This window comes from Emydura macquarii, unplaced genomic scaffold, assembly GCF_026122565.2.
Source record: "Emydura macquarii macquarii isolate MOO-44397 ecotype Brisbane River unplaced genomic scaffold, CSIRO-AGI_Emac_v2 contig_2768, whole genome shotgun sequence".
In the NCBI taxonomy this organism is placed as follows: Eukaryota; Metazoa; Chordata; order Testudines; family Chelidae; genus Emydura; species Emydura macquarii.
The window spans coordinates 38387911-38509806 of record NW_027132905.1 but is presented as its reverse complement, the minus strand read 5'-3'; the positions used below and the strand labels follow the sequence as shown (position 1 = coordinate 38509806).

At 42.6% G+C, this 121896-nt stretch overlaps 4 protein-coding genes across 9 annotated transcripts; 1 reads left to right on the top strand and 3 right to left on the bottom strand.

Moving 5' to 3' along the window:
• Positions 1 to 2498: 2498 nt before the first annotated feature.
• On the bottom strand, positions 2499 to 13455 carry LRRC47 (leucine rich repeat containing 47). Of its 2 annotated transcripts, none has more exons than XM_067567105.1 (7): positions 12795 to 13455; positions 11511 to 11972; positions 9571 to 9687; positions 8724 to 8839; positions 7702 to 7804; positions 6317 to 6406; positions 2499 to 3989 (listed from the first exon to the last, which is right to left on the bottom strand). In XM_067567105.1, exons 1-7 carry the CDS (start codon positions 13449 to 13451, stop codon positions 3747 to 3749), a joined length of 1788 nt encoding a protein of 595 aa, XP_067423206.1. In that variant the 5' UTR covers positions 13452 to 13455; the 3' UTR covers positions 2499 to 3746. The 2 variants fall into 2 exon arrangements, with proteins under 2 accessions (XP_067423206.1, XP_067423207.1); XM_067567106.1 differs by having other exon boundaries at positions 11616 to 11972.
• Positions 13456 to 19764: 6309 nt separating this feature from the next.
• CEP104 (centrosomal protein 104) lies at positions 19765 to 50697 on the bottom strand. 3 transcript variants are annotated; one of them, XM_067567102.1, is made up of 23 exons: positions 50646 to 50697; positions 49422 to 49511; positions 47276 to 47363; positions 45931 to 46104; positions 44712 to 44850; positions 43690 to 43752; positions 42457 to 42533; positions 39818 to 39986; positions 39427 to 39585; positions 38400 to 38627; positions 36880 to 37083; positions 36061 to 36228; positions 34739 to 34912; positions 31065 to 31241; positions 30428 to 30634; positions 29716 to 29832; positions 28899 to 28935; positions 28194 to 28275; positions 27445 to 27553; positions 25179 to 25317; positions 24623 to 24690; positions 23875 to 23965; positions 19765 to 22974 (listed from the first exon to the last, which is right to left on the bottom strand). In XM_067567102.1, the coding sequence occupies exons 2-23, from the start codon at positions 49504 to 49506 to the stop codon at positions 22838 to 22840; spliced, it is 2892 nt and encodes a 963-aa protein (XP_067423203.1). In that variant the 5' UTR covers positions 49507 to 49511; positions 50646 to 50697; the 3' UTR covers positions 19765 to 22837. The 3 variants fall into 3 exon arrangements, with proteins under 3 accessions (XP_067423203.1, XP_067423204.1, XP_067423205.1); XM_067567103.1 differs by having other exon boundaries at positions 47276 to 47402; positions 50646 to 50687; XM_067567104.1 differs by lacking the exon at positions 50646 to 50697 and having other exon boundaries at positions 47271 to 47402; positions 49422 to 49506.
• Positions 50698 to 50905: 208 nt separating this feature from the next.
• DFFB (DNA fragmentation factor subunit beta) lies at positions 50906 to 59692 on the top strand. 2 transcript variants are annotated; one of them, XM_067567097.1, is made up of 7 exons: positions 50906 to 51095; positions 51802 to 51928; positions 52732 to 52920; positions 53698 to 53777; positions 53998 to 54168; positions 58805 to 58905; positions 59473 to 59692. In XM_067567097.1, the coding sequence occupies exons 1-7, from the start codon at positions 50982 to 50984 to the stop codon at positions 59690 to 59692; spliced, it is 1002 nt and encodes a 333-aa protein (XP_067423198.1). In that variant the 5' UTR covers positions 50906 to 50981. The 2 variants fall into 2 exon arrangements, with proteins under 2 accessions (XP_067423198.1, XP_067423199.1); XM_067567098.1 differs by lacking the exons at positions 58805 to 58905; positions 59473 to 59692 and adding an exon at positions 54887 to 55815.
• Positions 59693 to 61346: 1654 nt separating this feature from the next.
• CUNH1orf174 (chromosome unknown C1orf174 homolog) lies at positions 61347 to 67362 on the bottom strand. 2 transcript variants are annotated; one of them, XM_067567099.1, is made up of 4 exons: positions 67192 to 67362; positions 66526 to 66639; positions 64581 to 65090; positions 61347 to 63668 (listed from the first exon to the last, which is right to left on the bottom strand). In XM_067567099.1, exons 1-4 carry the CDS (start codon positions 67354 to 67356, stop codon positions 63564 to 63566), a joined length of 894 nt encoding a protein of 297 aa, XP_067423200.1. In that variant the 5' UTR covers positions 67357 to 67362; the 3' UTR covers positions 61347 to 63563. The 2 variants fall into 2 exon arrangements, with proteins under 2 accessions (XP_067423200.1, XP_067423201.1); XM_067567100.1 differs by having other exon boundaries at positions 66535 to 66639.
• Positions 67363 to 121896: the final 54534 nt, after the last annotated feature.

Here is a 121896-nt window from a genome sequence, read left to right as displayed (position 1 = left end):
GGCTGCCATGTGCCGGTAGCTTTGTATTGACCTGGCTGGGATGTGAACCAAGCAATCGGGAGAAAAAAGTTCTCATTTGAGGGCAAGCGATTGTATTTTAAAACACTGTATCAGATCCCCCTCCTTGGAAATCATTGCTAGGAGAGTTGATGTGTGGGCCAACAAATTGAGCCAGATTTGATCTCACACCCCCATAAACCCAGAGTAACTCCACTCCCGTATCTAGTGAAGGCATTTATATGATGCTGACCCCACTTGTACCTCTCGCCTGCCAGTAATGATGGGTGGAAACAATTGGGAAATACAGTTCTCACACAGCATGCACCACTCTCACTGCTGGAGCGTGTGCCAGTGGCTGACCCACTGCTATGGGCAGAAGCCATTTGGCAGAGGAGGGAATATCCCAAGCCAAGGTTCTGATGCAATCTTCACAGCAACTTCCCGGTACAGCATTTACTGCTGTATCTTGGTAACCGGTCTAGTGTGTATTTAGTCCTTCCCCCAGATACTGAAGTGGCACATTCCCAAGACATACTGCTCAGGCGCTTTGTTGCTCCAAAGTATAAGAAGTCAGCAGTTTGGCCACCCTGTGCTCCGATACCTCCTCTCCATTTCACAGGTTCTGAACGCTAAGCCTTGTATTTCTTGTTTGTTTTAAAAGGACACTTGTCGACCTGTTTTCTTGGCTCAGATCTATCACCCACCAGAAACTTGCTATAACCTTTTAGGGAAAACGTTTCCTCCATTTCAAATATCTATTTAAACAAAAAAGAGCAAAAATCCCAGCTGTATGCCACTGAATAACTGATGCTAAGAACAATGGCTATTGGTGGTGGACGACATGCCAGTTCTTGCTGCCACCACGCTGTTCTGCTGAAAGATCATCTTCAATCTTGATTTCTGCATATAGCAAGACATTTCCACCTAGATGCGTATTTCTAGTACACCAATCATTAGGGCATGTTGCTCCCATTTTTAGAGCACACTAGAATATTGATCATTATGTATTTCATTGTGTAAATTCATTTTAGACTTCTGCTCTTCTACCTAGTTCCAGGAAAAAGTGTCTGGTCTGATTTTATTTTACAAAAGCCATTCACTCTTTACTCCCTTTAAATATGCAACATTTCAAAATGGGTTTCCATCAGGATACAATGATTTTGAAATTTCCACACACACTCACTCTCTCCCTTTTGAAGAAGCTGAGAGCACCCGAGGCAGAAAGCTAGCTCTGCATCATAACAACAGAACTTTCTTCCTTCTCCTTCTAGTCCCATTTCCCCTCAAGGCAGAGAAACAAATGCAGAAGGGCAAGCACGGCATGCAGCAATGATCTTCCTGCCTCACTGCAGGGGAAACATTACCAGATTTTTTGCACAGGCAGTTGCAGGGTATTATACAGCACTTTACCTACATTGGGCCAGCTCCTCAGCTGGTGTCAGTTATGAAAGTAAAAAAATTGATTGAGCCCCAGCCCCTTTCATTACAAATTAAGCACTGCCCTTCCAGGGTCTGATGCATGGAGAGCATCTCTCAGGCTCAGCCTTGCTCTGATTACAAGCAAATGAAAATGATGGCAGTACTAAGGGGAAGAGGAAAAACGAGTAGTCAGATTTCACCGGCTCTGTCATTGTTATTCGGATTTAGGAATGAAAAGGGCATTGAACAGCAGTGAAAAAGTCTGATCCCTTCCATTCAGTGTTTTAGGTAGCATTTGGTGAGGAAGGGGGTGGATGGAACACAAAATGAATATTTGCAGTTGTGGAAGTGAGCATTTCTGAATAGTAGAAAGTGTTTCCTTAAGTACAGGATAGTTCATGGTAGGGCTTGAGTATGACACAAATGCTCCTTAAATACAAGGCGAATACATGTAAGACTTAAAGAGTAGCACTAGCCTTAATGGAGAGAAAGTGGTTCTAGCAGCATTGCTGTTCTCCTGTGTGTGGAGAAGGTCCCTGAACATGTTCAAGAATTAGTAATGGAAAAAACTCTACTAAAAGTAAGCAGAGCTTTGTGAAGTACCACACTAGCCTGAGAAGTATTTAATAGCACAATGCAGAACACACTAAACTATTTCAGGGAACGCAGACCACTTCTTTGCACAGCCTCTGTTATATTTTCACGGCATGTGTACGTGTAAAGAAAAACTTCCAAGTGAACTGAAGACAAGTTCAAACTGATCTCAAAACAATGTAGAAACCCTGCTGTAACTGAAGGTTGGCCTACTGGAAGTCTCTCAGTAAATAAAGCTGTGTTTACTACACAGGTGTACCTCTGCAGGTTACCTAACTTGAACATAGCACTGCTAAGGACAACACAGACATTTGATTACAGGCGCTACCCCTTCAGTTTTTACATCCATTATGCAGATCTCAGGACCGTTTAATGTGTTTTACAGAACGGTGAGTGATTCAACTACGTAGATGCAGATTGTCTCTCTGAGAAAAACAGTTTATATGTCATCCAACAGCATGGAACCATTTGCATTTATGCAGTTACCTAGTAGTAGCGGGGATGTAAGACAATCCCACACACACCAACTGCAAAGAATTTTTTTAGTTTTTCCATTAAAATTAGCTGGCTACTTTAACAAAGCTTTTCATTATTTCATTCCATGCCATCCATCTACACTGAGCGTGCTAACGAGACATTCCAGCAGGTGAGACACCCTTGGGCAGCAGCTGTGCTGTGCGGCTAAGGGACAATCAGAGCGGTGCGCAGCACAAGGGGGAACTTCATTGCTTTTCAGAACAATAAACCTCAAATGCAGGAGTGTAGTATAAATTCTGAGCAATCTCAACAGGCAGCTAACCTAATGGGTTCAACGGGTGCTGATATTGCCATATTAATGGATTATAGTTTCAAAATGCAGCATGACAGACAAATGCCTCCTGAAATGGATTGCTGATGCGTTGGTGAGCAAGAGAAACATCACATCTATATCAATATGTTGGAGTAACTATTGTATGAAAGGCTCATTGCTGAAATTAAAAAAAAAAAATTTGCTACAGTTTGAAGAATTTAAAAAACCACAGGAGATTACAGGTTTGCTGTGATTCAGGTTTAGATCTATATAATATAAACAAAGTAGAGTTGCATAAAGAAAAATAAGACTCAAATGATTGTAATCAGCATCAGCTTTAACTCTTTACATCATTTTATGGCATATTAGATAGCTGATTAACAGTTTTTGCATCACGTCTTTAGTACCAGTAAATGGGATATATCCTCGTTGGTCAGTTTTCATGTTATCTACTAATTACTCATTAAGTTACAAAATAGGTTTCCACATTAATTCACATGAACAAAATAGAAAACAGGTTTATGAAAGACCATCCCCTCCCCAAAAATCAATTTCATAAACTGGCATTGTGCTTCAAAGCTTCTTAGAACGGATCAATGTTATTTCGACTTCCAAGGTCACCAGAACTAGATGGGATAAGAATGATTCTGAGCACAAAATGTGTGAAATACTCAGATCCCAAGTTTAGCATTTAAAGACAGATTCGCATGTCTAACCAATTATAACCCTGGAACTTTATTATTAAGACAAGAAAGAATGTGATATTCCTTGTCATAGGAGGATCAAACCTATCAGAGTTATACATCCAAAAGGACATTTTACATCTTTTCTTAAAAAAAAGAGGGGTCTAAATAATTTAATTTTACCATATATAAACTCTGTATTTGTAAAATATGCAAAAAAAAAATCAAAACCAAAGCATTTTACAAGGACCTTGATGGTATTAATGTATTATGGTTAAAAGAGATGAGACCAGAGTTAGGTCAGTTTTAGATGGATATAGTACTTTTAAGTTCCCATCCATGTCCACAACCCGAACCTGTTCCACTGTTAATGCAGAATTCTCTTGCTCTGCATTTTGGCTGGGGTTTGAATTCACTGGTTCAGAAGTTATGTCAGATTCAGAATCGGAGACTGATTCTTCTTCCTTATTCTCTAAAGTGAATTTGTTGAGTTCTGCCACTTTCTATTTAGGGAACAAAAAGGAAGCAAAGATTTCAATGTACAGTGTGAATGCACTGAATGGGCTTATGAACTACTTCAAGCATTTAAAGTGTTTCCAATACGCAGACCTGAGTTTTACATACTACTGAGACACTGATATCATAAATCGAAATTTCAGTAATCATTCAGGCATTTTTTAAAAAGAAACTTACATCTATATAGATAGGTTAATGAATTCTGTCTGAAATCTTCCTTATTTCCTCCTGCTATCCTTGTCCCCAAATTCTATACAAGCAAGTTTACAAATCAGGCTTTGTATCACTGCACTTCGATTCTAAACAAAAAGCACCTGCTCCAGTGTCATTACTAAGGATGCTGCTTTCATGATGTTTCAGGCTGTCCTCTTTACTGCCCTATATCAACGATACACGTGTCAATAACTTGGACTTTAGAACATGCTTATGACAGTTAATTAATGAAGTGTAGGAGGAGGGGAACCCAGAGGGCAAGCAAGCATGAGTTTGTCTTTCCAGTGCAGGAGGAAAGTGTCTATCAGACACGCTGGACTGTGACCTGCACATGAACAAAACTGATGACACTTTGTTGTGATGAGTTGCAAAGGGGTCTGTGTGCTGCCTATCTCCTCTCCCCAGTCTTGAAAAAGGATTCTGACTATATCTGACTGGAGGAATCACTTGTGATGATGGCGAAAGATCTGCTCAGCCTGCCAGACTATTCTGGAGACCTGGATGGTGGGGGGCTTTGAGGTGTATTGTGTTGGCAATACAGAACTCCCAAAGCAGTATTGCTTCTTGACACAGAAGAGTCAACCTGACCCAATCTTGTCTGTGCATGTAAAACATCACTGCTGTGTTGTCCATGGGAACTAACAAACATGGAATTTGTTCCATAAATAGGGATTTATGGAAGATAAATGTGAAGTTAGGCTGACAAGATCTATTTTATTAAATTACAAGTTTGGTTGAGAAAGGTATGTTGATGTAATATAATTAGACTTATGTAAGGTGTTTGACTTGGTACCGTACAACATTTTGATTACAAAATTAGAAATGAAATAAAATTACCAAGTCCCACATTAAATGGATAGGTCTCAAAATGTAACTGTAAAAGGGGAAATAGCCATTGAGGGGGTGTGTTTTCCAGTAGGGCACCACAGCGATCAGTTCTTGGCCCTAAGCTTTTTAACATTTTTATCAATGACTTGGAAGAAACTATAAAATCATCACTGATAACATTTGCAGATGACACAAAATTTGGGGGATGGTAAATAATGAAGAGGACAGGTCACCGTTTCAGAGTGATCTGGAATGCTTGGTAAACTGGGCACAAACACACACTATACATTTTGACACAGCTAACTGTAAATGTATGCATCTAGAAACAACAATGTAGGCCAAACTTGCAGAATAGGGACCTTTGTCTAGGGAAGCAGTGACTCTGAATAAGGTTTGGGGGTCATGGTCAATAACCAACTGAACATGAGCTCCCAGTGTAACTCTGTGGCCAAAAAAAGCTAATATGATCCTGGGATGCATAAACAGAGGAATCCTGAGTAGGAGTAGAGAGATTATTTTACCTCTCTACTTGGCATTGGTGTGACCACTTCTGGAATACTGTGTCCAGTTCTGGTAAGGGTTCAGAGAAGAACCAGGAGAATGATTAAAGATCAGAAAACATGCCTTCTAGTGGCAGACTCAAAGAGCTCAGTCTATTTAGCTTAAAGAGATTGTTAAAGAGTGAGCTGACTACAGTAACTAAATGGGAACAAATATTTAAATAACAAACTCTTCAAGCTAGCGGAAAAAGGTGTAATACAAACCAATGGCTGGAAATTGAAACTAGATAAATTGAGACTGGAAATAAGGTGTACATTTTTAACGGCAAGAGTAATTAACCATTGGAATTGGTCGTGGTGGATTCTCCATCACTGACTATTTTAAATCAAGATTGGATGTTTTTCTAAAATGATCTGCTCTAGGAATTGTTTTGGGGCAGTTCTCTGGCCTGTGTTATACAGGAGGTCAGATTAGATCATCACAATGGTTTCTTCTAGCTGTGGAGCCTATGAATCTATACAGAGGTGTGCATTTCCAATGGGCAGTAATGCATCTGAAGTCCATTAATACTTCCTGATTAAGAAGTGGCACAGGAACATGCAATGAAGTTACCAATAATAAATAAATAAATGTTCAGAGTAACATGCAATAAGGACAAAATGATAAACAACCGGAGAAATTAAGTTCCATGTACTTCTCCATTCCATCTGGGTTTTCCTATTCAGAGGCACACACAAAGAGGAGGACAGGATTAGCTTTCTGGAATACTTACTAGAATGAGGGTGTCCATGACATCTTTGCAGATCTGGAGGCTGGTGCTGCTCGTCACTTCCAGAAATAGATCACGAGTGGTTTTTCTAATCTAAAAAGGATTCCAGACATACTCAGAAAAGGAAAGGCTGAATTGTAACATGATGAAATAGAAACTAGCATGCTCAGCTACAGAATCACATTGCTGCAGTTGTTTTTCAAAGAATATTTCAGCTATTATTTGAAAAACATCCAAGTGCACACATGAATCCCACTTCCTTCATAAAGTTAGAACTGTATGTTTGCACTTTCCTGAGCAGCTCAATAACCAGCCATCTCTCAGGCCAAACCATCGGACCTTGGGAACAGCTTACTATAAAGCAGGGGTGGGGAACCTTTTCCCTGCCAAGGGCCATTTTGATATTCCTACTGTCATTTGCGGGCCATGTCGCCGATTCCGCCGCCGAATTCCCCCCCCCCCCCCGAAAAGGGGCAAACGGCGGCAGGGTTACGGCGGCGGGAACTGCCCGCCCCCCCACGAAACCGCGCCGCCGCCGACTCCACCCCCCCGCCGCCGAAATGCCGCCGCCGTTTCCGCCTTTTCCCTGCAGGGGAGATGGGAGGCACTGGGGTGGGGCAGGAAAGGGGGGAGGGGTGCAGAGCCTGCCCCACCCTTATCCTACAGTGGTAATTCCTACAGCTCCGGTCCTGCAGGGCTGGCTGGGCTCAGCAACCCATTCCAGGTGTTACTACCTGCCACATTGGGTGGAGGGAGGGGAGGGGAGGGGGAGTCACAGCCCCACTCAGGTTTGGCCCAGCCACCCCTCTGTCATGACAACAGACTGCTGGCCGGTCAAATTTGAGTGCGTAGCCCTGTGTCCTCAGAGGTCACAACACCTGGAGAGGGGAGCGAAGCCCAACCAGCCCCACTGGACAGAAGTCACTGCTATGATACACACAGTGTACTTTTATAGTACTCATTACGGTAGCGTGCATTATACAATCTAGGTAAGAAATATTTAGTAAGCCAGATTTTTTTTTTCCAGCAAACTATTCAATGGGTCACTACAGGCCACCAAGGTTTACAAATGGCTCTTGAGCCCAAAAAGGTTGAGAACCGCTGCTAAATAGCTTGACATAATGTTGACATTCGGCATTAGTTTGCATAGTTTGACTTTAAATTTATTTTTTTAAATCTAGTGCTTTTAGCATATCAACTTTAGACCTAAAAGTTCAGATTCTAAACTCAGTCATGAATTTCAATAGACACTTGAACACATGGTGATATCTGGAGTACTTATTCCACAACATCTCCAAATCTCTCTTGACAAGGAGTGATTTAGTTTTGAAGCCTGGTCCATTTCCACTACAACTGAGACTCAGACAGGTGGATTGAAACTTTTGTACCTTTGTTCTCTCACTGTTAGTGATTGGTGGGAAAGAAATCACCACACCCTCAGCATCTACTAGACAAGGATAGTTCTCTTTCCCATCCAGTAATTGAAGGTACCTATCAAGAAAGAAAAAAAAAGTGAAGATAATGGAAAGAGAACAATCAGGCAACAATAAATATGACAGTTAGAAGGGTGAGAAAATGAAGGAAATTGTTCCTGATCCAACACACAGCAAAACTACAGCACCATCACATCAACAACTGCACCGCCTGCACCAAAGACGAGTAATGAAGCAATATCATGAAACACTTCAAAGCTAAAGTAACATTCCGATTGCCAGAGTGAGCAAACATGTTCTTATGCTTCTGCTGCTCCCAGTGCTCAAAATACAGCAACATTTTAGAGCTTGTTTTGCTGATACTTTAGCTTATTTAAGTTTCATTATCTGTCTCCACCACCTACAGAAACATGCAATCCCTGCTTTGTTTACTGGCCAGTTTCCCCCAAGACGTGCATGATGATGGATATGTGAGATGATCCCTGTACAAACAGGGGATGGGAAGGGTGAGGTAACACTTTCCTTCAAATTAGACGCATAGTCACTGAAAGGTTTCAGTCCCTTACAAGTTGTTTCATTAATAGAATTTTGGACATTTTACATACGCAAACTTATTCTACTTATATATACTCCCTCCACCCAAACATTTATTGTTTTATTGCTTATATTGTAGTAATGGTGACAACTTCCAAAGTAACTCTATATAACTGGAGGCACTATAACATGTCACTCAACAACTACATTTTACTCAGTATTGTTTGTAAACCAACCCAAACTCTTCTTTTTTCTCAAGATTTTCAGGAGATCACGTTGAGTGCACATTCACCCTGTTACCATTGGATGTTGCTTTCATAATTAAGCCGAAAGAGAATATCTGATATTCTTTGCAGTTACAAGACTGTTGCTTTTCATGTTATCTTAAATTGGCCAAAATGTATCAGATCAATTTGAAAAAAGATGTGCATTAATACACTGACTTGTGCAGTCCAGAAACATTCTGACGCTTCTTCTGTTTTCTTTGTTCCTCAGCTTCTAACTGCAACTGACGGACAAGATCCTTTGCCTTGATCTCCTTCCGACCCAGTGGCATTATCTATATCAGCAAGAAAGCAAACACTTAAAGGCTAAAAGTCATTCATTTATGTTAGGACTATCCGAGCTAGTTCATAAGAGCTAAAGGGCTACAAAACGAGATTATAATTTAATATTTAACTGAAAATTTCTCATAATTCTTCTTTTTCAATAAAGTACTTGGAACATAGACAATAAGGGATTTTATGAAACACTTGCAACATTTCATTCTCTTTAAAAACATCCTAGATGCTCAGGCCTGTTTAAACTCTCTGCCAGGACTCTCGTTTGTGTTCTCACACCAGAGGGACGTTCCTATTCATTATGGTATGTTCTTGAGTTTTGATCATATTTATTTTAGAGTTGAGTGAATAGGAGACATTCAGTAATAAAGAGCTATCGGAACTACGTATCTTAGAATCATGGTTCTGCCCAGGGACTTTCCATTGCTTTGGACTATTTTAGAAGAAAAAGCTGAATAGATTTAGTATTAACTCTTATCCTGCCAGGCCTAATTCGTTATATGTGAGCATCTCAGATTTTATTTTACTACAGATTAAGCTCTACAGCTTTTTAGTTTGCAGAGTTTAGAAAATGACCCCCACCCCGATTAGTGCTGCTGAAATCTCTTCTTATGTTTTACCCAAGTGTGGCTGCCGCTCATCTCTTAGAGTCCAAAAGAGCATCTTCCCATTTCTGTTCTGCTCCAAAATTTGATTAAGCAAGGGGGAAAAATGTTGCTATTTATCTTACCTTTAATTCATTAGGTAGCTGAGCATCATACAGCAGGGGCCCTTTGATCAGTCGCAGGTCATGTGTGGCAATGGTTGCTGCTGTTCGTTTCTCACAGATGTCCTCATGAAGTTTGATCTAACAAAATTGTGACAGTATCATCAACATGTGCAGGACACGGAACTATAAAATTACCAGCCACGTCCTTCAGCATTCCTGTACTATTACCAACTTCAACATTACTCTAAGTTGTCTTATTCAACCAGTCCCTTAGTGTCAAAACATTTTTTCCTCTCCATCAATTTGTCCTTTTCCATTTGACAAGCCTTTGTTTCCCCTCTGTTGGATGGGGTGCAAGCAATAGATCTTTTTACTTGTTTGTAAAACAGAGCAATTCACCTCTATCCATGTGGCACTGGAAAAAATGCTTGTTAATTAGCTGATTATAATTATGCTTGGCAGCATCCGATTTAAATCCATAGATGTCGGTAAATTATTTCAGCTGACACCCTGAAATTGACGGGGAAAAATATTGATTAGTAACAGTCAGTGGGAGCACAGCCACCGCACCTACAGGGCTCAGGTGTCACTGGCTCTGCAGCCAGGCAGGGAGCAGAGCTGCAGAGGGCTTTCTGTGCTGCTACAGGGCTGGTGACATCCGATTCATGCAAGCGAAAGGCCCGGGGGCAGGCTGCGGTACTGGCCTGGTGGAGCAGAGATCCCTGGCCAGGGCCATGAGGAGGATGAATCCTTGGCCCTGGGGGAGGCCACCCCATTACTGACTAGCTTCGTCTCTGGGCACGGGCCATTCAGGAGTAGTGTGGCCTCCCCCAATCCCACAGCCTTCTCAGCACCTTGTGCCTGCAGGGATCCAAGAAAAGAAAATAATCCAATCTCAACAAGGTGTTTTTTGGGAAAACCAATCCATTACTTAATTCAGCCTTCAACTTTAAATGCAACAGTAATGCATAATAGTTTGGAAGATTATACATTTGAGTCAATTACTGTATGGGATCAAAATTAGGCACTTACTTGAATTACCAAAGAGCACTTTGGGTGATCTGTCCCACTAATTCACCATTTCCCATTAGGAAATGTGTAGCAGAGCACAAGTTGACCAACCAAGGTAGAAAAACTACAGTTGCACAAGGATTTACATTTGAGAAAAGCTAACATCTGCCATCTAGTGGACAAGGTGAGTAATGTACAAGTTGGAAAATTTTTCAGACAAGCCTGAAGACTAGAGTACAAAGAGGTGTTTTTAGTATACTTTAATATAGTTTTAAAACCATGTATGGCATTTAAAACTAGACTGAACAAAGCACTGAAGAACAGATATAGGAAACTACCAGTCCAGCACCAACAGAGAAAACATACTATGATCAAAACTGTCTTTGCTGTCTCTGACTTGAACATGAATTCATGTTTATCCTTCATTCCCAGTAGGTAATGTATGTGACAAAGCTATAAGGAACTTTTAAAGTGGTGGCGGAAATCTGTGTGCTTATGTGACACCCCCTAACCCTAGTATCTGAACTCCTAACACCTTCATAAAGAAAGTTGTAAGTGATCTTGTGCAATTTTCAGTTTAGTACAAACTGGGGCAGATATCTGAGAGTAAAACAAACTGCACACAGAGAAAGAGATGCAAGTTGTTTTGTACTGTTATACTGCAGTAAATCTAATAGTCCCCAGAATTTAAAGACATCAAAGTTCATCGTAACAGCTAATCAGTTACTTCCTTGGCTGGGAAAAGCTCTCTCTCTCTATGAAAAAACTAAACTCATGTACTTACAGAGAAACTGTCCTCTAGGTTTATGCTTATGTGCAATGGCTTCTTTAGTCATTCTCTTTTATCTTTAATGGAGTCTATTCCCAATTCCATTCATTTTACTCCCATCCCAATCAATCACACTGAAAATGAATTCACTGAAGTTCTAACCTAACCCTTCAATAATTACCTGGGCAGAAAGAAACCTCTTCAAGGCATTTCCTGGCTTCAAGTTCATTCCCTTCACCACACAGCAAACAATGTATGGCCGAACTTCTCTGATATTTGGACTCACTTTAACTATCAGTGGAGTTGGATTTTCAGCAACGTGCAGAATCTTGATCATCAGTTTATTCACCTCTTCCAGCTTGTCCTGTTCCCCATCCCCACTATCCTTTTTCTGGCGTTTATCCCTCTTTTTTTTCCTCATCTCCTCTTTATCAGAGTTCTCTGATTTCCCTTTTCCTTTGCCATATCCTCGGCCTCCAATCCGCAAATATTCCAGGATGGATTTTGTCTGGCAACTATTGACCATTTTCTCCAGCCGCTTGTCTTTCAGTTTGTTCCCTCTGAAGTTGACCTCCTTTAATTTAGGGCAGTCAGCAAGCTCAGTGGGGATTTCTGACAACTCGTTATTGGAGACATCCAGGATCTGAGGAAGGAACAGCATTTACCAAGTTAACTTGGTTGTTTCTAAAAGACCTAGGCCTAGCTAAGCTTTGGCATACTGCCCGCGCAGAAGGCAGCTCAATATCACAGGTGAGGCAGGGCATAAATGTCTAGATGAAAAGATCCCATAAGAGCAAGCTGAAATTGCTTGAATTTAAATCGGTTACTTTTTTTTCCCCAAAAGAAAAGGTAATTTGTTTTAACTAACATTAAAATCAGGCTCTCTCTCTATCAATGCACCATTGCATCGCTCGTGAGTTCTCCCAGCTCCTCTATACGCCACCCACCACTTTCAGAACTTATCATTTAGCAGAATCCAACCCATTCTTCTCCTATAAAGGTCCAGTCCCCCCTCTTCTCAATGCTGACAACTCTCACAAGTCATGCAACATTTATGACTTTCTTAAAGCCCAAGCACCCAGAATCAGACAATTCAGTGAGAATCTCATCTTCCATTAAAAAAAATTTCTATCCCTCATGGTTGTGGAGAAAAGCTTGATAACATGAACCAAATGCAGCATAACAGCTCAGAAACTAGAAAGCAAAATGAACACCAAATGTGTTGTTTTGTTAAAATCATGATCCCTCCCTCCCCCCAACAGCCTAACTCCTGCAATTTGTACAGGGGAGGTTGGCAAAATGGTAGCCCCTCCCTTCCCTTCCCACAAGGCTCCAGAATCAACCCCCTCTCCCCCGCCAACCTACAGGAAACCCCAATCTCCCCTGTGGTCCCAGCCTCTCCACCCCTTCCCCATCCACCATGGAGGGGGCCCAGTCTCTTTGCCCAGCCCCTGTTCCCCCTCACCTTGAGGGCCGCCAGGCTGGCGATGCTAGAGCCCAGCTCCTTCAGCTCGTTGTCGGCTGCCTCCAGCTGGCTGAGCAGAGGCAGGAGGTCGGAGGCGGCCGGGGACAGGAGGCCGCCGGGCAGGGCGCTGAGGCGGTTCCCGGAGAGCAGCAGGGTCTGGAGCTGGGGGGCGGCCCGGGCCAGGCCCGGACCCAGTTCCCGGAGCCGGTTCCCGGTGAGATTCAGGCTCCGCAGCTGAGGGAAGGCGGGGGGGCCTCCGGGAGCGCAAGGCCCGGCCGGGTCCAGGGCTCCCCCCAGCGCCGCGGGCAGCGTCTCCAGCCCGTTCCCGGACAGGTCCAGCACCCGCAGGGCCGGCAAGGGCCCCCCGAGCCCCGGGCCCCCCGGGGCGCCCAGCCCCGCCGGGCCCAGCCCGTTCCCGCACAGCACCAGGGTGTGCAGGGCCGGCAGCGCCGTCGCCAGCCCCGGGTCCAGCTCCCGCAGCGCCCGGCAGCCGCTCAGGTCCAGCGCCTGCAGCAGCGGCAGGGACAGGAGCCGCGGGGGCAGCCGGCCGCCCCCCGCCTGGATACGGGCCTCGGCCACCGCGCCGGGGAGAACCAGCTCCCGGCGCCGCTCCCGCTCCGCGGCCTCCAGCTCCGGCCAAGAGTCCGGGTCCGCCATGCTGCGATACGCCCCACTTCCGGGTGTGGCGGCCCTGACTGCTTCCGGTTCCGGGGCAGCGCTCAGCATAGAGAGAGGCCTGAATGACAGACCAGAGCGTCCCTTCCTCACGCGGCTATAGAGCAGGGGTTTCCAACCTGTTCTAGAAACTGACCCACTTCGGTCTCAAGGTCCCACCCGAAGTACCCCTGCATGGGTTTCCACTTGGCTCCAGTGGCAGACTCTGGGTCTCCAGTGCCAAGCCTGCATTTGGCCCTCCCCCCACCTCACGAGCTCACTCCCCCCATGCAGAGCATGAGGGGTCCCCTGATCCCACAAGACAGCACCGACCTCCAGCTGCCCTGGGGAGGTGGGGTCTGTACCTGCAGGGACATGCCACTTACCTCCTCCTGCATGAGGTGGTGGAGCCCAGCCGTCTGCACCTACCTGCCGCGGCTGGCTCTCCTGCTCCAGCCCTGCAGCCTGGCACCGGCTCAGATGGGGTAACCTCATCCCCCAAACTGGGGGGAAGGCGCCGGGCCAGCCCGTCACGACGTGTTGCAGAGACAGGTGGTGCAGGAGACCTACATCCCCAGGGAACTCTACAACAAACCCTACCCCCTGCTTGCTGGTGCAATAGCTGGTGGTGCTGCAGATCTTGAGTACAACTGAGTAGGGAGTTGCCTGTGTGCAGGACTTCGCCCTCTGTCACTATTGTGGGAGCTCATTAAGTTCTTTAAATACATATCAACATACATAACCCAAAAATTAGTTCACTTGCCAAAGGATTCCACTGGGCTAGCTGCCCAAGGATTTGCAGTGTCAAGAGCAGCATAATTGGCAGCATGAGCAGAGTGTGCTGAAGGCAACAGTTCTAGGGTGAGATTTTCAGAGTCACAAATGGCACTTAGGTATTTGTGCCTTTGAAAACCAACTGTTAGCCTATAAATACAAAAGGAACCCAGCTTGTTTCCATGCATTATAAGCTGGTTCCAACCCCTATGTTTCAAGATACAAAGTTGAAGGCTACAGGGCATTAAGAGACTGTGGTGCATGTGGAATCCCATATTATACAAACTATGGTGAGGAAGAGAAGTGCTGCCAGAGGTTTCTGAGTTTTTAATCTTTTTGAAACCATTCTCTTTGACTGGTGCTAATATATCTTCTAATTTTCTAGGGCAAACAATCATAAAAGATTCTAAGTTGCAATAAAACAGCAGACATATTGTTATATAAAGTCTATTTCAAACTGAGGTTCAATTGTTATTAAATAGCACTACCTTAAAATGTTCATTGGGTTATTGGGGGTGCAGTAAAATCTGATGATCAACCTTTATCTTGTTACAACATATTCTGGCATTTCGTATTGTTATTTTTTCTAGTTACTGTCAACATAATGATATTTGGTGCCACATCCTCTGCACTTTAAATTTCTATAATGTCTTGGATTGGGATCCTAAATCTGTTGGGGGTATAGGTAAAATTGTGCTTTGAATTTGGCTTTGTCACAAAGTTATTTGGTCTTAAAAATATGTGACTGGGGCCATGACATTTTTCTCTGAATTTGTCACGCTTTTAGAAATTATTTCCTTGTTTTGGCCACAGGGTCCACCTACAAGCAACATTTAAAGGAGAGAAGAAAAAGGGTATTTGGTCTTTAAAAGCCAGTTAACTGAAAGTCACTAAGAGGAGTCTCAGGTTACAAATAGGAGACCATTCTTCCAGAAATGGGAGGTCATTGCCTTCTGCTTCGATTCAGTTTGCATCTTGGCACAGGTTCAGTAAGTTCTTACAAAGCTACATATTCCTCAACCACTGGTAAGGACATAACACTGGAACTAAGACTGACCTTTGTTTTAAGCTACCAAAATTCTTGCTTGAGGTGATGTCTATAATTTAGTTCCACCAAACAGTTGGTTTTGCTTCACAGGCAAGGGACACACTAAGATATTGATTGAAGTGAGCCAGTTCAGAGCTCTTCTAGTGTTTCATTAAAAATTTCACACACACAAAAAAGAAACTGAACAGGCTAACAGCACTCATTTAAACAAACAGAGTTTGGACTGATTAATACATGTAAAACTTTTCCTTCCCACATCCATGTTGCAATTTCCACATCCAGCCCAACACTGAAGTGTGAAAACTTGGCCAGGCCTGGGAACTACAGAACAGTTACAAGGAGTTCTGAGCTCCTGGCAGATAATCTTCCATCCCACCCAACAAGCACCTCTGGTCAATTTGTCTTTGTAAATTGCTTTTGTTTCTCCACACAGATTCGTTCATGAGCCAGCCATTAACTTTGTGCTGTGACTGCAGGAGGGTTTTGACTGCTTCTTCCTGCAACAAAAAAAGAATAGCGAATGAAGGAGCATTGGACATCCAGAAATTCCTGGTAGATGCAACAGATCAAGCTGGGGAATGGGGGTGGGGAGAGGGAGGTGAGGGTGAGATGCGTTGTGTACAGCTTTGGGTGTTCTGGTGTTAATTGCTGGTGAAGAGAGGATTTTGCCTTCATCCTGTGACCAGAGACAGCTTTGGAACGCCCTTTGAAACCCTTCCTCTGAGGGTGGGGCCAGGGAAGGAGAAAAAAGGGGAATTCCATTACCCTGCAAGATGTGACACTGCTAAATCCCTGTAAATATTTTTTAGCTCCAGAATATTTTACTCCAGAACCCACACAAGCCACTCTTTCTTCTTTCATAGCATGGGAACATGCCTCATTTTTCACTCAGGAGTTTGTTTTACCAAAAGATAGAAAACAGACTGTTTATTAAAAAGGAGGCAGTCCAGTTAAATCATAATTAAAATATATATCTATAAATAGTGCTACTGTGTTTAACAAAGGTGTTTTGAGGTCTCTGAAAATTTCCACTTACTCACCTCTAAATTGTGTTTCTAGTTCTAGGTAGTTTGCGATTAAACCTCTATTTTGGGATTGCGATTTTGATTTCATAGCAGATGCTCAGATATTATATATAGATTATTACACACATTAACATCCTTATTAAAGTGTGCACTTTCTAAAAGAAGTTGCAAAAATCTTAAGCTACCATGGACTTAATGAAAGGAATAAAGAACTTAAAAGATGACTTAACAAGAGTTGCCAAGGGGTACATATTTTTATTGTTATGTTAAACACTGTGTGATAATAGGCTGCATCCTCATCTTCTCCTGTGAATACACACTTTTCAATCCATAGTGTGGTTTTGTAAAATAATTGAGAACATGTGGAAAAAAGATCATCAGAAAAAGTTCATTCCTGTGTTACTAAAACCTTAGGTGTTACTCTATTATATTTACTATGACAAACAGAATTTTAAACCAACATTTACTTTTCACCATTTACACTGTGTTTACTTTTTGCACATCACTCATTGGGGACAATGAAAATGAACTGCCTTGTCTTGTCACCTTCACAAAATTGTATTTGGATCACAACCCTGAAGGGGAAAATTGACATTTAAATAAAGTTTCTATTGAAAAACAAAAACAAAACACATACACAAAAAGATTTAAAGTTTTAAAAAGTGTTTCTCCACTTAGTGCAGCATACCGTTCGGTGTGATCTATACTAGCAAACTTTGTAGCCATAACTCAACTGCAGTACAACTGCTGAAGGCAGCAGAGAGTGAAGGTGTAGTGTAGAGCTCAGCTGTTTTTGCTACAGTCTCCTTTAACTTTGCTCAGAAAGCTGAGTGACATTAGCCAGAAGCAGCTCCCCTAGTGCTAGCAATGGTATGAATGGGAAAGTGCTTTAAGCTCTGAGTTGCACAGACCTGCACAGAAAAGGATAAGTGCTGCACCAGCAGTGAGTTACAGCTATGATGTTTGCTAGGGCAAATGCATCCAACAGAAAATTGGATCCATCCTGCTCATCCCAGAAGCCCAGCATTTAGAAGACAAATACAGTTATTGGCAATATGTAATCCTGAGTTTATTCATAGGGAGAGGAGCTGCTTACATTTTAGAATTTCAGTGTTAGCCTGGAGAAAAATGAGTACCATTCTCCTTTAAACAACATGAAACATATGTGCAATATTAAAATAAAGCTATCAAAATAATGTAAGAACTGCATTACTGGGTCAGACCAATGGTCTATCTAGCCCAGTTTCCTCTGTCTGAGAGTGGCTGGTACTAGAGCTTCAGGGTGTGTGTACAGGACAAGGCAGTTGGAATGATCCACTCATCTTCCCCTCCTGGCTTCTGGCAGTCAAAGGCTTAGTGTTGCCCCAAGCATGGTTTTGCATCCCTGACCATCTTGGCTAATAGCCATTGATCAATCTATCCTCCATGAACTTATCTAGTTCTTATTTTAACTGAGTTATATTTTTGGCCAACACAACATCCCATGGCAATGAGTCCCACAGGCTAGTTGTGCTTTGTGTGAAGAAGTACTTCCTCTTATTTCTATTAAACCGACTGCCTATTAATTTCATCAGGTGACCCCTGGTTTTTGTTGTGTGAAAGAATAAATAAAACTTCCCTATTCACTTTTTCCATACCATACATGATTGTGTAGACCTCTATCATATCTCCTCCTCCCCCCTTCTCAGATGAACATCCCTACATAGGCCTCTGCTTATGGAAGCCCTTCCATACCCTGTCTTTGTTGCCTTTTTCTGAACCTTTTCGTATTTTGTTTATGGAATCAAAATCCAGTCAGCAACGTCGTCAGTCCAGACAATGTTCAAAAGTGCTGAAGTTGGCCTTGGCTCTTCATATTAGCAGGAACAAATACAAAACCATCTAACAGACTAGTAGAATGTAAGAAAGCTGCGCAGTTATCGCACAGACGAGGAGCCTAGTTACACTCTAGCAAGTGGCCTACGATAATAGGAAAGCAGTTTATACAGCTGACATAAAGCACTGACACATGAAATAGGGAGATGTGCATTTCAGATACGTGACTTAAAAGCATCACAACTTGCAAACACCTTAGAGATGAGCAAGTCCTACCCAAGGGAAGGATTGGTGATGCCAGAAAGAGGCAATGTTGAGTTCCTAATAATGCTAAGTTCAGTCCCAAATGATCAGGTATTCAAAATGGTGAGTAACAATAGAAAATCTGTTAATGTAATTATAAAAGTCTAAAAAACCCATTTTTTGGACTGCCCCCAATCAAATTAAGAGACAATGAGCATATTTGTTGCTTCAATTATATGAAGGATTTAACTAAATGGCTTGGTTTTAATTATTAATTGCCTGATTCAAAAGGCAACACACTGTAAGAAGAGTCATGTTTACCAATGCCATGCACACTAAAAGGGTCCAATCTAGCAAACATTTAGACATGAGACACTTTAGAGACAGGAGTAGGTCCACTGAATTCCATGTGTAAGAGATTGCAGGTTTGGGCTGTTTAAAGGTAAGTTGTACTCTGGCATCTTATCAGCTGACCATACAGTCACTACAGGCTAAATTCTGAGCAAAGTCAACAGGACAAGTGCCTGCACGGGAGACTCCAAGATCAGGTTCTAAAATGGACACACAATTTAATTTCTAACAAATGTGAAGGAGTGTTTCAAGGTTGCATACAAACAGCATTTCAAAATGCAAGTGCTGCAATGTCCTTATAAAATTCATATGCATATACAGAGCACACAGACAAGCTCTATAGAAACTGTACACTACAAATATAGTACACTATATACAAAATACAGTAAATACAGCAAACATCAATGTGGCAAAAGAAAAAATATTGCTTTCAGATTAGTATAATCCTATATTTCTAGATCCTGCTGTGGACAGTGGTGCAGAACACTTAATTTTATCTTAAAAGGAAATGTCCTGAAATGTACAATGAATAAAAGGTATTTTAAGTGTTGTTCCTGGGTGTGCAGGCATTTTAACACACCATACCTCAGAACTCAGTGTTCTGTTTAAAGCAAAACTGCACAGTGGAATGTTTATTTCACTGAAGAGCTAATGAAACTGTTGTTATGAAATTAGGGCTCTGACAATAGTCAAGGGAGAAGGTCACTAGAGCAAAAGCTTTTAAGATGTTTTTAAAAGGGATTTTTACTTATGTTAGTTCCTAAAACCCTTCCCCATTTTTAAGGCAATATTCAACCAACCTCTTAGGCTTCTATCTGGAGCTGAGTCTTGACATTAAGTAGGATTTGGGCAGTACTCCTCCTTGAAAAATTTAGATTTATGATTAAACAGAAGGGAAGAATTCATTAAGGGGATCGGGTTCCTCCTCTCAGTATACACATGGCTTTTGTTAGCATCTCCAACCATCATGTTGGTCGGCTGAGCTACAGAGGGGAGATCAGGCTCAAGACTACACCTCCCCTATTGCTACCAGCATTGGAGCTGCACTAGTGGCGAATTAGGGGTCACAAATCTCCTAGAGTAGACACTGCCTACGAGGTATACCACATTTTCCTTCTCATGCAGCCAGTGCTTCTGCTAATACCAAAGGAAGCTGCTTGTCCACACACAAGGGAGGGCATACAATTATTTTACTATACATTTACACCAGTGTTATTAACATTTTAACAAGCTGCAAATTCCTATGGTTATACAATCTGTTCCCTTCTAATCAAGAAGTATTTGCTCCTGCAAGACATTTTCCCTCTCCCACTCTATAACCTTTATTAGTAGCAGGTTTCCATTAGCCCACTCTTACTATTCCATCTAAAGGAACCTTTTGCCATCCCCACAGCCTCCTAGGCAGTGGAGCAACAATCTTATCCAGCTCTTCGGGTGGAAAGTGATGTAGAAGTGCAGCATGTTAACAGTTAAACAATAAATAGGATGGGTTAATACTTCACACAGCTGCTCACAAACACATAGCTATAGAATAGGTTAGACTGAAAGTGAAATTCCAGTTCCATTCAAGTCAAAAGCAAGACTTCTATTTACTTCAATGGGGCCTGAATTTCACCCTGTGTTTTATGAATAGGTTAGTCTCTTGTTTCAAAAAGCTTTACTTTGTCTGAGCAAAGAGGTTAGGGAAATCATTGATGGAGACTACATGTGGTTGTTGAAGAGGCTATTTAAGCAGCAAACTTTTCTTGCTTTTCTGGCACTTTGGTGACTTTTCCTGGCTGTTGGAGAATCACAAATTTTGGTATATGTACTGCACTAACTGTGCACAGCAAATGCATGGAGTAAAAGCCTTTGAACAGTAACTTCTCTCCTAGAGAAACTATTTTTCAAAGCTACACTTCCTTGTAGCTTTATCTCAGACACATGCATTGTTATAAGGACCTGATTCAAAACACACTGAAGTCAATGGGAATCTTTTCATTGACTTCCGTGGAAATTAGGTCCTAAATGAAGTATAAATCAATGTTACAGAACAGTACTATGCACAATCTCAGTTTAGAAACATAGCAGTTTTGAGCTGGAGCATAAAGAAGAAATAACTAGCTTTTTACAGTTTTATAAGTTAAATGACCAAAACTATTTCCTCCACATTTGCTAAAACAAAATTTGTCCCCTCAGCTGACAACTTGCCTCCCAGAACGATTAGAAACCCCTAAAAAGTTGGGATTACTGTATACACATTGATTGAACCTTAATTATAGTAGCATCAGTGGGTGTTGCCAAATTACTATCAAATCATGTTAGTATGTGGCATAATGGATAAATACAGTCTCCAGAGAATGGGATGATTTTTTTGCTTTACAAGATGTTAGGGTGGATAATAAAGAACAAGGCAGTTGGCAAAAACATTTCAGATTCTTCACCTGTTTATAAACAGGGCACCTCATGTGTAGAGAGAAACTACAGGTTGTGTCTTGCAGGAGTCAAAAAAATGTTCCTGGCCAGCCCTGGTGACTCTCCAATGTTATTTATGAGTCAAGCACCTCTGGTAGAGTTTTATTTTAGGGAAGTTGCTGATTCATAAGTTCACTGCTACAGTTGTTTATCTGTTCAGATGATTGTCTAAACATATTTGTACTTACAAAACAATTATTTTATAATCTGTTTTTTTTAAACAACCTTAACTGACAGAATAATTTATGCTTAAACCCTTGCTATAAATGTCTTAACAGGTAGTTTGTATAGACAGGCATATTCTTCTGTACATATTTAGTTATAATAGATGGGAAGCTGCTACCTGAAATATTCATTATACTGATCACATCAAACTTGGATCTGGAGATAAAACAGCCAATCCAAAGGAGTGTTAGCGCAGTTAAGTTTTTCTAGAAAGAGCGTATTGTTTATCCACATCATCCTTCTGTTGCCACATAACATTGGCCGACTTGAGAATTTCAAGGTGTCTAATAAGGGAATATTTTTAGCTGCTCAAGACTTAATTTCTACTTCAATTTTTGTAAGCTGTAAATTAGAACAGTTGGTTTGTGACATTGCTATCACACAAACAATGACAGAAAAGCTACCGTGATCATAATACAGCTATTGTGTTCATAATATTCAGTGATGTGCTTCAAAGTCTAAATATGATAATGTCTCTGTAGACTGGTTTTGATTTGCTCAAGTGATGCAGAAATACACATAGTAGACCTATATTGAAGGTAAATAAATAGTCTTATTGTAATTCTATTCCCGTACCACTAGTACTCCCCCCCGCCAATCAGATATGTAGTGACACTATTACTTTTACTGTGTCACACAACCAAGCAAGTTTTGGCAGAGAACAATTATCAACAAATTTTACAGTTTCTTCATTAAAGTGATAAAGTCACATGATACAATGACTACAGTTCCTAAACGTTTGGGGAGTATTTGTAAGCAACTATTAGCTTTGGTTCAAAAGAACAGATAGCTCAAAGCTTGGTTCTGAAAGCCTCGATAGTTTGAATCAAAAGGGCTTGAGTCTCAGCTATGCCTAGAGGAAGGGCCCAAAGAGAACCAGTTGTGGCTTCCTGATTCTGGAGCCAGTTCCTTACTTGCCACAGCATCCAGACTGTGCTTGCTTGCTTACGCTTACACTAGCTAACTAACCTTAGTCCCATGAACAATACACTAACCAGGGCCAGCCCAAGCATGCTGTATTTTGGCCACAATCTCTAAACTGGCTGCTGCTGCAGTGGGTAAGTGCAGGATCTGGCTATGCTGGGTCTATATGTACTATGTTGAAAAAATCCTCATCAGGAAAGATGCAGCTGCTTTCTGCTCCCTCTGTGCTGTTGAAGAAGAGCAAAGGGAGTGCAGCAGGCCACAGGCTCTGTACCCAAAAGGCTAACAGTGAGATCCAGGTTTTGGGGAGAATTACACACAATGCTGCACTGAGAGAACCAGTACATACTCTATAACTACGGGGTCAATGAAGCAGGCAAACACTATTTGCGGTTGATAAACAGCAGCCTGTAGTTCAGGTGAAATGAACGATGTGGGGCTCCTATCACTTGCAAACAAAGCTTGGAAATGTTGTGCATCACATAAAACTTGCTCAGTTATGGAGACAAAGGAAACAAGTACTTTTCATGTCATCGCTTTGCGTATGTTCTGCCAGTGCTTTTATTCAGGCCCCCTCTTGGGGCAGGGATCTTGCTTCCTACAGAAGGAGATCGAAACTTTGCTCCTGTAGGACCTGATTTGGTTAAGGTTAATCCTCCTGCTTTGCCTGGAAAAAGAACATACAGATTATCATTCACAAACAAATAGTGTATACCGCTTGCATTTTAGGTATATGCCTTTGCTACAACATTGACCAAAATAATAAGATTGTATTTGCGGTGACAGCATCATTCACAGGAGGGGTAATAGGAGAAGGATCGATAGTTTGAATGCAGGCCAGGGAGCAAACATTAATGTCTGACCGCAACATACCAGCAATTTATTCAGAGACCTGCCATATGTGACATGAGTCCATTGTCAAAATTCACTTCCCATCTATGTACCTTCCTCAGGCGTTTGTATGGTGCTTATCAACCCCGTGTCTAAGTTTCTAGATCTCTACATCACTGCCCACTCTCCTCTGCCTGATTAGTATAAGCAGAAAGGCTAAACATGGGACAGATAAAGACTACCTATTCACTTCACTCCTTCCCATCCTTAGGATTAGATTAGCATCCTCTAATCAGCCCCCCATAGGCCTGAGGCACATTGACAGAATAGTGTTCAAGTGGCTGCCTGTGCAGTATCTGTTCTGTTCATAGGATATAAGATATAAGGATATATAAGAGGGCAACTACAGCAAGGAGAGTCTTTGGGGGTATGCTGCTGTATAAGACAAGACAAATGATAAAGACAAAATTAAAAATGAGGCAATTTCTCCACTTCATTACAACAGTGCATCTGTGCTGAAGTCATTGAGATTGACTGGAGTAACAGGGTAATTCATCCTCTGTGTGTATACTATTTTAGAACAACATATTTAGAAATACAGACTCAGCACATACAAATATTTGAATAACGATCAAATTGTTATTGACTAAGAATCAACTTGCTCTCTAGAATAGAGCCTTCTGCTTAAATGAAGTGAACAAATTGAAAAGCATAATAATCACAAGGAAATCCATACCAGGCTGCATCAGCAGAGTTTTATTTAGTGCGTGCCCTCTCCGGAGATTCATTTTACAGCCATCTTTACCCATTAGGTGAGATTTCCAGGCCTATGATCAATTAAGAACAAGTGGCATTACACAAGCAGAGAAATAGCAGGACTTTCATATACACACTATTTCTGTATGTACATATATGCACACACATTTTTTACAGCAAAGGAAAAATGAAATACTAGGTGTCATTTTACTGAGAAAAGCACACAGATTTCAATAGTATCTCACAATAAGCTTGGGTTTAAGGTGACACTCCTCCTTGTTTTTTTGCCTAGTAATTACTATCTTGATCAGATTTAGAAGAGACCTCTGAATGAAAGCCAAACATGCAGAATCAATTCCTGCTGTAACCTCAGCAAGCCTAAATGTAACTCCATAAAAAAACAAAAAAACCCAAAAACCTCCATTAGCAAAGCAAATTGAGGCAGGGGGTAATTGCGGGAGAAGAATCAGAGGCACTACTTTCTGCTCCAAGGGATCACAAAAAGAAGAAACAAGGTGGCCATTAAAACCCTGTTTAACACAGCCTTTGAAAGCAGTTTGCATTTCCTATCGTTGTTCTAGAATCTGAAGCCGTAGGCAGAGTCCAGGCACTTTTTGGTGTGGTCATGTTCAGGCAATGTAGGTATTTCAGTGTTACAGGACAAACTATTGAAGTCTTAGTGACAAGATTAGCTAGACCAATTTGACATTACACTCATTCCCTCTTACCTCCTCTCCTGGGGCGAAGTTTTCATGGCACAATGGACAATGATTTGCCACCTTTTCTGGTTTTGCAGCTGAAACGATTAGAAAGAAAAAAAGGAAAGTTATGCTATCGCCACATGCTTTGCCAAATGCAAGAGGGACAGATTGATTGCTCCCAGTCTCTGTGAGAAAGATTAAACTGGCTGCTATTCTGCCTTCCACTGCCTAGTCCAGAAACCAATCTCGTTATCAGGAGGAAAAATGAAAATGGAAGGGAGAACAGCTAACACAGACATGCCTGCAGCTTGTTCTGCAGTGATGTGGGTGATCTAAACTGTGGAGCAATCTTCAGGGGTTTTCTGCCATTGCTCAGAAGACGCTCCCATATGCATTAAACGGAGGTAAGCACAGGGAGCACTGCAAGGCAAGAGCATTTAGGACAAAAATGTTCAATCATTCACCTCAAGTTAGGATTCTAGATCCCTAGTTCAGCACCTGAATAGAAGTGGTCTGATTTTCTAAAGGTATTAAGTAGTTGCAGCTCCCACTGGCTTCAGCTATTCCATTTGAAACTACTCACGATTGCAAATCTTGCCCTTCACATGTTTGGGCAGTTCCTCTTTTGGAAGGGCCTCGCTACAGCGCTGACATTTCCCAAAGCCGTCTTTTTTATCACACTCGGTCAGCAAGTGCTCTGTCAGACTTGCTATCTCCACCACCTGCAACAGGAAAGCAGACAGGTGGCTGAGAACACAAGAGACACATGAATACACTTGTATTATGCTATGAAACTAAGAATAATATTTTAAAAAGTGCTTCAGTGACTTAGGAGCCCAAGTCTCATTTTTAAAAGTGATTTTGGCATCCGGGAGCCTAAAAGTCATGGAAAAATCAGTGAGACTTGAGCTCCTAATTCACCTATGAAAATGGGACTTAGGGTAAAATTTCAAAGATGCTTAAGTCTGATAACACTTGGCTTGTGTTTCAACACATACATTTTCCTTTAAATTTGCAGATTGTATCATTATTGGCTTAAAAATAAAACAAGAAAAAGTAACTTAAAACTTGTACCTGTGTTTAACTCACTCTAAACTTTATGCTTACCTTTAAATACAGTTGTTAGAAATGATTCCATGCATTGTACTGTTTGTGAACACACAAGCTGCTAACATTGCATATATGTGCATACAGGCACTGGGACAAAAAACAGGAACACATGCTTTTTTCTGGGACAATCTTTGAATAGTATAGCTAGCAGCAACTAGAGAGATGCTTCAAAGACACCTTGACTGCCAATGGTTGAGTAAATCAATGAAAGATTCACACCGAACACCTCAGTAAGGGCGCGTAGGCCAAGTTCATCCTGAAATAAATGGGTGCAACTCCCATTGAAGTCCCGGGGCCACAGGTTGTGTTGTAAACTGCACATCAGGTAAAAGTTGATCACAAAGCAGATGTAAATATTCAAGTGAATTTGCATTGATATAGAAATCAGTGGATGTGCAAAATAATGGAACTTAGAAGAAGAGTGCAGGAGGGAGGAGGAACAGAAAAAGCAATTGAAATAAATGGCCCAGGCCACTCTCACTTTTTAGTCCTTGTTTTAATTGCTTCTTCTGCTACATCCCTCTTCTGCCCACCCCAAGATGTTATGTAACACTTGTTTTGCACTTTCAGTGTATGACAAATTGGAACAAGTTACTCTACACTTGACAAGTAACACTGCAGTGTTAAAGTGCCCCCACAAATAAATATATATCTGAAACAGGGCCCACATTGAGCTGGCTAGTAGTCATATGGCATGCTGCCTTCTTGTTCTCCAGAATCTCAGTGCTTTTTAAAAGACAAAATCGAGTGTCTAGTTGTGATAATTGTTGAGATACACGCTATACATGTTTCTGAGGCTAACTGATAAAGTGATGCCTGTTTGTGTTTGCAGAACCTGAACCTGTGGCACTGAGTGTTATCAGCTGCCCGATTCATCTCAATGGGAGTTTACTCGGATGCCTAAAACGTTAACAATACAACTGATTGTCAGACTGTATAAAAAAGGAGAGGGAGGGTCAGACTACAACCATCTGCGCATGCACAATCTACTGTGAATGACAGCTCCCTTTGGCCCCAGCAGGAAATGGGTTTGGAAGATATTGCTACATTCCTCCCTCAATCAAGAAAGAACTGAGCCCAGCAGAATCCCATTAAGGGAAAGCCAAGCCCAAGGAGCCAAGCAGAGCACATGGGTGTATTAGGACCCCAGGTGGGGGCAGAGAGCACGTGTGATCGTATCTTGAATATCTTCACAATCCACTGTGACTACACGTCTCCTGTGGGGAGAGCTTATTTTGTGGGAGGAGTTTGGTAGAGTATCACTAACTTCCCCTCCTCCAGTATGACTCCTGGACTGAAATGATTTAGAATCTGACACACAGCAAGAGCTCTGATTTTCACACATGCATCTGCAGCTTACACTGCATAGCAACGATTCCCTATAGATGTGACACTGCCTCTCCTTCCAAACAACACTTTTTAAAAGGTGTTTATCCTAACCCAGAAGAGAGATTCCTTTCCTTTCCAGTTTTTTCATTCTAATGGTGCTGCTACATTTTAAATGGACAAGTAAATTGAGTAGATTTATTTTAGTTGTTAATCTGGTTCCTTATATAGCTCCTTTTCTTGTGTTATTGTCCATGACAATGATTCTGCTACAAACTGAATTTTTTGTTAAACAGCAATTTTCACCTTTTGCATCTTATCAATTGACAACAGAATAATTTACTGCTTGTGTTCATTCTGGAACGTGTATGTTAGGTTGTATACTGATACAGGCCTTGAGTGCAATGCCTGACCTGTTTGCAGTGTTCACATCTTGTCAACATAGGGCAATGTTTCCAGTAATGGAGATCCAAGCCTTCCTCTGTGAAGGATTCATCCCTTTCACCACAAAAAATGCATAGGCTGAAGAAGACAGAGGAAGAACAACAAATGCTATAGATTACTAAAAGAAACAAAGTCTAAATCGAGGGGAAACATGCTTCCCTTTTAAAATCATTCTGTGAAATAGGCAGGGTTTTTGTACAAAACACCTTCCCTACAGAATACCCGTCTCTGAGTGGGCTCAGACAGAGACTTTTGTAAAGTTGTAGCGTAACTATAACTAAAAAAGTTCACTCAAAGAGAGAGACATCATTACAGATAAATACTTGGACAGTTGATTGGATCTCAAAAAGCATTAAGTGTGACAATCTTAGTCTTAACTTTGCCTGTTTCTGTAGCAGTAAAAGGCTGTTATATCGTGACAGGTTTCTAATCCAGGCACACAACTTCTCAAACACATGCACAAACCCTCTCACACTGTACAAGTGGAGAAGGGTATGTAAATCCTGATTTATCCAACATTAATTCCATTTATTTTAGAAGATAAAGAATATGGAGGAAGAAATTAAAATATTCCAAATGGGCCCTATTAACACTTAATTTAAATCTTATTTAATGAACTGTCCACAAATGTCAGTATAGTTATTTGCATTTGGATTATCACCAATTGCTTTTAGCAATTACTCTTTTAAAGTGGATAGAAGCTGCTGATTTTACTTACTTATCTAAATAATTTGCAACGGAGGAATGATCATCTGCAATCTCTGTTGCTGTAGATAGGGTGACTTTCTTTACCTGCTCACCTGTAACAAGGAATCTATTAAACTCAATAGATGGCTCTTAGTTCTTTTTGGAGAAATATTGTTTCTCAAGGTCTTAATGGCAACTAACCATTTTGAAAAGTACACTCCTAAATGTCAGAAAGCAACTAAAGCGTATGCAGCACTGAGGCAAAATTCCTGTATACAGCAAGACAACTGCTTGCCTTTTGGGGGCACTGCAATATACAAAACAGCAGCAATGGACTGTTTGCATACAGTCACCATTTAGAGTGTTAGTGAACATTTTGAAAATAAAGTGGCAGATGATTTCACCTCAGTTTGAGAAGAAATCCAAACTGGCTTCAATCCAAGCCAATTTGAGCTGGTGCAAGAAACTGCCGGTCTAGTTGACAGCAACCAATGTTGGCACATGCAACTGTCAGTTCTTCCCTGAAGACTCAATGGTTATCTCTATGTCAGACTGAGTCTCAGCCAATCCAAAAACTCTAGGATCTGTGTGTTTCTGAACTCAGATGAGACAGTGTGCATTATGTTATGTTCTGTCACCTATTGGTTGCTATATGTCTCAACTACTTCACCATCCAAAACATTTCAAGGCTAATTTGGTTGCTGTGTTTATTTGAATAATTCTAAGCTTTACCTACCTTGATTCTTTGGCTTTTGAAAATCATTTTCTTTCTCCTGCCAAACAGAGAAATAGATGTCAGTAAATCCCTTTGAGACTAAGGCACTGGCAAGGAAAGAACAATTTCTTGATATTTCAAGAAGGAAGAACAGACAAATCCAGAGACAATCAAGTCAGGGAACAAACAAGCAGCAGAGTTAAGGCGGGACAGGGTTTGGTGCAAACAGCCAACTTTTTAAATCCAAAGAGGATTTCTCCTGAGTGCTGGGACTCAACAGGGTTCCTCCAGCAGACATATCCTTTTCCCTGCCTTCAATGTATACATTTTGCAGCAGCAACCTTCAGGTCAGCGTGTGAGACAGCCTCTTCATCCTGTCAAGATGTAGTTACTCACCGTTTAAAGGCAAGTATGTTTAAATCCAATAGCATTCTAAAGTAACCTACATGAGTTATTATGTAGAATATCCTTGCACTGCTCTAACAAATACTTGGACACTTTAAAGCTTGTAGAAGCATCCTCCAAACAGCACATGATGGATTAAACAATTCTACATGAATGCAATTTTTGTACCACTCTACCAAAAACAAAGAATTTTAATTCTGATATCTCTTTCTGCTGTGAATAAAGACCAGTTCTTTCACGTATTTCAGTTAAACGTCTTGTGATTTAATATAAGAACCAGAGTTATCACAAGGCAGCTTTCATCTCACAAGAACACTTGAGCTTAATTGGTTTCCAGTATCCATCAGGAAAAAATAATAGGACCGATACCTGTAATTATACCAACATTACAGATAATTTCAACTCAGGGCATCTGATCAAAAATTATATTGACCTTTCCAGCCTGAACTTCTGCTTGGATCTCCTTCAGTGCTGCCAGCTGCCCCTGCAGAACCTTAATCTCTTCTTTCTTCTGTTTTTCTGCTTCTTCTGTGGCTGCCTTTTTCTGTGCCTGTTAAATACTCTTTCAGTTAGTGTTTTTTTTAATATTCTCTCATACAGGGGAGGATGCAAAAATACCATTTAATCCAGTACATAAAACTGGTTTTTTACTGTGTGTAAAACTAACAACTGGTCTATTACGATATAGACAAAAAAGGATCTTCTATGCTAATTTTAAATAAATATATCATGATTTAGCCATGCTTATCATGACTGAGGTAGACAAGCATAATGTAAATACTCCACTGATAGATAAATTAACACATCTTCCATTCATCTCAGTCACAGAATTACAATACTGCCATTGATACCAGTTTTACCTTATTGATGTGAAAATATTGTTACAGAAATATAATCTGTGCATTTTTCATGGTTGATCCCTAACAAAACAGTGATTGATCATACTGATTTATATATAAAAGTGAGTGCTACTCTGTTTTTTACTATGCAACCATGATATTTACAATTATGATATTCTGCTATAAGTTTTATACAAAATGTTTTATGATCAGTGCAGCTACAAATTCAAAATATGGCTCCATCAAGATGCTGCTGAAAATACTCTGTCTTAAAATAGTTGCATACTTTCCAGTCTTATTACTTACCCGAATCTCAGCCTCAGTAAGTCTACCATCTATTTTAGAAAATCCATCGAAGAGTGTTTTATAGAGAACATTCTTGCGTGTGTTGGCATCATCTGGAGGAAGATAGTCCAGTATAACGGCCTTGTGCTGCCTATACATGTCGAAGATAATCCGTAATGCTGTATCGCGTACCTCATATACTCTGTGCTCCAATGCCCCTGTCGCAAACTGAAAACAGTAATGTGAAAAAGTTACTCCAATCGTCTTCAGGAGTTAAACTGACCCCCACTACTCTCATCACATTTGGAGGAGAAACAAAGGCGGCTTTAAACCACCTTTGCCAGCCCCACTTCCACTGTGTGCTGAGCATAACTCAGTCAGACCAAAGGATCTGTCCCTTAATCTGTAGTGATTACCCACTGCAGCAGGAGCTTTGTGACTGCCTAGTTAGACAGACAGACATGTTTCTCCAACCAAGTATCTGTTACAGCTTTTTTTTTTTTTTGGGCATCATGGATCTTTACAAAGTTGACTAACGCCATCTAGAGAAGCTCACAGGTCCTCATTAATTGGTGCATGTGCCAGGCACTTTACCACAGATAAACTAACATTCATTCAAGAAAAAGATATTTAAAATAGTGTAGACTCAGACTCCTACCCTCATGATGTTGTCAATGGTAAACCCAGAGTTTTCTGTTCCCAGGTCTTTCAACAGACGTTCCACCAAGTCCACCTGACTCATTGCCAAATGAGTAAGGGAATTTGGTTTCAATGGCTGGACCAGATGAATTGGAATGATTTGAAGAGGTTTAACTTCATTACATAGTGCCATCTCCTGTAGGGAAACACAGAGTTAACATGCACAGGAAAGTGCTGAGATACAGGATGAAATGGCTTGCAAAATAAATGTTATTCAAGACCTCATGATCAAGAATGTTTTGTGACAGTTACAATGAGATAAGCCTTTCAGGAGAGGCAGCTGGTCATTCACTATTTCAACACAATCTGCTGTTTACAGCATAAAGAGAAGAAAAATGTGTTAGTCTTGCCATTGACAACAGCTTTATTGACAGAGAACACGTACGAACTGCATCTGCTGAGAAACATGTATTTCACTGGGACCACTCATCTGAATAAGAGCTGCAGAATAGCTGAAGTAGAGAGAATTTCTTAGAGGAAGTCTGATGATGATGCCTCAAGACTGATCTCAGGAAAGTGCTTCAGCGGAGGAACTCTACCACCTCACATTTTATCACTCTACTAAGGAAACGGTCTCATAACTGAATTCTGTTGTTATAAGATGCTTGCTGTTCAGTCCTTTCAATGCTAGACAGAGCCTATTGTAGCTGTGTGCACAAAACTGACCATTTTAATATGTTTGTAGAAAAAAATACAATAACTTTCACTTCACATATTAGTTTTACTGGGCTAGATTCTAATTTCAATGACTACTACATAAACTTGGATTAAATCCACCTGCTCCAGGTCTAGTGTGTAGTGTAAGAGAGCAGAATCTGACCCATTGTGTACATTCAACAAATAAATCCAAGTTATTTTTCCCTGTGAATAAAGATTAATATGCATGAATCAAGAACTGTTCCTTCCATTAATGAACACTAAAGTCTAGCATTATCATATCTTCTGTGCTTTTATGAAAGGTAAAAGAAATGCACATTTCTAGGCGAGTTCTCCATCCTAAATAACCATTCTAAATTCTAAAACATGGTCAATACAGTTGGAGGGCTTAGCTGTGGTCAGATTACACTGGACTTTTGTACCCATTTCATTTCTTCCCTGCCACATCTCAAAGGCAAGGTTTTGGTTTGTATTTTTTAACATTACTTGAAATGTTTGTATTTGGGTCACTGGTTTTTTTTTACTGTCAGTGTGGTGCTAAGCATCATGACTGTCTTCAACATTGAAGTTATAAGATTTAGTTTAATAGTTGTGCCTTAAATTTGCTAAGATCACATAAAGAAGGAGAAAAGTATATTTAAGCTAAGGTTTCCTGACCTGTCTAAGGAACTACCAACAATACATAGATTAAAAGAAACAGTCAATTCAGTTGGGACGATGGAAGTAAGAAAGCAAAGGCACCGGATCATGAGGCTACGAGGCCAGGCAGTTTTCCCATGAAATCACTGCTTTCACTCCTCGTCAGCAAACCTGACAAAAGGGGAAAAAGAGAGAAGGAGCCAGACACTAGTTCAGGCAGGTTGGACACAAAGGAGTCTGTTTTAACAGGTTTACTGAAACACAGCTCAGACCATAAGTCACTATTGGTCTTGCCAGCAGAACTGACTGAACATTTTTGCCAGTAGTTAGGAAAGTGAGAGAAGCAGCTTACAGGAGAAAAGCAGCCTGCTGAGTGAAGCAGCCTGCATCAGGATCAAAATAATTTGCAGTGGACGCAGATGGAGGAAGAACACTGATCTGCAGTCCTCCCACTGCTCAGGATAATTTACTAGGTGCTTTTAAGGAATTTCAACCTTTCACATGCACAGTCTGTGTGGGATCCCTGTGCCAAAGGAGTAAATGGCACCAGCAGCATTAGAGACACCGCTTCTTTCATAAATTGGTTTGGTTTTAATTGATTATGGAGCAATGTTTAATTTAAACTTAGTTCATATTTTTAAAGGACACATGAATGATCTACATTCACTTTTCAAGCAAGAGGCAAACCTGCTGGAAAAGATATTGAGTGTATATAAAAGGCTGACCATCTTGTATGCCTCTGGTAGGGAAATGTCATCTAAAACTCTACAGTAAAATTATACTGTTCACACTAAATATTTCTTAAGTTTTATTATTTATTAAGCTTTTTTATATTTTCCGCTACCAGTAATATAGAGTAAGTACACCTTCCTCCTTTTCCAAGCCAAGTATTCTACGTCCCAGCTACAAAACTACATTAGTAAAGGCTTCCCATTTCCTTTCAAGTACACTATTACAAATTTATTGTAGATGAACCAAGAGGTATTCATAAAATAATCAGCCACCTTTGGGGTTATTGTGACAAACTAGAGCAGTTCTCACAATGTCCTTGTTAAAATCTGAGTCAAGTCTACGATGAAAGAAAAACCTTTTCTCCTCATCTGGAGGCATACAATGACAAAATAACCCAGAGTCGGTGACTCACCTAGTACTCTCCTGGGACTATATTAACATATATACCCACACAGAATTACTGTTCCTGCTTCTAAGTTCTACTGGAAAACAGAATCTGTAATTCTTCAGCAGCTGTTCACAACTGCTCACTGCCACCACACAAGGAATGGACTGTCCATTTTTAAAGGGGCATCCTATTTTTTCTTTCGCTAAATCTGGTATTTATATCATCTTGATGTTATGGAAGCATGTAGCATGGTAGTCTGACCAGCATGTCAGAAGACATAGGATTAATGGCCGGTGACATTCCAGAAATCGTAAAAAATCCTGCCTGAGTACAGCTGACTCCTGATCTTCCCAAGAAAGCCCATTATAAAACACCAACCTTAGATGCTTTAGGTACTTATGAAATATAAAGCAGGGAGGAAATAAGTGTTTGGGGAGTTCTTCCCAGGACTCTAACAAAGACTGAAAACAATGGGGAAGATCTATGCAAGTCAAGTGATTTATAGTTTCATAGGATTTTCTTGGGAGTTATCACAATTGAGTGGTAATTACAGGTTTCTAGAGACTCTGGCTATTTGATAAATATACTTGGTTGGTCCACAAAAAATTATTGTTTTAGCTGCACTTCCACTGACAGCCAAAAACACATTGGACTTAGCATGGTCCTGGCCCTGCAGTCCTTATACTTGCAAAGCTGCCACTGTCTTCAGTGGGAATTACATTACTGACAAGAATACAGGAGCAGACCCTTATGTAAATGCAATGTTGTTATTACTCACTATGTAATTAAATAATCCATTGTTTAAAATAAAATTCTTGAGGGCCTGATCCTCAAAGGTACCAAGCACACTGAAGCCAGTGAGAGCTGAGGGCACTGAGTAAATTACAGGATCAAGTCCTTAACATGATAGTGGAATCTGTAATAAAGTATTTACCAGAAATATCACATTAAAACCAAAAAGGATGATTAACATTTAGTGTCAAAACATACAACCATGATATGGAGCTTACTTAGGTTAATCCAGCAGCAGTAAACTGATTACTGTAGGGCCAATATATCTTATTACACTTTCGTACATTAACCTTACATTTGATTTTGGATAAATGCCATGCAGTCCATGTCTTGGTGGCATTTCTCAATCTGTCATATGTGTGGGTAAACAGCTAAATGCTGTATTAAAAGTGAATCTAATATGCATTTCCAGATGACCCTCCTACCTGAATAAAGTTGGCAGCCACAATGCGAAGACGGGTTGAGGAATCTCCTGTTCTAGAAAGCAGATTTGGAAGAGTTCTTTCCACACAATGAGCTGTTTCCAGTTTACCAAGCTTATGCTTTGGTATATACTGAGTGATGATCATTTTCAGAAGTTTCAGGGAAGCCTGAAAAACCTGAGTTAAAAAGATTAAAACAAAAATACTTTAAAAAGTTTAATATTCCCACTTTCCATGTAATACCATTAGGTCTGTTTTCTAGAATTAATAGAAACAACAAAAGTCTAGAATTACCAATATGGAAAACATGGTAATAGAAGTAACCTCAATTTTTTATTTTCCAAAAAATAGGAGTTAAATACTAAAGTGAAGGGCCAAACAATCCATTCTGTTGATTTTCTATAAAGCTCAAGCTCATTTTTCAAGAGCTTGTTTTCTCAGTTCTTAAGGCCTAGTTGGAGAGTAAAAGTAACCCCTCTTCAACCCCTTCCATTCCCTATATCAACTTCATAAACTAGTAGAGCCCAATTTCATTACATATTGCATCAATAGTTACTTCTCCAAGCCCATTACTGAACTCTGGCTTCCACAATTGTGGAAAATATTGTCTTGCTTTTGCCAAGCACTGGATTAAATGATTTGGAAAAGGCAGATATTCCAGCTTTCTTTATTCATTCTGAAAAAGTCTGCACAAACTATTTGTTGTAAAAATCAAATTGTTTTAACTACACACTTCTGCTATACAAATTTAACTCTTACTTGTTCCCTAGGGTATTTTATAGAATTAAACTGTCAAATTTAAGATGAATTTTATGGTTCTCAGCTTTCATTTGTGTTTTGTCGAGCACAAAGAATAATTACAGGGTACATTACCCATCGATTATTTAGCAAATAATATATTTTGAGTTTCTCTTTCTACTACAGAATTTAAGTTCTGTATAAAAGTTTCTTTAAAAAGCTATTTACTGAGCTGTCACTGTTCTAGCTGGTATGCAATATACAGGCACATACACTGGTCCAACCCAAGATGCACACATTTTATAAATTATTAAAATATTAAGCTCTGTGTATTATGCAGTTCCCTAAATTCTGCAGCAATTAAAAACCTGCATGAACTCACATTTTTGTAAAATTGCACCTATAATTCAAAGCCAAAATTAATGGCTGTTCAGATATTTAATATGCTTGCAATTATTTTCTCCTCTAAAAGCCTTCATTTACTAGGACCTGATCCTGCAACTTGTTCCATGTGAGTACAGCCCTGCACAAGGTGCAGGATTGGAGCGTCAACGACGGTATTTTTATTATGAAACAATATTACTCACTGAAGACACTATATCTTTTATGGCTCTTCTTATAAGAAAGACGGCAGCTCTAAGCATATTCTTTAAATCATCCTTAGGCGTGCCAGCAGACATTTCCATCAGCTTTTTATATATAGCAAGCAATGCATCTTCTCGATATGACCAAGTCTTGGAATATGCTCCTGCAACCTGATATAGAGCAAGATTACTGTTAAAATGGCCAATACTGGCAACTCAACACATAATTTAGTGTGACATAGGAAGAGATTTTTCAAAGGCAAAATAGAAATTAGGTGCCCAAATCCATTTGCTTTCAATGGGAGTGAGTGTACTTTTCACCCTTGAATATCAATCCCATAAAATTGTTTAAAGGAAAAATTAGACTTTATACAAGGAAAAGGGATTATTTTCTTAACCTCAACAAACTATCCCAGATTTTGGCAATTACTTATCTACTGACAAAGCAGCAATCATAGTGACATTAAGAGTGAAACTTCCATTCCAGGACAAATTCTAAAGCAGGTTATTTGCAAACATCCGCTAATCTTATTCCTTCAAGGAGGTGGACTAAATCTACATAATCTTTTATACACCTAATCGATTCCCCGGATAACATGTAATCAACTTAACAGCAACAAAAAGTAAGGTAGCCATGTAAATGCTGAACACAGGCACCTGATAATACTAGTTATAGTAATACCAAACTTTAGATTTGCAGTTCTATTTAATCATACATATATGAAGTCAGTATCTCATCCTGTTTTTGCTCACAGAGTGAGTTCTAAAATGATTCAAGATTTGGATTATAAAGGCTTAGTGGTTTATTTTTCTGGTTTTTACCAAGGCCTCTCCGAAAACGTCAATGGCAGGGCTGGCCTCCCTCAGTGCTTTCTCAGTTAATGGTTCTGGCTCCCCAGTGATGCCACTTCTTGGAGTATCACTGATATCTTCTTCATTCATCTCTGGCTCAAGGTAGGCAAATCCATCTTCATGTTGTTTACGAATAGCTGGAAGAGGTCTCTCATCGTAAGGCAAAAATTCAACCTAATGGAGAAGACAAGCAAAGTAATTCTAAATGTGACTCAGATCTGAAGCTCTTCCAACACAATCCATCCAGATTTTTCTCCAGAGTTGTATCTCCTGCATTTGAAATGCAGGTTTGGAAGTTTTCATTTTTTCATCCTGTTACTGTGGCAACAGTGCTTTCAGAATGGACATCAATACAAAGGATATATTTTATATGACGTTAAGCAGATAAGAAAAAGATTTAAAACATTATGGAATTCTATTTATAGCCACTCTCCAGATCTGAAGCCAATGTAGACAGTTACATTACTTTACTCCAGTGTGCTGTAAAAAGATTATTGCTGCTCTTAGGGTTCAATCCATCTCCTACTGAAGTCAATGGGAGTCTCCACTGGCTTCAGTGGAAGTTGGGCTGGCCTTATTGGGTATGTCTACACTGCAATTAGACACCCAGGGCTGGCAGGTGCCATCTGACTTGGGCTCAGGGGGCTTGGGCTAACAGGCTGTTTAACTGCACTACAGATGTACCAGCTCAGGTTGCAACCCGAGCACTGGGACCATCCCACCACACAGGACCCTAGAGCCCAGGCTCCTGCCTGAGCCTGGATGTCTATACTGCAATGAAACTGCCATGCAGCTCCAGTCCTGTGAGCCTGAGTCAGCCAGCACAGGCCAGCTGCGGGATTTTAATTGCAGCATAGACACACTCAGTGTTTCTGGTTCCAAGAACTGCATTAGGATTACTGCCTGGATTACTTTTCTTCACGGTGCATGTGACATCAAGCCACTTCTGTGTCACTCAGTCTCATTCCAGCATATCCCTGGCTGCTGTTTTGGCTCTGAACCTGGATTCATACAAGATAATTTCTTAAAGAAGTTATCAAATCACTAGAGGAACAGGCTGAATTGTAGCCCACCTCTAACACTGAATCACTAATGTGACCTTAGATAAGTCACTCAAACCTCTCTTTACTTCAGTTTCCTGATTTGTAAAATGGGTATAATCTTACCTCAGTCTTCATGAATGTTTGTAAAGGCTTTCAAGGGTCTCGCACACGAGATGCTAAGCATTATTACTACTAGATGAGCGCAGATCAAAAGCAGAGATAGCCAACCTCTGATGCCACATGAGACATCAGCATAACTAAAAGATGACCAGAGTCCTATAGGAAGCTGAATGCAATAAGCAAATCATTTTCTCTGGGAGATATCTTTGGAAAAGGCCAAGAAAGGTGACTTTTGGCTTGACAGGTCCAGCTTTGAATGATTATATGATGAATGATCTCTTGCAAATTTGGGAGGCCTCAAATCAGAGAAGACTCAATATCACTTACATTTATCTTTGGAAAACCCTCTACAGAGAGTGGTGGCTGGGCTACAGGGGGAGTGGAGCTCTCAGGAACACTGGGTTCAGGAGTTGTCTCGGGTGGCTTTTCTTGTGGCAATGGCTCAGTCTTCTGTGCTTCTGTTTTCTCATGCTGGGGTGACTGCATGGGTTTCTTTTGCCGAGGGCTAACTGAATGAACCACAGGCTCAAGGGGCAATTCAGGAGGTCTTCGGATCTGAGAAAAGAAAGGGTAATTTTGTACAAGATTTCTGTACATTGCTTCAAAATAAAATATTGAAAGTGAAGCTCCAACAGTAAGTGCTTCAGCATCCTTCAAATAAACACTACAACTCTATCTACAAAGATTAGCTCTGCAATCATGGCTCTAAATGCAGGTGTCTGGCATAAAAGCAGAGCAACCCAGGGGAGAAGACAACAGATTATAAGCAGTCTCACCTAATTGGCAAATAATGCTTTCCAGGTATAATATGAAACTGTAAGTACACCTTAATGTTCTGGTATGTCACTTATGAACTCCTGTGATTTACAGTGATGCCACCAAAAGCCCTTTATACATGCAACAAGAGGTGCTTAGAAATATGAGAAAGCCATGTGTCTTCGATATGTTAGGTCAGACTAAGTGATCTAATGGTCTCTTTTAGCCTTGAAAATCTGTGAATCTACGCTGCATGTCCTTTAAATTGCACAAAACACGTGAGTATCTAGCGTAACTGTGAAATGTTAGTGTCTTTTCATTATTATTTATGGACCACTAAGTGTATGTGGCTGGAAAAACTGAGTAAAGATCAACAGCAGAGAAAGCCAACCTTTGATGCTATATGAGCAGCTAACAATCCAAGCTAAAAAAATATAAATATTTAACACAAATACTCTGTGACAATTATCTAATGAGTCCTATCTCTTGAGTTTACTTTAGCTTCTCAGGCATATCTCTATTTATAATACCACTTGATTATACTTTCTAAATCAAAGCGCCAAGTGTTTATTTTGAAAGAACAACTAGTGATACCTACCATCAGCTCGGGATCCAGAAGGTTGTGCAGCTCCAATTGCTGATACACCTTCAGGCGATACTCTTCCATCTGCTGTTTTTTCTGTTTAGCAAGATCATAATCTTCCTTCTCTACAGCACAGCGCTTCTCTACCTCATACCGCCCAAGTCGTTCCCCAACCTGAAATATGGTGCTTTCATGTGTTAAGGTTGCCGGGAATCACATTATTTTAAATGTATATAGAATTCCAGCCTATAAAACTCACTCAATTGTCTGACTTTTTCTTTGTTATTTTTAAACACACTAGAGGGGGGACCTGCAGTAATCTGCATTTTACTATAAAGATTGAGGACCATCTGACGGACAAATGACAAACTCATGGATTTGTGACATAAAAGTAATTAAACAGTACCTTTTGCAAGTCAGCAATAGCTTGTTTGAGTTTCTTAGCATAGTCATAGCGTTCATGACGGACAGCTTCATGCTTTTTCTCATCCAGTTTACGAATTATCTGAGCAACTTCTGGATCCTGGTACATATCAAAAGCCAAATCATCCAGTGGGGAAATAGAGTCAGGCTTTCTGGAGAAAAAAATTAGATATTTTTGGAGTTAATTTGAAGCACCAGCAGTCTCATATTCCTTCTCTTTTTGCTGCCAGAAGATGAACATATATTAGGATGACAGATTTAATTTTTCTCATTCTTCAGTATACTCAATCTCACATATTTTAAATGGGTCAAAGTCATATTTTTTTTTGTTTGACTTTCAAATACAAATTTAGATCTTGTAAGAGTCATTTATTCTATTGGTTTCAATAATATTTAAGAAAAAGTATAGTTTCCATTTTACTCTACTCTGAAGTTTAATGGATATGTTATATCCTAACTGAATGTTCTATACCCACCACCTGCGACTGTGATTTAATCTGTTGTCTTCAGTGAAATCTATATGATTAAAGTATCAAATTTCTATATAAATGAAAGAGCTCCTGCAGACTCTGGCCATTGAGATTTTCTAGGGAAGAAGAGCAGATGTGCGTTATAATGTTTATACACAGCTTTGAAGATTTAAAGTACTAGGTAATAGCTAATTATTAAGGAAAAGAATTATGCCATGGAAGTCACGAATTCTGTTCCTTGTTTTTCTGCTGCTGGAACTGTCAGCCAGTAGGGCCCCCTGCAGGTCCCAGCTGCCACGGGCAGGTGGGGGGACCCCCACAGCTCTGAGCCACTGGCCTGGAGTTCTTAGCCGCTGCATATAGTGGAGTGGAAGGGGGCCCCGCAGCTCTGACCCAGAGCTCTCATCCCCCTTCCACAGGAGGGCTTAGGCTCTATTCCCCACTCTCTCAGGCTTCAGTCTTGCCCTCGTTAGTCCCATTTTGTCATAATTATTTTTAGTAAAAGTCAGAGACAGGTCACGGGCTTCCATAAATTTTTGTTTATTGCCCATGACCTGTCCCTGACTTTTACTAAAAATGTCACAAAATATTAACTTTACTAATTATTATACTCCTATTTTCATCATTCACCAAATCCTCTTCCTTCCAGTCAAGATCCACTTTGAGGTGCCCCTTCCTCCAGATGAGGTAAACCGGGAAATATATCCTCTAGTGCTAGTCAACATTACTATGACTGCAGTGATTTTAGTAAGTAAACAATTTGATCAATGGCCACAGAAAATTGTCTTTTATTCCAGAGAAAATGTGCCCTACTCCACTAGGAAAATTAACTACTAGAACAGCTTATCAAGGAACATGATAGCTTCTTCATTTATTTAAGTCTTTAAATGACGATTGGATGTCTTTCTAAAAATATATTCTCTAACCCAACCACAAGATATGGGTTTGATAGAGTTTAAGATCTACAGACTTTATACACTACAGACTAGAATCCTAGATGATCACCATGGTTACTTCTGACCTTAAAAATATATGAATTTATGACTGAGAATAACGGTCTTTTCTTTTAAATGATTTCATTTTTTTAAACGAATGAAGAAAACAGATCCAGAAAAATAAGATTTCTGAAAACTAAATGATTGTTTTATTCTGATAGAGTGTTTTTGTGTATGAGGCATGCTATAATATGACCCCTACTTGTCATACCGGTAATCCAATAATCTGTTGATTATTCTGATCAAATAATGCTAAAATTGGATCAATTTGATCAGATTGAGCAGCAAGTATTATAGGCCAAAATGTAAAATCCTATGTAAAGGACACAGATTGTTCATATACCAACACCACATACAAAAACCAGCATGTGTAGAAATCAAGTAAGGGCACATTCATTGGCATACAGACTGAGTTAGTTACTTGATCTGCATGCCCAAAAGAAGGCTTCTGTAGGCACAATTTTATGGCTTTTGTATAGGTTTGAAAATGTGGGCCAGACAATTATGCAGCCTAAAAAGCCTAAAAGAGAAACACAGAGCTGTTATTGGTGCTCTCTAACAACTACATGGGATGTTTGCTATGATGATAATGTTGTTAGAAGAGTAACTCAGTAAAAGGCCAGACTCAGAGATCTAGCTACTCCCTGGAAAGTATAGGCTAGTCTGTTAGCCAAACTACCCTCCTCATCTGTCAGCTGACAGAAGAAGGACCACGGGCTGAATCAGCAGGGAGGCCACCTCTGCTGAATCCCTGGCTGCCATGTTGTGATGGCAACCAAACAGTAAATGTAAAAGAGGAAACCAGGATGCACGGTAGTTAAAGTTGGGCTGGCTAACAAGATGTCAAGAAAAATAGCAAGTGCTAGCAACTCTAACAACTGCTTGGGTTCCAAATTTGGCATTTAAGGAATAAGAAAGTTTCTGCGAAATAAGACACAATGGTGACAGATGAAGAAATAACACCAAATAGATGGGACTGAACTGCATTCATCCATTAAGCATGTAAGACACAATTCGATCATTAAAAGTGCTGAATAATCAGCTCAATTCACAGCTTGGAAATGACAAAGTTCTGGCACCTAAATTGTTTTTAGTTATAGCTCCTCAGGTCACTATTTTTAACTCCTGTGATCCAAATCTCAGCAGAGAAGTCTTACCCAAGGTATGTTCCATCTAAGGCTAGGTCATCTGGATTGTTCCCAAGGTAATGGTCAATCAGCTTCTCTCTTGAAGGCTTTGGAACAAAAAGGTTAATGAAATGTTACCAATATTTTTTGTGAACAGAATCGAAACTATATGATTCAAACAATTAAAATTAAATGTGATACACCATGTCATGCCTTTCCTTATATGCCTCTATTTTTAGACTTAAACAACAAAGCAGAATTAACATTATCTTAACACAAACTCATGTATATAAAAAAGTCTCTCATTATTAAGGGTTTTTACTACATCTGAGAAAATACTAGTTTTATTTAGCACAACAGTCAAAGTAAACATGGCAAAACTATTCTCATATATGTAAATTACACAGTAAGCTTTAAAATAAACCTTTAAAACCCATCAATTATACATTTTTACTGTACTGTAAGACAATGATTCTCAACCTTTTAAGTAGCAAGTACCCCCTAATTTCTGAAAATTTTAATAAGTATCCCAACACTCAATTTTCCACTCTGGGAGCTGGGACCGGGCAGGAAGCAGGTGGCTGCCACCTGCCTCCCTTCACTAGGGTTTTTGCCGCATACCCCCTGCCTGTGTCTCGCATACCCCCAGGGGTACACGTACCACAGGTTGAGAAACTATGCTGTAAGAGAACAACAACATTTGCCTGAAATGCCCCACTTCATTATCAGGTGGGGATCTTGCAGGGTGAGTGGTAAGTACATTCTGCTGGACCATGTCTGTGAATAGGGAGGTGGATGTGACTCTCGGGATAAAGAAACTAGGGTGAGAGTTGAGCAGTCCAATGTGAGGAATACTACTGGAGCTGAAATTTGCTACCTTGTTGTTGCTTTAATAACTCCAAATCCAGGAAGGGGGACATTTTGCGCTTTACAAAGTGGCCTGCATGTGCATCTGAAATAATCTGTGCATTTAAGAGACTGAAAATACAGATGTACAGTTTCATGATGCCATTTTGGTTTACTCTTTCCAAGGAAGTTTCTTTTCAAAATTACATTAAAAAGAAAAACAAACAAAAATCAGAAAATTGGTGCATGACAGCTCTGTTTAAACAACATTACTGTAACAAAAAAATAAAATAAAATAAAAGGAAGGCACCCTGCAGTAGGTGAAGCATATCACGATTAAGTACTTGTGTAGCAATGTTTAAAGGACAATCTATGTTTGAGAGAAACTTTCTTCTATAATCTTCTTTATGTACTTACATTATTGCTGTCACTGATGTAGTCTGCAGGTTCCCCAATTATATTTATTGCTACCAGAGCAACCTAAAATAGAATTAAAAAGAAATATGGATGCACAAGACCATTTATACTTTACCTGTATTTTATGAAGACTGGAATATCATTATATAACATGAACTGAGCCACTACACAACTTGTGCTGGCACCACTAAGATATTTTTATCTAGTAGTGAATTACTTTAACTCATACATTCAATGGGCCCTATGCACCCAAACATAGGTGAGCAGAAGCTCATTTTAAGCATAAGATGCATATATTCAACAATTTGTTACTTAATCTGTTAAAAATAACTTAGCTAGAAACAACATGGTGTAGTGGTCTGCTACTCCCCATTTAGGGCCATAAGTCTGATTCATTCACGGGATAACTATGCAAAGTTAGAGAGGCTGATTCTCAGCGTCTCTCAGTTTGGATAGATGTGTAGTGTAACTACTTAATTCATTTACAAAAAATAACAGATCCCAAAGCGCTGTATTGTAGTGTGCAAGACATCAGCAGCATTCCATCTCAGAGAAAGCTGTTTATCTTGGCTGTATTACACATTAAGCACTTTGAGAGCTCAAAATGAAAAGTAGCATAGAACTGCATGCTTGATTAATCTACTCTGGATAAACTGAACAACATTGCTGGCCACTCTGATTTAACGGCACCCGCAAGAGAACTGCTACCTTCAGATATTATCTATACTCTTAAGATGCAATGCAGTGCTTGGATGAAAATGTGCTAAACTACAGCTCTCTTGATTATATCCAAATGTCCTAAGTGTAGTACAGAAGTCATTTAGAACTCTTTAAATTGAAGCTAATAATTTGCACATTAAAGAAAAGAGACATCAGACTTTAACTCACATTTTTCCTGAGAATTGCTCATTCACAACAATGGCAATTTTAGTTTTAAAAATCAAAGCAGCATTTTGCTACGGCAGTCTTGGACAACTGCAATATTGTCTAGAGCATGAAGTCACCCTTTTAATTCATCTTACCTGACTGTATAAGTTGTATCTATTGACATAATTTTTATGAAAAGTGAGTTTTAGGTACTGTCCTACTGCATCCACGTACACTGACTTCAGCTCCCGTGCTTTGTACCCAGTCTTTTCATTGTCTGAGAGAGAGACATAACTGTAGAGGGAAAATTGATAAAGCAGATGAAATGTGTAAAAACATATGCAAATAGGTAAGATATATTTTGTTCATATACAACATCTATTCAAATTAGTATTATGTTAAGTTTTAAAATGGTGCTGAGAACTAAAATAAAGAATGCTATGTTTCTTTAAAAAAGCACTCTATGGACTTGATTCAAAGTGCACTGAAGTCAACAGGAATCTTTACATCGACTTTGAAGGACTTTGGATCAGTTCCTATATCCTTCAGTGGAATAAGCCCTATTGCCCTGATCCTGCATTGAGAAAACATGTGGGTAAACCCTTGAGGCTCTGCTCTGGCAGCCACCCATATGGAAACAATTGCAGCACTGGGGCCTATGTATTAAAAGGGTTGATGTGTTAAATATGCTCAACTATTAACAGAATACCAGAGAACAGAGATGCATAAAAACAACTGACATTATGGCAACCACCATCCCTTAAAACGGTAATAAAAAGGACTTTTCTACCTGAAGATACTAAAACTGAAATCAGATGTTTAGACTGTAAGCTCTTTGGGGCATGGATCATATTTTTGTTATGTGTTTGTATGGAGCCTAGCAGAGTGAGGTTCATGACTAGGGCTTCTAAGTGCTACGACAATTCAAATAAGCAATAATGATAATAATGAAAACAGTACTTAATACATACTGCCTCCTGATTGATTCTTCTCCTTTCAGCAACTGTGCCTTCTCCACATGAATATTTAAAAAGCTGGCACGAACAAGTCAGCTTGTATACTGAGAGATACTGGTCAATAAGTCTACTAAGATGTCTATATCCATGTTTAATAAAAACATAGAAAAGAATGTACCTGTCATGTGTGTTTTGAAAGCCCAGGGAAAAATTCTGTCCTCAGATTCACCCATAAAATTCTAATGACTTCAGGTTTATTGCTGTGGCATTTCACAGGTGCAGCTGGGGACAGAATTTCTCCTTACTTATTTGCATAATATTACATCAACATTTTATCTATGACTAACACACACATACTCTTCCTAAATCTTAGCTTTCTGATTAAAGTGACATTATCATTTAGCACCTTTTGACTTACCCCAGTCTGCGAAACCTCTCTGACTGATAAGGTGCAAAGTACTCGGGCAGATTTTCACTAATGTAGAACTCAATTTTGCTTGAAATCATATACTGGTGAGCGAGTAATTGTAGTTTTCGAACCCGACATCTCTCCACCATCTGAAGGACAATTTCTTGTGGATACTGACAGAGTCTGAAAGTAAAGAAAATTTTCAAATAGTCATCTTCTTAGAATTAATGCCAACTTGAATCACATTTTGTTTAAAAATTGTCTCTCTCTTATTGCTGCAAATAACTCCTAACATTCAGAGCCATGCTGGGAAGGGAGGAGGGACAGCTTGCTCCAAATCCCTTGTTTGAGAGGGTCCACAAAACCAAGTGACATTGCCACCTGGCATGCAGGGTCATAGCAACACTCACAACAGAAGGGCAGCCAGACCAAACCTCAGGACCACTGCAACCCTGAGTAACAGGTTGGAAAACCCTGATCAGGGAGCCAGGCCCAGCCCTGTGAGACAGGAGCCAAACTGCTGATGCAGGATGAGTGTAGTGTGGGCTCACTCTCCAATTCCAATTACCCTAGTGGTAATTTTTTTAGCAGGGTGGGGGCCCTCAGTTTCAGATTTTGCCCCTGGCACCCCAAAATCTCTGTGCAGCCCTGCTAAAGTTACTAGAGCAGGATTTTTTTGTGGGGAGGGGTGGGGAGGAGAGGGGAGAGCTGGGGGAAACTATTTTTTAATTTACTTTGTGTATTTAACAACAGGGTGTACAGACAGGTCCCCCTCCTGGCTGTGTTAGCCTGTTACAAAATAGCACTAGAGAAAAGCATTAAAAAAAAAAAAAAAAAAAAAAAAAGACAAGGTAAATGATTGCAAAACCATAATAACTGGCAGTGGGACTCAAGGGCAGATGTAGTGCCCAAAACCACTTTAAAAAAAAAAAAAAAAAAAGTTAATGGTATCCCTTTTAAGAACACCCTGGAGTTTTGGGAAAAGGGGTAAGGGCTGCTTAGGATGAAAGCCAACTATAGAACTTGGTCTATAGTTCTCACAACCAGTGAGGTCCCTTCACCTTGCAATCTGCTCTGTGCAGACAGACCCATGCAGCTGACTTTGATGGGGTTTCATGTGGACACAAGAGTCTGCCTGGAGCAGTTCACAAGATAGGGACTGAACTTTGTCACTCTTTGTGATCTTGAATGAGAGGCTATTATTCAAAATCATGATTTCCCATTTTAGTTTTCTTGTTTTTTGATGTCATCAGAAACCCAGGCTAGAACTATTTCTCTGTGAATTACTTTTGTCTCATATTTTAGAAACACTACAATGCTTCCTTAATTTAAATAACTCTTTCACTTACAGTACCTTGGTGATCTCCATCCATTGACTGTTGGTGCATGAACCATCAGTTCCTTTGCACTGAAGCCATCTTCATGTCCTGATGAACTGATAACTACAAATCCAATTTTGTGTGGCATTCTGCACAGTTAAGCTGATCAAAACAAATACTTTTTAAAATTAAGTTAATCCATTTTTTAAAAAGTTACAACTAAATAATTAAAACCCACTCTGACAATCTTTACTTAGACAAAATGACTCTTGACTTTCATGAGAACTTTCCTGAATAAATACCAACACATCAGATCCTTAATTTAAATTCTATTACACCTCATTAATATTTAAAGATATTAATTTTAGCTAACTTTACAAGCATCCTTTAATAAAACCAACAAAAACATCCAGACTCAGATGGAATTTTGTTCTATTTCCCTTAAGCACAATTTCAGAATTTCCGCTATAGTAACACTGTGTTTCTGTGCAATTCCAATTGGTTTAGGATAGCAAGTTTCCATTTCCATCTGTGTGAGAGAGCCAACAAAAAGTATCAGGATCAGTTTAGTGAAAAAACAATTTTAAGAATTTAAAGCATTTTAACCAACAGGCTTAAATTTAAAGGAAAAGAGAAAAAGATTTTTCAGAAGTTAAGTAACATAAGGAGTCATGAGATAAGGGGGAAGGTCCTCTCATGGAGCAGTAACTGGTTAAAAGATAGGAAACAAAGGGTAGGAATAAATTGTCAGTTTTCACAGTGAACAACTGTAAACAGCAGGGTCCCCAAGAAATTGTACTGGGAGCAGTGCTGTTCAACATATTTAGAAACTATCTGAGAAAAAGGGTAAACAGTGAGATGATAAAGTCTGCAGACGATACAAAATTACTCAGGATAGTTAAGTCCAAAGCGGACTGTGAAGAGTTACAAAGGGATCTGGGTGACTGAGCAAGAAAATGGCAGAAGAAACTCAATGTTGATAAATTCAAAGTAATGCACATTGGCATAATCCCCAACTAGACATACAAAATGATAAGGTCTAAATTAGCTGTTTACCACTCGAGAAGAGATCTTGGAGTCATTGTGGATAGTTCTCTGAAAATATTTGCTCAATGTGCAGAGACAGTCAAAAAAAATAATAGAACTAATAGAACTTTAGGAACCATAGGGAAAAGAATAAATAATAAATCAGAAACCATCATAATGCCACTGAAAATCCATAGTACAACCACACCCTGAATACTGCATGCAGTTCTGGTCACCTTATCTCAAAAAAGATATACTGGAATTGGAAAAAGTACAAAAAATTGCAACAAAAATGATTAGGGGTACGGAACAGCTTTCATATGAAGAGAGATTAAAAAGACTGGGACTGTTCATCTTGGAAAAGAGATAACTAAGGAGTGTGAGAGATAGGATAGAGCTCTATAAAATCATGACTGGTGTGGAGAAAGCAAATAAAAAGTGTTATTTATCCTTATACATAAAACACAAACCAGTGATGGAGCAGGGGTCACCCAGTGAAATGAACAGGCAGTAGGTTTAAAACAAACAAAAGGAAATACTTCTTCACACAGTGCACAGTCAACCTGTGGAACTCCTTGCCAGGGGATGTTGTGAAGGCCAAAAGTATAAGAGGGCTCAAAAAAGAATTAGATAAATTAATGGAGGATAGGTCCATCAATGGCTATGAGTCAATATGGTTAGGGATGTATCCCCCTGGTTGGGTGTCCCTAAACTCTGACTGCTAGAAGCTGGGATGGACCACTCGATAATTTGCCCTATTTTTGTTCACTCCTTCTGAAGCATCTGGCATTGTTGGAAGACAGGACACTGGGCTAGATGGACCATTGGTCTGACTCAGTATGGCCATTCCTTTGTAATTAATGGAACTGTAAGTGAAAAGAGTAAAGATTTATTGACACCTTGAATATCACAGACACTCCACCTAACTGAGTAGCTCATGTGGCAAAAGGAGAAAAAAGTGGGCGGACAGAACAGCAAAGACCTCTCTCATCAAAGAATTTCCTCCTGATTAGTGATCTTACAGAACTGAACTCCTCCCTTTCACACTGAAAAGAGTACGGAACTAACACGTAACCTGCTTTCCTTTATGTCTGTAAAATATATCCCTCATTCCACCACTAGGCAACAAAATAACTTAGTAATGTATTAAGTTACCTTTGAAAACTGAGCACATTGTACTTTCACACAAAAAGTAGGCAGCAGGAAGGAATGGTGAGCTCCCTTCTCTTGTACAGCTCATGAATTCTGTAAAAGAAATGCTCTCTCAGCCCCTAGATGCTTACAAATGCAGCACAGTCTAAAGTAGACCACCTTCAGTTCTCATCAGCATCTGCCACAAAAATTCATCACCTGGTTTAAAACCTTCAAAAGCTGGTTTGTCCCAAGTTGCACTCTCATAAATGATCTATAACATCTGACAAAGTAACTAAAATGTATCATGAGCAGATTAAAACAAGACACATACAGAATACTGGAAGTCTGGGAACCTGCCACAAAAAATATTAAAGTGTTCAACCCGATCACTTGCACGGGCGTGCAGCGAAGGCTTTCACGCCACAGAACACATTCTCTTCTGGGTGGCTTCATGCACCCACCATTGTTACCCACTTCCACGTGAGAAGATAGCTCGGGGGGAGGATTCAGTTCTGCTAAGCTTCTAAGACACCTCGTCATGCTTTGTGCCCAGCAAACGGGGTCCGACATTAACTCAGCACAAGCACTTCCCCGCTTCTTACATTCTCGGAGTCCAACAGTTACTGGCTGAGCCTGCACTGCTCCAGGCCCCCCAGGTGACCCTGGGACAGGGGAGGAGAGGAGAGGAGAGCTAGCGGAGAGGGCCCGCACAGAAGGGCTCAATACTGGGGGGAGGGGGAGAAGAAGAGGGAAGCCAGGCCCTAGGGCTGGGGGTGTTTGGAAAACAAGAACTTTACAAAGATTCCGACGGGGGCGTCATAGACAAGTGAAAGCTGCTGCTGCCCCGCCTCCCACCCCCCACCCCGGCCAGGCCCCCCCAGCGCCGCGGGGCCAGGAGGGGAGCCGACTCCGAGTCCGCCCTCCCCCACGGTGTGTGTGTGTGTGTGTGTGTGTGTGTAAGGCAGGGGGAAGCGATCGCTGCCCGGGGTGGCAGGGGCTTTGCCAGAAGCCCCAGCACAGGCCCGAGCACGCGGCGGGATGGGGAGTGGGTCTAGCCGGGCCGCCTCACGAGCGGGCTTGCGGCAGGGCGGATGGGGCGGCCGGGGGCGGCCGTGCAGCGGGCGAGGGGTCGGGATCCCCTGAGGCCGGGTCTCTGGGTGCCCATCGGGCGGGTGAGTAGCGGCCAAGGCCCATGGGGAGGGGATAAGGGAGCGCAGCCGGACAGGAGCCCTCGTGCTCGCTCACCCCGGGCATGGCAGGACCGCGAGCGGGGCGGCGAACACCCCGGCTGCACCCTCCTCACCCCACCTACTTCACTCCGGCTCCATCGCCAGGACCACCGCTCTCATGGCAACCAGCCTACGTAGTACGTACACACGTACCTCCTGCGCATGCGCTACAGCGCGAGGCGGGCCACACCTGCGCATGCGCCGGCCCTGCTTCCGCCTCGGTAACGATCATGGCGTCCCACCTGAGCCGGGCGCGAGTCTGTAAGCATGCGCACACATAATTGGAGGAGCGGCGCTAGGGCCCCGGGGAGTTGTCGGTGCTGAAGTGCCGGGCCCCGTTCTCGGCTCTGCCATGGCTTCGCGGCTCAAGGTTTTCAAGATCCGCAGCCTGCGCGGCCCCCAGAAGTACGGGGTGGCGGGGAGGAGCCTGGAGGAGCTGCTGAGCAAGGGGGCCAAGCTGCTGCAGGTGCGGCCTGACTGAGCCCGCCGCCCGGCGGGGCTCGGGGCACGATTCCCAGTCCCCTCCTACAGCCCGGGCTCGGCAATGACCCCTGGGCCTCCCTCCCTCCCTGGGGACGGGACGGGCTGGCGCCACCCGCACGAATGAGCTGGGAGTGGCGCCGCGCCTCCGGGCCGAGCGCTGTCCAGGGTCTGCAGCGCAGCCGGGCCGTGGGCAGAGGGCGGGACTGACACCCACGGTCCCGTCAGCCCTGTCTCCCCCCGGCCCCGCGCAGCGAGCGAGTCAATCGGGGGCCGGGCCCAGCCCAGCCATGTCGCTCGCCCGATGTTTGTGCGCGCGCCCCCCGCCGCTGGGCCGCCTGACAGCCGGTGCTGGCTGAGGTACGGCGCGTGCAGGAGGGGCACGGGAGAGCCGCGAGCGCCTGGGCCGCACCGGGGCCAGCTTTCCAGAAACTCAGCCACGCTTACTGAGCCGGCCAGAGCCAGCCAGCTGCTGCCTGAGACGAGAGTGGGGGATCTGCGGGCCAGCGGCCTTCCTTCCCCCTGGGCGAGCTCTGTAGTAACAGCAAAAGAACCGGGAGCAGTGGAGTCTGCGTTTTTCCTCCTGCAGGGACTTGATTTCTTCACCATTAAAGTTTTCTTTGCGTCCATTTGCAAGCTAACATCCTTGAAGTGAAAATGTAGGTCTGTGTGTGTTTTCTTTTTATAAACAGCTTTCGTCTCCTGGCTGCCGGCTGTGTTTGTATGAGGATGGGACGGTACTGACAAAAGATTACTTCCACAGCGTTCCGGATCATACAGACCTTATACTACTAGCCCCAGGGGAGATCTGGCAGGGTTGTAAGTGAGAAAAATGTATCAATTTATCTTGCAACTTAAACAGTTTCATATTTCAAAAGGGCAAATGGGAGGAAATCAGACTTTGGGATTTTATTTCCATCTTTGCCATTGTTGCTCAATATGACCTTGTACAGGTCTTCTTGTGCCTCGATTTACCAGTCTGTAAAAGGAGTATGGTAACATACAAATACTTAATTACAACATTCTACTACATATTTACTAGTCTGAAGTATTAAAACTAAAGCTAATCTATAGCTGTCATCTTAAAGTACACTTCAATGAATTATCATTGATTTTTGGTTCACACGCATGCAATAGGCCACCCACTTATTAGTTACCTGTTACTATATTACTAAGGTAGTACTGTTAAAAGTAAATTGGAAGAAATTTGCCTCATTTTTCAGAGTTGGTCAGTTGGGTGGAGAAAAGCCTGGTAGATTTTTGAACATGCACAGAATAAAAGATGCCTTTACTCACTCCGAGTAGAATCTTACCCCACAAGTAGTTATGCTGGGCTACTCAGAGCAAGGTGCTATTCAGCATCAACAGAGGATGGGAATTTGGCCTGATGACAACTGTTTGCCCCCAGATTTCCTGTGAAAAACTAGGAAGTCAACACTGAAGTTTTGGATTTACTTTAAGATATAAATGTTGAAAAATAGCACAATGCTCTTTAAAAATATTCTTTATGCAATTCCTGATAACTTGTTTTATGGAACACATCAAAATCCTAGCTGAAAACACAGTTCAGACTACATAAGTTTGCCGACCACAAGTAATTTTTTCTTCATTTAAAACTACAGTTGTCAGTGACATACATAACGTCCTAAATACATTTGACACACAAAAAAATGACTTTGTCGAGGCTGCACAAAAGCTCCTATCAGATGAGCATGCTCCCAAGAGACAGAAGCTTATAGTGGATCTCATTCACAATCTAAGTGAGAACATTTTGGCGGAATGCAGAGAGGAAGACGGAGAGTGGTTTGAAGGTAAGTTCTGTATTGGTATAGCAGTTAAATCTTTAAGCGGTGGGATGGATAGCTTAAAGTTTTTTCCTTCAATTTCCATGAGTTGATCACAAAATGTCGTTTATGTCCTCAGTTCCTCTGTGCTTTATCAAATCTAATTCTAAAATGATCCAAGCTAAGGGGAGCCCACCATTTTCCTGGGAACACTACTGCACAGTTCAGTAGATCTGTCAAGTTTTTCCTGATAGGTATTCATCTTACTTTCCTCCCATTTCTTCTACATGTAGTCCCTGGGCAGCTCTTTAATGTTTAGATGTTTTTAGATTTATATTCCTCTTTATGTTTAGATATATATTCCCTTTAGATGTCACTCTATAGATATAGATATAGCTAGATATAGATATAGTTATAGATATAGCTTTTAATCTTTCCTTTTAAGCCCATCCATCTGGTACCCTAATCATTGTGGTGTTCCTTTCTAAACACCCTTCAGTTTGTCATCTTTCTAATATTGAAGTTCCTGGAACTGAACATAGTATTCCAGGTATGGGCACATCAGGAGTACCATTAAGAGCAATGATTGGTTTATGATAAAGAGCAAACAATGTGCTAGGCCCTGTGTAAAGTCCAAATAGCAAGGCATTTTTTAACAATGAACTATAAACAAGGAAGGGAAACAAACTATCATACTTACTTTCATTTCATAAAGAAAAGGAGCCAGAGGTCCAGCCAAGCTAAACAGCAGCTTGAGAGTTTTTTGTTCAAGACACAAGTCACAAGTTTTAAAATTTCTTTTAGGTATACAGTCTCGCTTTAAGAATAAATCAAGCTACATGAGATATAGTTGTGAAAGCAGAATACGAAGTTACATGAAAGAGGTAAACGTTGATGTTTTGAATGTAGCTTGGTTTCAAGCTGTGTTATTAAAAATAAATCTTTACATTAGACCCGAACAGCTGATTTTTTCCCCTGTAAACAGCCAAGGAATTATTTTATTTAAGGTTTACATTTAAATCTATTGGATTTATTAAGTAGATTCAGGCTGCAATAGGCACTGTCTTGAGCTAAGAATGACATAGTGTTTTTGTTTTCTTAAAGGTTAGCAGTTATATTTCAGCTGTTGATGCACCAGCACAAGCAGAATATAAAAGAATAACTGACTTTATGTTGGATAAACTGAAGTCTATGAAATATAATGGCTGTTACTTTGACAGAAGAGAAGAGGAGGCAGTCCGCCTCTGTACTAAAGAGGGATGGTTCTCCTGTCAAGTAAGAAACTATTTCTAAGACAAACACATATATGTAAGATATATTTTAGGTGCTATGCTCATGGAAGTAAATGTTAATGAGAGTTATGCACTTAAACGCAGAATAATCCTCTGGGCACTGTAAACTATTAAGCTGAAGAGAAACAAGTTACTTAGCTACAGTGACTGAAGGACATTGCGAGCATAATTTGTTCTCAGATAAAATCTTTGGTGTTCTTACTAAATTTAAATAAGATTTAAAATCAACAACTAGTTTTTATGTTTTGTTTTTTTGGATAGGTATTTTAAACATTGCAGCACAGAGTGAGACTGAGGCTATGTCTACACTGCTCAGGGAAGTCGACTTACTTTAAGTTGACTTTCAGCAGCCGATTTTTATAATTCACAACAGTGTGTATACACTACGCTGTTTGCGCAGGTCTCCTGCATTTACACTGACCAGCCTTAATTTGAATTGCAAAGCAGTGCAATGTGGGTAGCTATCCCACAGTGCAACTAGCCACGGTGGCTGTTGGGACGAGTATCATCGTCCCATGATGCAACACTGCTTCCTCCTCCTTCCTCTCCCCCCCCAACCAAACAGGAAAAGTATTTTCGCATGGTTATTTTAGTCCCTGCGATCGCCATTGCTTCAGAGACGTGGAGCCAGCTCAACTCTGCACTATTATTGTGAGCGTGAGAAATACATCGCGGCTTATCAAAAATTATTTTCGAAATAGAGCAAGAAGCTGAAGCACAGACAACACCGATGCAACTGAGGCTGCCCTGCTACAAGCCATCGAGGAGCACAATTCCCGGTTACTGCAGGCTGTAACGAGTCATCTGCAGTCTGTGGAGTGCTGGTTCTGGGGCAGGGAAACAAGCACAGACTGGTGGGACCACATCATTATGCAGCTGTGGGATGATGATCAGTGGCTGCAAAACTTTCATGTGCAAAAGGCAACTTTCCTTGAAGTGTCTTGGAGCTGGCCCCGTCCCTGAAGTGCGTGAATACTTGCTTGAGACAAGCTCTGACGGTGGAGAAAAGAGTCGCCATCGCTCTGTGGAAGCTGGTAACCCCCGACGGTTACCGCACGGTTTGGAATCAATTCAGAGTCGGTAAATCTACAGTGGGCACTGCCGTGAATCAAGTGTGCAGTGCCATAAATAGACTTCTGCTACGAAGGCTAGTAACTCTGGGAAATGTGCAGGATATAGTAGAGGGGTTTGCCACGATGGGGTTCCCAAACTGCAGGGGGGCCACTGATCTTAGCGCCTGCCCACCTAGCAGCTGAGTACATAAACCGCAAGGGGTACTTTTCCATGGTCCTGCAGGGGCTTGTGGATCACAGGGGGTCATTTCACTGACATCTATGTGGGGTAGTCTGGGAAGGTGCATGACGTGCACGTATTTTGGGGCTGTTCTCTAAGATGCAGGTGGGCACTTTCTTCCCTGACCAAAAAACTCACAGCGGGGATGTGGAAGTGCCAATAGTGATCCTGGGGGATCCTGCTTACCCCTTGCTCCCTTGGCTAATGAAGCCGTACACCAGTCACCAGGTTCTGCAATGAAATGCAGGACTGATTTCTGTTCCTGTATGTTGTTTACCTTTGGTGAACCCCTCCACCTCCCCATCAATATCTGTGCCCACCAAATCCCTCCTGAACAAGATATGATTTAATAAAGAAACATGTTGAAATGATGCAAAACTTTATTTCTTAACATTCAAGTCATGGGGGAAAGGAGGGGGGGGGGGGAGTGTTCATTCACTGTCTCAAGGGGTAGGGTGGTAGATTGCTGGCCAGCTGTTAGCATGGCCGCTGCTGCTTTCTGCTCGCCTCCACTAGAGGCGACCACGTACTGCAAGCTGGACAATCTCTGAGACCTCTTGGGGGCAGGGAAGGGGGGCGGCGGCAAAGCCCTCGGTTGAGGAGCATTATGGAGGGGCTGCAGTGGGACTCTGTCCTGCCTCCGCTCCTCCTGAAGCTCCATAAGCCACCGGAGCATCTCTGCCTGGTCCCGCATGATTCGCAGCATTTCCTGCGTGGTACTGCGATCATGCTCCATCATTTCTTGGCAACTGTCCCTATCCATGTCCATATTCTGGGACAAGGTCAGCCTCCATGCTCTTTGCTCTGTCTCTGCGGCAGCTGAGGCGTTCATGAGCTCACCAAACATGTCATCTTGTTTTTGTTTTTTTTCCCCCTTTCTAATCTGAGCTAGTCTTTCCGCTGCGTTTCTTGAGGGCCGATCCAATGCCGAGGTGTCTACAGAATGAAAGAAAGACAACAAGGTAGCCACTGTTAGCATAGTGAAGAAAGTGATCCCTGATACAGCGTAGACAATGATCCCCTGATACAATATAGACAATAATCGCTATGCAGTGCACAGGGCAAACACAGAGCCTCATTCTATTCCTGACGGCCCAGAAGGGTCTGCTCCCTGTGCAATTACAGAAAGGATCTGAGGACAGCGTGGTGGTGGGAACTGCTGGTCTTTTAAACACGTACAGAGAGGACAGCGTGGTGAGAGGGGGGAGCTCTGCTTGTATTTTAAATCCTTACAGAGAGGAACTGCGGAGAGCATTGGGGGGAGGGGTGGTGTCTATGCTTAAAACACAGATTTGCTGGACACAGCAGGGTACCAGCAGTGTTCCGCCATGATGCAGGGTCCCTTGATTGCAGCTAAGTATCCTACCGTGGAGGAAGGAACAAGGCAGCCCTCCCCTGAAAAGTTTTGCGAAGAACAACAGATTACATACATCAAAATTTCCGTGAGATATCAACTGATGATAAACGTAGCATTTCTCATCACATAAATCAACTGTTCCTTGGGTAATCCCACAGTACATTCACCGAAACGCCTGAAATCCCCTTCGTGCCACCCCCCCGCAATGTAAACGGACAGAAATGCTAAGAAGAAAAAACACCTCACCAGATGTGCCTTCCCCGGGATCATTAGTGCTGTCCTGTGTGCTGCTGGACTGCTTGGAGGTCAGGAGTATGTCCTGACTTTCTGGAAGAATGGACACCCTGCTCCCTTGCATCCTACTCTCCTCAGCCGCCTCCTCGTCCACGGAGTCCTCATCATTGAGCATGGACTGTGACCTAGCGGAGGTATCGATGCTGCGGGGCGGCACCGTGGTGGGATTGCCACCGAGAATTGCATGCACCTCATCATAGAAGCAGCATGTTTTGGGCGAGGAACCAGAAAGGCTGTTAGCTTCCCTGGCTTTCTGATATGACTGACGCAGCTCCTTGATCTTCACGCGGCACTGCTGAGCGTCCCTCGTGTCTCTTCTCCAGCATGCCCCGGGATATCTTCCCATAAATGTCCAGATTCCTTTTGCTGGCTCTGAGCTGAGCCAGAACGGACTCCTCGCCCCACAGCCCGATGAGATCTAAGACCTCTGGTTGACTCCATGCTGGAGCGCATTTGGGCTTTGTAGTAGCCATGCGGAGAACAGTGACAAAACTCTCTCCATGCTGGCAGCACAGGAAATGAAAATTCAAATCTTCCCGGGGCTTGAGGGGAGGGGACTTTTCCTGGTAACATGACCACTGAGCAGCACTGCGCAACTGTCCAGAGCGATCAAAACGTGCGTGGCATTGTGGGATACATTCCGGAGGTCAATAAATTCAATTTAAGTGACATGTCTACACTGACACTAAATCGATTTAACAAATTCAATTTAGGTGCTACACCACTTGCAGAGGTAGTCTTATTAAGTCGCTTTTCCAGGCACCTTAATTTGAATTAACAGTGGTACCAGTGTAGATGCGGGTGTAAGTAGGTCGACGTAAGCGACTTTGTCAACCTAAGTCGCCAGTGTAGACCAGGCCACAGTAATTACTTTGAGAATTCAACTTCTGAGAAGCATAAATTGTGACAAATTATCACTTTTAATAGTCAAGGGTATGGATAACATAAGTAACTTATTTACAATGTTTTTAAGTTGACAGTGTCCCTTTGTAGATTGTCATCCTGCTGAACAAATTCAAGCCTTAATGGGGGGGGGACTGACTTTCCAGGATTCTGTATTTTATTTAAAATAAATGTCTGATTTAGGCTGACATTTCAGTTAGGCTTTCAGCAGGGCATGATGCTAACTGCAGTGTAAACAGCCCAGCTTTAAAAGGAATTGTTTCTTGCCCTTTATAAGCTCAAAATTGGATTCACATCTGCTGTCCCGAACCACTGATCCACAAATTGCTGTAAAGCAGCAGCGGCAGCACAGGCCTCAGTACTAGCTTTTCCAATCATTGTTGAAAGTTTCACCATGCTAAGAGCTGCCCTCTATTCACCTCTTACATAGGCACACATTTCAGTGTCATTTCTTAGCCAGAGTTCTCTGCCTGAGCAGTGCTGGCATGCTCTACAGTAATGGGATTTGAGGAAAGAGACAACTAGTTGGATGCCCAATTAAGATACAGCCATAAGTTAGTTTACTGATGTTGCTTCTTGCTTTCCTGTGCAGGGAAGAACTATTAATATTTAGGAATTGGCCAGTTATCAGAGTTTGCATGAATATCTCCTATATTTCCAAAGGGAGGCTCAGACAGTGGATGGTTTTGATTCTTCCCATATCTTTTTCTATGCAGCAAATTGAATACATTTTCCTGGATGGATATCATCCCACTGCCTTTATATTTTACAGGGTCCTTTTGACAGGAATGACTGCTGGTATAAACATTCCATCAATCCCTATAGTAACAAGGAAAGCAGAATCCTCTTCAGTACATGGAATCTAGATCACATGTATGTATAAAACATTAAACTAAACATACTTGTTACGCACTGTCCACCTTAAGTGTCAAACAAGTTACTAATCAGCTTATTTTTCTTCTATGGGGTAGTCTGATGGTTAGTCTGCTCATTTTATCTAAAGTGCACTGAAGTGAAAGGTACTCAGATACAGCAGTGATGGGTGGCAGTATCGAACGCTACAAGAGATACATTCTAGTACATTCATCATTAGCTGTTCTTCTCTTACCCTCAGCTTCTCTATGTGTATCACAACCATCTCCTCACTAGCTCCTCAGGTGACTGTTCTCTTCCATTTCTGCCCCCCCCCCCCCAAAGCTGTTTCAGGTGTTATCCACTTAGAAATCACATAGGATTCTAGGATACACATTACTCATGCAAAGCTGGTTTCTTTAGAATTTAAAAAAAAAGACCACCTACATCCTAATATTAATAGAGAAAAATCTTACATGAGTGAAAGGTCAGCTTCCATCACTTCTTTAGGGAATACATACATGGTTTTTAAAAAAGAAAGTCTGTTACTGTCATAATGGGAAATGCTTCCCTCATTTTATATTGCAGAATAGAGAAGAAACGTACTATCATCCCAACACTAGCAGAAGTTGTCAGAGAACAAGATAGAAGGGAAGTGGACTGGGAATACTTCTATCAATTGCTGTTTACTCTGGATAATCTAAAACTAGTGCATGTTGCTTGCCATAAGAAAACCAGCCATAATCTCATCTGTGACAAAACTAAAATATACAGAAAAAGAAAGAATAGGGGTAAGGTCTCAAAGTGACTTCCCTGAAGGTGGCTTTTTGTCTTGTTTTTCTAAACCATTTTTAATCTTTCACTAAGAATTTAAGAAATAACAGCCTAGACTGATTTCTTCTTGCTAAATTCCCTAATAGATGTGACTGCAATCAAATCTATTTCAAACATTTGTCATTCCACCTTTGATACCACTTGGTTCTAAGCAACTTATATAGTGTATGGGATGTTATGTAGTTTGTACAAGACCTTTTATACCAAACGTCCTAGTCCGTTAGCAAGCACAACCTGGTAGTTGAAATCTCCCCCAAACCCAATCATAGTGGCTGTTTTTCTCATAGCCAGAGAGGTGCTGCCTGGAAGAGAAGTTCAGTTTCTATAACTGATTCAATCCTGGCTCATCTTGTAGGCGTGCCAAAAATGGGAAAAATTGTACTAACTTGTACATCACTTAAATGACTTTGGGCGAGATTTTAAAAGGTGCCTAGGAAGTTAATGGCGTAGGTCCCGTAAAATTCATTAAGGCCTGTACTCAGAAAATTTCCCCCTAAACTGACCGTAAATTGCCACATGGTTAAAGACTTGACATATTCAGAACTATATCTGACTGAGAGGTGACAGGCTTAGTATCCCATTACCAATCCAGGTTTTGACCTCTTTCTTACATTAGACATGCAGGTCCAAGAAACAAGCTACAGTGAAGTTGAGTTATTTCTGCAAATCATTAATTTCCTATCACTGGAACAATACACTTAGTTTTTGCTTTAAACATTAAGCCAAACCACCAATTCCGTGAGGTAATAAAGTTTATACAGTTTACAGATGGGCAAACAATGCCTGTGCCTTCGATCTACCAAAGGCCACCACACAGAGTCAGTGGCAGAGCCACTACCAGTGCTGTATCCCTGTAGTCTAACTCAGTGGTTCTCAACCTTTCCAGCTGATTTGTCTTGTGTACCCTGAGTTTCACCTCACTTAAAAACCACTCACTTACAATCAGACATAAAAATACAAGTGTCACAGCACACTATTATTGAAAAATTGCTTACTTTCTCATTTTTACCATTGAATTATAAAATAAATTGCGACCCCCTAGGTTGAGAAATACTGATATGGTATGTAGAGCAGTATAATCAAGTCATTGACTGTATGAAATGTTTAGTTTGTACTGACTTTGCTAGTGCTTTTCATGTTGCCTGTTGTAAAACTTTGCATATATCTAGATGAGTTGATGTACCCCCTAGAAGACCTGTGTACCCCCAAGGGCACACGTAGCCCTGGTTGAGAACCACTGTTCTAACTACTATGGACTCCAATTTTTAACCTACACTATTATTTTACATACATATTTTCTAAAGAAGCCTTATCCGTGGTGCTATAGTCTGTCTTTTTTCCTTGGGTCATGCCCCCCTTCTGTTTTGTTTTTTAAATATCACCTTAAAATACCTTTTTCTATAATATCCTTCATATGTAGTACTGCACAGCACTGAAGAAAAATGAAACAGGCAAGAAAGTGTATGTTGTCTTTGCTAATTGTAAGTTCAGTAGTGCTTCCCTCTACCTCTGAATTATCTAATAATGTGAATGATTTTTTTTTAAAAGGCCATCTGAAATCAACTGAATTCTCAGGAACTATGTAAATGTAAAACTTCAAGATACTTATATATATTTGTTTAATAAAGAACTTTGACATATTTTGCATTGTACATGACTATAAAGGAGAGACTAGGGGTGTACAAGCAACTGCTGAGAAATCAAATGAACTAAGAACCACTTCTGATAGAATGGGATATAAATTGGTCAGACCAGAATAAGGTCTTTAAGGCACAATTGTGTTTTTACATTTTGCGAAACACTGGTCACACTTAGGCTATATGAACAACATGCCTATCTCCTGTCCTCTCTGGAAAGGTCTCTTCATGTATTTGGCGCCTCTTTCTTCCTGCACAAACAGTAGCATTAGGTTATTATAAGTACAACAGTACCATCTTATTGTTTAAAGTGCGGAAGTTTTACTAATACCAAAAAAGTGAGCAGCAAATTTAGAAAATAAATGTTCAGCATTAATGCTATACAATAAGTGGATGCATTTTTAAAGCAGGGCTTGTGAATGGCAGTCCCAATAATTACCTGTTCGCCATTAATCAATTTTTAAACTACTTCTTTAGACAAACAAAACAATTGAATAATAATCGAACTGTTTTAACACCTGAAAATAAGAAATCTACACACTTACTGCAGAATATTTCTGGGGATGCCATAACAAATGCAGATTCTGTTCTTCACCTGCTGACAAGTGTAACAGTATATACAGTATGCTCGCTAAATAATGTAATATCACCCTTCAAGATACTATTAAAAATAAATGTTATTGAATCTGTATGGACATTCACTAGGGACACGTTGACAAAAAATCCTCAAAAGCCTGAAGGACAAAGTTATAGGGATTACAGCAAGATTTAGTAGTGTTAAAAATCATAACCACATTTAAAAAGTTGAATACTTTTATATTACTGCCTTAGAAAAGAGAAAAAGCAATTCATATTGTTGACTGCAATAGCATATCAAATGAAAAGAAAATAAGTGAATGAACACACCCTATACAATTTGTTCAGCTTTTATGTGAATGCTTCATAGACTATAGCTGTAGAAATGAATATTTATGTAAGCCATCTGCTGGTTATATTTTTCTTACTTTCTAGAAATGTAGAGAGCAAGTACTTAAAAGTTAAAAAATAAAGATGCGAAAGCTTATTGTCTAATTACCACTTCCAATGAAGTGTTATTGATGTTAGATGAATTAACCATTTTCATGTAGTCATCTGAAGCTGCTCATTTTCCAAAATAGCTACAACGTGGGTAAATAGGCAGACTGACCTTATTCTGTACTGCCAACACCCATTCACCTACTAATAATCTGTTGAAGAAAGCTCAAAAAGAGATTAGTTTTTATTCCTTCTTGCGCATCAACAGAATTGTTTACTCAGTTCCTATCAGTAATACCTATGTACCTGTCTTAAGTTGTGTAAACCAACTTAAGAAAACAGTAAGTTTTACATAGGTATAAATTAGGGCAATATTTATCCTGCAGTATCTTTATTGCTGGTAATATTTGTGAAAGAAAGAAAACCTAGCTTATGTCTCAAATGGCAGGCGTAGTTTGTTGAATTGGCAAGAGTAAAGCTCTCATACTTGTTTGTAATAAGCACATTTGATCACCTAGACACAAAACATAGAACCTATGCTGACATTTGTATAGGGTCAGTTTTCCTAACAGAACTACAATGTAAAGGTTTGTGAGTTGAACTGATTAGTTTCAGAAGTAAACAATGTATAACACTAAACAGAAGGAGTAGAGGATGGACTCCCTCTTAGGTATTAGGTACTGACGAAGCACCAATGAAGAACACCATAAAATAATAAAACAAACATTAGTTCACATTCTGCTTTAAGATTTTGCGTTTTTTGTTAAAAAAAAAATAAATCACTGTTAGCCCACTGTGACCTTTTTGTGCTGGATGGAGGAGCTCAAATTTACATAATGCTCTATTTTTTGTGAAGAGGAACAGCTAAGAGATAAGTAAAATTGCTTAGTTTATTAAAGCAACAAGTGCTTTAATTCTATTAAACTAATAAAACAGTAGGCGTGGCTTCTAAATCCTGCAGACTTCATACTTCCATATTCACTAGCAAAGGCACTCACTCTCTTCCAACTCAACTTTGGGGTTTTTGCATTTTGTCTACTATTCCTACAGAAGTAGACAGTTTCTCTCTAGAAAAGGCACTTGTAGAAAGAGGTCATGTCAATGAAATGTGATGGGTAGGATGGCTAATTATAATAGGACCACTAATTCTTTTAAGAGACTTATAGAAAAATAAACTTTTTTTGCATTCTGTGCTTAAAGTGCATCGTCGTCCTCATCGTCTTCCTTTGCAATGAAGTGCAGCTTTCTAAGTTCTCGCCTGCTCATTGTAGCACATGTGAGTGCGGCTGCTGGGAGGTCCTTTAAGAAAGAGAGAATTTATTAACAAAAGCCAGCTGCTGTAGTATCCAAACAGCTCTCTCATACAGACATTTCACAACTGGTATATGCTAAACATTAATATATACCTTTCTACAGCTGACTGTGTTCATGTAGGTCTTAAGTAAAAGCAGAAGCAGTCTGAGGTGAGCCCACTGACCCTACCCATGTGAGCTCATGCTAAGAGCAAAATATATTTGCCTTAGCATGTGGTGCTTGCTTTCTTTCTTTTTTAATACTTTAAAAATGTATTGGGCTAAGTGGTATACAAACAAATCCACACATTATTCAAGTTTTATTTCTCATTAAACAGTTTGGGAAAGAGATTATGTCTTGTCCAAAATTACAATGTGTCAGTGGCGGATCTAGGAACAGAACTCAAAATCCTGTCCAGTACTCAATCCGTTAGCAGAGCTGGTGGGAAAATTTTCAAAAATCCTGATTCAGAACCACTGAAACCTTTTGTTTTGCTAAGGTAAAAATGTTTCATTTTGGTTGTTATGTTAACATCTGATCTATATTTAACAATATATTAAAATAAATATAATGAATTTTTTTGACATTATTGAAATGAAATCTTTTACCTTATCAAAACAAAAAGATAAAGTTGAAAAAACATTTAGACATTTTCCTGTCAAAATTAACAGTTCTTGCAAAATAAAAAATGTGTTCATCTACATTTAAGTAACAGCCAACTGTTCAATTGAAAGATTTTCAGCCAGCTCTAGCCAATAGCTCAGGATGTTTCTCTAATTAGATTGTCAATATTGGTCAAATTGCTTGAAGTTTTTGCACCATTCTCACATTCTTTGGACATCTAAAAGCTAGGAAGGAGGTCATAAGAGCAGAATTAAAAAAAACAACCCCCCCCCACTTAAAGAGTTTTATTCTTACCTGCATGAACTCAATGTTTCCAAAGAATCGGTCCACTGGCATTGGCTGGTTACTGTCCTCATCTAAGAAAGCACTATTATCCAATTGTATTGGTTTCTTCTGGAGATCCCTGGTCTCCAGCCCAGATTCATCTGAAAATGCAGTTCCACAGCTGCTCTCCTCTTCTGCATTCTGGATATGGTTTTGCAAGAAAGTTTCACTTTCCGCTTTCTTTGGTGGGCAGCTATTTCCGTTCAGTGCGGATGGCTTTATGGAAATGTTATTTTCATTCCTCTGTATCTCTTCATTAGTCTTTGGAATGCTTTTGCTTTTACTCTGTAAAGGCTTCATATGGGGGTCAACTGAGTCTCCCAAATGTTGCTTCTCACCACATGTTTCTGCTGGTTCCTTCAGTAGGGGAACACTTCCATTTCCAGATACAAGTTCTTGTAACTCCAGTTTCACTAGACTAGTTTTTTCACATTTTAGCCTCTTTGAAGGGCTTCTGTCAGTTGCTTTGTGTGAACAAGCCTATCACAAAGATAAAAAGTTCTAAGGTCTACTTCAAACAAACTTCACTAGACAATATTAGTGACAGGCTGGATCTGAAGCTAAACAGCTTAATGAAGTGAGCACTGGGTGGTCTCTAGAGGCTGCAGTTTGATTCAAAGCTATATCCCTACAGAAGTTGATTTTATGATCAACAGTGAGTTTAAAATTTGATGCAATTACACTTCACAAAATTACAAAGAAACCATCACCATTTTGAATCTTCTTCCCATGGAAAGCATAGAACTAATGTAGCAAGTGGATAATCGACCACCATCATATTTTTCTCAATATTATTCTTCATAGTTACCATAACAGAATGAACAACTTTATACACCTTATTTTATGAGATCACTAGTATACAGGAGTTCACAATATTTACATAAACACATGGTTTACCACAGTGCACTTTATGCCGTGAACAACAAATCCAGAAAATTTACTTCAGTGTATAAACTTGTTTACTGGATTATGTTTTTTGCATGGCCATATAATAAAATATTGTAAATATAGTGAGTTTGAAAAAGTTTTTTTAAAACAAATTCTCAAGCTAAATCTATCACTGGTGCTCATTTTGTAGCTGTTCATAATTAGATGCAAAAAACCCTCCAATGTTTAAACAGATTTTTAATCTCAGAAGAACTATGGTTCCCACAGCAGCCATAACTAGGTCACACTGCACATATATTAAAGTTAAAACCCTGTACAGAGAGTAAGTTATAATGATTGCTGGGGAAGACACCAATATTTCCTACCTATTAGTGACTTGGTGGAGAAATGGAGTCATTAACCTCACCAGTCATTAACTGACCTGAAAATGGCTTAACTATTGGCATTATAAACCACAAAACTATAAGTTTAAGGAAAAATAAGTTACCACTTTATAAACTGCAAGATAAAACTACATTACTACTATAAAGTCATTTTTTTACAGAATTGGTTAAATGCCAGTACAGTAACCAAGAGGAAGACAGGATTTCACTTTCAGTGTTCTGCTATATGTTGTTTCCTCAGAATCATTTCCGAGGTTTTACAATACAAAACTTAGACAATTCAACCGAATGGTCCCTTAGAATGCGCTAACCACTTATGCTCAACAATGTGTTCCATCTTGCATTTACCTGTGAAGCTTGAAGTACCTTTCCCGGACCTGAAGCAGAGCTCTGTGTGGCTTGAAAGCTAATCTCTCTAACCAACAGAAGTTGGTCCAATAAGAGATATTACTTCACCCACCTTTTCTCTGTAGTAACTAAAAACATTTTGCATCACATTATTTTCATGGCATTTCTAAAAATCAAAACATCCCTAAACAATATTCCAAAATGAATAGCTCATTCCCAAATGATTGTATGTAATGTTCTTAAAGCATTTCAGAAAAGGTGACAGTCACAGGCTAGGGGGAGAAGATTTTTCCTACCAGACGCACTGTTTTTGTAGATTTGCAAAGATCAACCTCTTGAGATGAAGACGGGTTGGCTGCATTGTTTCCACCCTTCTGGCGGGCTGCTGAAGAGGGCACTCTATCTGCAAGCTAACCCAGACGCAATTTTACAATGCAGAAGGGGATGCGATTTTTTTTTATTATTATTATTTTTTTAGCTGTAGAAGCCTCCTTTCGATCAAGAAGTCCCACTTCTCACCCCCGTCCCAAACGCTCACTGACTGACCGCTGAGGCTGCAAGCTGCTCTCTCCACTTGGGTAAGGCAGGAGGTACGACGCGACTCCTTATCCGTGGGCTGGGCTGGACGAAGTGCGCCCCCGAACGTGCAAGTGTTTAGCCTTTAGCGGGACAGATTTGGGGAGGAGGGGGGGAAGCAGGAAGCAAAGCTCGTGCGAGGGCCGGGGGGGGGGGGGGGGGGTGAGTCGGAGAGAGGTCGTCGCAGAACCGCAGCCCCACCGGCTTTAACCTCTGCCCAGCACTAGCCGGGAGCCGCCCGGCAGGGCAAGACGTGGGGGCGCTCTGTGGAGGGGGAGGCTGGGGCTCCGTGTGGCGGGGCTTTGCCTCTGTAGCCTCCACTCCTTGGCTCGGCCTATGCCGAGCGCCCACCCGTGCGGGAGCCCCCAGGCTCGGTCCCTCCTCACCTTCCGGGTCTTCATGAGCAGGCAAGGAGGGGACGGCTGCGGTGGGGCTCTCCCCGGCCGGATCCCCCTCACAGCGAGCGGAGCATCACAGCGCCGTCGCTGCTTCCGGGATGAGCTCCTCGCCGTTCGCCACACGCCGACACACGCACAGACGTCACGCGACATAGCGTCACTCACGCCGGCCTGGGTCTCCCTTCCAGTCATCATGCAGCGCTCGCCATCTTGGTTATGTGGGTGATCTGAAGGGTGGCAGGCCGGCTCGGAAAAAGACGCCGAACTGGCGCCATCTTTGTGAGGGGCTCTCTCAGCCCGAACGGGGAGAGGAGGCGCGCGGAATCCGCCATCTTTGTGAAGGGCGTTGTGCGCCTTGGCTCGTGCGTGTGGCGCTAAACAGGCGCCATCTTTGTGAGGGGCACAGCCCCAATCCTGTGGTTGCCATGGGGACTGTGGGGCTGGGCTCAATGATGTGTGTCCGTGTTGTTGTGTGATTGAGGGCCGGCTCGTGCCGTGATGCTGTTCCTGTCACAGCGTTGTCTCCACTTTTTCTGAGCGAGCTGTTCACAGGGTCATAAAATCGGGGTTTCCTCCACTTCTCATCCATGCTCAGCTGTGGGAATTGCCGGGGCGGGGCTGGGGCAGAGACTATTTGATAACAGGCTGGGGCAAGAGTTAAGGCTTTGTCGCTATTAAACACATATTGTCAACGCCACGTGTCAAAATAGGCACAGAAAACAGCCTCAAAGGAAACTCCCCCAAGGTCTCAAGTAGCATTTTTCTTACTTTGCCTATCTGCACGTGTCCGTTATTACTGATGGAAATGTTCTGTCCTCAGTGTCTGGGTGTAGGGTGAAATTGGGGTGACTTGATGTCTCGATTTTATAGGGACAGTGCCAATATTTGGAGCTTTTTCTTATATAGGCGCCTATTACCCCCCCACCCATCTATATTTTTCACACTTGCTATCTGGTCATCCTAGGTGAAATCAATATTTACTGACATTTACCCATAAAAATCTATATTTTCCAAGCCTAAGTATGTGGAATCTCATGGAGGAAATCCTTCCCCACAACAGTTCCAGTGACTGGAAGGGGTGATCATGTACCACACAGAGATTAGATCACTATCGCTAATCATAAGCATTAAGAAATCATGCGTCAGCCTCCCCCACTGCAAAAAACTAAACAAACAAACAAAAACCTCCCCCCAAAATCCCATGAGGTTGGCTTAAACATCATGAGATTTAAAAGATAATAATTTTGGGGTTGACAATTTTTGATACCCCTGCTCTTGACTCCAGTGTTATCATCTGGTGGGAGTCTTGCAATGACTGGTGACTTTCATAAAGCTCCACTTCTTAGAGTGATGGGAGTATGTGGGAATCTGAGCTTTAATTTAAAATACAGTAAATTTCTAGTTATTCATGGTTGTGAAGAAAAGCTTGAAAATGTGACCCCCTGAAAAAGCTGTAAGTGCAGAATACAAGAACCACACATTTATTGTTTTTAAAAAGTCATGATTTTAAAGCGAATCTCATGATTTCTGGGAGCCTAACTCATGATGTTTCAATGCCTGATGTTGCAATATTATGGCTAATGCTTTACATCTCTGGGATGAGGGCAACAGTGGTATATGTGAGGGAAAGACAATTTATTATGAAATGCTTCAGCTTCCTATTACGCTGGCCTTTGCTTTCTCAGAAACGTGGCACACCTGCAGAGCCATGGCTCTCAAATGTCCCTCACCACAAGGGAACATCACTCATTTTAGTCTTAAAGTTACTTCTGCCATCGCCTCTCCATTGTGACAAATTTTTATTGTGGACAATTATTTTACATCAGAAATAAAGAATCTGGAAACTGGTGCTATCAAAAGACTGATTACACAATACAATGGAATCTGGCAGCGTTTGAAATTTCCTGAATTAAAAATTTTGTCGTGTTCCCCATTATGGGTCTGTGTCACACATGGTGTTCCACAGTAGGGCCTGGGCATGGGGACGGGGGAAGAGTTTGGAGGAAGTGGGAAAAGGAACAAATGCATCTTGAATTCAATCCTTCGCTGTTCTCTCCTTTAACTTCCTATACATTTATGATCTTTTCTGTAAGGATTATTTTAGTCAAAAAACATACAGGAATGACACAGAATCCCTTTTTGGAAAGAGGGAGAACAAAGGAGATCCGATCCCCTTGCCAAATGTTTGCAAACAAAGAAAAAAATTATGTTTTGAGAGATAAATCTCTTTTTATGCCCTGAATTAACGGGAATATAATAGTAAACGGGCAAAATTCTCCTTGGCATGCTGGGTCTCTAGTGCACATTTTGCATGTGGAGCAGCTAATTATGAGTAGAACATTCACTGGAGGCCGGCAGTGCAGCTGAGAATGGAGAATTTTGCCCACAGACAGAGTATGTTAAAATCACCTTTTTATAAAAATGAAGAATTTTGCTTCAAGTTGCTCCCCAATGGGCTGACGTTGGAAAAACACAAATGTTGTCTTATCTCTCTACCAATTATAAACAGTAGAGATCCTTTTCCTTCCCATCACATCTCCTTTCTGTAATTGTGGTTTGATTTTTAATATATGCAGTTGGGGATGCACTCAGATTTGCCTTTCAGTTCATTTTTGCAACCCCCAGGGAACAAAGTATGTTAGTAGCTCAAATCTCTGTTTAACTTCAAGGACTCCAGTGATACCAATGATAACAGATGAATTTATGTGAAGCAAAGGAATGAGACACCTGGATCTAAGTATGTGGTTAATTTTTTTAAAAAGGAATATTTAATATTTTATCATTTCAAGTAATTATTGGTATCTGTGGTCTGTAACTGATCGTATACCATATCCGGAGCACATGTGCTGGGCAAGGGTTGGAGCCCTGTACAAAGTCTCTGGAAAGACTCCCCATTGACTTCAATGGACTCTGGATTTGGGGCTTGGTGCATGTACACCTCTGAGTGTCACACTAAATTGCACATCTGTTTTTTGTTGCATTAATGGATCAAGAATATTATGGAGACTTCTACTGCTGTGTCACCAGTTGAAATGCAGTTGAATAACACAGTGCAGTACAATAACCTAACTGTCTGACTCTGAAGTGACAAGTGACCAGATTAAAGCTCCGAGAGCAGATTTCTTCACAGGGAACTTTTCATACATTTGCAGATTTCAAAACCAAACAAACACTCATCAGTGATTTCATGTTGTTACTCACCTTCCTTCTCCAAATCCCTATTGCTCAGAGGAAAGCTCTTGTCCGTACACCTTGGCCTTAAAAGAGTCTGAGAACAACAATTGTGTCTTAGAAACAAATGGCAACAGTTTATTGTTTTACCTATGAGAAAATTAAAATGAGACATTTTTCTCAAAAGCATAAAGTTCTTGCAGTTAAACTGAGGTTGAGAGATATGCTTGCTATGTTGTTCTGCAATTTCATGCACTGCTCAAGGGTCCTTCTGTGCTTTGTTCTGTAGCTGAAGTGTAATTCATATTCTCCTCCAAAAGCACCCTAATGTTCTCTATTCCCTTACAGTTTTGTCGCTTGCAGCCAAGCAATACAGATGATTGTTTTTATTATACAGTGAAAATGTATACTGTGCTCTGTAGACACATCAGGACCAATATTTAACTTTGCTTTATCTTGGCCAGTCTTGGCCAATACTTGAAATTAGCAACTCTTCCTTTCAAGAATAATTTAATCTATCATGTTGCACTGCCTGAACTTCTCTCACCTGAAGATCTTAAAGCATGTTCTGAACAATTATGCTTCACATTCATTAAAGCTGGAACATGGGTATTGTCATCCTCATTTTCACTAGGGGGAAACTGAGGTGCTCAGTGGCAAAGGTACTTGCTCAGGGTCATACAATGAGTCACAGGCAGGTGTGAGAAGATAACCTAGATGTCCTGCTTCCAGCTTCTACTTCTGTTTCTTTCAAATACTCCACCCTCTAACTGCTGACAATATAAAGTACACCAGAAATGGAGTGGCTTGATATCCTCTCTCAATGATGGTCTTCCCCTCTCCTTTCGGCACACATTGCACTCTGTGGCCATAGTTGTTAGAAAGAAATGTAGGAATTGCCATGTTAACTCAGACCAACATTCCATGGCAATGTATGGGCACGTAAATACACATGCAAAACTTTCTGAGATTTTGCAATGTGGTCATAGTAATTTCCTATTCTAAGGCCAGAACACCATGCAAATGAGAGACAAGGAAATCTCAACCCTCTTGGAAAGCCATTGCATAGTTGACCCCATATTTCCTTTAATAAATGATTCTTACTTCTTGGGGAAACCAAATATCACTAAGAACATAATAGCTGCCATACTGGGTCACACCATGGTCCATGTTGCCTAGTGTCCTGTCTCTGACAGTGGGAATGTACAGAACAGGGCAATTAAGGAGTGATCCACCCCTGTCTTCCACTCACAGCTTCTGGTAGTCAGAGGTGTGGGGTTGCATCCCTGAACATCTTGGCAAATAGCCACTGATGGACCTATCCTCCATTAACTTATTCAGTTCTTTTTCGAACTCAATTATACTTTTGGCCATCACAAAATTCCATGACAATGAGTTCCACAGGTTAGTTGTGCATTGTGTGAAAAAGTACTTCCTCTTTTTTGTATTAAACCTGCTACCTATTACTTTCATTGGGTGATCCCTGTTTTGTGTGTTGTGTGAAAGAATAAATAACACTTCTGTATTCACTTTCCCCACACCATTCATGTTCTATCATATTCCCCCTTAGTTGTCTCTTTTCTAAGATGAACAGCCCTAATCTTTTTTAGTCTTTTCTTGTATGGAAGCCATTCCATACCCTTGATCATCTTTGCTGTCCTTCTCTGAACTTTTTCCAGTTCCATTATGTCTTTTTTGAGATGTTGACCAGAATTGGACACAGTATTCGAGGTATGGGTGTACCGTGGATTTATATAGTGGCATTATGATATTTTCTCCTTTATTTTTTATCCTTTTCCTAATGGTTCCTAACATTCCATTAGCTTTTTGACGGTTGCTGCTCATTGAGCAAACGTTTCCAGAGAACTATCCATAGTGGCTCCGAGATATCTTAGTTGGGTGGTAACAGGTAATTTTGGACCCATCATTTTATGTGTATAGTTGACATTATTTTTTCCAATGTGCATTATTTTCTCTTAACAACCTTGAATTTCATCTGTCATTTTGCTGCCCAGTCATCCCGTTTAGTGAGATTCCTTTGTAACTCCTTGCAATCGGCTTTGGACTTAAGTATCTTTAATAATTTTGTATCATCAGGAAACTTTGCCACTTTACTATTCCCCCCTTTTCCAGATAATTAATTAATATATTGAATAGCAGTGGTCCCAGTACAGATCTTTGGGGGACATTGCTATTCACCTCTCTCCAATGTGAAGACTGACTGTTTATTCCTATCCTTTGTTTCCTGTCCATGAGAGGACCTTCCCCCTTATCCCATGACCACTTACTATGCTTAAGAGCCTTTTATGAGGGACATTGTCGACAGCTTTCTGAAAATTCAAGTACACTATATCAATTGGATCATCCTTATCTACATCTTACTGACTCCCTCAAAGAATTCTAATAGATTGGTGAGGCATGATTTCCTTTTACAAAAACCATGTAGACTCTTCCCCAACATATTGTATTAATTTACGTGTCTGATAATTTTGTTTTTTACTGAAGTTTCTACCAATTTTCCTGATACTGGTCTGTAATTGCCACAATCAATTCTGAAGCCTTTTTTAAAAATTGACACTATATTAGCTACTTTCCAGTCATCTGGTACAGAGGCTGATTTAAGTGATAAATTATATACTACAGTTAGTTTTGCAATTTAATTTTTGAGTTTCTTCAGAATTCTTGGTGGATACTTTCTGGTCCTGGTGACTTATTACTGTTTAGTTGATCAGTTTGTTCTGGAACCTCTTCTATTGACACATCAGTTTGAGACAGTACTTTAGATTTGTCACCCAAAAAGAAACTGCGGTGCCCAAAAAGAATAGCTGTGACATGGATATCTCCCCCACATAGTTGGCAGTGAAGACCAATGCAAAGAATTCATGGATGTTCTGAATTCTTGCAGCTGAAAATCTGGGAGCTTTTCTGAAGTAGCCCTGATACCATGCAGAGAAAACATCCATAGTGTAACACAGAAAGTGCAGCATGAAAAGTGAGCTGGAATGGAGATCCCCTTTGAGACAAGACCACACTTCTTCAGGGGACATCTGAGTGACCTGACAAATTGCAATGTGACTGCTAACTGCCAAGGAGCCTTACAAGGGGATCAGAGCTGCATATAAAAGGCTCTTTTAAAAATAAATCATGACTCTGCATAAAAGAGGATATGTTTTCAATGAGATTAAGAAGTGTTTTTTTTTTTTTTTTTTAAACCTTTGGGCAGACAGGCAGGAAAAAAAAAGAAATGAAAAGTGCTGTCTTGAGAGCTCTCTTCCCTTTGAGCAAGAGGGGTCTGGGATGGGGAAATCAGTTTACAATCTCATTAAACATGAAGCAAGGCACAGGCTGTGAAACTGAATGTGTAAATTAGTCTGTTGCAGCACATTTCTCTTTGCCCACCACACTCATCAGTGTCTCCATTTTTTTTTATAACCCTTTGGGCTCATTTGGCTGAACATTAGGGACATGTTAGGGACCGCAGTCAAAGTAATGAATTTTGCCTGTAAATGTAATGGCTATTAACTGTTGGATTCCCTCCCCTCCCCCCCAAGCCAAGTAATTATCAAACAGAAGCACTTGGTGATGTTTTCCTGAATGGGAAAGTAACAATCTTGAGCTAAGTTGTCCAAATTTCTCTTTTGTTGGGAGAACTTGGCGGTATGGAGAGCGAGAGAGTGTGAAGGCTAGGGAACTGTCTAATAATCAGCGTAATGCTTCTGTCCAGAGTGTGCTAAATATCCCTTTTTGTGCCTCATTCAGAAAAGATGTCAATTGGTAACAGTCCCAACTGCATGAGTTAATCTTTAGCTCAAGCTAGAGAAACTTTGGTTCAATCCACAGTCTCAGTCAAGACAGCGGTTGTCATGCGAGCTCAGTTAATACGCCAGACTACAAGTCAGGTTCCATTCCCAGGTGAGGTGTGTCCTCACATAATTTCATCTCAGTTGAAATAAAATAGATTTTATATGAGCTCCTGAAACATTCTAAGGTGTCTGCAACCCCAGCCCATCATTAATGATAGAGAGTGCCAGTCCATAGCCTAATTCTCAAATGTCCCAAAGTTGCACCACACAAATCTAGTGTGCCTATATTTATATAGCTGAACATTATTCATATCAGAAATAAGGAGTCCTAAAGCAGAGGTTTTAGATGAAATTATTTACATTAAAGGAAGGAATCCTACTGCATTTGGGGTTTCTTGCATGGATAATTTTTTTATCCCTCTATTTGGATCTCTCTCACACATTGCATCCTACATATGGGTCTTGACAGGGTGAGAGGTATGGTCAGAAGGGATAAAATTAAGCAGTAACGAAGAGCTAAGAGAAGATTTATTACATGCATGACCTTTGCCTATCTGCTTCCCTTAAGGTTTTTGGCCATCAGAAATCTCCTGGTCAGATGGGAATGCTGTTTGCCTGAATATACAGCTATCCCTTGCAGGCCTCTGAATGTTTCTGATATTTATTACAAAGGATACTGGACTCTGGCCTATATCCCTTCTGTTTGCAGTAGAATCCACTTCACAGTTCCCAGTAATCAGCACAATTACTTTACTAGTAATAGTAACCGTCCTTACCAACTGTGAATGCTACTCATTGCACTTTAGAAACCTTTACTCATGAATGAATGGCTTTGAAATGAATCCACTTCAGCTCCATACCCTTTGCAATGTTTAATTGCTTTGTACAATGCTTATTTTCAAAGAATTTAATCAAATATAAAGACATCTCTCCCAGCACAAATAGCCCAATGAGCCTCTACACTGCAGTTAGACATCCATGGCTCACAGGGCTTGGACTAAGGGACAGTTTCATTGCAGTGTATAGTTCGCAGGGTCTTGGAGCCCAACTCTGAACATCTACACTACAATGAAACAGCCCCTCAGTCAAACCCCATAGCTTGAGTCAGCTGGCGTGGGCCAGCTGCGGGTGTTTAACTGCAGTGTAGACAGTCCCTTCGAATCACTACCATTGGTTCAGAAGTTCGTCTGAGCTTTCAGAGCAGGGCTAAAGGAATGAGCATTGTCCTATGGAAGCACTGGAAATTAAGGACTCACAGAACTTTTGTTCCAAGTTAAGTTAGCAGTTGGTTTTACTGTGGCTAAGTTAACCAAGCCAACACCCACTTCTTAACCACTTTCCATTTCCTTCCCAAACCGTCGTTCCAGAGAGTTATGGGTGAAATTGCATCAGGCTCTGACATTACCTGAATGCTTCTATCCATCAAGTTACTTACATTGTCTTCTCACTGGAGTATCAGAATGCCTCATAAGCATTAGTGAATTTATCTCACAATCCCTGTGCTCTTCTTTTGTGGAATAGAGAAAGGAATACTGAGGCACAAAGAGGTCAAATAATCTGCTCAAGTTTACATAGAAAACATGTGGAAGAGGCAGGAAATGAAGCCAAATCTCTTGACTCTGCATCCTGTGCAAACTGCAGCAAGCTTCACTGGGTGGGGGTGAACCAGGATTGATTTGCAGCAGCAGCAGCTACTTGTTTTTAGTTGTTCAGTGCAAATTACTTGTCAGCTGTGTGTTTGTCTTTCTTTCTTGGTTCCTCTCACCTTGGTGTTGTAAAGGCTAAACAGGCCATATACTCAGAGCTGGGTTGGAAGCTCTCTGATTCTGTTTAAACCTCCCAGATCCCAAACACTTGGGGTCAGTATTAGATAGGAAATTAACTACACAGCGAAGGAAGCAGGCAGCAAGGGTAGCTTGCTGCCAGGAAGTCTTATTGGTTCTAGACCCTAGCTGTCCCTATAGAGGTGCAGGGTGGGACAAGTTCCACGTATGGTGTAAATTATAATGTTGCAGAACAGTGCAGGGATGGGGATGGAAAAGTAGAGGGAGCAGCACATCTCTTGGTTGTCAGAGTCTGGGGGAGTGCAGCCCGAAGCCACAGTGGGGCTGGGGAAAAAGTTGATTTTCCATTTCTCTATTTGCGGACTCCCTCTCAGCACCCTTGAGACAAACAGGGCATGAGCATGTAATATTAAAAATGTATTAATGGGTGAGGAGCAGCTGTTCTCTGTTGCAGAGCTTATTATCATGAGAGGAACTTACCTACTGTGTCAAGCCGTTTAACTCTCTTGCTGGTGGCCAGAATGCTCAGTTCCAATCTTGATAAAGATTCCCTTGCTGGGGAGCCCATGAGGATTCACAGAGCCAGAGTTGTTATTTTATTTAATAGCCCTGACAATCTGCTATTCCCAGCCAGCGTGGCACTTGGCATCAAACAGTTTCAATCTTGTTTCTTTCAGTCCACTGTTGCTGTTTCCATTTGCTGGCTGGGTGCAGTTAAGCAGTCTGGGTTTGAGGTCCCCACCACTCCCAAATTTCAGCTGGGCAATCCATATTTTGATAGCGTTACTGCCTGTCATCACCTAGAAGACTAACTTTGGGGAATGCTTATAAGTCCAAAGTTTAAGGTGAAAATTCTCTTCCTATTGTTTGTTTGTTTGTTTTTATTTACTTTCCATTAATTTTTAAATTGTGTAAAGTGCACCTGGTAGAACACTTCTGGGCCAGGAGCAAGATTTCACATAACACAGCAGACTACTTGTTCCCACATAGAGTGACTACTTTCCACCCACCCACAGTTCCTCTTAGGCAACACACACAGCCACTCCCTCCCACACAGACACACATGCCTGCACTTCCAGTACAGGGATCCTGCACATCAAGCCAGGCTCCATCCTCCAGGAAATCTCTTAGCCAGGATCCCAGAAAGCAGGTTATGGAATTGATTAAAATACAAAAAAATCTTGATACTAGAGGATGCAATGTGAAGCCCAGGGAGAGGAAGGGCAGGGGGTGGCTTTAGGTCACCTCTGCGCCCTCCAGATTCTGGCTTTGCTTGGGTTCTGTCACACTTTAGAGCAATTCTAGGGCAGGGCCTTACATGTGAGGCTCAGAATCATTCCTTCCTTGCCCTGAACCACTGCTATGCTGTGTAAGAGCCTGACACTGGTCAGGGAAGCCCTTTATACAAAATGATAGTTCTCAGAAGGTTCATTTCACCTCCTTTATGCTCCAGAGCTGTATAAAGGGCTGCATTAGGAGACAGGAACAAGCATCATTCATGCCTGTCTAAGGCCCTCCCAGGTTTGGAATTACCGTCCCTTTCTGTCTCTGTAGCCCATGAGGTCCCTGCCACTCCCCTCCCTTGTGAGAAGCCCACTGTCTCATTATCCTTCATGTCTGTGAGGGCTGTTTCCCCTCTGACTCTGCTGGCTCCCAGATTTGGTCTGTGTTTGATCTGTCATTGCTGGACTACTTACAACCCCCTGGCTCTCAGTGCAATCTGATTGCCAAGCAGCTGTGGGAAGAGGGCTCCTTATCAACTCCTTTGTTAGATTTAGACCCTGAATTACCAGGCTCTCTCTGCTGACCAGATTCCTGCAGAGAATTCTTACAGCTCTGTCATCCTGTGTTATCCCCCAAACAGTTTAGAATCTCCCTTTGTTCCACGTTATCGCTTGCTCCCAATATTTACCTCTTTCAGAAAGCCTTTCCACACTTTACCAGCTCATTAGGACTCTGACAATATTGGCCTAAGGCCTGAGAAAATATGCCACAGGATGGCTTTTTGTTTTGAGAGATTTCAGGCATTATCCTTCTCACAGCCACTGTAACTAGCTAGTGTTGGCTCTGGCTAATGAGCTGCACTCAGGCCTCCATTTGTCCAGGGCTTTTTTCAGAGAGGTTTTCTTCTGTGGAATGACTTCCCTTCTCTTCCTGCCTTGTGACTTCCTCTTCCCCTGCTGATTCCTCTCTGCCCAGTGAACTCTGTCACCCATGGGTGTCAGTCCTCGTTAGAGAGTAACATAAGACGCTTCCTCTCCAGAGACAGAGCTTGCCCCTTTGGCAGGAGCTTGGGCCTGAGGTCACTGGAACTGCACTTCTGCCACTAGCTCATCGGACCAGCCCTATAATTATTCTCTTTCTACTAACCTTGGCTAAAGATCCTCTATGGTTTGGGCTGCTGATTTCCGACCCATGATGTGAGCACCAAGCACCTCATTCAGTAACTCTGGTTACGACACAGAAGGCACACGGTTCTGTTGCTTAGAAGATTTCCCATTATGTGGGGAAGAGTTTTAGCAGAGAGGGTCCCCAGCTGGATTGCTGGATGTGAGCCACTCCCTCATTCCCCAGGCTTTGGAGATATCCCATTCGGATTTGATTCCAGATCTATACTCGATGGCTCAAGCCTATCTCTAGTTCTTACACAGTCTTGAAAATCAGGGACATGATAAAACCAGACCTTTGGGTATGAACTGGGGTCAGAGAGGTGGTACTGCCCTACTTCACTCAGTACCGCAGTTCCAAAGCTTTTTGTTGAGACTGGATGTAGGAGGTCTGAAGCAAAGTTGGGCAACCTGGTTTATTCATTTGTCCCCCCCTCGCTCTCCTATCTCCAGGTATTTCATAGCAGGCTTAGTGTCAGATCTCTGACAACAAACTGAAAGGCATGGTGTGATGCTTGTAGTTGCACTGAAATCCCTTCTCTACTGTTTGCAAGTTTGTATTGCAGGACGCTGCACCCCATATACCCCCTGACATCTCTTCAAGGGAAGTGCTGGATACCACATCACCTGAAGCTTTGAACACTAGCCAGGATAAAGCAAAGGAGAATTTTCCTTAGACTAGATGCTGTCTCTAACTTCTGTAAATCTCAGTTTGGGATACACATTCAACCATTAGATGCAGTAAACATGGCTCTAGGCTTAAACCGCTCAGGTAAGTCTGTGTCAAAGCATCCCATGGAGCATATGTCAGAGGAAATAGCAAGAGAATGCAAGAGGCGTCCATTCTATACTCTAATGAAGATCAGGCTTAACAGCATCCAGATTTTCCTTTGGTAACAGGAAACATTTTAGTAAATGTTCTGCATTATTTAGCATTGCTTCTTTGGGGAGATTAAAATTGCTTTGTATAAATGTAGTTCTCTGCCACACACACCTGACAATGATAGAGGAGCCTGTTTTACAGAAATCTCATTAAAAATATAAATGTTATGTTGATTTCAGCAGCTTAAATTACTTAAGCCAGTGTAATGGGATAAATATTTGATGCTGAAGTTTTATTAAATTTCCATCAATAATATGTTGTTGCTAAATATGTAAAGGGCTCTTTAAAAGCGGTTTGGTGGTCTATGCAGGGAGATTATTTAAAGCCCTTCTCAAAGCTCCCTGCTGATTGCTTTTGGGCTGGTAATGAACTACATTCTTCCAGTTAGTACCTGCAGGTAAAAGCAAATAATTTCTGGTGCCATCACACCAAACTTGTTTGCAGTTAACACCACAAAATAACATGGGTCAGATCCTCAGCTGGTGTAAATTGGCTTAGCCCCATTGAATTCATTGATTACTTACATCAACTAAGGATCTATCCCACTCTAGCGCTGTCTTTAAACAGTAGGTAATTACTAGGAATTCCATCAAAAAGTGAAGACACATTTTGTAGTGCTGTAATGGAAGGTCGAGTTTTAGGTGTGCGCATTTAAGAGATATTGTACTTTTAAAACTGTTTGCATGGTATCTTTCATTGTCACCTTCTTGGGCTTTCCCACCCCACTGCTGTGCACTCAGCCACAGGGAAGGGATTGAAGCAAGAAGCTGATGGAGACGAGAAGAGAGGGAAGGCTGAGGGCAGGACATGCTGCATTAAAGAGAGAAAACCCAAGGAAGCTCGAAAGGAAATCGTCTGACATAAATGAAGCATGTTCTGAGGGCCAGCTTCTAATAGGGCAACGAGTGGCACTCACAGAAAGTTACTGTAGAGATGAAGTCAGACTATGAGCCTGAAAGAGGGCCAAGCCAGCAACCTCCTCCCCTGGGAAGATGGGACTGGGAATGGAACGTCTCTTAGGCTTCTTGTGATGGATGCACGAAGTGGTGCTGACAGGAGGGAGTCTTACCATAGCATCTTCATCCCCAAAGGGGGTCTCTGGGAAGTGGGTCCTTTGTGAGGGGCAGAGTGTTAGGTCAAATGGGAAATCCCAGGTGACCTCCCCACTCCCATAAAACCAAGTGTTTTTTATTGCTAAGCCATAATAAAGAGATTGTTTTCAGTGTGGGTGATTTGGGCTCCATTCAGCACTCCTGGCTCAGGCAAAGCTCCCTCTGAAGCCACTGAGACTTTTGCCTGAGTCAGTAGTGCTACAGAGTGCAGGGCCCCAAGATGGCTGCCTCAGCCCTTGGGAATGCAGTGTATAATTAAGGCTTGTGTTTTCCAGGCCACTCACCCCATTATTCATGCTGAGAATTGCTGCTTCCCAAAGCTGCTGGGCTCTGCAGCATGGGGGTGGGGTTCTTCACTAGGATGTCCAGTTGCTCTGGCAGTGCCTAGGGATTCATGTGTTAGTGTTTTGCTTATTCAGATAAGAACAGTGCTTAAAAGGTCAATGTGATTTCCAATTAATCGGAGTCTGGCTGGCCATCTGACAGCGCACACAGCACATTAACTCTTTGAGCGGAACCGTGGTTAAGAACAGGTGAACGGCTAATGACAGGGCCAGCCTTGAGGAATGGGAGGCAAAATGGAGGGGACATCCCTGGAGTCTGAGGTGACTATTAGCAACTTCTATTAAAAAATAAAAATCCAAACTGTCCTTTAGACTGAGTAACACCATGAATCTCTTCAGCAAATGCCATCGTTTAACACTGTTGAGGGAACTGGGGCAGACACAGAAAGGCCTTACTAAGAGGAGTAGTCTCATAGACTCTAGCAGCGTTACCAACCCCAAGTGTCCCAAATCATGAGTTTGGCTTAAAAATAATGCATTTAAAATAATGCATTTGGTGTTCTTTTTATTTATCTGCTAGTGTTCATGTTCTCCACCTTTTCTTCATAACCATGAGGGCTAGAAACATACGTTTTTATAAAAACTTGACTCCAGGAACTGGGGCTTTCAGAAAAGCACTAAAATGTTGCGAGACTCTAGAATTGTGAGAGTTGGCAACACCACTTTAGTAGTACCCGGGTTCCATCTCAAACACCTTATGTAGATGGGCTAGTCTGAGCAAGAGCTGCAGGATTAAACCCTTAATTTATATTTGTATTGATAGCAAGTATATAGTAGCAATGTTATTGGCAGATGCTGGCCGTGAGCAGTAGCCATGTGGAAACTTATCAAGATGGATAGAAACCAGAAGGTTGTATGACTAAGTTCTGTGCTGATCTTACTATAAAAGAAACTTCTAGAGGGGTCTTTCAGTTGTCCAACTGAGGGGGCACCAACTGAGGGGGAACCCCAAGATTTTCCCTGGTCAGATAGTTTAGCTACACCATTTTGTTGAATTTGAAAAAAAAATCTTTAACAAAATCTACGATGAAGATAAAACGTTTCCATTTTGATTTAATTTCAGTGAAATTAGTTAGTGAAATCTAAACTTTCCCCTGCAGCATTTGCAACCCAAATACAAAAACCTTTTGCTTGTGCAGGGGAATCAGAAAGTGAAACTGACCAGTCTAGCTTCTCTATTTCAAGCTGAGTGAAATGCAAAGAGGTAAGCAGAGTGCAAAAATGGGGTAAAAGGTCAATGAGATTGTGATAGATTTGAAGTTGCCTGTAATAATGTATGCATATCATGTGATGACCTGGTTATGTGATGTTTACTATACGAATATATTGAGTTAATTCAATAGCAGCCTGGCCAGTAAGGGGAGTGGTGAGGTGGATTCTGATATTCACTTCACAGTAAACACTTGACGCACAATGCAAGAGACACTTGCTTAGATGCTCCGGTGTGACTCTCTGCTGGGCTTAACAGACGGATTGGTTTCCTTAGGAATGAATCTGTCCCTGTGTGGGGAAGGAGCATCAAAGGATCCAGGGGGGTTTAAAGAGACACACAGCTCCTCAAGCAGGAGAAGAGACAGTTAACATCCAGAACAGACTGACTCCCAGATTCTAGAGATTAGAGCTGTTTTAGCCTGCTAGGTCTCCATTTTGGCATGGAAGGATTCTAGTGCTTGAAGATCTTTTGCTGTTTTTAAAATCCCCTTTTCTTCTAGTGCTTTGTGCCTACAAATTAAATCACACTTTTGGTTTCAGAAGTCCGTATGAGGTCACTGAATGCCATTCATCACAATCTCCTGGAGGGGAGCAAGGATCCTAAACCCCATTGGGACTGCAGGGTATGAACAGTAGAGGCATAGGGTACTGCAGCCAAAGACTTGCGAGGATAATCATCTGATTCCACCTGAGGGGAGTGAAGGCAGCCCCTGGCACCGTGCACTCAGAGAGACCAGAAAGTGACAGAGGTGTAGTGAGCCCAGCAACTGTGACAGGGGTTTTAAAATTCTCGCAGGTTCATGAGCCTCTGGTGTTGTTAGTAGCACAGGGAAGGACAACAATTGTTAAAAATATTAATTTTTATTTTAAGTAATATTAATTTTATCCTGACAGTGTCTCTCCAGAGACAATCTGAATGTTTTAAAGCCTGACCCTGCAAAGACTTACATGCATGCTTAATTTTAAGCTTCTGACGAATCTCATTGAGCTCAAATTAAAGTTAAGCACATGCATAAGTCTTCGCAAGATCACGGCTTAAATGGCTACAAAAACATGGCCCAGTCCCAATTTACTGCTGTGAGTGAATGGGACTTGTGTTAGTGAGCAGTGTGCTCAGTAGCAAGTATTTGGAGCTTGGCATTCATAAATATTTGTATTGCTTTGTGAAGTGATTACCACATGGCCTCTCTCCCTTCTTGTCACTCTGAATTCACTGTTGTTGTTTTTCTATTTCTTAGCCTGTGAAAATTCAATACAAATAAAGTTTAGAAAACACTAGCGGTTCAATTCCTGCCTCCTAAGAAATGCCAGTTCTTAAGAAGATGAATCATATCCCTGTGGACTTGAGTCAGCCAAAACAGAGAAGCATAGGAAGTAAAACTCTCTGCTGGTCAATGAGCTGAGATGGAGAAGTTAGCTAAGCCAGGTAGCATCTCACCATTGCAGGAAAGAAACCCTCAAATATTTCCCTTGGCTGTGTATCTTTCTCCAATGTCTTACAGGGTGGGGATTTCAGCCACTACAGAAATATCATTCAGGTTCACTGCTTCCCCCAAGATAAAAGGCTAATTACAAATGAACACACTCTGGAAAAAAAAGAGCAAGGCCAGACCTTTCCCACAAAGAGCTGGACCCACTTCTTTATCCCGGACTGTGAGTAGATGTGGAAGTAGTTGTGGTTGCATCCGTAGGCTCTGGGCAAAATGGGAAAACAGAATCAGGAAAATATTATTACTTTCCTCCCAATTCTTTTTAACAGCTGTCAAATTAACAGAGCAGCTCTTCTGCTGGGAAGGGCCATGCTAGGGCAACTGCTCCCGTGTCCCAGACTGCATTGCACGTATGGACTCATTTCTTTTCAGGTCTCCAATGTGGCAGCAGCACGTCAGTGACCAACCTTGCATCCACTCTTATTCAGGGAGCCAGGGGTTTATCACAGACTCTTCCCTCCCTGACACGACTGTCCATCTATATGATAAGATCTCAGGAGTGTCACTCTGGACCCTAAAATGCGACGGCAGCAGCTACAAGCATGGCTAACGACTGTTTTGGTTCACAATATCACCAGGCTGAAGCATCATTGGATGCTGTGCGCTGTTATTGTCCAATTTTTAAGTTCGTAGCCATTTTGAATTATGCCCGTGTGGTGTACAGGGGCAGTAGGGCAGGTCTCTATGCCACGCCAAGAGTCCCCAGTGATATCAGCGCAGACGCAACCAATTTACCCAACCTTACTCTACAGCTAATTTGTATTCAACAATTTCATTGGTTGTATGAGGGAGACTGCTCAAAGCAACACAAATCTCCCAACACAACCCACACAACAACACAACCAGCCTACACACCCCAAACACACACAGTCCCTCACCACAGCACCCCGCATTTGCCACCCGCACAAATCTATCCAACTTTGCCAGCACAACGACACAACCAGCACACACAGTAACCCTGAACACACATAACCCCTCACTGCAGCATACATCCCTCATTCACCATCTGTACAAATCAGCCTAAATCTCCGAGCACAATGCCCCTACATAAATCAACACACCCATCTACACCCCAACACAACCAACACATACAACCACACACACACAATCCCTCACCACAGAACCCACTTCCCACCCCATGTTCACCACCTGCACAAATCCACACAACTCCCCCAGCACAACACAACCCACCCACAAGTCTACACAACCACTCACAACAACAACAGCACAGCCAGAACACACAATAACTCTAAACATCACTCAAAAGCCTAGCAGGTCTGTTGAGTCAGTGTGAAGCGATGGAAACCGTTACAAGCATTGCTGAGAGCTTTTTTGTTTAGAATATCACCAGGTGGAATCATCAGAGGCATTCCTGGTTTGTTATTGTCCAATGTTTAAATTCTCAGGCATTTTTGGCTTTTTTTACACACATGGCTTTATGAATTAAACCCGTGCAACAGCATGGGCTTTCACCTACTAGTGTGCAACTCTTCCCCCATGTCCTCCTACCAAGCACCAGGGGACCATTACACATCACTAATTCAGTATAGGCAGTTTTTGAAAGAGTAGGAATGGTAATCTCAGATTCAGTCCTTCTGCCTCCCTGGATTCCCTCTGCAGTTTCAGCTGGATATGATCACACCACAACTTCCACTGCTGGGTGTAACCATATAGAGTCTCTGCAATCAGATGTTCCCATTACAGGTGGTAAGCAATTCCAGGCTTCTTCTGAGCACATGGGCCATGCTGAACACATGAAGCAGAATCACTCATAAACAGATTTAAATAATAAAGCCTTTGGGATGAAAAGTGCTCTCAAAACACATGAGCATGGCTGGAAACCTAGATAGTCTGTCCTCTCTGTCCTCAAATTACTATGTCTTTTTACAACCAAACCTCTGGGACAAGCTGAGAATGAAAGCAGCTTTTTATACTTTGAGAGTTTTTGATGGGAGTGACATGACATGGCTTGAGACTGTCATGCCAGGTCATTTGTGCTGAGTCATGAGCTGTCACTGAAAGGAGAGCACTGTACGCATGTGTTTGCAGAGCCTTGGGTGGCTTTGCTTTGAGGACATAAACACAGACTGTCACTTCCCATCTTCGTCTGTCCAGATGGCTGAGATGCAGCAATGTAAATAATAGGTTTTACAGTTCCAAAGCATCTGTGTTTTCAGTCCATTTGCACACTAATTCTGGTTGAGGTTTGTGTAATACAACCCTGCGCCTGTTGAAAATGGGCAGGTTTCTACTTGTTCCAGGGGCACTGATTTCTGCTCTTTGGAAATACTAACATGCTATTCTTTTGCCATGGCTTTTATGGCTATAAGAGATGTCAAAAGCTTACTGTTGTCTTAAAGCAGCTAAAGCACTAAAGCCTAATTGGTTATAAAGTCAGGGCACTTACAGGACCTCACAAGAATCATCCACCCTGGCCAAATTCACTTCTGGGAGAACTCCACGGGCTCCTTTACCCAGATATGGAGATTTTTGTGATTTTTTTTTTAAAAGACACCTTTCCTCTTTGCTGAGTGCAGATTGAGCTTGTACAGCTTGCACTCTCATTTTCTGCCCACACAATTTAATCATGGGTGCAAAGGTAGAGGTGCAAGCACTCAGAACTGTGCACATGATTCATTTGCACATGCCAGCATGGGACTTGTACCCACAAAAAACTGGGCCTTAGCCAGGATTGATGCATGCCCCAGAGTTTGTAAAGAGCTTGGGGATCCTTCAGGACTAACGGTGTGATACATACACGTGAGATAACAATAATGACACTCATATGTGTTAGGGTACATATAGGATCTTCCTTACCAGACTTTTTTTGTCAACCCCAGTTGGTGATCTCTTTTCAACCAAAGAATTAGTCCCTCAAATGCCACCTTAAAGGGACAGAGGATGCATCTTCTGTGCTGTTGCATTTCGAGATATGATGTGAGCCAACATGAGACACTTCATAAAAGAATAAACTATTTCCTCCCTCCCACCTTCCTGTTGTGATTTGAAATAGGAAACAAAGCATGTAGCTCTTGGCACCTTTGGGGAATTGATAAAATGATAAAAAAGCCTTTTTTGATAAAAAATTCCTTTGGGGGAATTGATAAAATGATTAAAAAAAAGCCCAAGTATTGGTAGAATTAGAGTGAAATTAAGTCAGTGCTATTATTTTTATAATGCTATGAGTGAATAATATGGGTGGCCCAAATAATGGTATTTACCACACAGAGCTAACAATATAAAGGTACAAATGGGTCAAATACAGAATGGCTAGACAGCAGTTATTAGATGTCTGAGGCCTATGATTCTGTGGTTCTGCTGAATGATAGAGGGAACAGGTAATTTGCCATCTAAGTTGTTCAGAGATGCAGCTAATAAGCTGTTAAGACATTGCAGCGACACATCTCCATGATTTTCCACACATTTAGCAGGGCTGCCTTCACCTTTATGAGTTATAGATTTTGTATGGAGATGAATATATGATATTTTTGCTGAAATTTGCTGTTTTGTCAAAGCCAAAGCCTTTAGGTCTTGACAAAGTTTTCATAGGGAAGGGTGTTTGGGTGAAAAGTCATGGGGGAGAGAAAGCAAATGATATTGAGACTGACTTAATAACCTGGTAGCTAGGACATTGGCCTGGATCGTAGGAGAGTGAGGTTCAAGTCCCTACTTTGCTGGATTCAGAGCAGTGTTTGTTATCCCAGGTCCTGCTGAATCAGGCAGAAACAATGCAGAATGAAAACAAATGTCTAAACCTTGAAATTCCCCATGAAACAAAATTGCTGTTCTCTGAAGGGCTCTAGTCCTGTACATTTTCTCTAGGCCCTTCATTTTTAGGGCCACATGTGTCTCATCTGATATTTAAGCCAAGGTTGCTCCACAGATTTACACAGGTTGTGGATCTGGTTCTTTGCCATCTAATATCCATGTCAGCAGGAGTCTATGTTATTTCTCAGGGAGGGCATTGTGTTGTTTACTATTGTATGAATTGTCCACAGGATTGTGCTGTGGTCAAACATACAGTGCTCTCTCCATCCAGTGTACAGCTCCCCCTGCTTACCTGTAGCAATTTAAAGGCAATGCATTCCAAAATGGGCTATATGTTCCTCTTTGCTGTATGCTTTGGGGCACAAGCTCTTGCTGCCAGAACCCGGAATAAAATACACATGGGTCTCCTGAGTCCCCTGCAGTGCTCTGTCCAGTTGGCCACCTTGCCTCCCATTAGGATAAGGGTATGTTGCACTGGACCTATCCTTTGTAGAAAATCAGAATCTATAGCTTTGATAAGAAAGTGAAATGTGGTGGGGAACGATTAGATACTGTGCCTAGTGACTGGAGCAGAGGACAGAGACTGAGGATTCCTGGGTTCTTTTCCTGGCAGAGAGAGGAGTGTTTAGGGCAGGTAACTGAGAGTTGGTGCACCTGAATTCTGTTCCCAGTTGTGTGGGGTTGGAACGTGTGCTCTAGTGGTTGGAGTGGGGGCAATCAGTAGTCCACATTTCTATTCTTGGATCTGTTTTTCACTCACTACAGAGATATTCTTATGAAAGGAACTATAGAATCGCAAAGCATTACTAGTGTATAAGATGCTGCACTCTCCATATACTGTGTGTGTATTAGGGATTAAAAACCAGGTCTGGAATAGGTTTTATTCTTAGTAATCAGATGTTCTGATTGGCAGGTCTGAAAACTGATATTGTCCAGCACAGAGATGTCTGTTCCAGGTCATTAGCTTGTGATTTCAAAGTGAAAAATTCAATCTGAGCATATTCAGGAGAGAGACACCAAGGACTGTAATATCCTGTCAGTGCATGGAATCATATTGATATGTTTACAAATCCCAATGTTAATACTAAGGGAAGTTTCTTGTACTAATCTCCATTCTCTCCAAACACAGAGGAAAATATGCCTCATACATTTAGGATGGATTTTGAGTCTCTCTAACTCTGAAAGGGATGTTGCTCCTTAATTATTTAAGACTGTCAGTGTGAAACACGAGACAGCTGTAATGTTCATTTTGCTGTTTGTGCCAGTATCTTTGCTAAATCCCAAAAGGATTGGAGCGATAACTCCAACTCTGTTTTCTTTGTGACGGTAACAGCGCTGACAAGTGTTACTGCAATTACAGGCGGGCTTGAATCTATGGTTTATCTGGAATCACAAACACCCATTGGCCACTGGTTCTTTGCCCAGCCAGCAGAATGACAGGGCTGTGCAGCTGGGCCAAGACACCTAGGGGACATAGTAATGCCTCTGAGTTTGCTGTTGGATCAGATGAGCTCCCTTTCTCCATCACTTTAGCTCTTCTCCCATCAGCTTCAAATGAGAAACTTGATAAAGGATCAGAGATAACGTGAGCAGCCTCAAAATGGCACCCAAGTTAAAGGACGGTTTTGTTTTTAAAGCATGGTTCTATTTGCAAAAGTGACTATGTAAAAATGGTGTCCATGGTCCACTGAGTATTTAGCTCAGCTAGCTCACTTGATTGTCTAGAACAAGTTGTTCTGCTCTTTACTTATCTTAGGTTCTTCTGCAGCACCCACCATTCCTATATCTATGAGCTTTAAAACCTCTTGCAGGGCCAATGCAGCTAAGAGAGTGAGTGAGCTGGATTCTACCCCTACTTGTGTGTCATCAGCAGAACTGCTTGCTACATTTCAATCACTTACACCTGTACACACTTGCTGGCAACAATGGAGCTGCGCAGGTGTCACCGAGGGCCTCATTTGACTGGTGGAAACTTTACTGGTGGCAAAGGAAAGAGCCCAGCTTGACTCTCCCATCCCAGGCTGAGTTTGCAGGGATGAAAGTTAAGGAGAAAAACCATTGTTTTATTTATAAACGGAGCTGATTTGACTAGGAGTCCCTGAGAGACAATGAAACCCCTGCAAAGCAATTTTACAGTCATGTTTCGGAGCAGAAATGCACGTTAACTGATATCCTCATTCTGAAAAGACAGTCACAGAGACCTCCCTTTGTCCTATGCTCCACTTCTGGAGACCCAAGGACCGCACTGCTCTGCAGGCTCTTCTCTGAATGACTTGAGGGCAGCATTCAACAAATGCATCCAGTCTCCCCTCCCAGCCATAAGGAAGGCCAGCTTGGCACAACAGGGGGTACAGAAAGACAATTGGGGGCTAATTTTTGTCTAGATTAGCTGGTGAAATTGTCCTGCTGCTCTCCCAGCTGACTCTACTGCAGCTGGGAGTGCTGGACAGTGACATGCATGAGGTGGGTGGCCGGTCTCAATCAGGTTCCCTGGGATCAAGTGCCCACATCACCCAAAATGCCCCGGAGCCAGCTAGCCCACCTCTCTGCAGGGAGGCTAAAGAGTAAATGTACCAGATGCCCACTGTTGGGAACCCCAGGGCAGTGCGGAGATGCATTAGCAGGGTCCCACTTGGGGTGCGTTTTCACCCCCACACCTGTTCTGTGGATAAATGTAGGATCTCATCGTCCGGGCTGATTGTCTGGCACCTTTCAGCTGGGCTGTTGTCAAGTGCAGGATAGATTTAAAAAGAAAAAAAAAATAGCAGACTCTCTAGGGATCTCTTCTCTTGTTAATTAGGTGAAATGCCTCCACGTAATGTGACTTCATTGCTTAAATCCCAGTTCTAGCCTCTTGAGATTAATTACCTTCCCCTGCATTTGCATCATGCCTTTTGCATTTACCTTCCAACCCGTTTAAGAGAGTACGTGGTCTCGGAGGTAGAACTCCCCTTCCCTAACAGGCAAAACAACTTCTAGAGACGTGGCTTAGAAGGAAGCCATGGGAGGGTGAGTGTGGGGAGTCCTGCCACTCAGAGATGGGACTGATGCACCCACCCTGAGCTGCAGTCACGACCCACCGTGAAGAGAGAAATCACACTAACGCTTTTGGTGAGCTGGTACTTCACCACTCCGGTTACACAGGCCTCCTAACCTAGGACTTACTAAGATCCCGGGGGTAACATGGAAAGGCCCCTCCCCCCCAGCCTCCGGGGAGGAGTTATTGGACCCAGGTCTCAGCTAAATACTGGGAGCAACAAATGAGAAAACAGGAATGGGAGTCAGGTTGTAGGGTCAAAAGCAGGGATCCAGAGGGGGACACCAAGCACAGAACTCCAGACAGCGCCGGCTGCTCCTCCCTTCTAACCTACTCCAGCATGGAACAGTGGAGAATCTGGCCCATTAACCTGTTGCACTTCCACAAAACATCCCTGGGTCTCAGAAGCAACAAGGCAGCCTCCTGCAGCGAAGGCTGCACAAGGGTACAGGAGCACCACGCAGCAAGGGAGGTTCTCAGTGACGCTGAAAAAAATGGCCAGCATCAGCTTATGCTTCAAATGCGGAACAGATGCTACCACTGGCCCGTCTTCCCATCTGAACCTGGGGGCTGCTAGCTTTTGTAGGCTTCTGGAGTGACTATGTCTGTGACACTGATGCACCAGACGTATTTCTCTCCCCTTAGAGTACAGTCTTGCGTTATGCTCTACAGAATGTTGGACCTTGCCAGGGGGACCCACACATGAGCCAGCAGCTCTCAGGTTTAAATGCGAGGAGGTGATGGTGAAGGCATTTGTTCAGTATGGGGCCGTCGATAATTATTGCCATTTACTTCCCTGCCTCAGTCCATCCAAGCATGGTTAGATCCATTTTCGAGGTATGCTGCAAGGTCTATCCACTCGCCCTGGCTTTTCCTGACAGCACAGGTTAAATGGGGCATGGATGGGCGATGAGGGCATGGCGGGTGGGATTTTTTTGGGGGGAGGGTGGCATTTGAATCTTTGCATGCAATTTGGAAATGGCTGAGAGTGACAAAAGGAGACTTGATAAATCTAAATTGATAATGGCGCATTTTCCTCTCCCTTCCCTTAGATTGTAATGGTGGTGCTCACAGAGTAAAGATGGCAGGATCAGGCCTTCACTAAAGAGGAACGAAAGCATACACGCACAATCAAACACAGCTCCACATGTTCACACACACGTGCATTCCCTCCGAAGACATAAATGCCCAACTCCCATTCCATTGACATTTACCCAACTACTGCTTTGTGTTATCAGGGCAATTTATCACCAGTAGCTACTCCTCCTTTTTGCTGCCCATTGCTTTGAAATCCTGAACTCATTTCCCACCCCCAATCAACAGCCGCAGCTGCATTCTGCTAGCTGGGCATGTATGTTCCAAATCCATCACTCTAACAACCCCTTGGAAATGCAAATAAAAGTGAGATTATGATATTTTACGTAAATAAGCAATGTAGCAACTCCAATCTGGTTCAGGCTGTCAGTGGAATTCACTGGAGAGATATTAACACTGAAATATTTGAGCATGTTCTCATGGAACATTTATTGTGTAACTCTGGGCTCCAATAAAGCTTTTCTATAAATTATTCATTACAGAATTCAGATGAAATGCCAAAAATCCCACCCATCAAGGGACTGTTTTGTTTATTACTATGAAAACCTAGTCTTAGTTAGCAACTAAACTATTGGCATGCAAGGTAATTAGAAGGGGGAAATGAACAGTTCTATCATTGCATCACAGATCATACATTATTACCCTTCAAATATGCTGGTCATCCACAGACAAGGTTTTTCTCGGCTAAAACACAAAAAGTTTCTGTTTATCAGTGAATATCAACATCTACCTACTCTGCTTCTGTTTATGGGGTTTGGAAAGGGACAAGTAAATATTTTGCATAGAGGGAACTTCAGGAGTCCGTAGGCAGCGCAAAACTGCCTTGCACACGGTTAGCACTCTGAAGACTAATAAGTAGCACTCCACCATAGCTGTAACCTAACTGGATCTCACTAGGCAAGGCTAGGCTTGGTCAGTGCTTGGAGAGGATTCCAAGAAAAAAGAAGTGCTACAAACATCAGTGTCAGGCACTCAGTAGATGGCACTGCCAGGCATGTAAGAAACACAGAGGTGCGTGATGAGTGTAGAGGTAGGGTGAGGGGTGAGTGGAACAACTTGTGGATTTGAGAGGAGGGGTTGATTTTTAGGAAGAGGAGAGATCGTGGATTGAATAGGTATTTTGGGATAGGGAGGGTATTTCATCCATTTATGGTCATTGCGGTAAAACGTTTTCAAAGGCAGTCCTTTGATCAAATAACAACAGTACTTCTTCGACAGATTTGCAGCCTCAGCACAGAGGCTGAGGACTGAATGCAATATGGGCTGGGATTTTCCAATGCGCCTAAGGGAATTAGGTACCCAAATGCCATTGAAATTCAATTGGAGTTGAGCACCCAACTTCCTGGGGCTCCTTTGACCCTCTCTGTCATGGAACATAAACTCCTGTCTCATCCGGCTGCTGATACCATGGTGGGGAATGCAGTATGAAGCCCTAGAGAGAGAGAGAGAGAGAAAGATGGCCACGACTGAGGCATGTTGGTGGAGGCAATGTGTGTGGGAAAGCTTGCCCTGCTGTTGCTCTTACTGTGTCTGCTCTGTGGACAAAAAAAGAGTTAGATTCTTAGGCTGTGAATCCAGCACCTCTCATAAAACAGAGCCTCAACTCACATCATCTCCCTAAAACAGGGGATGCAAGACCTAGCTGATAAAAAGGCTTGGGAGGTAGCAGAGGAGGTTTGGCAGAGTCTCTGGAGAGTAAACATCTGTGGGTCCCATCCCGAAATTCAGATACCACCAGGAAGGATAATGTTAGAACTGGCCACGGGATGTGTCTTTACACAGGTTAGGGGAGCTGGGCATGGCTGCACTGGGAGCTGCCTTAGATGCCAACCCATTAGTGAACAGCTACATCAAGTAGCCAGACTTCAAACTGTAACACAACACACATAAACGCTGCTGATAAATAATGGATTGAGCCTGCTGTCTTCTAAAATCTGTTCAGGGTGAGAGTCCACAGTCTGGGTCTTAGCTAGAAGAAGGTGCCAGCTGGCAAACAATTCCATTTAGTAATTTCACTGGCCTAGTGGGCACATCTTATCCTCTCTCAATTCCTTCTGCTGCAATTAATGTTGATCGGATGCAAGAAGCCAGCACAGAACTGGGGGAGGGGGTAGGCAGACCTGCTGGCAGCATTGCTGTTTTGCTGTGACTCCTTCACACACAAAGTGCCATGTTCTGCACAGTGAATAGAGGAAACTTAACGCCACATGCAGACCATGTGAGAATGGTCACAGAGCAGCTAATCCAGGGCTGGCTTTCCATCTCCCTTTGCCTGTCCCTGGGTGGATATCAGTCTTCTAAGGGGACTTTGTTTTGTTTAAACAATCTCCTCTAAATTGGTAGTTCCTGGGGGGCAGAGGCAACACTGCAGAAAAAATCAAGAATGTTCTGAATCTCTGCCTGGCCTTTTAAAAACTCCCTGGCAAGCCTCCAAGTCTCCGTTCTCAAGGTTCCTCCCTTTTAAATTGTAATGGAGATGGTGTTGTCATTAGGCTTTCTGCCACCTTTTCTAACACTGGCGAGGCGCTCCTGCTGGCAGCCGCGGAGGAAGCCCTTGTGTAGACCAGTTGCTGCCGTAATCCCTGTGTCCCTTAGATCTGCTCTGACAGGGGCCACACTGCTGACCGCTTGGTTTCTGCTGTTCTGGCTGCCGTCTCCATGTCTCCTGTGATGCACCAGGGTGATTGTCCCAGGAGCGTAAAGCATCCTGGAAGAGAAAGGGATGCTGGACAGTAAAAACATCGGTTATATAAGGAACCAATGACTAGGAGCAAAAGAGCTCCTGAAGGAGACAATGGCCATTTGCTTGGAAATAAGATTCTGCCTTTCAAGCAGGCTGAGGAGCGTAACCATCTGCCTTACAGGGACAAACACACCGTGTAAGTGTTTCCCTTTATGGTTGTGTGAAGGACCACAGTGTGGCAGTTGCCATGGCAACTCCCTTTTTGAACACTCCATTGTTAAATAGTCACGGAAAGGCCACAGGGAGTGTCGCTGCGGTGCCATGGGCTCTGGCACACTCAGGCTTTTCTCTTTTCAGTCCAGGAGCCCCAGCCTTGCTTCAGATCACAGGTATTCCCCCAAGGCCTGGGCTCATCAGCTGATTTGTCCGCTGCCTGGATGGTGCTGCTCACGCGCTGACCACGACGGGTTCCTGATCCTCTGGGCTGGCAGGCAAGGGGAGGAGGGAAGGGTGGCCAAATGGAGCCCATCTCCCCCCAGATGAGCAGCTCAGTCCCCTCACCTGACCCTTTGGGAGCTTGCTCTCAGCTTTTTGGCTCAGCTCCTGCTATCTTCAAATTCTTATGCTGTGTTCCTCCAGGGCTTGGTCACAAGGCCTAGGGGGTCCAGTCTTCCTTTAGCTTGCAGAGAATTGGAGAAGGGAACCCATTTAGGCTGGCAGGATTTCCCCAGCTGTCTCTTCCTAGTTCCCAGGGAACGTCAGGTTCTGCTCCCAAGGCAGCCCGCTACTTGGCTGCTGAGGCTGGATATTCCTCTCCTCTTGCAGCTGGGCTGCAGCTGCTTATCCCAAGCATTGCTGGGCAGCCACTTAGCTGCACCTGGGGAGACAGCCACTGTGTCCCTTAACCCCTTAGTGGCTGTGACACAGTGGGGTTTATTCACCCCTTCGCTATCCCCCCAACAGATATATTTCCCAGCCCTTCTCCTCTCCACACTCCTGGGTGGATCCTTCTTCTCTTCTGCTCCTGAGGGCCAGATTTTCACTCACATTGACTCCTAAGGCCCCAAAGTTTGTGAGTCCAAGTGTCAACGAGAATCAGGCCCTGAGCCATAAGAACACAGGAGTGTTGATAGGCCCTTCTGGGGCAGCAAGTCCAGGAGCCTGCTATCGCAGACAAGCATATGGTATGATGAGTCCCTGCCTCCCCTTTCTCTGCAGTGCTTAAAATGAAACTTTTCTTCATTTATTAGTTTTCCAAAATTCTGAACTGCTACTGTTGTTTAAAAAACAACTTAGGAAGTTTTACAGGTTTCCAAATCCTTGCCGTATAATAACAGAGAAAAAACAACCACCATTACAACAGGAAGCTTTTGTTTAGAGAAACATTACACAGCAATATAATCATTAGATCTCTCTAATATAATCCCTTTCTAATCTTCCTCTCATTCAAGGCTGCGTGTCCGCCCCCTAATGAAGGGCACTGTGAGTGTTACACACACATAAACATTTGCCATGCTGGAGAACCATGGGTACCTCCCCGTGGGACCCTTCCTACAGGAGTCAGGCATGGTAGATACTCCTCACTGAACCCAGTATACAGTGCCTTGACACATGGGAAATGCCATGGTACTGACAATACAATGGGACAGTTGCCGTTGACTAGTCCTTGGTGCCCACTGTTGGTCAGACTTTGATTATAAGTGTTGATGCTGATGGAGAAGTATCATTATCATGCCCTGGGGGTGCAGAACCAAAGGCAGGGTTGGCAGTAACCCCAGTAGGCAGAGCAGCTGAATTCCACAAGGTTGGGGGTGAATAGCATCTCCCAGGTGGCATCATTGGAGCTTTAAAATATTAACAACTATATGGCAAAACCAAAGAAGAAAACAGCACTTAAAATCCATAGACTGGAGCTTCCAGGGAGTGGCTTGCTCAAAGCCCATTCAGTTTCAGTGGGTACCTTAGCCTCCTCTGAAAGTCCCAGCCCCTATGTTGGTAACAGTCCTATGGTGGATGTGAATGGATGAAATGTAAGATGGGCCCTTCCAAAATCCAGGGAGCCCCTGGTAACCAGGGTGGGTTCTGTCCTTGCTAGAGCTCATCTTGGCTCGTGTATTATTCTCACTGCCTCGCTATCTACACCCCTCTCTGATCAATGTTGTTTGGCGATGTGTTATAACATGTTGCCGTAGTTTCTGGGATTACAAATGTAACCTTAGGAAGCCGTTATAATTTGCAACACAAGATTACTTTTTTCACCTGGAACGCAACAACGCTAACAGTCCCACAGTGTAGCTGCACTTGCAATTAGTTATTTTGTGGGTTTTCCCCCACATACATGATTATTTTTCCACTTGTGACTCTTCCTCTTTAGCTTCAGAAGATGGTTTGGGCTGCCCTCATGGAGGCAGGGGAATGGGCTCCGACCCTAAAGAGCTATGCTTTTGGTTCTTTGCTGGTTTAAAATGGCTGTGCCACAGATACCTCTGAATTTAAACCAAACAACAAGTTGAAATTAACATCTCCTACATTCGCATCCACAACTGGACAGGTAGGCATGCGAAAGAGGCATTTTTAAATGCTGATCTGAGCATCCAGACGTGGGAGTTGTTTGTGTTATTTAGCTTTCCATGTTTATAAATTAAGCTGCCTTTCATTAGGGAAACCTTAAAGACAGGGCATGCTACAAGGCTTGCCTGTTTCCAGCCTGACCTACTTCCCAATAGGCATTTCTATTTGTAGCATTACACTGGGGCCTCTGGCTAGAGTGTTAACACACTAAACATTCAGTTCAACAGGCAGAACAACCATTGTTCTGGAGGGGAGAATAATAAGAACATATAATGACTTTGTTTCTTTCCTGAAGCTCTTTAACAAATAAATCTTGTAAAATTTCACCTTCATTTGAAATGCAGACACTTCCTGGGCCGTTAACAACTATACGGTGATACTATGTACAGGTTAGGACAGGGAGTGAAAAATTCAGGGCTGGATTCTCCACGGCAGTGGTTTTCAACCTATTTACCATTGTGGGCTGCATATGCAACTCTCTTTGTGTCATGTGGGCCACATCCACACAATATATATATTCCTTATATGGCCCTGAGGATGTCACATGGGCTACAGCTGTGTGCTGGTTGGGCCATGGGTTGAGAACCACTGTGCCACAGTCTTCCATTTGGTGCCATAATTTATTTCTATGCAAACCTGGAGTAAAACTCTACCAGATCAGTGTGGTTGCATTTTACATGAGTCTTGCACTGGTGTAAATGACCAGACTGGCAGCAAGGGAGAGGTGCTGCATCCTTGGACAGATTCTGATGTATTTTATCCTGCTGTAAATCTAGAGTAACTTTGTGAAAGTCTGTAGAGTTGCGTTGGATTTAGACACGAGAAGCTCAGTCTGGCCCTGTCTCTCTTACCCAGAGTGCCATGGGCAGGTACCTTGGCTTTACATCTCATCTCACAGAAAGCATCTCCCCAAGCAACCTCTCAGGGCCATTGGTTCAGTACCGATTCAGAGGGTAGGGGACCGACACTGTTTCCTGCAGTGCTTGTGGGGGCAGGAGATTCCTTAGAGAAGTCTGATCCTCTTAAATGACGACAGGAGGGAGTGAGGCACGCCTGTGGAGAACAGAGCCCTACAGAGGAAGCCCTAAGCTGACACGTGGTGCCTGCATAAATGACGCTGGGAAAGTAACAAACTGCAATAGTCGCTGCACTTTATTAGCTTGTTAACAGTGGAGCACTTACAGTCAGACATAGCCACAGAACCGAAACTGTAACTTTTTTTATTTTAGCAGCTGTCAGTGCCTCTGGCAGCCTTTTATGGGTCATCGGAAAAGCACATCAAACACCACGACCGATTCCGGAGCAGCAGTGCGTTGTTGTCTGGAGCTGAGGGCTGTGTGCTGGCCATCTGGGAAGCAGAGAGCGGTGGTGAGTTGAAAGCAGTTCAGCTGCTTCTCCGGCACCTCTCCATTTCTTCCTTACTCCACCGCCGTCCCCCTGCTTTGTGGGAGACAGGGCCAGCCTCATGGTTCTGGATGTGGGCACCTGTCTTCAGACGTCCCGAATCCTAAACAGCTCTCAGAGGCAGAAATGTAATTGCAGCAGTATATCCTGGGGGACGGGGCGGGCAAGAAGCAGTTGCAGCTTGTCCTGCTTTTGCAGAAAGCGAGCTGGGGCTGGAGATGCTATTGGCAGGAGGCAGAACTCTATGGGCTTTGCCCATTGGAAACATTATTATGAATGTAACACAACAACAACAAAACCACCCTGCTTGTTACGTGTCCCAGTCTGTGTTCAGCTGGATCAGTTCTCTTCCCTACTTCTGGTTTCTCCTGGGCAAACTAGGATGTCTGTTTCCCACCAAAGGGAGTAGCAAGCTTTCTCTGTAAACACCCTTCCATAAACTAGCCAGAAAGAGTTGCCCTGCCTCCCCCACTGAAGGCAAAGGCAAACGGAGGGTAAACACAAGAGAACTCGGCCACCTCTTGCACTGGTGTCACACATGTTGTGACCTACGCACAGTGAGTAACAACCCAGCAGGATGCATCACTCTCACAACAGGCACCGAGTGAGCGCAGTCCAGGTGTGCAGCCCTCTTGCGTGTGTACCACAAGCAGAGAGGCTGCTGCTCTCCGAGGAGTGGCAGAGATAAAGTGCCCAGGGATGGAGGCGGGGTGGAGAGGCTGGGGGGGCAGGAATCGGAGAGAGAAGCACAGGGAGGAAGTTGTAAAGTAGCCAATCAAGCCAGCAAGGTTAAAGGAGGAGGTGCCACTCAGTTATGGCCGGGTTGTGAAAGGTGTCGAAGGAGCCCTGGCAGTGGAGAGGAGAGGTAAGGGCAGTGCCCTTTGGTGGGGTGGAAGGGCATTCAGCACAGTAAAAAGGAAACACAGCTCCGCAGTTTGATAGCTTAAACAAACAAACTGACAGCAGAGAAGTGCCTGGAGCTGTTTGTGCTGGGACTTGTGGGGAGCGTGAGGCCCGGCCAGGATGGGAGCCGCGCTAGAGACACAGCCCTGACAAAACCCGTGCAGGTGGGCGCTAGTGCAGAAATGAAACAAGCAACACTGCAACTGGAGAGGGTGAATCCTGGGGGGGCTGACGTTGCAGGGGAGAAGAGGCCAGCGGAGGGAGGAGGAATAAGGAACAAACCTTCCAGGTAGGGCTGTATAGTGGGGGAGGTGGGAGAGGCTGGGTTTGGTAACTTGTCACCCTGAGGGTAAGGTCAGCAGGGTCTGTCTCCAGCTGGACCCATTATGAGCCCAGTTCTGGTCCCACTGGATGGAGCCGTAATCTACTCTCAGCCTGGCTGGTTGTTACATGACAGGCCTCTAGCTTAGCTTACTGGGCTGGCACAAAGGAGAGCAGAGTGTCTGCTGCCTCCTGACAGCTAAGGACGGAGCGTACGCCACAGCTTGGTGGCACAACGGGCTCATGCATCAGCAGCTCACTTATCTACCTTTGTGAGAGTGAACCAGCTACACCTAGACTCCAGCTCCTCTGGGGTCACCGTTGTTTCCCTAAGGCAACTGTCACTTTCAATAAAAAGAAGTGGAAAACTGCAGAGGCAGAGTGGAGTGGTTGGGTCAACACTGATGCTGGTGTGAAGCTCACGTATTATGTGTGGAACCCGCTGAGCAAGCTATGTGGTAGCTTTCCCTGCGCGCCCTTGACGAGGAAAAGGATCCCTTTTGTTCACTACAGTGATAGAGGCTCGGCTTCTCTTTACAGCATATATGATGGTCACAAGTGAAAATGCATTTACCTGGTGTCAGCCAAAGTTCGGGGGGGGCTCTTATCCGCCTTGCACCCCTGCTATGTGCCATTTATACCTGACAAGCGCAAAAGTTGAGCAGGTCGAATAGAACATGTTAAAAATGAGGCTCAACATTAGGCAAAATTCCCTCCCACTCAGATGTTTCCATATCACATTAAAGGCTCCAGATAAGGAACACGTGAAATATTCTCTCTCCTTCCCCATTGTGGTCTTGGGGTTAGCAGGAGGGAGAATGGCCAGAAGTTATATCTAAATGAAGCATTAGGAAATGTGGACGTGTTGCCTTTTTGGAAGTGCAAATTTGATAGGATGGCTTACCCCGTGGTCACAATGGAAACTTGCAGGAAGCCACAGGTCCATTTAGCTGGCATTAAGTCGAGTAGATTGTGGTTGCCTTTGTAGTACTCATAAGGGATCCTTGGTCTGGGAGTATAACATCTCTCCTTTGTCTTTCAAAAGAAGGAGTGGCTCACACAGAGAGCTCAGTTTGCCATGCACCATCTTGATCTGAACGCATGGATGGCACTTCTGTGTTAAAGGACAGGAAAGCCACAGGCCATCCTGGAACCTCCATGGGTGACTGTGTTCTTTAGGGATTGCTTTGACAAGCCCTGATTTGTTTCTGGTAGCTCTGTGTTCTCATGGCAGGCAGCCGTCTCAGCACAGTGTGTGGGCATGCCTCTTTGTGGACAGGTTGGTGTTGCTAGGTCTTCTTTGGGATTCTGTTTTTGCTCACCTCGCTAACAATGATTTATATCTGTGTGAGACTGGGTCCTGAGCAGCACACAAAACATACTTGAGGTCACTCTGTGCAAAACAAAGACAATCTCAATGAGCATCAGCATTTCAACAGGTGACCAAGACTTCTGAAAGTTTGCTGTCACGTGGGTCCTGCTGATGCTAGACAATAGCAGCAAAAGGTATTTTTAATCAGGGATGTGGAATGCCCCAAGTTATCCCCTTTTTCAGTGCATTTGGGACTTGTCTACGTGAGAGAGTTGTCCTGGTTTAACTTAAATTGGTTTATAAACCAAAATAGCTAACCAAAGTAGCTAACCCTGTGTAGACCCCCTTATTTCTGTTTAAAATTGGTTTATTTTGTTTAGCTTAAACTGTTTCCAGTGCTAAACATCTCCACAGCCTTTTGCACTGTTTAACATCACGCCTTCAGTTTAACTGGTGCAGCCTTCTCACGTAGAGAGGCCCTTAGACAGACAGATGTTGCCCTACCACATCCTTTGGATCCTTCCTTCACCTACATTAGATGCCTGAGGAAAAGGTGGCAGACCGAGATTTCAATAAGCTCTGCTTAGTGCAGTGCGAATCTGTGGGGAATCCATGTTTAACAGAAATAAAACTGTATCCAGTTCTCAGCAACATGACCTATCATCTCTAATATACATACAAATTACGGATTTAAAACAACAGCCGTTTTCTACAACAGCATTTACCCTTAGGGCAAAACCCTGTCCACCAGTGCACATGTACAGCTCCTGCAGAAGGCAATGTAAGCGCCTCGGGGAGCAGAACCTGTCTGGAAGCATCTATTCCTCTAGGGTCCCACTCCTCTTCCATGAGCTCCTGGAAGCAAAGTTTGAATTTTTTGCCATTCATTGAAAAGCTGCACAGTGCCCCCATGCACTGCCCCTGGTGACACAGCTCTTTGTTAACATAATGTGTGAAAGATAACAGCAGGAGAAAGGTAATTATAACATTATGATCTCACGCTCCAACCTGTGTTCAGCTTGTTTCACTGGTAGGATGGGAAATAATTTCACTATAGAAAATGTTAATAAGAGCTTTTTATACGAGATGAACACACAATATCTACCTATCTATCGCAATACTGAATAATGAAATTCGGAGAGTAATAATTATCAGTGCATGAGGATTCCAGGCAGAGCAATTACCACAAGTGCTGTATGATTAACTGCTTTTTATTTTTCACAGATATCTCCCATCCCTTAGTTTGTTTTCACAAAACATTGCTTCAGGTGGCTCCATCTCACACTGATAAGGCTTCCAGTGTTTCTGTTTAGCTCTCTCATCTCAAGCTGTCTTTCAGGGACTTGCAATTAAATGTGTTCCCAGCAAATTTCAGCAAGCAAATGTACAAGATCTTAAGAAATCAATTGCATTAAAAATTAAAGCTGGAATCACTGTTACAGTGAGAAAAGATTTGCTAATGTTTTGTTTACAAATCATAGATACTAAAGACTGCAAAGTGGATATGGAGTGACACAGTGCAGTCCGGGACATCTAGTATCCTTAGGGTAGTAGAGCCAGGGCAAGATTGAAGGAGCACTTCTCGGTCCTGTTGCTACTAAATGGGGCTGCAGGTAGGCAACTCGTCCCTCTTTGGCCCTTTGTTTGGACTGTGGAGGCTTGCTGGGGCCAGATCACAGTAGGCGCAGAGGATACCTCATGCAGCTCATTCTCCCTGTTGAGATAGGATTGTTCTCAGCACTATGTGAACTACCATAACATAGCTGCATGGTTTTGCAGAGAAAGGCAGAGCCTCCCCCATGGGAATTATCCATTATTCCCACTTTTCGTAAAGTTTTCGCTGTTAAATTGGAAAATCAGCTCCACAATCCTCGATGCTGTAACGCTCAAGAAATAAATATATAAAAAGCCCCAGGGTTGCATGTGTGATGCGGGCAGGCCAGATGTCAGCTCTTGCCCAGGCTACAGCATTAGCTAAGAATGAACAAACTCATAGCTGGAGACCAGACCAGTTCACCTGTATGTTAGTTTTGCTCAAAGTAGGTATCAGTCTTATAAAAATGTATTCAGTGTTTAGACTCTATGAAATGCTCACAAGTTGCTGCATGCATTAATCTCACATGTAATGTCGGTATTCCATACTGTAAGAAAATATGTACATTTTGCTTTATAACTTTGAAAATGTTTGCTCTGAACTTGTGAACCCAGGCACAAGAATTGTCCCCCCTACTCATCCAGGAGGATTAACAAACTCAGATGTGCCATCAAGGAAAATTGCAATACAAAAGACTGATTAATGGCCCTAGGGCACCTTGGAAATGCTATGTGCAAGGAAGCACATCTTGGGGACTTGGAAGCTGAATGAAGGAAATAAAACAAAGTCACAGGAAAATTTTCCATCTCTACACTATTTGAACTCTGAAAGGACTAGACACCAAACAGAAGCCAGAGATCCTCAGGGGTCACCTCCTGGGTCCACCTTGAAAGACAGTTTGAATTGACAGATCACTACAACTCAGTCACTCTTAGGATTTAGATGATAACTCATCTGTGTGCATATGTTCGCTTGCTTTAACCTGTAAATAACTCTCAATCCCCCCGCCCCAGTTAATAAACATTTAGATAGTTTATTGTTGGCTACAGGCATTGTCTTTGGTGTAAGATCTAGGTACCATTTGATCTAGGGAAATGAGTGGTCTCTGGTAGCAACCTGAATATTGTGTGAGTTTTGGTGTAAGTGACCATTTATCACCAGGTCCAGTTTGTCTGGGTGGCAACATAGACTGGAGAGGTTCAGGGGACTGTCTGTGACTCCCTGGTAAGACTGTTACAGTGATCCAGGAGTTCACATTTGTTACTGGCTTGGTGAAAGCTACTTATAGAACATACCGCCAATGTGGAATATTTGCGTACCTCAGGACAGACTGTCACATACAGGGCACTCACAGTCATGAGCCACTCCAGACAGTGTGACAGCATGTGCTCATTAAAACCTGCTCTGTTGTTGTGTGCTTCTCCTGGTGCAACTCACTGAAGCTGCTAACTCAACCACCCTGGAAATGAAGCCAGGCATCTCAACAAGGGTTTTTTTCTGCCATATAAATATTTATAACACAATATACTTTAAAACAATGGCAGAAAAAGCACGCTAGGCATCCGGAGCCGAATTCTGCCATCCTCTCCTGTAATGGGTTATGATATCATTGCAGATGTGACTTTTTTAGCATGAGTTTTATTTGCTAGCCTGCCGCAATATGTCTCCAGAATGTCTTTGTTCCGTTTGAGAGATGATCAAGTGGCTGAGGACCTTGAGCAAAGCAGTGATGTCAGTTTCTCATGGCAAAGCTTATATTTAAGATCTGTGGCTTGTGCTGGAAATTCAATTTCACATATTTCTAAGGGCTCCTCTACTGCCTGTCAGGCATTGCTGGGGCCATACGCAGCAGCTCTTGAAAAACTCAAGTGGGTAGTTCTTTGAATAAACCGAACAGAAGCAAACACCCTGTGAGCATGAGTCAGCAGCTGCTTGCCCCAGAATAAATCTGGATTGGCTCCAGTGACATCAGTGAATGAGATCCAGAGAGCCAGCTGGTGGAACTAAATTGAACAAGAAAGAGGAGAAGGGATTAACCCCTGCCCTGACCCGGCCCCAGCAAACCTGTCATGCACAGGGGCTAGGGTGAGGGGAGTGAGGCACAGAGAAGTTAAGTGACTTGCTCAAGAGGGAGTCAGTGTCTGTGCTGGGTTTAGAAATGTGCAGCTCCTAATCCTGTGTTTACCCCCGGCCCACACTTCTGTCTCAACAGGCAACCTGAGGCCCAGATGCTGCAATGGGGTCCTCAGGTGCAAACCCTCCGAAGCCCCGGATTTTAGTGGGACATTGCATGGGAGCCAGGGCTGCCCAAATGCACCCTGTTGCAGCATCTGGGTTTTGCATCCGTTTGGGGAATTTTGTTCTCTCTCTGGGTTGCGTCTCCCTCCTGCCTTCTCCGCAGAGATGGCACAGTCCTACTTCCACGGCTGGTGGTGGGGTGTGCGAATGTGGGGACTTGGCAGGGAGAGCCCCCTACGTCCTGGCATCCAGGAGTTTGTGGGCAGAGGATGGACTGAGGGAGGGAAGGAGCTGGGGGATCCACAGCTACACTGAACCACTGCTTTGCCACCCCACTCAGCGCCCAGGTAAGGAGGGGAAGCAGCCATGGAGCAACTTGGCCATGAAATGCGGTCTGGGGGGAGGTTCTCCCCCTCCCTCGGCCCCAGCATGGCCAGTGCATTCAGGCTTTGCATCTGGAGGAGAAGTTGGCCCTGTGCCCAGCTCTGCACTTAGCCAGGCATGCACCCTGTGCCTAGGGCTGGATACGTGTGGGGGCCGTGTTGTGTTTTGCTGCTAGCCTCCACGTCTGTGCCCATTCCAAGGATGCCTGTCTCTTTAAAGCCACATTTTCAATATTGGCCCCTGGGTTTGCACTGAGTGACCATTGACCAGGCAGACAGGGCGTCACTATGGGTGCAAAGGTAAATATTTGGTGCTCAGCATGTCTGTCGCGTGACACAAGCAGACATTAAGGGAGAGCCCCTGGGTAAAACTTAAGCAGCATGAGCATACGCATTCCCTTCGGAGCACGCCTCGCCCTTAGCTGCATGATCGCCTGGCTCAGGGAGGCTGACCAGATTTTTCTGTTGCATTATTTAGAACTTAGCACGTCTTCCTGTGCGTTCACACCCTCCAGTCATGACTTCAATCCCAGCTTCCCTCCCTCCCAGTCACGAGTCAGGAGGGGGAGGGAATGGCTGGAAGCGATCCTAGACAGGGGCTTTCCAGGGGCCCTTCAGCATCTAGGTCTAACAAGCCAGGAGGATCCAGTTCCCTAGTCAGTTTTCTCTACATATTCCTATGGAAGAGGGGCCGTCAGGCAGCTGGAGGGTAGGGCCCTTGCTAGGACATCTCTATGGTTATGAGAAGCCTTACATTAATGAGGATATTGCAGAGGTTCATTTAGCTGCACGTGTATAAAGCAGATTAAAAACACCTACCACTTGAACAGGGACTTAACCCCTCGGATTAGGGGTCTGATGCTGTACTGCCTGAGCTACCCAGCATCACAGGGGCAGATCGCTGGCTAGGCCAGAAAAACAACTAGGTAGACAAAGTATAGGCAAGAAAAAGCAGGAAGTCTGCATTTTTTTTTGTCCAGGGCAGCAGCCCAGGAATGAAAATGGCCCTCTTGGTCCTGCCCTCCTCCCTCCAGCACCCAGAGACTTTTCTGCCTCCCAACATAAAAGTGAATCCAGTCTCCCCAGAGTCTAGGGCCCTTTGACAAAGGCAAACCAGGTGCCAGCTCATGCCACAGTCCCCATGTCTCAGTGGAACACTGACAGACACATGGCTGGAAGCAGCCTGGCTCACCTGGGTGTTAGTGTTGTTAGAATAGGCATTAGAATGATAAGACTGTGTTTAGACTTTATTGAATGCTTATGAGTTACTACATGCATTAATTTCACTTATAACAACTGTATCCCTGTGGAATCAGAAAAATCACTGACAGAATGCCTTTGTCTGAAACTGTGATAGAAATGCTAAGTTCAAGTGGAATGTCTTAGCCCTACCATCCACACGCAAATTCGCTAGTCTATGTTGTAGAATTTAGCCACCTTTGAAGTCCGAACACAGACATCCCCTGTCAGATAAGATAGCAAGTGTCTGTACGTGATCCTAGACTTCCTGGCACCAGAAGACCCACTAGGACAGGCTAGCACCGGGAAACCCCCATTGTGTGTTATAATTACCTTGCATGATGTAATTAACCTGTTAAGAAACTCCACTATACGATCTATATGTAAATGAATCTAAAACAAACCCATATAAGTCCTTTGTATCTGATAGCAATGCGAAGTTCCAGAGATCAGCACAGGGGCGTGCTGCTGGGCTTCCCTATGGCCATAGCTGTTTGTGTGTGTGTCACAAATAAAGCTCTACTTGATCTAACCCTAAAAGTGAAGCTGCGTGATCTTTCTTCCATAACATCCGATACTGTAAGGTAGTAGTTGATCCTATTTGTGTTCCGGGCACTTGCCCACTGCTAAAGGCCCCTCCCCCAGCCTAAGGGGGGGAGTCACTGGGCCTGGGACTCAACTAATTACGGGGGACAATGAATGAAAAAATAAGGAAGGCCGTAGGGGTCAAAGGGTCAAACGGAGGGAACTGGAAGGGGACACTGAGCTGAGAACCCCGGACAGTGCCCACTGCTCCTTGAAGGTGTCTAGGGAGCCAGCAGATGCTGCCCAGAGGAACTTGGCTCGTGAGCGGATAGAGGAACGGAAATAGGCCCCACAGTCTCAGGGTGTCCCCCCAGCCAACCTCCTCTCCCTGGTCTTGTAGATGGCCACTTTGGCCAGTGCTAGGATGAGGCTGGTGAGGCGGTCCCGTGACTTTGTGGGGCCATGGATGGGGTGCGCGTATAGGAACAGGTACGGGGAAAAGTGCAGGAGGTTCTGGAAGAGCTGGAACAGGGTAATAAGGTAAGGTAATATTTGAACAGTTGTATTGTGAGTCTCTGTGACTCACAGGGAGTTAAAAATGACTGGCAAGAAGTAACTGTACCTCTGTGCTTCCTGCACTCTGCAGGGCAAGGTCTCCAGGCATAGGCCAGAGAGCCCGAGCTGTTTAGCCTGGGTTAGCCCTAAAGGACATATAGAACTTGTTTATTACAGAAGCTTCTATTACCTTTTGCAAGCTGTGATTGTAACTCATTTGTGTATCTATATTTACCTGCTTTAACCTTGTAAGTAACTCTCATTTCCTTTTAAAATAAATCTGCAAATAGTTTATGATAGAATTGGCTACAAACGTTGTCTTTGATGTGACATCTAAGGTGCAATTTACCTGGGGTAAGTGACTGGTTGTAACCTAAATATCGCTGTGATTCTTGGTGTAAGGGGCCATCTCTCACAGAGGTCGGCTCACCTGGGTGGCAAGGTAGATTGGAGTACCCAAGGGGACTGTCAGTGACTTCCTCTCTAGGCTGTTATAGTACCTGTGAGTTTATACCTGATAATTGGTTGGTGAAATCTAAGTATAGAACTCACATTCAATTTGGGGTTCGTGCCCTGCTTCTTAACAATCTGCCCTGCGGTTGGTACTCATGTTCTTGAATCACTGCAGGCAGCAATACAGACCTAACTAATGAATGAAAGTTTAAATTAAAAAAAGCAGTTATCTCACTTTCACCAGCTCTTAGGCTGTGATTGCGCTAGGTCATTTAATCTTTCTAGAAGCAAAACATTTCATTTGGCTAATATGGTGTAATAGGAATATTAATGGATTTCCCCATCCAGAACAGACAGTTTTCAAGGGTTTTTTTAATATCCCAATCTGGAAGAAATGTTAATCCCTGAGTTCTAGTTTAGTTAAAGATAGTGCAATTATATTGCTAAAATCCTCCCCAAAATTAATACAGATGGTTAAAAAAATAAAACATTTTAATTCATCTCTACAATGAATGCATGATTGTAAGTAGATTGTTATCTCGCTCCAAAGCTCTTGCACAGAAGAGAAGGGTTTATGATTTCTTGAGAATGGTCATTAGAGGACTTGAATAATTTATAGCTTGGTAGCCAGATCAAGTCACAGCTGATTTGGCCTCAGAGCAGAGGACATGACTAGTAACCTAGTCTGTGATCATTGGTTGGTCTTGCTACTCACTGACCTTCTAGAGTCTCATGTGAAAAAAACAACCACCTTGCATTCATGCTTCAGTCTATTAAATGTTAAGTTATAGAATCAAATAAATAAATGAGGTGATAACTGGGCACAGCCTGGTGAAGCCATCCTCCATGCTCACTGCTGTAACCTTGTTCTCAACTCCACCCCGCAACCCTCTAGCTCTAGTGTCTTGCCCCACCTGCGATCTCATTACATGCTCCATAGCAGGGACTGTGTTTATTTGTTCTGCAAAGTGACTTTTACAAAGGGACCACTCAGTGCACAAGAAATATATTTCACATACCGTACTTCAGGGTGGGAACTAGCTGCTTTATTCCACTACATAACAATAACAAATGGAGTGGGGGAAAACCAGACACCTAAGTTGTGTCTGCACTTCAACTTCGGTCGATGCAAGTTATATCATTGTGCAGCTGCCGAAGCTTCATGTGTATACCACTCAGGTGCATGCACACTTGGCTGCTTGCGCTGATGTTGCGTGTACACACCAGGAGTGCTTGCATCAATGCAAAGTATGATGGGTAGGTATCCCAATATGCCAGACTCCGCCACCCAGTACAAAGCCGTCTGGGAAATTTTTGCATTATATTGTGGGGATGAAATTGAGTCACGCAGGGATCTCTAGGAGCGAGAAGTCAAGTTCACAGCATGCATATTTCTACATCCCATAACATCATCCATACCCTGTAATTTTCACTTTAAAAAAAAAAAAAAAAATCCCACAAACGCATGCAACACTTTTCGGTGTCTGCCCTCTCTGAAGAGCTGAGCACCATTCTCATGGACATTATAAATACATGATGCATGCTTCTCCTGTATTTGCAGACTCCCAGGAAGCACCGCAACAAGGGGTGGGGGGGACGTGATGATGTCTTCTAGGACAGTTTGTTAAGAAATGTAGCAAAAAACCAATCTGAGGGTTTTGGTGGCGTTCATGGAGCAGATGGTGGAGCACCATTTCTGGGCTCGAGCAACAAGCGCTGACTAGTGGGGTCATATTGGAATGCTGGTGGGGGATGAGAAGCAGTGGCTGCACGACTTTGGGTTGTGAAAGGCCGTGTTCCTAGACCTGTGTACCACACTTGCCCAAGCCCCCTAGTGCAGCAACACCAGAACGAGAGCTGTATTGACAGTGGAGGAGCAAGTGACGCTCACGCTCTGGAAGTTTACAACTCCAGGCTGCTACCAGGCAGTGGGCAACCATTTTGGAGTTGGCAAATCCACTGTGGGGGCCATTGTTATGCAAGTGTGTAGGGCCATAAATTGTCTTCTGCTACGCAGGACTGTGGCTCTCAGCCATGTGCAGGATTCAGTGGATGGATCTGTAGCAAAAAGGTTCCCATCTGTGGTGGGGCACTAGAAGGCAGAGACACCCCTATTTTGGCAAACTTGTCAGGGAGTGTGTGTGTGGGGAAGTATGGCTCTAACCCATAATACTCTGAGTAATCCAGTTAACCCCTCCATGACCACTTTACTACTGTGACTGGCACTTTCTAGGTGCGGCTGAACAATAATGACCGCCTTTCAAAGGATATTTTCAACTCACCACTGACACAGGAAGGATTTAAGGTTCCATTATTTAAGCTGTTCATTTCTTGTTTGAAATGACCTCAGCTAGGAGGACAAATGAAACAGACTAGCCCTTTGTGCTTTTGGTCCAGTGGTTCTCCTGCACTAGAACAAGACTGCAAAGATCTGGGTTGGCAGTCCAGCAGCAGGAATGTGTAAATCCAATTAAAAAATCATTTGTATTTGAAATTAAAATAATCTATAGAGAGTTGCTATCACTATTAGCAAAACATTTTTTTGGGGGGTAAAATCTTAGTGCCAAATTCTCAACTGTTGTCAACTGGGGCAACTCTATTGAAGTTATTGAAGTCCATAATTATTGGACCCAACCCCCTGGCCATTTACATCAGAGACCTGAGTAAAAGTGGGCTGCGTCCCTCCAGTCAGGGGACAGAATAAAACAAGGGTTTGGATTTCACCTCCCATTGGCAGCAGGTGCTCAGCGCTTCGTAGCCTCAGGCTTTCATGGGCGCAGACACAGCCAGGCCAGGCAGCTGAGGTTTTGCATGGCTGGGGTGTCACAGAGTGAACTGAACTTGTGATACCCGTGGGTGAATAATTGCTAATGCCAACATTAATTTGGGAAAATGGTGATCGGCAAATGGACATTCCACAAAGAGACCAGGTAAGAACAGACAGTGCGAGAGGAAGATAAATTCCAGGACCGTCATCATTGCAAGAATTAGTAGGACCAACAGCTTGTGAAAAACCTTAACCCATGCCAGGATGTTTGTAAGTGTTCATATACTACTCAGATACTCATTGACAAAACCAATTAATCTCTTGTGTAAGAGGGGGTCGGCTAAACTCAGCTTTTGTAATGTGCTATTGTTGTTGCCGGGAGAAACCTGGCTCTGTACTTCATAGCAGCTTTCAGCTTTTCCTTTTGAATTGTTGCGCTAAAAAGCATAACCTCCGGCAGCATTCAAAGCTAGCTCTTGGTCAAAACAGGAAAGTCTGTTTTACCCTGATAGAAGCTGTCCGTGAGAGGTTAACTGTGGGTAATTATATCACTTTACTAAGAACTGTGTGCCCATAACTCACGATGCACAAGTCTGAATCAAAATGATATGAATATTGCCTTTCTAGCCTCTCTTCATATGGATCTGATTCCTCCACTCAAAGTTAAAACTGGGTTGTAGTTAAGACATTCATTTCAACACATGCAAGGTGCAACACACCTTGCAATGTCAGTTTGGTGTGTGTATATATTTGGATATTTTTTACATATACAGTCCAAGAAGAGGCAGGAAGGGAAATGATGCATAATAGTGATAAATAGAGCTGATTGAAAATTGATAGACTAAATTTTTAACGCTTGTTTTTAAATCAGAAAATGCCCGTTCATTGAAACCGACACCTTTAATAGGAAGTTTGACATGAAACATCTTAAAAAACAAGTTTTGAACTTGTTGGGAAAAAAAATGTTTGGACAATTTCAAAACAAAAAATTCCAGTTCAAAGTTAGCTTCAATTTCAAAATAAAAATTAATTATAATACAAATAAATAAATAGTCAATCAAAATGAAACATTTTTAAATTATCAAAATAAAACATTGATATTCTCATAATGAATGTCCTCCTTCCCCCCCCGATTTTCAGTTCACAAACATTTTTGAGATTTTAAATTTTCATCCCAGTTTGGGATGGGAAAATAGTTCCATATCTTAAACAAAACTAATGCGGAAAATCGTTGCCTACCTGCATTAATAATGAATAAGCATTTTTCACCCATAGATCTGAAACTGCTTTCCAAAGGCAAGTATAATAATACGGATAGGAAATGAAGGCACAGACAGGGGAGTAACTTGCGTAAGATCATAGAGCAGAGGGAGGAATGGAACCAGCTCTCACACTTCTGGTCAAGTCCATAAGATCATGTTGACAAAAAAACTGCTTACAAAGAGACTAATATCTTTTGTGCCAGGAAATGCAATAAAACATCAGGTTGAGAAGAACTTGCTCTTTGTCCGTTAGTTATGACGTCACACTTCCTGTTCTCAAGTGTCCCTTACACTAGGGGGTGAGACCCTGTTCTGTTCTACTGTTATTTAATAACACATGGTATAAAATCTTCTCACCTACATACTTCAGAGTCCCAGGAGGGACAGGACACTCCAGTTTATTCTGGATCTCTGGTTCACAGAACTGAGCCAAATTTCAAGTAACAAGCTGGAACTACAGATAGCAATGTGTGATCTGGATAAGTATTCATGATTTCAGTTATTGCATTCATCTAGTGTCAGAACTTGTGTTGAAAAAATCTCATTACAGGGCCTGATTCTCCTCCTAAGAGTGATGTGAATCAAGAGTCACTCCAGTAGAGTCAGTGGGGTTCCACCATGTAAAACTGAAGTGAGAGGACAATTGAGCTTACTGACCCATGTTATGCTGCTCAGATTTGTGGGAATGAGACCGTTTTCTCCCCATATAAGGATATCTTTGCTAGCAACCTGATTTTAAAGGGAACACTTCACCTATTTAAAAAATCCTTGCATTAGAAAAAGCCCTGATTTGCTGCACCATCTACAGATTGTTAACAAGTGGCTCCCAGTAGTTACTGGGGTAAATGTTTCTCTGCAATCTTTCTAAGGGATGGAGAATTGACATTAGCACCCACTTGCCCTCTCAAACTTCATAGGTGAAATTAAAGTTAAAAAGTTCCAATGAATAAAATCTGAATCCCTGTGAGATGACTTAAACATCTCACCTCTGAAGGTGATTACCATTTCTTTCATGGGTGGTGGGGGGAAAAAAGACTATAAAAGAGCTTTCTCTCATGCCTTCAACACCCTTGAGTTATAGGTGTCTCCTCGCCATAAAAGAAACATAATGTTCACCCTTCACGAGTGAGGTACCCGAGATCAGCTGCCAAAGAGTCAGGCTGTTTTATGGATGTGCTGCGTCCTTAACCTTCCTATCTGCAGAGCAGACATTACTCTGGTTTGAAGACACTGAACTCCTCATGCAAACAACTGAGGGTCTGGCTACCCTGCAGTGGTACAGCCACAGTGCCATAGTCTATGTAGACACTTCCTACACCAACAGAAGGGGTTTTCCATTGATAGTATAGTAGCTGTTGCCAACTTGCTATTGTAATGGAAGAAAAGATACTGGAGACTTTGCTGAACTTGTTGCTGAGAGCTGTACCATTGGGCATTGCTGGCTTGCCAGCCTAGTTCCAAGTGTCTTAGCAACATGCTTCCACTAAGGGTCACTACACCATGATTCCCCCCCATACAACACTGTGGGCAGCTTTGGTTCCTCCTCCGAAGTTCTGACTATCATTATAGTTAATCCACGTCACTGAGAGGCAGCAGTGAAGTCAACGGAAGGGTTCCATCAACCTACCTGGGGTTAGGTCAACCTAACTATGGCACTCAGGGTGTGAAATGCTAAGGGCTGTGAAAATAAGTAGCTAGGTCAATCTAATTTGTAAGCCTAGACCAGGCTTCAGTCCACCTAGTGCAATATTATGTAGAAACAATGACATTTAATAGCTATGAAAGGGAAAAAGAAGAGGGAACCCCAAAGACTTTGCAGTGGAATGCAAACTTTAAATACATGATTTATCTGAAAGTCCTCCACTGAAAGCACAGTGGAGCTATATCTGGCTCATGTAACACAGAGGACATGCCTGGAAGTCAAGAGACTTCAGTGCTGCTGGCCTCTTTGGGCACAGTGATTTTTCATATATATTTGTACTTCTACAGAAAAAGCTGGACTTCATAGCAGCCTTATAACTAAAATATTCAGCTCCATAATATTACAAATCTCCTATTGCTCTTGGAAACCTCAGCAGTTTTTTGGAAGGATGAAAAAGCTCTGAATTCATGCTGATCCACTGGCTTTCTGAAAGGAGATTACAGACAGGCACTCTGGTGTCATGAAATCAGGCATGGACCCTTTGATCACCGCTGTTTTCTGACTTTTCCTTCCAGCACTGTTACTTTAGACTTTTCTGTTCTGAATTGATTCCTAATCTCCCTTCAAATAAAGATCAAACAGGGCCCACTCTCTTTGTAGGTTGCTTCCGTTGCTTACTGTTAGGTCATTAACCTGCATTGGCTCTGGTTGTGAAGTACAATTAAAAGGGAAAGAAGAGCGTTGAGTGCTGGGTTCAAAACAGGGTGAGATGGTTCTTGGCTGTAAAAAATCCAGATTACTTTGTTGAATGGTGTATACAAAAATCCCATAGCCCGCACCCCAAGCTGCCACATAAAAGCAAATGATCTATGAGAGGATTTTTAATAGACGCTTCCATGGTCTGTTCAGTCCCTCTATTTAGCCATGGGGGAAGCCATTAGTGGAGGCCTGTTTCCACTTCACATTATTACTCTTCAGAGCTAGCTATTCAATTAATACTTGTATCAATAGCTGGGCCCCCTGGTGCATCTCAGTGCTGCGTGTGAATGGGATTTAAGACAGCACAGTGCTGTAGGGTTCCTTTGCCCAGCCTAATTCCCTCCCTGGTTTGTTCTGATTGCCATTCAATTGAAGCATCATTGCATCAGATTAATCCCTAGTGTTCAGGATCGAGATGACATCCCGGGAGTTTTTCCCTGGACGTCAGTGGAATGGTAGCTACTTACACTAGGGCTGCATTTGGACCTCAGAGCCGACACAGCCATCCCCAAAGAGAAAAATGGGCAGAAAGGGAAAGAAGTCCTGAAAGCGGATTATCAAGCCCTTTGAAGAAACGGCCCCGAGGCCGTGTGTCACCGGGCTTGCCTCTGATATTCCAGTGCATTAACGTACCCCAGGCAGCCACATTTAGCAAAGAGTCATTCCCCTCCCCACAGGGCAAATTACACCATGGATCATCTGTCGGAGGCACAGGCCAGTTCTCCCTGTTTCCGTTTCTCTGATGAGTAACCACCTGGCTCTTCTGCCTGCTGTTCAACAGCAGCTTCGCTAATGGAATCTTACTCCTATCCGTCCCTAAAGGGCACTGGCAGGGACATGCTGTGACAAGCCTGCATTTCAATGGAGGCAGAGTTCGGGATTTTTCGACTGGAAGTTTTTTTTTTTTTTTTTTTTGTTGTTGCACTATTTGGGAGCGTTGGGAACGTAATTGCCAGACCAGCGATGGCCAATGGCTCATTTAGTCCAGTAGTCCACTTCCTGACACTCCAGACCTGACCACTTGCTCAGTTAGTATTGCGAAAGACATCAATACCAGATTCTTGAGAGAAACTCATATCTGTACAACACTGTGGAGAAAATCTTCCAGCTGGTGATTCCAATGTGTGTATCTTTGCAATTTTATCCCAGATATTTACCTATTCTACTGTCCCAACCACTACAAGACTCTGTTTCTTGCTACATTTGAAAGCACCATGTTAAAATGACCTGTGCTGATGATAACCCCAAGCAGGAAGACCATGACTTTGGTAAAGAACTTGCACTGTCTTTTTTTCAACCCTCTTTCAGACACTACACCTTGGCATAAAAAGTGGGAGTGTGCTAATAACATTTGTTGATGACACAAAGTTGGGAGGGATTGCCAATTGAAGGAGGACTAGAATATCCTACAACTAGAGTAATGGAAATGGAGCAATAGAAATGGGATGGAATTTAATAGTACAAAGTACAAGCCCATGCACTTAGGGCAGAGGTTTCCGAACAGTGGAGCACACCCCTCCTGGGGGGGCACAGAGGAATGTTTGAGGGGGCAGTAGGGCCTGGGCCAGCCCACACAGGGGGTGCGGAGGCAGTGCCTCCCAGCCCCGCTCTGCCCCAAGTTCTGCTCTGGCCTTGCCCCCCAGCCGCAGCTCCTGGCTCCCAGCCACACCACCCGGCCCCTGCTGAGGCTCCTGGCCATGGTCTCGACATCTAGGGCCTGGCTCCCCAACTGTGGCCTTGTTTCCAGCTCCAGCTAGGGGGTGGGGGTGTGTGGACAGGGTAAAGGGGGTATGGGGTAAAAAGTTTGGGACCACTGACTTGGGGACTAACAAGAAGAATTTCTGCTATAAGCTGGGGACGCATCAGTTGGAATTGACAGAGGAGGAGAAGGACCTGGGTGTATTTGGTTGATCACAGGATGACTATGAACCGCCAATGTGATATGGACGTGAAAAAAGCTAATGCGGTCCTTGGATGCATCAGAAGAGGTATTTCCAGTAGAGATAGGGAGGTGTTAGTACCGTTATACAAGGCGCTGGTGAGACCTCATCTAGAATACTGTGTGCAGTTCTGGTCCCCCATGTTTAAGAAGGATGAATTCAAACTGGAACAGGTGAAGAGAAGAGCTACTAGGATGATGGAAAACCTGCCTTATGAGAGGAGACAAAGAACTTGGCTTGTTTAGCCTAACCAAAAGAAGACTGATGTATTTATAGAGGGCAATCGTATCTCCCCTCTGAGGGATAAATACCAGGGAGAGAGAGGTATTATTTAAGTTCAGCACCAATGTGGACACAAGAACTAATGGATATAAACTGGCCATCAGGAAGTTTAGACTCTAAATTAGATGCAGGTTTCTAACCATCAGAGGAGTGAAGTTCTGGAATAGCCTTCCAAGGGGAGCAGTGGGGGCAAAAAAACCTAGCTGGCTTCAAAACTGAGCTTGATAAATGTATGGAGGGGATGGTATGATGGGACAGCCTAGTTTGACAATTGACTTACCTTTGACTACTGGTGGTAGATATGCCAATGGCCTGTGAAGGGATGTTAGATGGGGTGGGTTCTGAGTTATTACAGAGAATTCTTTCTTGGGTGTCTGGCTGGTGAGTCTTGCCCACATGCTCAAGGTTTAACTGATAGCCACATTTGGGGTCAGGAAGCAATTTTACCCCAGGGCAGATTGGCGAAGGCTCTGAGTGTTTTTCACCTTCCTCTGTAGCATGGGGCACGGCTCACTTGCTGGTGGATTCTCTGTACCTTAAAGTCTTTAAACCATGATTTGAGGATTTCAGTGACTCAGTTGTAGGTTAGAGGTTTATTACAGGAGTGGGTGGGTGAGGTTCTGTGGCCTGCATTGTGCAGGAGGTCAGACTAGATGATCATATTGGTCCCTTCTGACCTTAGAGTCTATGAGTCTACCTCCTTACTCTTATGCCATTGGGCAGGGGGAGGCCCAGCCACCGCATAGTGGTACTGCTGTCTGTTCCAGGGCAATGAAACAGCCCGTGCTAGAGAAAGGGCAGCCAAAGCAGTTAAACGCTGCACAACCTAGCGAGCCCGGGTCACCACTAAGGCCTTGTCCAAGGTGCCTCTTGAAGGGATTGCAGGATGGGACGGAGAAGCTGGTCTTTCTCTTCCCCATCCACTGCTCCCCCTGCTGAGTGGAGATAACTGTGTGTTGCTGTCAGCATCATCATAGACCTTGGACTGACAAACGCCCAGTTAGAGCTGCATGTAAATCATCCTATTACCAGATTTCCAGGGTTTGAATTATTATGTATTTAATTTAATCTAATGAGTTATCGTTTCCCCCCTGGAGTGTTATCAATAAGACAGTTTAACTGCAAGTGATGAAGGCATCTCCAGTAATTTATGCATGTGCAGGGAGGGCAGCCTATTAAAATGCACAGCATAAATTCATTGCCCTGAATGTTTTTTTTAATTCTATATATTTTTATAACCAGATTCGCTGGTGTCCAGGAACCACTGTGCTGACTAGGAGAGAACTGATCTGGGGACATAAACGCTGGCACAGACGCTTGCCTACGCAAGTGAATTTAATGCTCACCAAAGAGGAAGCCATGGGCCCAGTCCTGCAGGTCGATACACCCGGAGGTGACTAGCTCCCGCTAAATTGAATGGATCAGCCCTCAGGCCCCAGTCCAGCAAAGCACTGGGCTTTAGTGCTGTTACTGGGGGCTTGCCTGCACTGGGAAAATGTCTCTTGCTGTGATCTGTGTTGGCTAACACCACGCTAAACACTCCAAGTACATCTACACTGCGACAAAGACCTGCGGCACGGCCGTGGCTGGCCTGGGTCAGCTGGCTTGGGGCCACGGGGCTAAAAATTGCAGTGTCAACATTCGGGTTCAGGCTGGAGCCCAGGCTCTTAGACCCTGCGAGGTGGGAGGATCCAGCCTCAGCCTGAACATTTACACAGCTAGTTCTAGGCCTCCAGCCTAACACACTTTCTTATCCCAGTGTAGACACTCTCCTTGAGCACAAGCCTCACCCAGCTCTGGGTCAAACCTCTTAGTTCTGACCTACAGCATCTCATTCAACTCCGATCCTGGACCTTCTTGAACAGAGACCACTGGTTTGTACATATGGGGGTGTCGAAGAAATAAGACTGTATAAATTTGTTTTTGCTCATTGACTTAAATTGACCTTAAACCCCCAGTCCTTATAGATACAGGCCTAGAGCACTAAGCACTGCCTAATCTAAGTCTCTTTTCCTCTGTCTTTCAGTTAACCCTTCTCAGTGGCTGGGAATTGTGGAACCAGTTGGTTCATCCATTTATTCCAGCATTCTTCATTTTAATAGAAAATATTTAGAGGTTTTTTTTTTTTGCAACAGACTAACCGCCTTCATCTCCTAGGTTATATATAAATCATGGCTTAGAGTTAGGGAACATTAAGGAACTTTCAAACTAGGTAAGAGGAGTTTCTTTTTCCCTTGGATGTTGTATTTTAAAGGTCATTATTATGGAACACGAAGGAGACTCAACCCTCCCCTCCCCCAACACCGAGGTATTCACCACTTTGCTTCATCTCATTGGACTTTTAAAGCAAGCTGCAGGCTAAGCTACCCAAAGAGGCTCGACCAGCTCCTAATAACATTGCTCTAACCAGACATGCTGCTATTTCTCTTTATTTTAGTCCACCTCAGGCAATTTCATTATTTTCTTCACAGATTTAACCTCAAATTTAGTTTTTTCCCCTTTGTTGCCTGTCAGAGGTAAAAACAAATGAAAGCTGTAACATTCTCCCGTGGCTCAGTTGGCCCCGTAAGGGAGATAGACACACAAAGTGCCAGACACACAAAGTGAATCTCCATCTTCAGCTGTTTCATTCTCATTGCTGTAGTACTGGCTTTCATTTCAGCACCGGGCCTGGGCCTTACAGGAGTTTAAAGGACCAAGGAACCCCATGGAAGGAACTATTGAACCTCCTGGGCTTTTATGGTAGGAGCCTGGAGTTAGGTGCACATTGCCCGAACTGTGCTGCATGGGAAAAACTGCTTCTGTATTATTATTATTCTTTTTGCTAGTAGAGCAAGTTCAGTAACTTTCCAACTCTGGTAAACACAAAGCGACCCTAAGCCAGAGCTGGATCTGGATGTTTATCCAAACCCTATAGATTCAAGCATTAACTGGGACCGCAGTAAAACTATGCCAGGCTCTCGGGCGAAGCCTCTCAGATTTCCTGGTTCTGCCTGGGTGGGAATTGCTGGGAGAACAGCCGGGTCAGACTCTTTCTGTTTCCTTTATCAGCTGAAACCAAACAGCATTGATGCATGGGGGAAAAACTAAGCCCAACTTTTTCAAACCTCACAAAATATTGGGTTCTGTTTATGGTATGGCCCAAGGTTTGGATCAATTCTTATTTGAGCCAAACTAGTTCCCCTTGCCTCGGTACTACTGCAAGATTAAAGAGAACTTGATTTACCCAGGAGTGCATGGAGCAGAAGTAGCATCCATTTCGTTGAGGTATAACGTGTCTAGGCTATACTGACTATTGAATGAAGTAGGAATTTGTTGTGCTTAGTGCTGCTTGTATTCTTAAAACCTTTTTGTCTCTTTGCCGTAAATAGTATTTTTAACTGCAAAGGGATAGAGCTCTTCCATCAATAGTTTGGTCTCTTTGGCTGCACATGAAACAGGGAATTACTGTGTGGTGTTCAGAGATGGAGTTATCTGAATTCTTTTGTTGGCACGTCAGGTCGTGGTGGGGAAAGATAAGGGCACCTGACAGCTCTTACCCAAACAGTGTACCCAGAACATACCCCGGTGGTGTGAAGGAAGTTGTCTATCTAAGCTTATAACTAGTGGTGAGGTGCCCTCAGGACAGACAGAGCCAAGGAAACAAAAAGACCACAAATGGAGATGGACGAACCCTTTCCATCAGCAATGTTCAGATGCTCAGCTTCGTCCAGACTCTGAAATCCTGTGTCCCGGCGCTGGAATCTGCTTTTCTCTTCAAATTATATGGTTTCCCTCAGAGGAAAACAAACACAAACAAATGATCAAAACTGCAGATGTCTCCAATGTCAAGCATTTAATTCAAACCCCAAACAAACCCAGAATCCAGCACTGTATTGGCAAAACACAGACGAAGCCAGCTTCAGCTGGGCCGGGGCATTGTGTCATTTAATATGCAAACATGAATGGGAACATATTGCCTGTTAACTGTGCTTTCAGTCTCATTATAGAAAATCCAGGGTTTACTTTTGGATGTTGTCACCCTTCCATTTCCCCATATGTTATGCAGCAATAATTATACAGTTCATAAACATGAGCTGGTTCTCCGTCAAACTACGCAGTTAGAGGGATGGCAAGGGTTTAGAAAGTGCAGAAAGGCCCGTTTTGTCTGCGCTATGAAAAATTAAAAAGGAACAGCCAGCCTTAGGATCACCAACATTATTGATTATGACTATTTGTATTGAGGGAGCACCTAGAAACCCCAGTCCTGGACCCCACTGTGCCAGGTGCGGTGCAAACACAGAGCAAAAAGACAGTCCCTGTCATGTAGACTAATAGACTGCACTCTGGAGTGATTTCTAGCTTTGAGCTCTGTCTCTCTGTAGCGTATCATTTGCACCGTTCATTGAATTATTCTTATTTATTTTTGGACATAGCACCATAGATGTGCAAGGATGCTTTTAAAAAAAATACCAGGTAAAACATAGATTCCCTGCAACAAGGAAGTCACAGTTTAAGGCTCTGGCTCTGCAGACATGTGCATGCCCTGAATGAAATTAAGCATATCCATGTTTAAGACAAAGATAGACGCAAGGAAATAACACCACAGGGGACGAAGGGAGGAATGATGTAACTACATGAATGGTTGGGGGGCTATGGGGAGGGTGGCTAACACATATGGCTGGAGGAAAATGGAGGGTTTTTTAATGGAATATTATTGCATTAGAGGAAAACTGATATAAATAAAATATATATCAAAATACAACACACAATAGTTTTCAAATGTAAAGTGGACATAGATTATAAGTGGAATTTTCAAAAGCACCTACATGATGTAGTGGCACATCTCTCATTGACTTTCAACAAAAAAATTGTGCTCCTAAATCACTTAGGAGATTATAAAAATCACACCCCATCTGTCTTCCTGAAGAAGCAGGCTTGGAAAGAAATTGGAAGAGTCTCAGGCTGAGCACACAATGGCTCCTGGTTTCAATGGCATTGAAACAATCAAGGGGAGAAACGATCCTGTATGATTTTCTTCTCCTTCACACACACACTCCCTTCTCCCTTCCAGGAATTCTGCATCTGGATCCTAGGGTAGCTTACATTCTCCATCTGTCCAGAGTGTAAACTGGGCACTCACTTGGTAAACAGCGCAAGCAAACACTGTGCATTTTAATATGACTAAATGCAAACATATACATCTAGAAAGAAAAACTATATGCCATTCTTATAGAATGGGGAACTCTATCCTGGGAAACTGTGACTCTGAAAAAGATTTGGGGCGTTGTGTGGATAATCAGCCAAACATGAGCACCCAGTGTAACTCTGAGGCCAAAAGACCTAATGTGATCCTGGGATTCATAAATGGGAATCTCAGATAGAACACAGGTTATTTTACCTCTGTATTTGATACTGGAGTGACCGTTGCTGGAACAATGAATCCAGTTCTGATGCCAACAACTCAAGAAGGAAGTTGATAAATTGGAGAGGGTTCAGAGAAGAGCCACAAAAATGATTAAAGGATCAGAAAACCTGCCTTAGAGTGATTGACACAAAGAGCTCAATCTATTTAATTTAACAAAGAGAAGGTTAAGGGGTGACTTGATTACGGATTACAAATATTTAATAATGGGCTCTTCAATCTAGCAGAGAAAGGTCTAACATCATCCTATGGCTGGAAGCTGAAACTACTTAAATTCAGATTGAAAAGAAGGTGTCAATTTTTGACAGTGAGGGTAATTAACCCTTGGAACAATTTACCAATGGTCATGGTGGATTCTCCATCACTGACA

Coding starts and splice junctions, on each gene's coding strand:
- CUNH1orf174 (XM_067567099.1), bottom strand. CDS start 67,356: ATGTCGCGTGACGTCTGTGCGTGTGTCGGCGTGTGGCGAACGGCGAGG. Junction 65,091..66,525: donor CTACAAAAACAGTGCGTCTG/GTAGGAAAAATC, acceptor TCTTTGTGATAG/GCTTGTTCACACAAAGCAAC. Junction 63,669..64,580: donor GAAACATTGAGTTCATGCAG/GTAAGAATAAAA, acceptor TCTTTCTTAAAG/GACCTCCCAGCAGCCGCACT.
- LRRC47 (XM_067567105.1), bottom strand. CDS start 13,451: ATGGCGGACCCGGACTCTTGGCCGGAGCTGGAGGCCGCGGAGCGGGAG. Junction 9,688..11,510: donor AGAGGTTTCTTTCTGCCCAG/GTAATTATTGAA, acceptor CAATTTTGTTAG/ATCAAACTTCATGAGGACAT. Junction 3,990..6,316: donor TCATGGACACCCTCATTCTA/GTAAGTATTCCA, acceptor TTCCCTAAATAG/AAAGTGGCAGAACTCAACAA.
- CEP104 (XM_067567102.1), bottom strand. CDS start 49,506: ATGAGCTGTACAAGAGAAGGGAGCTCACCATTCCTTCCTGCTGCCTAC. Junction 24,691..25,178: donor GAAGGGCAAGATTTGCAATC/GTGAGTAGTTTC, acceptor TAATCGTTTCAG/CTGCAAAACCAGAAAAGGTG. Junction 23,966..24,622: donor ACTTCGCCCCAGGAGAGGAG/GTAAGAGGGAAT, acceptor AATTGATCATAG/GCCTGGAAATCTCACCTAAT.
- DFFB (XM_067567097.1), top strand. CDS start 50,982: ATGGCTTCGCGGCTCAAGGTTTTCAAGATCCGCAGCCTGCGCGGCCCC. Junction 54,169..58,804: donor AGGGATGGTTCTCCTGTCAA/GTAAGAAACTAT, acceptor TATATTTTACAG/GGTCCTTTTGACAGGAATGA. Junction 58,906..59,472: donor ACATGGAATCTAGATCACAT/GTATGTATAAAA, acceptor TTTATATTGCAG/AATAGAGAAGAAACGTACTA.